The sequence below is a fragment of the Amborella trichopoda genome, chromosome 5 (assembly GCF_054954075.1).
Source record: "Amborella trichopoda isolate Santa Cruz 75 chromosome 5, AtrichopodaSantaCruz75HAP2 v2.0, whole genome shotgun sequence".
NCBI lineage: Eukaryota > Viridiplantae > Streptophyta > Magnoliopsida > Amborellales > Amborellaceae > Amborella > Amborella trichopoda.
In genome coordinates, this window is record NC_142340.1 from 4,363,402 (window position 1) to 4,507,580 (window position 144,179).

Consider the following 144,179-nt stretch of genomic DNA (forward strand, 5'->3'; position numbering starts at 1 on the left):
TGTTTTTTGTTAGTAAGGCAATGCCTTAAAACTTGGGGTACTGGCCTACTAACAAAAATAATCAAAAAATCAAAATTCCGGTTGATCGAGGGTTAATTTTGAAAAAAAATTAAAAAGGCAAGTTTCACCGATCGGCTTTGAAAATTTGACATATAAATGAGGTATTTTACATTTTACCTAAAATTTTGAGATCCGTACGTAAATCACTCAAAAAAAAAAAGAAAAGAGAGAGAACATTTTAACTCTTGCAGTTTGTCCCTAAAAGCCCAAACTAAACTTATTCTATTATTTAGGTATTGGTATATTAAATCATATTACATAGGTCTTAAGCACATTCTTATTACCAGTCTACATTATTTCTGACGTGTGAAAGCTTAAGAGTTGAGAGAAATGGCCCTTCTTGGCCTTAAGATATGCAGGGGTCCCTTGCTCTACCACCTTTCCGTCTGCTACAAAGGCAATGGTGTCCACCTTGTCAATGGTGTTGAGGCGATGGGTCACGACCAGGCATGTCTTTCCCTTCATCACGGTTTCGAGTGCGATGTTCACAGTGTGCTCCGATTGTGCGTCGAGGGCGCTGGTGGCCTCGTCTAGCAACAGAATTCTTGGATTTCTGAGGATGGCTCTGGCGATGCCTATCCTTTGTTTCTGGCCTCCTGATAGTTGAATTCCTCTCTCCCCACACTCAGTTAGGTACCCATCCTTGAGTGACCTGTTGAGAAGAGATGAATAATTTGAGAGAAAGAGAGAGAGAAGCCTTTTATAATTTCTTTTTCATTTTCTGTAGTGGTGCCTAGCCTTTGATTTAAGAGATGGTGCTCAATTTGAGGGAGTGTTACTCTTACCATCAAATTGGCAAGACACTTGCATAGGTCTTGCTTGAGAGGGAGAGGCTTTTAATCTAGAGAAAGCTATACATGGGACTTCGCCCATATTTTAAGTATATGTAACCTTTGCTCTCAGCCGTTAGATCTGAGTAGATGGCATAGATGGCTTGAGTCACGGTGTCACAAGTTCACTCTTGTCAAATCTTAATCGGAGGGCTCATAATGGTTTATTTTTACTTTTTTATTTTATAAATTATTTTTGCAGTGAAATTTAGGGTATGCATACATTTGAAGTGTAAATGTTAAAATAGTAAAAAAATATTTCCTATGATAAAAAATTATCAAAATATCTCTTAAACTTTCAAATATAATTTTGTCATGAAGATTTTTTATTATTATTATGGGTCATTCTCTTCGAGAGAATGAAAACGACCTAGGGACAGAGTGTTGAATATTTGCTTACTAGCTATCCTTGTGTGCAGAAAGGGAGATACACACGGTTAGAAGACTTTGAGGGAGATCACAATTAGTATAAGTGAGGGTAACTCCATTGAGGTTCTGAAGCTAGGGCCGGCAATGGGTCAGGTGGAGTGAAACGGGCGAGTCGGTCTGGTTCTAAAAAACTATGGCCTAGGTACAAGATATGGTTTGAGAGGTAGGGCTAGGCCACCATAGCCCAAGGGCTTAGTCAGGGCCACAGCTGGTCCGGCCTTACTTTCCCTTCTTTTTTTAAATCTAAGAGATTTAGCATTCCCCATCACGCTCCAAGGCCCCTGTGTCCTGGTCTGGGCCGAACATGGCCCAGACCCGTCTTATTGGGAGCTATTTTAGTAAATAGAGATTTTTCTTTTTATTTTTATTTTTGCTGAGATTATTCATGGGTTGTGGAGACTACATCTCCCAAATTTTTTAGATCTAAAAAGTATCCCTAACATGTATTTTACTCAGAGGGAAATAGATAATATACTTCTATGGGGGTAAATAAGCATTCTCTCTCTTCTCTGGTTCTCCAGGCTCTTCTTTTTTATGTGTTGTCATTGATAGATAGATGAGCAATTGCATAAAACAAAAGGGGGCCACCTATGCTCATTGTAATTTTGGGATAAAATGTTCCCATACGGCAATAAAAAGGTTGAAATACTGTCCGTTAGTAAATTTCTCAAAAAATAAAGTATGGGCAAGTATCGCCTAAAAGATAAATTAAAAAAGACCCCAAAACGAGCTTTCCAGACATGTCACCCCCCAACACTATCGATATTACACCACTAACCTCAAGATGTGTTTTGTCTTCCACGCAAAAGTTACCATTTTTTTTTAACAAAAATCAACTCTTTAGAGTAGGTTTTCCTCTTTTGTTTTATTTGAAGTTGGTCCTACACACATTATGCCTGACTGGCATATATATTAATGGAGTCAATCTAGCATAACCCTTTCTAAAATACGTTTTTTTTTTCCTATCAAAGTCAGACCAGTATAAATGTGTGTTGGACCGGCTCCCAAACCCTATTAAATCCAGTCCGAAACATATTGTACTAGACTAACTTCGTTGCGGGTCGGTCCAATCTACATATATGCTGAACTTGCTTGAATAGGGAGGGGAAAAAAAAAAACATACCTTAAAGAGGGTTTTGTTTTGGGGGACATGCCTAGAAAGGGTCTAAGGGATATCTAAAATTTTCCCTAATTAAAACTGAAGAGAGGGAGGGAGGGAGAGAGAGAGACTGACGATATGAATTCGTGCGCCCTAGCAGCCTTTGCAGCCTCCACCACCTCGCTCTCACTTGCACTTGCACCTGCACCTGCACCTGCACCTGCCTTCCCAAACTGAATATTGTCCTTTATACTCCCTGAGAATATGACTGCCTCTTGCCCCACCATCCCCACTCTCTCTCTAAACCACCTCAAATCCATCTCTCTAACATCCACCCCATCAACCCTTATAACCCCTCTTTGAACATCATAAAACCTCTGAACCAACCCTACAACTGTAGACTTCCCACACCCACTCCTCCCAACTAACCCTAACCATGTCCCTCCCTTTACTCTCACACTAAAACCATTCAAAACCAAGACCCTAGGCCTGCTTGGATAAGCAAACTCCACATCTCTCATCTCAATTTCACCATTGAATCTATTCAATTTCAACCCACCATCCCCTTTTATGAGAGTTTCTCTCTCAAGGATTTGGAACACAGAGGTGAGTGAAGTTGCACCCCTTGCTAGGTCACTTGTCATGCTTCCGGCCTCTGCAATGACCTTACCTGTGCTAACCAATATGAAGAAGGTCTTGAACACATCACCAGCTGATATACTTCCTCTCTCTACGAGTTTTCCCCCATACCAGAAGTCCAAAGCCCATGACATGAAGGTTAGGCACTGTGCAGTCCCCATGCCTATTCCTGCCATCCATGACTTTCTCACACTAGCTTTCATTGGTTTTTCTAGGGTTTCCTTGAATACCCTCATCACCATTTTATTGCATGAGAAGGACGTGATGATCCTGTGGTTGGATACAGCCTCCGACGCTATGTTCGAGCTCTCGCTCTGAGCTTTAATGGAGTTTGATGAGAGCCTGGATAACAAGACCTTCCTGGTATAGAAACACGAAATTGTTAATGGTTGAACTGCTATGATAACCAGTGCTAGTCTCCAGGCAATGACTAGGCCCATCACCATGGATATGGTGACTGCTGAAACAGTTTGAACTAAGAGAGAGACTCTATCAGCAATTAGGGTTTTCATAACGGAGGCCTCGGAGCCAAGACGAGCACAAATCGCAGGGCCTGAGTTCCGATCTTCATCGAACCATGCGACCTCAAACGAGAGGATCTTATCGAGCATTCGAAGGCGAATCCTTCTAGTGAGAGACTCTCCCATGCACCCAAAATTGTAATGTTGGGATAGATTCACCACAAAAGAGGCTATAGAAAGAGAAAGGAATATGAAACAATAAGTCTTTATCCTTCCCTCCATCTCTTCATGGCTTTGGGTGAAGAAAGCTGAGATCATTGCTCCTATTGTGAGTGCATACACAGGCTGAATTGCACCAAATATAGTTGCAGAGACAATACCCATTAGAGATTTTATCAATTCATATTTATTGAGCATGGAAGCAAGCCTATAAAAAGAAGGGGTCTTCATGGGAGGTAGATCTGCTGATGTTTTAAAGGATGGGGTCTTATGAAAGGTGTAAGGGCTTGATTTTTGAAAGCTTTGCCTTCTTCCACTGCTTTTTCTTGCAGGAAAACTTGAACTTTCATTTGGGTCTTGAGCATCAGGGTTGAATTGGGCTTGTTGCAGAGAGAGAAAGTGAGAATAGAGGCTGTTTTCTTTGTTTATGAGCTCTTTGTGAGAACCTTTCTCAATGATGTGGCCATTTTCCATGACTGCAATTTGGTGGGCATTTCTAATGGTGGAGAGCCTGTGGGCTATGGTTAGGGTTGTTCTCCCCATTGAGGCCTGATCAAGGGCATTTTGGACAATTTGCTCCGATTCCGAGTCGAGGGCACTTGTGGCTTCATCCAGGAGGAGGATGGGTGGGTTTTTGATGATTGCTCTTGCTATGGCTATGCGTTGCTTTTGGCCTCCTGATAGCTGAGATCCTCTATGCCCAACCTGCATATGGAATCTCCTATTCATAATTTTGTTTTAATTGATCAAAACCTGAGAATTTTTTTTTAAGTGAGAAAAAATCTGCATAATCAATAGTGAGATTGAGGCCATAGAGTGCATTTTAGAAAGATCTTATTCAATAGTTCCAAGGCATTCGAACACCGGACGACCTCGAACTAAAGAGTTTCCCGGTATCAACACTACCGGACAACAACTTAATAAAAGAGCTAACTGTGTGGTAATTCGCACCCCAAACAACACTTGGTGATTGTGGAAAGAATAAGCCTCCTGTCCTATGTTGTCATTGCCGAACAAGAGGCAACTAGATAAAAAAAAAAAACCCTGTAAGGGGGAGGCACTCGTAATATTGGGCAACAATATCACAAAATGGTAATAAGGGCCCTCCAATAGTGTCTGTACGTAATTTGCTCTTAAAACAATAGTGTTTGGAAAATCAATGAGTTTGACTCGAGCTCCTCTAAGAGAACCTGACAACTAGCGGACCCTGACTTATGGCTAGCAATGGGCTGGTTGGCCTAGCTCGACCTGGTTTGGGCAACTCTAGAAAAAATTAGGACTTGGTCCATAAAATGTAGCCCGAGGGTGCCAGGGGCCTCCACCATAGCCCAAGGGCAGGGCCATCTGTGGCTAGCCTAGTTCGCCCGTCCTGGCCCTTTTTCTCTTATTGTTCTTATTTTGTTTACTTTAAATGAATTTGGCTTAGCCCAACCCTAAGAAGGCTAGGGCCAGGCCTAGGCCAAGGCCATTTTGTCCTGCCAAGGCGGGCCCTATGTGGACTAGGGCAAGGCTAGGGCCAGGCCCGACCTATTGCCACCCATACTCAGACAAACAATACTAGCTTGATCTTGACCGATTTGGTCCAATTATAGGTCTCTAAAAGAAGCATTGAGTCTAAAAATTGCCCCCTGCTCCATTTTGTGCTCAGTTTTTCGAAACAATGTAAAACATATATGAACTAGAAAGAGAGAAAATAACCTCACATTTTTTTTTTCTTTTTTTTTTTTTGAGCCAGGGAAATAACCTCACGATTGAAACACACACTTGAATTTAGATAGATAAACTATGATTTGGACACCATATTTATGGTTTTTGGACATGTTCTCCCATCAAAGACATAACATGATGCTCGTGTGGATACTTGAAAAGCTTAAATACTTCCACATTTTAAAATTCTCAAATATAATTATTTTTACGTAACCTTTCGAATAAAAATTACTCAAAAATCCCCTTTCTTTATGTGAATAATGTACGGATGTGTCATGTCTGAAAACTAAGCTATTCTAACTGGCCTCTATAAGTCATGGATTTCAAGACTGCCCAATATCATATTTCTGCCAATAAAACGGCCATCTCCTGATGCATGTGGTAAATGCTCCTACAAAACTCACACATAATACAGATTAATTATGCAAATATTATGAAAACCATTATGTACCTTTGTCTCGTACCCCTCGGGAAGCTGAATAATGAATCCATGAGCATTTGCAGTCATGGCTGCAGCAATTACTTCCTCCATGGTTGCATCAGCCTTTCCAAACATTATATTTTCTCTGATACTAGTCCCAAACAATGCATGGTCTTGGCTCACCAAACCCATATTTCCCCTTAACCATTTCAACTGTAAGTCTCTGATGCACACTCCATCAATCCTCACTTCTCCCTCTAAAACATCGTAAAACCTTTGCAAGATTGAAATTAAGGTTGATTTTCCACACCCACTTCGACCAACTAGAGCCAGGTTTTGGCCAGCTTGGACTGAGAGATCGAAATTCTTTAGACATATAGAATCAGGCCTTGAAGGATAGGCAAATGTAATTTTTCGAAATTCAATATTTCCTTGGATCTTTTCAGGCATTATTCCTTTTTCTTCTTCGGTGTCGATCTCGGGAACTCGGTCTATCCTTTTGAAGATTCTTGCTGCTGCAATTGAGGCTTCTGTGAAGTGTTTTACTTCTGGGAGAGCAATTCCTAGAGATCTGTAGCAACAAAACGGACACCATAAGGTTGATCAAACATAATGTATCTTTGAGATGTGTTTTACATCTTGAGAGAAAAATGTATATTTGCTTCCTCAGGCATCAGACTAGCTAGGAGAATTTTCAAGAACCCAAATTCTAGGGTATGTCACATCATTTGCCCAAGAGAGTAAATGGAATTTTTGCTCCGAATGGTGCATAGCATACGGGCCTAAAAGACTATCTAAGCAACCATAAGCACCACAGCAACTTACAATCCACCAAGAATAAATGTGATCCCTGCTGCCCATATTCGACCACCACTCTCGCCTCGATGCATGGCCAGTCTGCTTCCATACCACGCTAAGAATGCCCATATTGCGAAAGAAATGCCAGTGCTCCCGACCGCCAGGCCTTTTGCTAGTCCCTGCTTCATGCCAAGCTTCACTGTTCTCTCTAAAATGGTGGAATACTTGTCTATTATTGTTCTCTCAGCTGTGAATGCATAAATTGTTCTTATGGAACCAAGGGCCTGCTCAACTATGCTACTGGCTTTGTTGTATTCTTCATAGGATTTATTGGACATATATAGAAGATATTTCCCATATATTAGACCAGGAATGATTAGGAGAGGGAGAAAAGGGAAAGCCAAAATTGCCAATCTCCATGAGAAGTAAGTGCAAAAGCCTATGCCTGATATGAACACAGATGTGTGCATCAAAAAGGTGGGTACCTGAAAGAAACATTAGCTTTAGGAAAATGAAATAGAGCCAAAACAAATAGTTCTAAAAATTAGCACTCATATATTCTCTAACACAACAAAGTGACAAACACATTTAACCTTTGTTTTCTTTTCTTTTTTTTCAACTCACTACAAACACTAGATTATTTTCTTATTATTGCTAAAGCATTTGTAGGGATTGTTTTAGGCTCTCAACATTAGATCACTATCTCAAAGTTGTATTTGATTATGATGCATTTAATTTAGAACAGTCCATATTACTACATCTTGTGGCTTTTAAGCAACTAAGTGAAATATTTCCAAGGCACTTAATATCAAATGGTAACAGGCTTTTAAAAATTCTCAATCTGAGTCCTTTGGGAGTTTACTACATGGGTTTGTTGTATACTCTTTCATATGATAGGGTAGGGTTTGTTGGAAAATGGGTAAAAATGAATAGTTATCTGAATATTGAGAAATAAATAATCCAAAAAATTACTTTCTCACTGAGAACTTCTTGTATGAGAGAAGTATCTTTCGAGAGGCTATCGATGATCTCCGATGCGGTGGTCTCCTGTGAATCGAAGTATCCAACTTCTTGCCGGAGAATGGCTTCCAAGTACTTGTACCGAATCCGCATCACCTGCCTCTCACTAGTCCTACTCCAACAATAACCTTCTGCAAAATTTTCATTAATTTCAATCACTATTGTATTGTAATGAGAGCCTCATGTCACCGACATGCTCTCCAATTCTACATTGAATTGGCCAATCAGCTCAACCGACTCGCCAAATTTAAAAATAGAAAAAAAAAAATGTAATCAATGTTTAAAAACTTTAAACAAAGTTAGGATCCTCAATCATTCTCAAAACAGCAATTTTGTTACATTAACACATTATTTACTATGTTTTTGGGGTGATTTTGTCTAAGTCCCGATTTAGCAAGGGACTCTTACTTGTGAACCAAGAAAATCGGGCTGTTTGTCCCTTTTTTCAAAAAACTAGGTTTGACAGTTGAATGCCTAGAATGTACATGTATATGGTATATGGAATCAGCATAGGGATTGTCTACAAAGAGACTATTTACATTTTATAGAAGGAGGTCTCAATCATTCTTGTCTCTTAGATTTCAAAATGGATGGTTATAAGAGTGTAGTGATTAGAAACAAAATTTCCAAAAAATATTCTCGGTTTGTTTGACTCACTCCAAACCATCCAATTTGACATCTAATAAGTGAAAATAACTATGAGCTCCTTGTACAATAAATAAAAAGTCCCTTAATTGACAATCCCAAATATCATAATAAGGAAATGAAAAAGTTTAAGACTTGAATCTGATATTAAGAAGAGGCCAATGATATCAAATAAGGGGAAAGGTAGACATGTTATTCCAAAATCATAAGGCTATATACTGTGATGCATTCCGGCTTATAGACAGTAAACTGCATGTCACATCAACCGGTGAATCGGTGCCTTCGATGGTGATGCCGTCACAGAAGAATGGTCATTGCAGCTGTCGGGTTTTTAAAGTAAACGGATGATGTGACATGAAGTTTTATTGTTTGGAAACTACACATTACTGTAAAGCCCTTTATCAAAGCCTTATAGTATAATATGCCAGATATCAAAGGCCAGTAAAAGAAATGATAAAGCAATAATTAAGAATGAATGGATAAGAAGAATGACTGATAGACAATTACATGAATTTCAGGCTTTTAGAAAGATCGTGCCTTTTCCTTTGATTTGTCAAATATTATTTCTTAAAGGGATAAAAGACAAATGAACTTGGATACTTTTTCTTTGACAAGAAATGGATTTGGATACTTCTACATCTTATTTGTCATTAATATTTATTTTTTAAAAAAATATACGATGAGACCATTTACTTATAAGATGGTCACAATTAAACTTAATTTTTGGATATAAATTTGGTTGGTTACATCTATTTCATTGACCAAACACAAAGTTTAAAAGAAATTTTCGTGAAATTTGTGACACACTCAAACTATCAAACTTCACATCGGATGGTTATAAACAATTATGACCTCCTTGTACAATAGGTAAATATTCCCATCTTATATAATCTCTTTATTAAATAGTTGGGAATATTTCCAACAAGTTACCCATTTGCCTAGCTTCTTTCTTTTTTTTAATGAATGCTTGGCCTTCTTCCCTAAAATCAGGGTTTAGAAAATTGGATAAGTGCGTTGAACCAGCCAGTCACCTGTTCTGAGTTTGCTCATTAGTTCTCTAGGGTCTTTTCTGTTGAAAGTAAAAAATAAAAAAATAAAAACTTGGGACCTTAGACCCAAACCGATGCTCCATTGGTTCAGAGCCGGCTCAACAATGACTAAAATACTGTAAAAAACGACTAATTATGTTACATTTAATGAATAAAGCTCAGATGATAATGATGAAACGATCACACAAAAAATTAGTGTTAATATCTCCTGACATGAAACACAAAAAGACAGCATCTACCATCCAAGGCCTAATAGATGGTGCATATGATCCGACAAAGGCGAAATTTCGACAGAGTTCAAAGATCATCTCCACCATCTGTAGTTTTGTACTAAGCCACCAACGGTGGAGATTGCATTTTATATGTTTGTTGTAGGATTGGCCCGACATTAAAAGGAAAATCAATGATGCGCCAAGATTAAACATAAAAACTCACCCATAAATGCCACCACCCAGACCGCCAAGCCCAAGTACACAAAATACACGCTGCACTGTTAAACGTCACATCCACAAAAGAAAACAACATTAATATGCAGAGAGAGACAGAGAGAGAGAGAGAGAGAGAGAGAGGTGGATTCATTGTTGGAAACTGACTATGCGCCTTTCACATTGAACGTCTTGTGTTTGCTAGCTGAGTAAGCTTTTATATCTCTTGGGGTTAGAGAGAGAGAGAGAGAGCGGAAATAATATCCTCAATCTTCCTCCAATGGTTTTGATTTGGACCTGATTATGGTAAATTATCCATGTATGCTATGTAATCTGGTAAAACCCTTGCCTAGAAAACAAATAAAATGGGTTTCAAGTTTTCAACCGTCTGATTTGAACTGTCGACGGCTGGGGTACAATGTCCTTGTCATCCCATAAAGCCAAAATTTTCTCTATTCTAAGTCCATCGAAAGGTGTAAGACAGGAAGATCATGCCCCAGCTATTGACAACGGATGGCTGGTGGGTGTCAAAGCACTGTAGGAAACTTCAGTGATCTCATAAAATGTGTTCGGGTCGAAAATACGACATTCTACATTTGTAATTTTTCATTTGTTTGATCTTGGAAACATCAGAGTAGAAAAAAACTGAAAAAAAAAAAAAAAAGCAAAACAAGAGAAAAAAAAAAAAAAAAAAAAAAAGCGTGTGGTTGTGGGACCTAGTGGTAATATTTGGCAATTTTCGGAGCATCACGGTCAAATAGTGGTTCTAACATAATTTTGGCCTTTTGTTTACTATTATTCCCCATGTGGACTCTGAGGACTCCTTGTACACTATAGAAAAAAGAAATGCATACAATAAGACCTTTTATTGTGGGGTACAAAGGAGTTACAGTGAAATTTAGATGAATAAATGTCATCTATTGAGCACAAAGTCTAATGGCAATTATTGGACATAAAGTCCGAAATAAAGTTACGACATAGTTCACTTTATCGAATTTCACATTCAATAATTAAACGTGATTTGTCACATCTTTATATAAAAAATATATGATCGTATAATATACGATCCCGATAAAAAGCCCCATACATATATACGTAGAGAGGGGAGACATCCCAAAAACCAATCATCCCCAACCATCAGTCGTCAACAAGGGATGACTACAGTGTGCCATTCCTCCGCTTAAAATCACATACTTTTTGCAGAGGAACGACACACCCATCCATCCGCTGTTCTCATCCAACGGCCGAGTTTATATGTCTATTTTCCTACAGTACATTCACTGCACTGACAGTATATGAACCCAAATCCCAAACGTCGAAAATTAAAAATAAGAGTGTGGATTTTACCTCTTCAACTCTATCCATAAAACCTCCATGACTTTGCTCAGAATCCCCACGTCCCAAACTGTTCATTATTTGGCTTGCAAAGATCAAGAGGCAGTTAGTTGACATGCCATCACCAATTGCACCAGCTGTGCCCAAAACCATGAGCACTATATCAACCCACTCTGCATATCTAAAGAGACCAGCTATGGAGCTCTTAACCCTAATCCTCTCTCTTCTTTTCTCTTTACCCTCTCCATCACCACTCACTTCTTCTTCTTCCTCATCTCTTTGCTCAACACTCGTTTCTCCATGCTTTTGATCAACACTCATCTCTCTCCCTCTCTCTCTCTCTCTCTCTCTAGCTTCTAGCCACTTGGATGCGAAAAATAGCCGTCGTTTGAGATAGAATGCTGCTACAAATCAATGTAAATGTCACTATATATAGGCACATTCATAGAGGTGCAATTACAGTATCAATAAATGCATAAATCATCAGCTTTTTCTTGTCGAGCTAATGGGTTCCAAAAGCTTAAAAAACTATGGTTATTTTTTTTTCCCTCTTCTTTTGCCCTTGTGGGGGCCGCTTTATATCATCTAAAAGGATGGATTCCCCTAGACCTATGCACTTGCATAAAGGGCCTTGTTCCTTATGCATATATAAAGAATAGTTTGTTTGCCTCATGCCCAACAAGCATTGTAGCCTCATGTCAGCTAGAAAATGACCCACAGAAGTTGCAAATTTGTTAGATGAATCTCATTATAATTTGGAAAGCTATGCAATGAAACTATTGTGAATAGAATATGCGTCAATGGGAGCATACTGTCGATTTGCTCCCTCAGGCAAAACCTAGGTATTTTAAGGCTCTCAAATTTTGGGGATGTAACCTCTTGAACTTCACGACGAACCTCGAAAAGGAAAATTCCAAATCACACACTATGAGTACTTGAACAAAAACAACATCCCAAGATTGAACGGTGACCTTTCAATTTTTGGTGGGCGAGATCTAAGTTTTGAAAAACTTAAAGATCTTTTTTGTCTTTCTTTTTTTATTTTTTTAAATAATCATCTAGTGGTTTTTAGACCCCAAAATCTCAGGTTAAAAATCCACCAAAGTAGCTCTTTAGCCCAAGGGAGTTAATATACAATATGCACCTAGTGGAGCACAAGCTACAAACCTTGAAACTATTAACTTTGGTGTAAAGGGTCACTATTATCTCTAGCCTTGGAATGTAAAATCGGGCAATTGGGGTTGTACCAGGCTAAGGGAAAATCCAAACTAAATAATTTTAAAAAATGTTTTTTTTTTTGTCTTGTTCTTCGTGTTAATACTATATGCTCGTGGATATAAACAACCCAAAAACCTCCGATGTAAATAGTAACGGTTTATCCTATGCTAAAAGCTGGTCAAAATTTCAGACTTTGAGTGGAGAAAAAAAATCCCAAGCCGCCTGTTAATGACATTAATCCTACTTTTCTTCCTGACTATTATTAGAAAAATGTAAACAATTCTTTAATTATGGTCAACATAATTAGCATGCCAAAAGCTTTTTGAAATGTGGAGAGCTAAAAACTGACCTCAGTCAAATATTCTCCTACTTAAAAATGGTTGCCTTTAATAAGTATGGTAAACTAGTAAATTGAAGGGGTCTTTTTTGAAAAAACAAAAAAAAAAAAAAAAAGGAAAAAAATCATAAAAGTCCTTAGTGCATAAACTGCCTTTGTATCGCATACTTTATCCATTAAAGGACAGATAAAAAGACGCCTTTTAAAAATAGTCTTGAGGCCTACCAACATTACTTTTGGTTATACTTCTCCCATCATATTTTAATTTTAATTTTTTTTTGCCCAACTTTTGTCCATTTTTCAAAATGTAGTAGGGAGGGTAAAATAGTTGTTTCGTAGTATTTAAAGGATCCTATTTTATAATTTTGACACGATTCCAATTTATGATCACGCGTTTTTTTATAGGTATTTTCAAATTAAATCAAACAATATAAGTATATTGTTAAATAGTTGATCTCACAAGTGTACTTTGATAATTTTCCTACAAATTTATATCAATGATATGGTTAGTTTAAAAGGATCATGTTACTCGGTTAATTCACCAATGTTATCAAATTCACTTCGGGTCAGTTTGGTTGTGAAAAGGAAGTACATCAGTGCATCTATTGATTTGGGGGAGTGCTTCAAATTCTTTTCAAGAACTTAATATTTATTGTGGGAAAAGAATAAAATAACAAAACCTAGCACAATGATAAAAGAATAATTGGAATCTGTTTCTTTTGCCTTTTAAGAAATAGGCCCTTTTCATGCTCTTTGGGGCAATATTTTCTCCTTTACCTTTCACTTAAAATTGCTCCCAACAAATCACATATGTTATTACGTGGACCATGACATTAGTGCAAATTGCACCTGAAAATCCCTTGTCATGATTTTTGGGTCCAATTTATACCATCCAATTACATTGGACGATGTAGATTTTAGGATCTACGTTAGACGATGTAAATTCTAGGATCTACACCACTTTTAGATTATTAGGTCCGCATGAAAACTAGGTCATTAAAAAATAAAAAAAGTTTATATAAGATTGCAATCTTAAAATGTATAATTACAGATGCACCTCAAAAATCCATCGAAAAAGGTTGTTTTAATGTTGAAAAACCCTCTAATTGACCCGTCACGATGTATGAATATGAAAGAAAAAAGATTTTGAATCTCAGAAACAGTACATCTTGCAATATATTATCTGGACCGTCCAATTTTCATATGTTTATAGATCTACTTGAGTTTGACCTTTTTTTGGGGTTTAAAAATTTATAATATCAATCATACTGTTTATGAGATTTTGCTAAAGAGGAATGAGGACTTCGAAGAAACCAAAATCACAAAGGAAGAAAAGGTTTTATGATTAGGTGCGGTTTGTATAGAGCCTAGGCTCTAAACAATCAAATTAGAGCCAACATTCGAATAGTTTAAAAAAATGCAGTTTCAATACTACAAATATTTGTGATAGCTTTGAAATATATTTTCATCTTTATTTGTAAAGTTTAAAGCTTCAAAAATAGTGTCGATAGACAAATATATGAAAACTTGAAAATCTTGAAAACTAACGGTCCAAACATGTGCTACAAAATACACCATTTTCAAAGCTTGAAATCTATTTTTCTCTCATGTCTATGCATATTGATGTCCAGATGATCAATTTGATGATATTTGGGCATAAAAAAAAAACCTTTTCCAGTGAAATTTATGAAGTAGGCTCTAATTTTGATTGTTTAGAGTCTCCGCTCTATATAAACTTTTCCCTTTATGTTTTGTTTCACTTTCATTTTTGTGAAAAATATGAAGACTTCAGCTGAATTGATAACCTTGTTCTGGGTTTGGAAATCAGATTTAAAAGGGGTATTTTGGTCATTTAGATAAACTTAAGTGGCCTAAGCCAAATGATAAAACTATCCCCACTTATTCAAGTTTCCAAACCTATATCATATGTTTTTAATGAAATCTATTGCTCAAGACATAAAACAAGCGGTACTTATATCATTTTGCTCCAACCAATTAAATTGATTCAAAACATTAAAATGTCATCACTTGTTCTAGATTCCAAACCCAAAACAATGAATTATATGTTTCGCAATTAAAAAGTTGATAGGTACCCATGCGCAACGATCTTTTCAAAAAAAACTGATAATTTGGTTTTTTGAGGTGTATCTCACTTTCATAATATAATATTGATGCATTGTATAACTTCCGGTAATTTGTTGTAAAAACAGGAGTTTGAAATGCATTAAATGATTTAATTGTGTATGATTTTTCTTAAAACTGAAACATCACATGTGGTGAAACCCTGTTATAGAGAACCCCCTATATGTAGTTTGTTTTTCCTTTTCTTTTTCTATTTTCCTTTTTGGGTGACTTGAATATGAATAACTTAAAAAAGTTTTGAATGGACGGGTGGAATGAAAGGAAGACGCATGGTTATAAAGGTGCACAAGCACCTATTAATTATAGCCTCATCCAAGGGCCATAAATTAATTTTGTTTTTTATTTTTATTTTACTTTAAAAGTAATATTTATCTGACATGAATTGATTTTTTATTTAAATTTAAAAATTTTATTTATCTAAAATTTGAGTTTACAACTATTTTTATAAGAAAAATTAAATAAAAATAATAAAATATATTTGAAACAAAAAATGTGGACCAAAATATATTTAAAGGTATTTTGGTTATTTTTATTTATCTCCCTTTATAAAAATGAACCTCTATCCTAAATTTTAGATAAATATAATATTTAAATAAAATAGAAAACGCAAGTTAACTTTTTGGCATTAGATGGTGCTTGTATGGGATACTTTTTCATGAATCAATACATGAAAAACTATTTTATGAACCATGACCCGGTGGTACATTATAAAAATGTAACAAAAGATGCATATGACACATATGGGCTATTAGCATATTAAAAAATTGTGACAAAAGTTGCATGTATCTCATATGAGGGTGTTCACACACTAAAGTTGATTACCCATAAATAAATGGGTTGCTGTAGGTGCACTAATCATGCTTAACTAATAAATAAATGGGTTACTATGGGGGGGGGGGGGAAAGAGATTTGAGAAAATTAATTAATCATTTTTTGGCAATGTTCTTATGGATTTCTCATTTTTGTATGGCACTAATGATATTCTTGAACATAAACTTTGATATATTCATGAAAAATTTTAGAACCATTAGTGCTCCTCTAACAACCCATTTACTTCTTCACAAATCATAGATCTCTATATTTTTAGCGGAATCATCAGATCTCTATAAATTAATCATGATTTAAATGTGTTTTACATCCTAAATCCATAAAAAACTTTCCTTGAAATGTAGTATCTCCTAAAAACATGTAACTGGAATAGTAATAATAAAAAAGACATGGTTTCTATAAGGCCTAGGCTTTATAGAAAAGAAGTGTAGCCTCACCTCAAGACGCCATCTAGAAAACGATAGCTCTAAAGTCTATTTCCATTACTAATAGTGAAATTGTAACTCAAAAAATGATATAGATTTCGCGGATCTATAAACACTTGAAAATAGATAGTCTATAAAAAGCATTACAGTACACATTATTTTTATGGCTTAAAATCTTTTCTTTTCTCACCTTCATTACCGTCAAGGTCGAGATGGTCATTTTCAATGCCAAAACTATAATTTTTTATGAGATTTAAAAAGGGGTTCACTTTTTTTTTATAAGGCCTAGCCTTTTCCTTGATAAAATATGGACAAAAAATAATAGCACGTGCAATGCAGCAAAACAACCCCAAAACCAAAATTTGATTAATATGCAATTTATGAAAATTCAAAAGATGCCCATCAATGGTTTAAAAACAACCCACACATTCATTTTCCTTTCCTTATTGTATGGCACTAACAATATCCTTTTTACATCAATTATTTATATATTAAATTCAAAACATGATTGATATGCAATTTATGAAAATTCTTTGATTGATATGAAAATTCAACAGATGGCCATCTATGGTTTAAAAAAAAGCCACATATTCATTTTCATTTCCTTTTTTTCATAGCACTAACAAATACCTTTCACATCAATTCTGATAGTTTAAATTAATTAATCATACATCAACATTTAAAACAAATGATTAAAGGTTTGGGTTTGATGGTGTAAATTGAGGTCTTATACAGTCCCCACGACCTCTATAAAGCTAGGACCAATTTAGATAACCCAGAAAACTTTAAACAGGATGAATAGGAAAACATTTATTTTAATGCGTAATTATAGAGTGAATCATGACCCACCAACCACTTGACTTCAGGTAATCACTATAGCATTATTATATAATCATCTATTTTCACAACATTGATATATATGAATGATGAATGTTTCTAGAAAAAATTTATATAAGACGTCAACCTCATAAAAGTAAGAGGCACCTCAAAAATCTACCCAAAAAAAAAAAAACTTGTGTTGGTGTTGAAAATCTCAAATTAATGATCTTGACCTCAAGATGTGTGGATGTAAAAAATAAAATGATTTAAAATCCTATATATTATCTGAACTGTCCATTTCCAAGCTTTTAGCTGTTTATAAACTAGTTCAATATATACCAAGTTTACAGCTTTAAATTTTATAATTAAGAGTAAAAATTGTAGAGGTCCCGAGCAGCAAGGCTACATTTCCTGTTGGAGTTTTGAAGGTTTGCTTTACTTTGATTGTTTAATATTAACGCCTCATTTAAACTGGACCCAATGCTATGTATCATTAGGCATAAGCACTAGTTAGATTTCATGTTAATCGTATTGTTACCTAGTTCTTCCCAACCGTTGATTTACATATTCTACATATCATTTTCCAATGATATTGAAAAATCAAGACCAATCCATAAAACTTTTACTATGTTTGGACAAAAGCCTCCAAGGCTCACACCTAGCTATACACCTAACCTAGCCATGGAAAGAAGAGGTTAGAAGGCAAAAGTATATTTGATTTTGATTAGTGATTTGTGAGCCAACACTAGCAGTTGTCTTCTTTTTGCTAACTCTGCCATGCATGCAAAAAATTAACTTGTTCAAAGTGTTGTTCTCTTTGACTTAGTCAATGTGCATGTTTCTATATGATATAATTTAAAATTTGTAGCCTTTGGGTAGGGGTTGGACCATTTGAATTTTTTATTTAGGGGGTTGCTGGTCTAGACATCAATAGGAACTTTTGCTTCCAAAAGATCTTCACTAGGAGTGGATGGGCATAAATTAAAGGGGCACTTTCTTTAGAGCAAGTGCCTTTTGTCCCTTAAAAGTTTTCTTTCATTAGTGGATCAAGCATTATGGCATTCCAAGGTCGCTTGTCCTTTGGTACCAAATTTCTAATGTATCATGGAAAATTAGGGGATGTAAGTGGTGTTAGATAGCTTATTTTCTTGCACATTTTTCCTCATTGGATTGAAATTTGGTATGGAATCCCCTTGTGCATCTTTAGGGCCTTTGTTGAATTGCAACTACTTTTAATAAAAGAATTCATGATCTAGGAGTGAAACTTTTGTGAAGACACAGACAATGAAGTCCACTCATGATGAACTTGTTAGAATCTACTCTAATAAGGTTTTCTTTTTTAATAAAAGAACCCCCACAAGAGATGGTAGTTTTGAAACCTACACATATCCAATTTTTCATTTCCATGTCAAAAACCTAGTTAGCACTTAGCACCAGTGTTCGATTGCACGAACAGGCGCTGGTCCGGGTAATCGGTCTGAATCAAGTAGGTATCGGCTAGGCAGAAAAAGTGTTTAAAATTTTAAAAATTTCAAAAAAAAAAAAATGACATATATATTTAAAATAAGATTAAATAAAAAACATCTAAATGAGGTTAAAAAGAGTACTAAAAAATTTTGATTTTGAAAAATCAATTTGTGACTAGAGATATTTTTTAAATAATCTAAAGAAGATGAAAAATGCAAAAAGAAGCATTCATGACCTAAATACTTTCCGATCTCTGCCCAAATGATAGAACACATAAAACAAATATTACAATAGCTTTCTTATTTTTGAATTTTTATAATTTTTTTTATTTTTTTTTAAGATCCCACTCAGCTCGCTATGGTGGCGAGTACGAGCAAAACTATGGCTTAGCACTATTCCACTCAAAATAATGCATATAACATACTCCCATGAAAGCATATTATATAGAGAAATTATCTTTGTAGACCTGTTTTTAGGTTTCATTCCTTAAACACAAAGTTTCAAAACATATCTGATGGCCTAGAGATTCCCTCTATTATATCTTCCAACATTGACTAAATTTACCCACTTTAAACTCATTTTTTAGCCCAAACAAATGTCAAAAAAGCATCATTTTCTCAACCCCATAAATACTTTTCTAAACCCCTTTCTCTCTTTTCTCTTGTTTCTCCCCAAACTTCTGTCTTTCTCTCTCTCTCCCGGTGATTTAGAGATTGGTTGAAGAAATATAGGAGAGAGAAAGAGAGAAGTTTGGTTCTCTCTAAATTTTTGTCTTTCTCTCTCTATGTGATTGTGAGAGAGAAAGAGAGGTTGGAGAAACATGGGGAGAGAGAGAAAGAGAGAAGTTTGGGGGAAAAACATTGAAAAAGAGAGGGATAAGAGTTTAAAAATGCATGCATTTATAACATTTATTTGGACTAAAAAGATGAGGTTAAAATGGGTAAAGTTAATCTAGAGATTAGAAGATATAATCGATAGAATATTTGCCACCATATATATTTTGAAACATTGAGTCTGTTGATAAATGAAATCTAAAAATAGGAACTACGCAGATATTTTCCTATTATATAGGTATTCCCTTTAAATAAAAGCTACGTAGGAGGATTTATTCGACATGGAGCTCTCAAATCCACTTTAAAACAATTAGATTTGAGTAATTTTTTTCATGAGGATTATATTAGAGTGCTTACGCTATGAAGTAATTTATCATTGTACTCAGTAAATTTTGGACACTTCTATACCCTTGTTGTGTATATGGAGCATATTTTTAATAAAGGTATTTTTTTTCAATAGGAGGGGTGTAACGTCATCCACATTAGGTGTGACATCACCCACATGAGTACACTAGTGGCATTTAATGCTTCATGTGGGTGATGTCACACCTTATGTAGATTATGTCACACCCATCCTAATGACAAAAAATACCCTTATTAAAAAAAAAACATCATCTACAAAACAATAGTATTTAATGTCCAAATTTGTTAATTACAATGATAAATTATTCCATAATGTGAACGCCCTAACATAGCCCTAGGCAAACACATTTTAGTTGATAAATACTTAGATTTAGTCATCCAAAAATTAGAAGTCTCCATTTAATATTAGGACGAACATTTTTTATGGTACATACATGCTGGATATTTCTATCTGTGATTTTGTTTCAGAGGTTGTTCACAAGGTTAACAAGATCACATCCTCAAATCCTCAAATTTTGGGGTCCCAAAAATATTTTCGTGAGCATATAACGTGCTGCCATAAAAACTCTACATCTACTCCCCACAGGAAAAGTCAATTTGAAATTTTGGAATTCACTTTAGAATCACTAGATTGGTATTTTCATGAAAATAAAATTGAGTCTTTCCAACCAAAAAAACTTCGGATTTTGAGTTCCTACATACTTAGATCTGACGATAAAAAAAAATGAGCAGCTTGATATTTGAAACTTATTATTTTAGGCATATGTATAGGGTAGATGATTTATTTTATTTTTTATTAATTTTTGAAGTTTGGTACCTAGGTTGATGAGATCCATCCCCAAAACTTTGGTCCTGAAAATAGTCCTATCCAATGGTGTGAATCTAGGATACGCTCCCAGGGCATATAATTCGCAATAGCCTATAATAGGGTTTTACCGAAGAAAGCAACTCCTTAATCTATTGAAAAAACGGGTAAGGGCTTGTCTTCCCCACTAAATTACCCAAAAAGAAAATGATTTTCAATAAGAGACTCCATTTTTTAAATTTATTAGAAGGTTTGACTTCAATTTCTTTTATAAAAAAAAAGAAGACAATTTGTGTTTTTGAAGAAAATGCTTGGGTAGCCAATGACATTTGCAATATTACATTTTAAGTTTGATTCCTACTGTTGAATTACTCAAAAAAATTCATCAAACGAAATATAATCCTAGTATTATTACATGGATTTGTGTATAATGAAATTATTTACTTTTGGAGCAAAGACGTCACAATTGTTTATAACAATTCAATGTGAAATCTGATAGCTTACTTGCATCACAAATTTCAAAAAAATTACTTTTGAACTTTGAGCTTAGTCAATAGAATCAATGTAGATCAAACCTCATTTAATACTCTCTCCCGATCAAATCATTCAAGGAGTCAATTCAAAAGACGAAAACCAGTTTTTATGTGGTAGTGCTCTTGAAGCTATGGGGATTAGAAGAGTAGGAGCCTTGGGCCACTCTAGGTGATGGCGTTTTATGTTCTTGAAAACAAACACGGACGCTTGGCCAGCAGTTTCTCTCTCTTACTTTGCATAATAACTTTGAATTCTCTCTCCCTCTCTCTCAAATATCCCTACTGCTTGTGTGGTTGTTGGTTTTCAAATCCTTCTATTTTCTCTCTTTTGTTTTTGTGATCCTCTCTATTTGTCATTCTTTGTTTTCTGTTTTTCCTTGCGGTAAATCAAAAGCTTACTGTAAATCTAGAAGTATTTTAGGGTGGGAAAAGTATGAGAAGCTCAGAGTGCTCACCCCTGATCCAGTTGTGTGGTGGTGCTATCTTCACCACCACACGATTAAAGGGAAATATTGATTGGGGGTGACAGTATCCCAAAGAGAGTGATCATAATGTGAAACCATCTCCAACTGTTTGTACAATCACTTCTTTGTTGTGTTTTGTTTCTTCAGCTTTAGCTTTTAGCGGACCTAACATCAATAATTTTCTGATATTTGATGCATGCCGGGCCCTGCAACGTGTTCCACAAAATCGCTCGACCAGTAATGGGGGCAAAATGACTCATGTCCGACAGGAGGAATATCTCGACTCGAAAGGGAACTCACTCAACTCAAAATGAATCCAGAAAAATTCCGGAACAATATTTTCTGCCAAAAAAAAACATTACTTTTATTTCCTTTTCTTGTAGAATTTATAGATTGACTAATTAGATACCATAACTCTCTCAGACATCAAAATCTTAGGTTATAGGCTTCCTCATTCCGAGACTCACACTTAATAACATATGATTATGCATGCTGCCCCATTTCTATGATTATGAACCATGCTATAGATCTCATTCCTACTAATCATTCTATACAGGAGCAAGAAGGTATATTCTGTCTAGGTTGCCTAAAGGAGCACTAGGGAGAAGGTCCTCAGTGCCAGTGAGAGACATGGAATGGCGCATCGGGGAGGACAGGCCCCTTAGAGAAGAGGAAGAGGGCCACAAAGGGTTTTGATGATGCTGGAGTCACCCTCTGGACAGGAGCAGACAGACTAGACGAGGCCGACCAATGGGGTTGGTATTGGCAAAGCCACATTATCAGCAAGAGATACCCTGATCAGTGACTACATTGAAGTCAAGGCATCGACGAGCAAGGAGGTCATCAATGGTATTGCAGCTTTGCTCGAGTTGAGCTGCATGTACAGAGGCCAGTTGGTCAGCAAAGGAGGGCTAAAGTGGCAGAAGTGGCACAAAAGATGGGGGAGGGAGGTGGATCAGCGCCGCCAATTGAGGAAACGATAGGCTTGCAGGTGGCATGGGCCAACATGTAGGTGAAAGGAGCACATCATGCCAGTCAATTTAGGGATAAAGATGTCAATAGCGACAATGATGATGATGCCCCATTGATGAGGAGGACAAGGAGGTCTTTAGTCCTGAGAATGGATACACTGATGGGCTGGATCCTAGGTTCCTCTCACCAAAGATGAGGAGCATTGAGAGCATTACATATGTACCTATTCGGGAACCTCCCGTTCACGAATAGGGAGGAGAACGTGATGCCGGTGAGGTACAAGAAACCATTTGGTGGCCTTGCAATGAATGAAAGGGTGAGCTTTGGTTCAGCAATTTTGGAGCCCTTTACCGCGGCATTCGCCGTTTTGTGATGTGGGAGGTCCTCTATAATGACCGCTGCTTGGTCATTCTTCAGGTAGGAGTTCGATCCCTTGCTATTGGTACAAACATATCTAAAATGCCATTTTTGTGGTCGGAATTTTTTTTACTAAGTATTCCACAAGATGTTAACATATCTGTCCATGGTATGGGTGCGAAACACTCGCGTGCAAACCTAGGCTTTTCAATTTATTTTTCTCAAAATTGGGTTTGATTTTGTGTAGTTTCCAAATTTTGGTTTGTTCTTTGCAATGTGTGTTTTATAAATATATGTACAGCATACCATCAAATATCCATTGATCAAATTTAATTTGGAAGGAAGAAGATCACTCTGCCCTTGTGTTGGCACTCATTTGATGTGTAAAACAAGTCACTCCAATTTATCGAGGATGACTTGCAATGTCATGAAATTTACAAACTTTAATTGACTTCAACTTTGAGAAAGACGAGGGCCACTTTCTCCTTTGCTGTGTAGTACGGTTGGTGTAGGTTTTCAAGGAAGATGGATCTTCTTATATTCTACCGATATCGATTTACATAAAAAGAAAGTATACAGCAAGACCATTTATCTTTAGTATAAAAAGATCACAATCACGTTTAACCATTAGATGCGTAATCAAGCAGTTGCTACTATATCAATAAAGATGTAGATATTATGCGAAATATGCACAATGCCCGCAAAAGCCAATGACAATCATTCTTGTACTTTAGATTTCAAAATGGTTGGTTGTAAGAGTGTCATTGATTAGACACATAGTTCCAAAAAAAAAATCCGAACTATAAGACTCACCCCAAGCCACCCAATTTGATCTAATAAGTAGGAATAGTTGTGACGTCTTGATGCAAAACGTAAAAAGAAAAGTTTATATAAGGTTGCAACCTTAAAATGTAGAATCATGCACCTCGAAAATCTATCGAAAATATTGTTTTAATGTTGAAAAACCCTCTAATCGATCATCTCGATATCCAGATGTATGAATATGAAAAAAAAAAAAAAAATGTCTCAAAAATAATGCATATTGCAACACATTATCTAGACCGTCCATTTTCCAGATTTTCATATATTTATAGATCTACTTGATTTTAACCCTTTCGTAAATTTAAAATTTTCTAATTAGATATGAAAATAGATTTTAAGATATTTCTAAGAATTTTATACAACAAAATTACATGTTAAAATTATGAGATGCGCCTTAATTGGATTGTTTAAGGTTTCAACCTTATAGAAACCGCACCCAACGGTAAATAGTCTTTGCAGACGATCCCTAATATAAAAAGATCATAAAATAGAGGAGTTTGAAGTTTGGAGTTTGGACACCAAACTTGCATAATAACCCACTTCACAGAGCACTCATATATTTTTATTTTTAATTAGCATTACTTTCAAAAACTCATTTCTTTTTTTAATTAGCATTACTTTCAAAAATAAGTCAGGGTACTAATTTGATAGCAGCTACAAAACTTGATATAACAGGCATAGAAATCATTATTGACAAAGTTTCAAACACTTGGTATACTAATTATAAGTTCAAAAAACTTAATCCAGAAAATGGATCATCTCTCCAATCTCCACCATCTTATTTTTCCACAATTTCCCATATCCTAATTATCTGGTGAGAAGAAAACAAAGAGAATTCCCATACCCATCTGATTCCCAGAGAGAGGTGCCATGTCATTACTTGAGAGAGATAGACCAGTAAGCTTTAATGATGACATGTGAGAGAGAGTTACAGTCCGTCATGGCCCCGACAATCGCGTGTTGTTGACCCTCTCGAGTGCGAGGACGAGCGCCTGCGTCCCCAACCTTCCCTCGCCGTTGGCCTTCAGCGACACATACAGCTGCTGTGCCAACGCTAGCCCCGGCAGCGACACCGCCATCCTCTCGCACTCCCGCAGAGCGATCCCCAAATCCTTGACAAAATGCTCGACTATAAACCCCGGCTCCATATCTCTCCTCAAAACCCTCGAACCATGCAATTCGAGTGATCGAGAACCAGCAGCTCCCCCGGCGATTGCACGCACGAATGTGCCCAAATGGAGCCCCGCTTTGTGAGCATAAATCAAGCTCTCGACCATCCCAACCATCGTTGAAGCAATTGCGACCTGATTGCCTAGCTTTGCTTGCTGCCCTAATCCCGGGCCACCCATGTAGTGTACGGTCCCCAGACACTTGAAGAGAGGGCCGAGCCGGTGGATTTGGGTCTCATCTCCACCAGCAAAGATCGCAAGCGTGCCATTGCGTGCGCCGGTGTCGCCGCCAGACACGGGGCAGTCGAGGGCGACGCAGCCACGGGCGGCCGCGAATGAGGCAATTTCCAAGGCGAGGGCTGGTTCGCTGGTGGTCATGTCTACCGAGACCGAATTTTGAGGGAGGTTCGGGAGGGCAGTGTCAAGGAGTGCGGAGCGCACGTCAGAGGGGAGGGCGAGCATGGTGAAGAGGACATCGGATGCGGCGGCAACGTCAGCAGGGGACTGACCGTAATTCGCACCGAGGGCGACGAGGGGTTGGGCCTTTGCGGCTGTGCGGTTGAAGACCGTGACAGAGAAGCCCGCCGCGAGGATGCGGGTGCACATGGAGGCACCCATGATGCCCGTTCCGATCCACCCGATGCGGGTGCGGCCGGGTTCGATGGGAGAGAGGGGTGCTGCGGTAGAGGGAGGTTGGGACCGTGGAGTTGCCATGGAAGAGAGAGAAGAGTTGAGAGAGAAAGGGTGGAGGGGCAGAGAAAGGATTGTTTTGAACCAGGATGGTCTCAGAGAAGAGAGGGGTCGGTGGAGCATTTGGATCGGGAATGATTCGGCTTTGTTTGGGATCGGCCGGCAGGCCGTGGATTTTTATTCCTACTTATTTGGATCGTCATTTTCTTCTTTTCTACTCCCGCGGGAGTTCACTATCTATCTAATCCTTCCGGCAATACTTCTAGTCCCATATTTTGGAGATAGCGGTCCCTAGAGCCCCCGAAACTAACCTCACTATCATCAATTATCAAGTTTTTTTTTTACAATTATTTAAGGTTAACTACATGAATTTTGGTTCGTCATTCTGCTCTATCAAGAGATATACTATTGGTGAAGTTATAAGTCACCATATGTCTTCTCATTAATGCCGCATGTTCTATTGCCTTGTACACCCAAAAAGAAATCCTATCCGATGATTATATTGGAACCATCCAATTTTTGGAAGGAATAATCGACATCTTCAAGAGCTCAAAACTATTTTTTTTAAAAAAACAATCATCCAGTTATAAGTCGGAGCTTTGCATTTTATAATTAAATATATTTTAAAGCTTTCACAATGGTTTCTAGTATTGAAACCTGTTGATACTATTTGAAAGTCCGCCCTACTTTAATTGTTTAGAGCCTTGACCCCCACAAAATAAATATACCACGTAATTTTCTCTGGTTATTTTAGTGGAGAAGTGATACCTTTCAATATAGGGCCTCAAGCCGTATAATTTGATTGTTTTAGGGAAAGAGAAGGCAATATGATTACATTGGTTTGAGGCCTGGTCATGGGTCAGGTCGAACAAGGCCGGGTTTGGGTCAGGTCAAGACAGTTAGGGCCCGCTTTGAGGCATTGAGGCGACATCAGGTCCTTCTGCCCTGTAACTCCTGGTCCGCCAGTACACCGACCTGCAACTCCCAACCCCGTCTCTCTGGCTCTAAGTTCGTTTTCTCAAATGGCTAGATGGTATAGAATATAAAGAATGCCTTACATTAGAAAAAAATGATGTGGTTTGCATAACATTGAACCTTAAACGATCAAATTAAAGTGCAGCTCCAGACTTTGCCATGAGGTGCAATTTTAATGTCGAAAATTCTCCGAATGGTATGAAAATTTATTTTTATTTATAATTATAAAAAAATTTAACTCCAATAATAGTTTAGATCAAACAAATATATAAATACATAAAAATCTTGAAAATAAAAGGTCCAAATGATACTTTTTAAGCTATATTTTTTACGACTTGAAATCTCATTTCGTCTCCATATCTATACATTATTTACAACGTCATAACAACATTTTTTGCTTGATTGTAAAAGTGCACCTTATTTCTATATTTTAAAGCGTCAACCTTGTATAACTTTTTTCCTTAGAAAAAAAGGAAAGAGAAAATGGGAAATATGGAGGGTGCAGTTTATATAAGTCGACTTTAGATTTAAATACGATAATGATATGGGGCCTTGGTGATAGTATCGCCAAGCCCTATGGTGAAGTCTTTGACTTCATTCTCACTAAAGGGTACGGGTGCAAATCCCCATTGACTTGCCACTTTTTTAGAATGTGGTTGGGTATTGGTGGTAGCACTATTTGTACCCCAGCTAGGGTCTATGCTTCCATTCTCACCTAACGCATTAGAAAACTACTGACCACCCTTTTTTAAGAATGGGGCAAGGGTTGTGGTGGTAGCACTACTTGTACCCCAGCTATGGTTTAAGCGTCCATTCTCACCTAACACTTTCAAAAGCCACTAATGACTTTACCACTTTTTTAGAATGGGGTTGGAGTCGTAGTGGTAACACTACTTGTGCCCTAGCTAAGGTCCAGGCTTCCATTCTTATCTATCGCCTTCAAAAACCACTAACCACTTAAAATAGGGTTGGGGTTGTGGTGGTAGCATTACTTTTGCCTCAGCTAAGGTTTAAGCTTCTATTATGGCTTATATTCTTACCTAACGCTTTCAAAAGCCACTAATGACCCTACCACTTTTTGAGAATGGGATTGGGGTTTTTTAAAAATGGGATTGGGGTCGTGGTGGTAGCATTAGTTGTGCCCCAGCTAAAGTCTAAGCTTCTATTCTGGCTTTTATTCTCACCTAACGCTTTCAAAAGCCATTAATGACCCTACTACTTTTTGAGAATGGGGTTGGGGTCGTAGTGACAGCACTAATTGTGCCCTAGCTAAAATCTAGGCTCCTATTATCACCTAACACCACTTAACACCTTAAAAAACCACTAACGACTATATTTTTTTATAATAATTGTGCCACAGCTAAGGTCTTAGCTTCCATTCTCATCTAACACCTTCAAAAACTACTAACGTTTTAAAAAACGCGTAGGGGCTCGTCATCCCCACTGAATTACCCAAAAAAAAAGACTTTCATTTTAAATAGTTAATTTTAGGAAAATTTATATAAGGCTGCAACCATAAAATGTAAAATCACATATGCACTTCAAAAATTGTTTTAATGTTGAAAAACCCACTCATTTATCATCTCGACATCAAGATGTATGAATATGAAGAAAAAAAAGGGATTTTGAGTCTCATAAATAATGCATATTGCAACACATTATCTAGACAGTTCATTTTCAAGATTTTCATATGCTTATAGATCAACTTTATTTTAATTATTTTTAGAGTTTACAATTTTATAATGAGATATGAAAATATATTTTCAAATAATCATAAGAATTTTTAACACCAAAATGACATGTTATGATAAATTTTAGAGGTGCACCTTAATTGGATTGTTTAAGATTGCAACCTTATAGAAACCACACCGTTTATATATGTAAAAAGTTTATATACGGTTGGAAACTTAAAATGTAGAATTACATATGCATCTCAAAAACCCTCTAATTGATTATCTTGATATTGAGATGTATGACTATGAAAAAAATGAAAAACGAAAAAGATTTTGAGTCCCAAAAATAGTGCATCTTGCACAACATTGTCTAGACTGTCCATTTTCAAGATTTTCATATGCTTATAGATCTACCTGATTTTAACCATCTTTAGAGTTTAGAATTTTATAATTATATATGAAAATAGATTTTAAGATAATCCTAATACTTTTTTACACTAACATTACATATTATGATAAAATTTGGAGGTGCGCCTTAATTAGATTGTTTAAGGTTGCAACCTTATATAAATCACACCTTTTATATATATGCCAATATTTTTTATACCACATTATTAACTCCAATTATTTAAAGATCTATAGCCTCAAGCAAAAAAGTTGAATTTTTTTTACCAAAACACCGCCATTTTAACCCACATTTCCCACCCTCTCTAAGCCGTTCCGATACAACGTGAGTATAGAAGTCGGTTCAGCACCTTTTGTCAGAAGCCTGTCTGACACTTTTTGTCAAAAGCTAGTCTTGTGCAAGACCTGCACATGTTGGGTGTCATATTTTTTGAAACATAGGGTTAAAATGGGGGGTCATTTTGGTCTAAAAAGTTAGTTTTTTTGCTTGGGGGGGTAGACGTAAAAAAAATATTGATTGTTAATAGTGTGATATCAAAAATATTTATTGTGGGAGGGAGGGATGCCCAAAAAGTACAAATTGGAATATCTATAATTTTTCTTAATTTTTAAGCTTCATTTCACTCATGTCCGTCCACCTAGAAAAAATAAAAGTCAAGAATTATCCAATTGACCTTGTTTGTGTTTGAATTAGCTAAAGACATTTTGAAAATTTAGCCTACCTAAGTAGCTCGAGCTAAATGAACTGAATACTGAACTAAGTGATGGGAAAATAGAACGCCAGTACTGATAAGAAAACCGAAGAGTGTTTACAATAAAAACAAGTACCTTCCATTTTACTAACCCAAAATAATCAAGAAGACAACCATCATTTTGCTCTAGCCACTTAATCAAGAGCAGATGCTGGTTACTTTTGACCTGGTTTACTAGTTTCCTGTGTTTTGATCTGGTTTACTGGTCTCACGTGTTTCTGTAACTCCAGCCCTCATGAGATTTCCAACGGTGTTACAAGTTTGATTTCCGACAATTTAGTGAATGATGATGGCCACTTGCTGACAAACAATCTTGGCCATTGATCTAGTATTTGATCTTAAACTCGACCGTCCATCTACCCAATCCAACATCTCTCTAGAATGATTGGTAGTCATGCTTTTTTTTCATGACTATACACAATTTTGACGTGATTTTGATTAAATGCTTCTTTGTTAAAAACATTCATGCCGTGCACACCCATTTAAACCCTATGATTGCACCTTGTATGAATACATTTTAAACAAATGGATTATAAAATCCATAACTGCATGTATTAGGAATTCATTGTACGAAAAATGGATATACAAATTAAAGAATTCATGGTAGAAGAAATGTATAGAAAAATGGATGGGAGAGTAAAGCAATTTGAGATATTGGAGGAGATCCAAAAGAAAAGGTAAAGTTTTCGAAAGTATTAAAAATGATTTTTTAGTTATCTTTTATTTGAAATTATCTTCAACAAACAAAAGCAACTAATTTTTTAAGAGTGCTAAAATGATCTAAAACATCGGGTATATGTTTTTTTTTTCCATAAATTATCTCCGAGTTATTTTCATCAAAATTATCTCCGAGTTATTTTCATCCCCATGCTTTTATTAAGGTTTGGAATTGCCTTCTTGCAAGACAATAAACAAATATAATAGGGAAAATATATAATGAGACCATTTACTTTTGATACAAGGTGGTCACAGTTAATCTTGATCATTGGATGTGAAATTGGGTAGCTGCATTTATTTCATTGACCGAGCTCAAAGTTCAAAAAAAATTTTCTCAAACTATATGACACGCCCAAGCTATCAAATTTCATATCGGATGGTTATAAATAATCATGACCTCTCTGTACCAATGGTAAATGGCCTCATCGTATACAATTCCAATATAAAATCCCTTTCGCAAGACCAGACAAATATATCGCTTTTATATAGTAGTGATTTTCAATTCATTTTATATGACTTTGAATTAGCTTTGCTCCTCTACTATATCTATCATTTTTTAAAGGAAAAGTATACCAAGAGATAATTTAATCTTGCTACAAGAGGTCATGTCCTCTCCTATATCTATCATTTTTTAAAGGAAAAGTATACCAAGAGATAATTTAATCTTGCTACAGGAGGTCATAAACACTATTGGTAGTAGATTTCAAATCATAAACACTATTGGTAGTAGATTTCAAATCAGACTATAAGACTAGATTCGAAGTTCAAAAAAAAAACAAAATCTTGAACTTTGTATTACAACTCAAGCCCTATAATTTAACATCTAATGACTACAAATAATTTTGACATCTTTATAATAAAAATGAACGGTTTCATGGTATAAAATCCCTTTTTTATATCTTCTCTCTCCTCTATCCACGATTTCTTAAACTTCTTCTTTTCTTTTTATTTTTTCTCCTCTATGCACGATTTCTTATACCCATCCTTTCCTTTAAATCTTGGCCATTCAAGTATTATAGTCCATATTTGCAGTTGTCTTTTGACATATTCTCATCTTGGCCTTGGCCATTTAAGTCTTTATAGTTCATATTTGCAGTTCTCTTTTGACATATTCTCATCAACGCTGCGAGGACTGGAAGAGGACCCTTGTCTTTTTTGACATTTCTGCATCAACAACAGAGGACACATGGATACTGGTTTTACTGGTTTTAGTTGAGTTTTTTTGGAGTGATTGATGGTAGGGATGGCGATGAAAGTGAAAGTGAATGAATATTTTTTATTTATTTTTTTTATCATAAAACTTTCTCTTTTTTTTTTCTTTTTTTTCTTTTTTACGATTTTTTATTGTCGCGCTGAGTTTCAGGTTGGGTCAACACGTAGGTCTAGGTCCGGGTCTTGAGTCCAATAGTGACGTTCAGGTACGGGTACGAGCCCTAATTGGTTGTAACGGGACCCTACCCATTGCCAAGCACTAAGTCGTTGTAAACTACAACCTTGTAATGATGGAATATTGTAGTTTCTTTTTGATCCCTTGCGCCCTTTATCTCTCTTGAAGATTGATGGTAATTTGAGCCATACTCACTATCCATTGTCTATGCATCCATTGTTTATGCACCCATCAAGAGTATGGGAGGTATATTACATGCCATACTCAATATCCATTGTCTATGGGAGGTATATTACACGCTATCTAGTTCAGCTTTTCCATTACTAATTTTTAAGCTTTTTTTTTTTTTTTTTAATAATTATTTGGTATTTCAATATATTACTAACTACTATTCTTAGACTCGGCCGATTCAATTCGGTCTCACCCTATTGTCGAGGCATGTTAGCTCGAGTCAATTGTTGAACTAATGTTACTCAAGAAGAGTACTTGGAGGAATTTTTGTAATAACGAGTCCATATCGGTAAAACTCGATCTAGTACAGCTTTTTCGAAGATAGACTTGGATATAAAAATAAATAAACTTCAAGCAACCCATATATGGAAAGTTTATTGATGAAGAACATTTATGTGTTTTAACCGCAATCTAATTTTTATCATATGATTTGAGTTCCTAAAAACCCAAATCGAACAAGATTTGATTACTTAATTTGTATTTTTTTAGATTTCTTTGAGCATTAAAAAGAAAATCCACCAAGCATCTTTGTTCTCTCTTATTTCACCACCAAATAGATTGATTGTTGGCTTATTTTGAATCTATTGGAATCATCTACAACATCCATGTCCTGACTCACAAATTGATCAAGTTTCATCACCTTATCTATGTGTTATTAGGGTTCTTTGAGCGAACAAATATATTTCTACCGAACATCTTTGTTCTCTCTAATTTATACACCAAATCAAATGATTATTAGTTTGTTTTTAAGCTATTGAAATTAGCTTCAAAAGCCCCTCTACAAATTCATGGTTTGTTTACTCCAATATCAACTGATTTCATGCATCAAAGAGGTGATATAGATGAATTGTAAAAAAATAGCAAAATATATTATTTATCTCTAATTTCTCAGTAATTTTTATCTGATTATTAGTTGGCGTTTAAGCTATTAAAATAAACTTGAAAACCCCTCTACTGGTTTGCATTTTTTTTTCTTCCATATCGATTGATTTAGTGCATTATAAAGGTAATATCGATGAACTGTAAAACTTCCGCTAAACCTGTTGTTTCCATCTAATTACTCAATAATTATTTTTTATTCTTGGTTTGTTTTGAAGCTATTCAAATTAACTTTGAAAGTACTCTAGTGATTCACATTACTCTAATTTTAGTGCAGCCCAAAGGTAATCTCAATGAACTATCCATATGCCACTAAATTTGTTATCAAAATTTTCTTATTTGGATGAACTTTTCTTTTTTGATTTGGCCAACCATTTTCTAATTGTCCAAATGTGAAATTTTTTAGTTTTTTTTAGTTTTTTGAAAAACACAGAAAATAGAAATTGAAAAAAAATTACCTTAAGAGTTTTTTATAGTTTTTTATATTATTAATCAAATTACATTTTGTAGAGTAATTTTTAGTCAATTTTGTATTAATAACCCAAATTAATACAAACCTAAATTTCTAACTCTAAGTAACATAGAGTTTGTTTTGAAAGCAACTAAAAGGTATATATTTCAATATATATTTTTCTTGAAATAATTTTATGCCTTTACATTAATAGGTCTAAGAGAAAACGAAGGAGAATTGATTTTGATAGTATAGAGAGAACCTAGATAATGATTGGTCAATGTAATTTTTGTGGAAGGAAGATGACAATTGGCATTAATCGACTCAAACATCACCTCCCTAAAAGAAATTATTAAATTAATTATATTTAATTCATTAATTAATTACAAAATTAATTGTTACTTTTTTAGAGTGTGAACCATCACTTGGGGGTTTTTAGACCTCACTAGATGTAAGATTTTTTTTTATTTAAGAGAGTTATAAAAAAAAGGAGCTCCAAAAAGCATTAGAAATTAAGAAAAATAGAGGGGTTGTTTTTTTTACAATTCACGAGACGTAAGAATTTTTTTTTTTTTTTTTTAAAGAGTTAAGATAAAAGGAGATCAAAAAAAAAAAAAAAAAAACTCTAAAAAAACAAGTAGAAATTAAGAAAGAAAAAAAAGGAGGGGTTGTTTTTATTAGAATTCATAAGATGTAATTTTTTTTTTTTTAAAAAAAAAGAGTTACGATAAAAGAAGATTCCAAAAAAAATGTAGTCCTCAATAATCGAGCTCAAGACCTCTTATAGACTCACGGCATATAAGATTTTTTTTTCAAGAGAGTTTAAAAAAAAACGCTCCAAAAAAAAGTAGCCATTAAGAAAAAAAGAGCACTCATTTTTTTTAGAATTCATGAGATGGAAGAATTTTTTTTTAAATAGTTAAGATAAAAGTATCTCAAAAAAAAAATGTAGCCCCATAAGCGATTCAAGACCACTCATGAGAGACATCAGATTTTTTTTTAAGAGAGTTATAAAAAAAAGAGCTCCAAAAATAGTATCCATTAAGAAAAATAGTGTTAAATATTGCAGTTTTTTTCTAGAACTCTGGCGATTATATTATATATTCAATTTTTTTCTCTTGATTTTTTTTAAAAAAGAAAAATGATATGGACTCTAGTGAGTTATTTGAGCTCACCCAAATAAATCGCCTTGGCCAAAGCCCAAGTACCTTGGCCGAATGGATTCTTTTGAACACTGATAATGACCATTCCATAAAACGCAAATATTGTAGATTGAGGATATGATGAGTGACCATTCCACTTGTAAATAGCAATGTTATGGATTATGTGGCTTTCCTAGGGTTCATATCAATTGTTATGTGGAGTTGAGAGAGTAATGCCTCAAGGTCCTTGGAGCTCCATTACTTTTCGCCCAGTGGTTTTTTGGATGGATCGGTGCCCTGCATCATCCACCCAAAAATCCATCCGGATTGGTGTATAGGTGATTTGGATTGAGAATTGACCGAATTAGTCGGATTCAACTTTAAAAAAATCCAACAAACTTATTAAAGTTTATTATAAATGTTGTTTTTTAGGAATCCAATAAAAAATAGGGGTACTCCATTAAGATTTTTTTTTTTTGCATCAATATGCGAATATTGAGATATTCTTTTCCAGTACGAACTATTGTTAACCATTATTTACAATAATATAGTCATTTATAATGACACTACATGTAGACTCGCCACATATCTTATTTTTTACAATAAAATTAAAAAATACAAGTCTTTACTACATGATAATTATACATTCGTGACATACTTAATTATATATCAATAAAAAATGAATTATATATCTAGATTCAAGAACATACATTCTAGTGCATTAATAAAATTGATAATAAAATTAAAAAATATATATGCCTACCTAAAATTTTGAAGCTATTAGATTTATGCAACATTAGAGATAAAAATACTATGTATCAGCCAAACCTATAATCAAGAAAAAAAAAATATTTACAGTGGTATAGTATCAATAAAAAAAGTTATTTACAATGATATAGTCATTCGTAATGCCACTACATCTTGACGATAAAATTAAAAAATACAAGTTTTTAATTTTGTATCAATCAAATTTTAAAAAATACAAGTTTTTAATTTTCGCCTCATTCAAAATGCATGATAATTACACATTCATGACATACTTCATTATGTATCAATCAAAATGATTTTAGTGCATTAATAAAATTGAAAATAAAATTGAAAGTAAAATTAAAAAATACATATGCATGCCTAAAAATTCGAGCAACCTTTGATTTCTTGCGAATTCGAGCAACTAATGTTGCTTAATCTCACAAAAATCTTGCAATAGCTTATGAAGATTAGGATTACGAGCAAAACCCTTTTGTTTTCAACAAAACTTCGGTCCATATCGATTAAGATCTGAAGATTGGGGGATTTTATTTTTCCGTCAACTGTTCTTCACAAAACCCCTCTGATTTCTTACAAAATTGACCAAATCAAACAAAAAGGCTACAATAGCATATCAAGATCACGATTTTCAACAAAAACCATCTATTTTCAAAAAAATTCGGCCCATATCGATTGAGATCTCGAGATTGGCAGATTTTCTTTTTCCGTCAACTGTTCTTCATGAAACCTCTAATTTCTTCAAAAATCAACCTCTAATATTTGCTAAATCACAAAAGCAATAACTACAATCATCTATAGAAAACAATTTCCTTCAAAACCCCTCTTATTCGAACAAAAATAGCCAACCTCTAATATTACTGAATCACAAAAGCAATAACTACAATCATCTATAGAAAACAATTTCCTTCAAAACCCCTCTTATTCGAACAAAAAATAGCTAATATTTGTGAAGAAATTGAAAGAATGGCGGATTTAGGTCATGAGAGAGAATGGGAGGCCAAAGGTTTGAGGCGTGCCCCTTAGGGTTTTAGGAGAGGGAGAGAAAAAAAGTTGTGGGAGAGAGAGAAAGGTGTAGAGAATAAGAGCGGGGTACACCCCTATTTATAGTGTAAAATTAGGTTTAGGGTTTATTAGGATTTCTCACAGTTTGCATCTTTTGTTGAGATTGAATATGGATCATTGATTAGGGTGACTAGTGGGGTGAGAGATCTGAGCTATCCATTTAATAGATGGGTCATCAACATTATGGAACGTGCTTGAACCATTATCCCCATTTCCTTAAAGTATTTCCCATCAATATATTTAAATAAATTAAATCTATTAAAATATCATGCATTCCATAAAATTGCATAATCTATTTCATATATTCCAAAAGAATATTTCAAAAGATACCAAGTAAATATTTGCTATCTCAATTAGATAAGATATGGTCAAAATATACCATATAATATTTGACCACATGCAATAAGATCAACTTTCCAAATATAAATAACTTGATCACAATGTAACAAAAAGGGCATGAAAGGGGTGGGGCGTGCCACCCATATGTGGCACGTGTGGGCCCCATCCACTTGCCACATGGTGGGTCCATGTGCACTACGGGCCCCCATGAGATTTTATAAATATTTTAAAATTAACAAAATAATTTTAAAACATTGTTTGAATTTTATAACATTGTAAAATCAATAACTTTATTTTTATAAGTTCAATTATTATAAATAAAATATCAAAATGCTCATAAAAATTTAAATAATATTTCTAAAATAATTTCTATCATAAAACAAACACTATTAAATTAATTTTATAGGAAATGGATCCATATGGTTTAAAAATTCAATCTGCAATCATGGGGCACTTCACCTTCAATTGTAGACTACATACCACACTTGCTTTATCCAACCGACCCAGTGTTTTTCATGACCCACAGTCCAAGCTGGGGCTCATTAGCGGGTCACCAAAGTCTGATCGATGAGCCAAGGGGTCGCAATCGCAGTTTGTAGATTACAGGTCCTCCCCTAGAGACGAGTCAATGTCACCATGACCTGATGCGACCACAGCTCTATGGTGCATTAGGGTATCTCTCGCACATGCATACGCTTCAGTCTAAAAGGTAACTTTCTAGCTTTTCCGCACGATCTATCGATATGCATACTATGTGATGGAATATGGATGAGGTTTTGACCCCCGTCTCTGTAGGCCCACCATCACACACAAGGTTCACACAATCCCTCGGCTCACTCATCTAGGCATAAGCTCCAACCTCATCAAGAGATATCTTAAAACCCTTCTCGGTTTATTCTATATGCCCAGGTACGTTCGATTTTTTCCAAACTGACTGGCTTAGATCGTCAAGCACAGTCCAGTATCAGCAAATATTGTTTGCTTAGTATGGTCCACGAGGGACCACACTCCCACTAAGTTTATGTTCTACCATAACAAATGTTTTTATTACATACTCATAAGGTCTTTAAAGGCCACATAAACCTAACATCTCCAACTTGGCCTTTGAAGGCCTTACATTCTATCTTCCTCACTTTCTCTCATCCTCATCTCCCTCACATGTTTTACAAAGACATCAGGGGCAACTCCCTTAGTCAGTGGGTTTGCAATCATCAAATCTGTGGGTATGTAGCTGATCTCGATCTCTTTCAATCTCACATCATTTTCCAGGTAATAGAAATATGGCTTGATATGCTTGAAATTCTTGTGAAACCGAAGCTCCTTAGAAACACAAATTGCTGCCGTGTTGTCGTAGAAAATCTGCACTGCCTCACAACATACAGGAGGAAAGTTAAACCGATTAAAAAAGTTCTCAATCCATACGGCCTCCTTGGCTGCTGACAGCATGCCATATACTCGGCTTCTATGGTAGATAATGCCACTATATCTTGTTTCTTTGACTTCCAAGAAACTGCACCCCTTCCAAGTATAAACACATACCCAGATGTAGACTCCGCATCATCTGGATTTGCGGGATAGTTTGCATTCAAATGCCCTCTATTGCTATTTTAGTTCTCCTTTTATATGTGAGCGCATAATTCATGATCCCTTTTAAATATATGATAATTCTCTTCACTGTTTTTCAATGCTCATCTCCAAGATTGCTTTGAAAACAACTAACCAGGCTCATGACGAAGGACAAGTCAGACCTTGTTCCCGTCATGGCGTACATAAGGGACCCAACAACACTTATGTAAGACAATCTCTCCATGGCCCTTTTGTCAACATCATTGTTAGAACACATTTTATTGCTTAACTTTGTCTATTTGTCAATTGGAGTAGACATGGGCGTACACATTCTCATATCAAACTTTTACAGTAGGTTACCTAGAAAAGTTGGATAGTATTCTCTCTTATGTTTTTTATTATCTTGATACCCAACACATATAAAGCTTCTCCAATATCCTTCATATCAAAGTGTTGTGCAAGGAAATCTTTCGTCTCTACTACTTAAGGTAATTGAGCTACTAATAATTAACATATCATCCATATATAACGATATAAAGACCACATCACTCTCACTGACATTTTGATATATGCAATAATCCTCATTATATTTTTGGAGAACCCTACAAGAGCATGGGTCTATGTACCACTATTGAGATGCTTGTTTCAGACCATGAAGGGATTTATTAAGTTTGCATACTAGGTTCTCTTTTCCTTTTTCTTCAAATCCTTAGGGTAGAGTCATGTAAATTTCTTCTTCTAAGTCCTCATTTAGGAATGTCGTTTTGACATCCATCTGATAAATCTCAAAGTCAAAATAGGCTGCTATAGCTATAAGGATTCTTATAGATATGAATTTGGCAACAGGGGAAAAAGGTTCATCATATTCTATACGTTCCTTTTGAGTGAAATCCTTTGCAACCAACCGAGCTTTATATTTTTCTATTTTCCCTTCTACGTACAACTTTTTCTTTAAAATCCATCTACAACCAATGGCCTTACGCTTTTGAGGTAGATGTACTAATTCCCACACATGGTTTTGATTAATGGAAACATACTCATCTTTCATGGTTTCTATCCAGTATTTCCTTTCAAGACATGACAAGGCTTCAGGGTAGGTTTTAAGCTCGGAATCTAGATCTTCCCGAACTCTATCAAAATGTTCCCCAAGGTAAACAAAATGTTCTAAGAATAGAGGTGATCTACTGATTCGGTTATTTCGTCTTGGATCGGGTAAATGTTCACTTTCTTTAGGGGGCTAAGGTTCAGGTTGGGATTGTTTCGAAGATTCAGGTTCAGGTTCTCAAACTACATCCTTATTTTTCGCCTCCTCAGAGAAGCTTGTTTTCTACTCAACCTTGCTTCAAGGAATTATTCCTCAAAGAAGTGAGCATCGCGGTTATGTTTCAAGGTTATAGAATCGATACCCCTTACCATGATCTGGATAACCAATGAAAATGGATTTGACAGCCTTAGGTTGCAATTTGGTTTTATTTTGATGTGGGATAAGGTTATAGGCTGAGCAACCCCAAACTCTTAAGTGATCAAGGGAGGGAGTACGACCTGTGAAAATTTCGTGAGGAGTAAGTGTGACACCTTTTGTGGGAGTCCGATTAAGGATATAGTATGTCGTCAACACGGCTTCTCCCTAAAAGTCTAAGGAGAAATTTGCATGCCCCATCATACTCCTTACCATTTCAACTAAGGTCATATTTCGTCTCTCTGCTACACTATTTTGTTGGGGAATATAAGGCATAGTGTATGGATGGATAATTCCATTTTCAACGTAGAGTGAAAATGTCAATTGAATATTTCCCCCCCTCTATCGGTACTAAGGAATTTGATTTTCAGGTTGATTTGATTCTCTACCTCGGCCTTATATTCTTTGAATTTTTTTAAGGCTTATGATTTTGTATGAATAAGGTACACATGGCCATATCGCGAGTGGTCATCTATAAAAGTCATGAAATATCTTTTTCCACTTTTTGTGGTTACATTCATAGGTCCATATAGCAGCTCTTTTTGCCCTAGTGGTATTTTTTCTTATTAATTTTCCTTGCACACAAGACTCCCACGCTTTCGATAAATCTCCCTTATAACTTTAAAGGATCCCGTCATTTTTTAATCTTTCACTTCGTTTGATATTAATGTGTCCTAACCTCATGTGCCTTAGGGTAGCATCTAATTCATTAAGGGACGAGATATAAGCAACATTCTATTTTATTTCAATGGTAAATGGCCTGTCTACAAGTCGTCCAGTCATGATAACATTTTTCCCCTTCTAGACTACCACTTTCTCCCCAATGAAAGTGGTTATTAATCCAACCATGTACATCTTAGGAACCGAAACCAAACATTTTCTCATATCAAGAGCATAAAGTGCTTGCTTTAGATTGACTCGAACTCAAAAGCATACAAGTCAGTCATGACACATAAAAGAATGTGTTTGCATTTCAGGCTCCTCCTCTTCCAACTGGTAAACTCATCTTTAATTTCTTGAGATGAGTCGACGAGGTCAGTCGTCATAGAGTACCTCATGCAAGTTTTCTTCATATAGCATATATCTGATCTTTCTTTTCCAGGAAGCATAGTTGCTCCCATCAAACCTTTCGGTTTCTAGGATCTTTGATATGACGGTACGTGCAACCATATCTTTCTATTATTAAGCAAATATAAGAAAGGACTCCTAATAGCAATCAGTAAAACTAGCTCTGATACCAATGAAAGAAAGACCTATATGACATTTTTCCGGGAATATAATTTTTATTTTTTTTTAATCACTCCTTTGTTTTTGGCAAAAAGAACACTTACAAATGGTCTTATTACAATCAATAAATAACTCAAAATAAAACCAACATAACAATAAAATAAAAACTCAACGACTTTATGCCATTTACACAATTAAACACTATGCTTGAGAATATAAAGATAAATTTGCATGAAATAAAAAAAGATGTCGGAGATTACCTCAATCGGGCTTATTACACCCCACATCGAGTCACCAACATCCGATACTGCGTAATCAACAGTCTAACTGTCACACCCCAAGAATTTACAGTACTGTTATTCCTGAGATGTGACGGACAAAACATATATACATCTATTGATGGGACAAATTTACAGTGGCGAGGTCTTACAAAGTAAATAAAGAAAGCTAGCACAACAACAGTATCTTCCAAGGTTGATCTTGACTAGCACTCAAAATGAATCCGCAGTTATCCTGAAAAATGTTTACCATAGTTTGATGAGTTTGGCTACTCAGTAAGTGATCATCATAATCCTAAAAATAATCATGATTGAAAGATATCAATATTTTCTAAAATGAGATCTATTAACAGAAATGCATCAACAGTTTCACTTTCAATAAATTCATAATTAAGTATAATCCGAATAATTGAAATGCATATAACACTTTAACGGTAGTGCATAATTCAAATGATTTCACAAAATACCCTACTGGCGTCCCAAGTAGGTCACCTATATACCCCATCAGCGTCCTGATGGGTCCACTTAATCCCTATCGGTCTCCCAGATAGGTCCACTTAATCCCTGCAGGTCCACTTATACCTCACCGGCGTACCGGATGAGTCCACTTAATCCCTACCGGCGTCCCAGATAGGTCCACTTATACCTCACCGACGAACCGGATGAGTCCACTTGCATACTTATATTATCTCAAAATCTCTTTAAACATTCGAAAGCAGCAAATATCATGTACTCAACATATCACTGAAATCACTAATATGAATTTCACTAAAACCATTAATAACAGTCACTTTCAATAACATTTCAACCAATCAAATATTTTGAGCTCAAATTTAGAAAGGTAGCAATTCGTAAAGACATTCTAGCATAATTGCCAATTTAATATGTATAAAAAAAAACTCTTATAAAAATTCAAGAATACGGAATTATCACAATTTATGGGATATCAATCCACAAATAAACATTTCACAACAATCTTATAATCAATTACAAAAATGTCAAATTTTTTAAATAATAAGGCAATCATTTGCACATGAATTTTACAATGTCTAAATATTCAAAACAGTAGAAAGAAATATCACAATTTTACTAAAAGCAGAAATATCACATTTATTTCTAACAATAAACAAGAAAAATAAATAAATTTATGTTTCTAATTTACAGCATTCAAAATTTCTAACATAGATAAAATATCACAATTTTTATTAAAAAGATTATTTTTCAAGATAATGAGGTCACGTGCGCATAAAATTTATCGCGCCTAAAATTCATGATAATAAGCAGAAATAATTATTTCATTTCATTTTTAAAAAGAATGGATTATTTTTTGAGACAATGGGGTCACTTATACACAAAACTTATAAAATAAAGATCCTGGACGGAAATATCACTATTTATTAAAAACAGACTATTTTTTAGGAAGACGATGTCACTTACACACAAAACTTATAAAATAAAGATCCTAGACGGAAATATCACTATTTATTAAAAACATACTATTTTTCAGGAAGACGATGTCACTTACTCACAATTGTTTGAGAGGGAGCTTCCGATAAAAATTCGGTTCGAGAGAGTTCACTGTGTTTCGACCAGAGAGAGAGAGAGATCTCAAAATTTTCTAGGGTAGGAGGCTCACCTCCCCTATTTAAATTCTTAGAACGTATTATTATAATATTTTATTACGCTCTACCTCATACCTGAGGTGTCGCGTTAAGCGTCTGCTTTTAACATACGAAAACCACGTCCGCTAAAGGACGTTGCCAGCTGCAAGCAGCAAGCAAGCAAAAGCAGGCAAGCAAAAGTTAAACCAAGTAAAACTTTTTGAAAATAGTGATGGTCCCCAAGGACCATCATACTCAAACAGACCATCACCTATTTAAAAGCATCTTTTCTCTTCTTTCTGTTTTTTTTTTTTTGAAATTTTTGGATTGTTACACTAACTTCAATATCGAACCGAGAAAGCTAATTTCGGCCAAACTAGGTAATCATCCTTAAATCTTTACGAAAACCCTAAATCCAAAATAATTAGGCTCAAACCCTAATTAGGCTCAAAATGGGAGGCCAAAGATTTGGGGCATGCCCCTTAGGGTTTTAGGAGAGAGAGAGAGAGAGAGAGAGAGAGAGAGAGAGAGAGAGAGAGTTGTGGAGAGAGAGAAAGGTGTAGAGAATAGTAGCGGGGTACACTCCTATTTATAATGCAAAATTAGGTTTAGGATTTATTAGGATTTCTCACAGTTTGCCTCTTTTGTTGAGATTGAATATGGATCATTGATCAGGGTGACTTGTGGGGTGAGAGATCTGAGCCATCCATTCCATAAATGAGTCATCAACATTATGGAACGTGCATGAACCATTATCTCACTTTCTTTAAAGTATTTCCCATCAATATATTTAAATAAATTAAATCTATTAAAATATCATGCATTCCATGAAATTGCATAATTCATTTCATATATTCCATAAGAATATTTCAAAAGATACCAAGTAAATATTTGCTATCTCAATTAGATAAGATATGGTCAAAATATACCATATAATATTTGACCACATGCAACAAGATCAACTTTCCAAATATAAATAACTTGATCACAATGTAACAAAAGGGGCATGCAAGGGGTGGGGCGTGCCACCCATATGTGGCATGTGTAGGCCCCATCCACTTGCCACATGGTGGGTCCATGTGCACTATGGGCCCCCATGAGATTTTATAAATATTTTAAAATTAACAAAATAATTTTAAAACATTGTTTGAATTTTATAATATTGTAAAATCAATAACGTTATTTTTATTTGTCCAATAATTATAAATAAAATATCAAAATGCTCATAAAAATTTAAATAATATTTCTAAAATAATTTCTATCATAAAATAAACACTCTTAAATTAATTTGATGGGAAATGGATCCATATGGTTTCGAAATTCAAACAGCAATCATAGGGCACTACACCTTCAATAGTGGACTACATACCACACTTGCTTTATCTAATCGATCGAGTATTTTTCATGACCTACAGTCCAAACAGGAGCTCATTAGCGAGTCACCAAAGTCTGGCCGATGAGCCAAGGGGTCGCAATCCCAGTTTGTGGATTACATGTCCTCCCTTAAAGACGAGTCAGTGTCACCACGACATGATGCGACCACAGCTCTATGGTGTATAGGGGTATCTCTTGGACATGCATATGCTTCACTCTAAAAAGTGGCTTTCTGACTTTCCCCAACGATCTATCGATATGCATATTGTGTGATGGATCATGGCTGAGGCTTTGGCCCCCGTCTCTATAGGCCCACCATCACACACAATTTTTACATAGTCGCTCGGCTCACTCATCCAAGCATAAGCTCTGACCTCATCAAGGGATAATCCAAAATCCTTCTCGGTTTATTCTATATGCCCAGGTACCTTGGGTTTTTCCCAACTTGACTGGCATAGATCGTCAAGCACAGTCCGGTATCAGCAAACATTGTTTGCTTAGGATGGTCCACGATGGACAAAACTCTCACTGAGTTTATGTTCCACTATAACAAATGTTTTTATTATACACTCTTAAGGCCTTTAAAGGCCCCACAAACCCAATATCGTCTCCTATCTAATGGGACTTATATTTCCATGACAGGGAAGATGCCTTTGATTATTAATTGAGTAGTTTGTAACAAATATATAAGGGTGCGGTTTGTATAGAGCCGAGATTCTAAACAATCAAAGTAAAGCGCACCTTCAATTATTGTGGAGAAATGTGGTTTTAATACTGGAAACCTTTGTGATAGCCTTAAAATATATTTGTATCTTTAATTATAAAATGTAAAGCTTCAAAAATAGTATAGATTGAGTAGATTTATAAAAACGTGAAAGTCTTGAAAATTGATAGTCCAAATATGCGTTATAAGATGTACAATTTCCAAAACTTGAAATTCATTTTTTCAAATGTCCAGCCATCTTGAGGACAAGATGATCAATTTGAAGATATTTGCACATCAAAACAACCTCTTCTAATGAAATTTTTGAGGTGCGCCCTAATTTGATTTTTCACAGCCTCACACTTATATAAACTTTTCCCAAAATATAATTGCCCTTATTCAAAAGTCTTAATTATCAACCATTTTGGTTCATGAATTTGTGCCAAAATTTCTAACCCGTTTATTTTATTGGGATTTTGAATTGCGAGGTGGTTGTTGTTGATTTTATAAGAGATTTTCTAATCTATGGTTGGTCACAGTCTGAAAGGTTGTCATCGTGGTTGGTCACAATGAAAGGTTTTTACGAGTGTTGTGGAGTGTTTGGATTTGAAAATGTTTTTAAGAGTATTTATTTCATGAAAAAATATACAAATAGAACGCATTGTATCAAAAAATGATGCAATACCTTATTTTTATTACAAAGAGATTACAATCACTCTTACTCATTAGATGTCAAATTGGATAGCTTGAGTTAGTCACGAAGTCCGAGAATTTTTTATTGAATTTTGAGTATTTTCAATAGCACTCTTACAACCACCCAATTTTAAGAATGATTGTGACCCTTTTGTACAAAAAGTAAATTGTCTCTTTGTATATTTTAATGAAGGGATTGTTTACATTACGACCATATCTCTTTGATATAATAAGATCACGACTACTTACAACCATTTGATGTGAAATATGATAGCTTGGCTGTATCACAAAATTCGAAAAAACTTATTTTGAAGTTTGAGCTTGGTCAATGGAATAAATACAACTGTCTAATTTCACATCTGATGGTCAAGATCAATTGTGACCACTTTGTAGCAAATATAATAGTCCCATTGTATACTTTGTTAAAGATAAATGGTCGCATTGTATAGCATCCCTTATTTTATTGGAGTTTTGAATTTTGATGTCGTTGTTGCTAATTTTAGAGGAGGTTGTAAGTTCTAGAGAAATTTACGTATGAACCATATTGGGGGGATCAATTACAAAATGGGATCATGTTTGTCCCAAATTATTGGCGGTACACCCGTCCCCTTCCCCGATATTTTTTTCCTTCAAGTTACATCTCTGTCCGGTAATGCGAACATCAGATAGGTGGAGTTCCGTTCTTTAAGTTTTGGGACACAATTCTTCTGGTCATGCCTTATCCTCTTTACTTTTTAAATTTCCCTAATGTGAAAAAAAATAGGATTTCAAGTTTTAAAATAGTGATATTCTAACAAATTATCTAGACCGTCTATTTTACCTTAAAAATAAGTGTTCACAAATTTGCAAGATCTATACATTTTTTAAGTTTTAAATTTTGTTGTCGGCGTTATAAATTGATTTTAGAGCCATTATAAAGATTTCCATCGCCAAAAGTACTTTCCAGATGATGATTCGAGGAGGGGCTTTATTTATTTATTTTCATAAAGCCTAAGCCTTATAGAAACCTCATCTAATAGAAAAATGAAGTGGATATAGAGCATATGTTGCATGCTCTCAGTAGCATACTAGATGAATACAAATTATACAATCACATCTAGAATCTCTCTCTAACTTTAAGTGCATTTGATAACCGCAGTGCACATGGCCATGGCAAATCGTCCTGATGGCTTATTGTATCTCCTTTTTCTTGAGTGCATAGAGCCTACAATGTTACAGAGAGCATAGGGAATTGTTTTGCTTTGTACTACAGAAGCAGCAAAGAGCTTGCTTTGTACTAGAGATGTTGCAGAGAGCTTAGCCGCTTGCTCACATACACATCATTAAGACATGCATCACCATTACTGCTCGCCACTTATTGTGACCTTCACAAGGTCAATCCACTCCTCTAATGGTTATTGCATCCTTTATGCCCAATCAAACATACATTGGCATTTTAAAGACCTCAATGGCTGCAAAAGCGTGTGTGCACTTTTCGTTATTACTTAAAAGAAAAATGGTTTGATAGGGTTGCAGTCTTATCAAAATAAGTAAAGCCTTACCTTATAACTTATTAAAAATTGTAATTCAAGTATAGGAAAACCTCTACATTGATCATCTCGACTTGAACATTTTGGTTGTGAAAAAATTTAGGATTTCAAACTCTAAAAATAGTGTACATTCTAACAAATTGTGTAGATCGTTCATTTCGCCCAAAAAATGAGTGTTCAAAGATTTGCAAGATCTGTACATTCTTTTAATTGAAAAGTTCATTGTCGGTATTGGAAATTGATTTTAGAGCCCTCATGGAGATTTCTGTTGTTGAAAGTGCTTTCTAGATAAGGATTTGAGGTGAGGCTTTATTTGGTTTTCATAAAGCCTAGGCCTTATAAAAACTTCATCCTTACTTAAATCCATGCGAGTTTTGAACTTACACATAACTGGTAGTGCCTGATAATCTTGCCCAACTCAGGTGTATGGTCAGTCATGCCTCTTGCATATACTCGCGGCTATCTCCCCTCAAATTGGACCGGTTGCTTGGCTATGTGAGCCTCAGGCCTATGGTCTAGACTCTAGAGGTCTATCCACATCTGACCATCGCTCATGTCTGCTCAATATCATGCACCAGGATCTTTGCCACCGCCTATAAGCTTCCAAGTCTTCCACACATAAATGTACGACATTTTGAGACTCGCCAATACCTTTTACATATAAATGGGATTTTTATAAAAAAATTATTTATTTTTTGTACAAAAATGTCACAATTATTATTGTCTATTGGATTTCAAAATAGGTTGTTGTAAGTATCATTGATTAGACACAAAATTCTAAAAAACAATTATTTTTAAACTTCGTGACTTACCCCAAGCCATCCAATTTGACATCTAATGTATGAGAATAGTTGTGACCCCTTTGTACAAGAGGTAAATGGTCTCTTTATAAACAATCATAACAAAAAAAGTCACATAAATGGTCTTTTGTAGACAATCCGCACAATAAAAGTTACTATTCTCAAAGTGTCTCTAATGTTGGTACTTGATTTTTTATTTTTTTCTTTTTTTTGTTTAACCTTTGATACTGAATTTATTCTTTTATGGTCCTCAAAATAGCCCAGTAGATATTGTACAATGGAGGTCTCATAACATGGGCCCGCATAAAGGTCCTAGTGAGTCACTGTAGACCTTCATCAAGGTCAAGTCCCTCCCGTTCAAAAAATTGTCCCAGAGCTCCTCTAAATTTGTACCAGACAAAACTCGAAAGTTTGTTTGCATAAAATCGTGATCTCTTTTTATTTTTTTCACAGTAGTGTATAAATTGCTGGTTCGACTCGGAGTCAACTAGAATCAGACCGCCGGTGGGGGATCAGCTCGAGTTCCTGTCAAAATTAGGAGAATCGGGCTATGTTTTTGTTTTCTATGTCTTACAAACCGAATGTCAAAAAGTATTGATTTCTCTCTTTTTTCTAAATAAAAATATCTCAAATTGTCCGAATGTGTTCATGTATCATTCCCCTCTATGGTAACCCTAAAATATACTTTTCCCATCAAAATCCAAAATCAATCAAATCTCAAGATAAATTTTTGGTTTTTTTTTTTTCTATCATTTTTGGGATCCAAACTGCCTTTCTTTTAATTTGCCCCTTAATTCACCAAATTATTTGAAATTTGTTTCAGAATTATCCTTTTTTATCCTTCTAACAATTCTGTATTATAATATGTTGGATCAAAATGCCTGATCGAAAAGATCCAGTGTCAAGATTTTTTAATTGAAAATCTTTGATTTCTCAATAATTGTTTCACTGAATTCGTTCAAACTTCTCCAAAATGTTCATATCATATTTTAAATTCTACTTATAAATTCAATTCACATGATCATATCTATAGAGCTCACTTAATAAAACTAAAAGAAAGGTAACTCAAATTAAAAAATTTGACCAAAATACCACTGACACATCCAAGGTTAGTAGGTTAATTTTTTTATTTGAAAAATTTGTATTTATGTTTGGGGCCTAAGTTTATGAAAAAAAGATTTATGAAAAAAAAAAAAATGTATCTCTTAATTAAGCTTGTATTTAATCTGATTGTTGCATCCCTTTTTCGTTTCAGTCTTTAACCGTAAAATATTAACTTAAATGGACTTGGGGTCAGTTTGGATGTGCTCTTTATCATGGATAATTCACAATTTAAATAAAGTTAATGAAAATGAACGATTTATCCTTTCTCTTATGGAAAGACTGAATTGTCTGTTGTTTATCCATCATAAATTTATTTAAGATAAATTTATAGGCAGTTTTACATATGGATGCGGCCTAGCTTGCACATGTAGAAATATGGGCTTGGTAATAAATATATTTTTTAAATATGACGATCTTAATTTTTAGAGAATATATAATCTTTAACATTGAGATCATGAATATAAATAAATAAATAATTTTTAAAAAATAAAATAATAATTATATTAAAAAAACATCTGGATTGTTAGTTACAAGTGTGTTTAGATGGACCACCTATTTGCATGTATCTTTAAGATGGATGCTTTATACCTCTGGACCGCATATTGTACAAACACGGTCCCACCCGCAAGAAACAATTATTCTTTATATATAAGTTTAGTTTTTAAAAAAAGTTGTTTTTATTTTATTCAATGTAATTTTATGGACATCCTAAATTATTGGTTGGAAATAGCTAAAAAACTGAAATCACTACAAAAAATAAATATTTAAATAATATTGTACATCATACAATATACTAATCAAATAATTATGACTATTATAATTATTTGGAATGCATATTAGTTACATATAAAATAGAATATTGCCAATAAAATTACTTTTTATTTAAACAAATCCTCAAATAAATATTAACTAGCAAAAAATTAAAGACGACTCCTAAATAAAATAAGTTTTATTCGGAAACATTTAAGAATTAATAAGCCTAAAGGCAAATCATCAGAAATATCGTAATATTTCAGAAATATCCTTTTATTCTAATAAGTCTGAGAATAGCTAAATTTGTTGAAATCTACATTTATACCCATTCTTTAGCTTTCTACATTTGAAAAAAATAAAATAAAAAATGCCATTCACAATTCTATTAGAACCGTGATTTCCCAACTCCCAACTCTCATAGCTCAAGTTATCTAATAGATGATCAATAACACTAATACTATTATGATGGTTGACCTTCACGATACTATTAGTACCATGATGATTAATAGTATTGTGGCCCATCATCGTACTACATAGCCATCAGGGCAATGGAACATTATGGTTCTAAGGAATTTTCAAAAAACAAAAAAATTATAGAAAGGTAAAGAATGGGTTTAGATGTAGTTTTAAGAATTTAGGTATTGTTTTACTATTAGAAAATAAGAAAAAGATATATTTTTAATAAGGGTGTGGTTTGTATAAGGCCAAGGCCCTAAACAATCAAAGTAATGTATACCTTTAAATAATATCAAAAGATGTTGTTTCAGTATTGAAAATCTTTGTGACGGCCTGAAAATTTATCTTTATATCCAACTATAAATTTTAAAGTTTCAAAATTAGTATAGATCGAGCATAACTATGAACACTTGAAAATCTTGAAAATTGATTGTCCAAAAAATGCATAACAAAATGCACTATATTTTCAATACTTGAAATCCATTTTTCCTCATAATCATACATCTGGAGGTCAAGATGATCGATTTGAGGATTTTTGGGCATTAAAACAAACTCTTCTAGTGCATACTTTACATTTTTTATGTGCACCTTATTTTTATTGTTTAGGGCCTCACCCTTATATAAATTTTTCAAAATTTATTCCATATGCATGGGATGCACTTCTACATTTGCACCCCAGAGGTATAAAGCATCAATGTTAAAGATAGTGCCAATAGGTGGTCCATCTAAATGCAGTTAAAAGTTGAAATTAACGGGTAAAATGTTTTTTTTTCCATAAAATTACCATTTTAATTTTTAATTTTTCATATTTATGATCTCCATGTTATAGATTATCATTAAAAATTGGGTGCGGTTTATATAAAGCCTAGGCTCTAAACAATCAAATTAGAGCCTAAATTCAAATAGTGTCGAGAAATGTGGTTTCAATATTGTAAATCTTTGTGATAGACTTACAATATATTTTCATATTTATTTATAAAGTTTAAAGCTTAAACAATAGTAGAGATCGATTGATATATGAAAACTTGAAAATCTTGAAAATTGACGGTAAAAAAATGCATTACTTGAAATCTATTTTTTTTTACATGTGCATTGATGTCGAGATAATCAATTTGAAGATATTTGGGGATCAAAACAACCCCTTCTAGTAAAATTTTGTGGTAAGCTTAAATTTGATTGTTTAGAACCTCGGCTCTATATAAACTTTTCCATTAGACATTGGGTCCAAACACCCATCTCGAAAATAAATTTTTAAAAGGGGACTTATTTCTACGTGGACTCATACAACTCGTGTTTCCAAACTTTTCCCCTTTTATTGAGGAAAAAGTTTGTATGGAGCCGAAGCTCTAAACAATCACCCTATAAAAACCTAAGGCGCTTAAGGGTATAAAAACCAAGGTGCTTAGGGTTTTTGCACTCCCTTCTCTTTATGCGGTAGTGCCTCTCTTATCAATTACGGAGACCGCGAAACCACTGGTAAATCTCTCTCTCTGCATTTTTCAAGACCTGATAGAAATCCAGAAGGTTATGCCCTATTGCTTGATTTTCTGGTTTTGCTTCTCGGCTTTAATTGCTTCGGTTGATTTTTACATAACACTAATATGTTGAAAAAGGAAAAAAAAAAAAAAAAAAAACCCTTGCATTCATATGCTTCGAACTCAAATTTGATTGAGTTAAACCACATCTTGGTTCATTTTAATTTTGTGTCAAATTTGGGATTGTTAATGGATTCATGGATAAAGATTAAGAGAGCAAGGTAGAATAATGATAATAAGAATTGAATGTGGACCTTTTTGTTATTTTTTATTGAATTCTAGATGTCTTACTCATAAAATTTGATGCACTTATCTAAGAAAATCAATGTATGGGTGAATTTCTGATACACGCCAGAGAAGATTTGTGCATTTCTACTCATTGCTGCATTATTTTCTGCAACATTAATTATCTATCGTTTTTTTTTTTGGAAGAATGTTCACAATTTTGTATTTTCTCTTATAAGATAAGTCATTAATTATCTTTACAATGGATGACCAAAGTTTGGCCCTGAAGTTAGTCCATCCAATTAGTAGGTCTTTTATATCATTCTATCCAGATGTTAAGTGTTAGCATTTTTTTTAATAATACTGGTGAAATAGGCAGATATTATGTGTTGTTGTTGGTTTATAGATCTGTTGGTTTATGGGTATGTCTTTGAGAATTTGGTCAGTCTCCCAGTGCATTTCCTTTATACTAATTTAGCTTCCATTTATTATAATGGGCGGTTATCTTTCCATTGTTTGAGATGATTTATGGATCTGATTAAAATCTTGATCTTTCAAAACATGATGCGGTATATTTTCATTTGGAGTTTGCTTTCATTCAATCACTAGTGAGTTCAGGTTTTTAAGATACTCAAGATGAGTAACCTTTGATAAAGAAAAATAGTCAAGTTTTGCTTGTGATCTTGTTTAAGAGAACTGCTCTTGGGCTCAGAAATTCAAGCGTTTAACAAAGTCAAATAAATCAATATGAACTTCTCATTCATGTTTACTCATTAAAAAGTTAGAAACTTCTATTTCATGCTGATTAATTCTTAGAATCTGAGAACTTGCTTTAGGCAGAGATGGCCAGGGTAGCAGTTGCTATAGCATGACATCTAGATTTCCTTTGGCGCAGGTCCCAAGATTCAGAACAACTATAATAATAATTCTTAAAATGTAGTTGTTTTTTTTTTATTCAAGTTTTCCGAAAGATCATGTGGATTCGAATTTGTGCATTGGCGAATGTTAGACATGAAAAGAGGAAATTCATACGAAAGGCACTCATCATGTATTACAATTTTTGTTTCACAAATATTGAATATAAATTTCTATTTAATTGTTTGTTTCCTAGATGGAATCCAATTCTTTTCAATATTGAAATCTCTGACCCAAAATCCCTTTCTGGTCAAGGTTAATTGACATGTGTTATGATTGGGGATAAGGCTCTGATGATGATGATGATAATGAGATTGACCTTATGGAACTATCAATGATCAGGTTTCATACCTGCCGTGGTATTTGCAACATAGTATGCAAATTTGGGAGCAGGATTACACTCACCAATTAGTTCACTAAAATGAGTTGAATAGAGAGACAAGCATGGCCTCGAAGGATATGCATATTGCTAAAAGCGGCACCATATTCACTTTTCTAAGGGCTAATTTTTTGTGATGGTCTGATTTATTGATTTTGTCCATTCAAGCCACTTTAGTTTGAACCTGTAGCAATAGGTGCAAGATATTGTTCCTGGCTTAGTTCCATTCTGTAATCTTGGTTTTTGGTATTGGGATCTTATGTGGTGGTCTTACTATTTCGTTCTTTATATTATTAGAAAAGGGAAAAGGATTCGTGTGGTCGACCCCAAATAGTTGGGAAAAGGCTCTGATGATGATATTAAGAAAGATGTACTATTTTCCCAATTGCTATAGCGTTTCTTTGCCAATCTCAGATGGACTCCAAAATTTGATATTGATAAACACAAAGGGTAAGCTTAAAAAACATTTTAGTGTGAGTCATCCAAGTCACTGACAGAGGCAGCATAATCAAGTATGCCTAGCTGGTTATATACATGATATAGCGAAGGACTGAGATGAGTTGGCTTGAGCATGTCGTTAGTAAACTCACAAAGTCATTAAAAAAATAACTATTTCTCTGGTTTCTGCTCTCTCTCTCACATACACACAACACTGTCATTGGTGTGATTCTTATGACACTTATGTCTTTGGGTTTTTCATTTTCTGGGCCTCCAGGGCCATCAAAATGTTCACCGCAAGACGGAAGATTCAGAAAGACAAGGATGTCGAACCCACAGAATTTGAGGAGTCTGTTGCTCAGGTTAAACTTTTAAAACTTTAAACTTAAAATCTTGTTCAATTTGAGATGGTGCTTGCATCTCATGGCTCATGGTGAATCTTTTTGCAGGCATTTTTTGATCTTGAGAACAGTAACCAGGAGCTGAAAAGTGATCTAAAAGATCTCTTTATCAATACTGCAGTGTAAGAGCAGTGTGTTTTGCGCTCTTTTTTATTCCAGTATTATGGTCTTTGGATGAATTGTTTCTTCACATTTCAAGAAGAAAGTGGTTATTATTTTTTAATGATATCTTTGATGTTGCAGTCAAGTGGATATCTCAGGGAACAAAAAGGCTGTTGTGATCCATGTTCCGTACAGATTGAGGAAGGCTTTTCGCAAAATTCATGTGAGACTTGTCAGGGAGCTTGAGAAGAAGTTCAGCGGCAAGGTAGGGATATATAAAGGAAAAAATGCGTGTTTTCATCTTTTTGGCTTGGGTTTTAAACAAAAGCACCAGCTTTTTCTTTAAGCCAAATTCCCTAATACTACTTCTATTTCATTGCATATTAATTCCTCAATTTTATTACTGCTCACGGATGTGTCTACCTGATCATTTCTCTATTTGACCATTTACATTTATAATAATTATTTATCTTGTGATTGGTAAGTTGATAGCTTATGATTCTGGTTATCCCTATGGGATGTGTGATTGCACACAATATCCTCAAATTTTTAGTATATTGGGCAATCCAAAATAATCGTAATCCTAAAACATGGAAAGCTTGTTTGGGAGTGTAAAATAGTGACTTTTAATTTTGTGATAAGGACCGAATATCTGGATCACCAAATTATCAAATCTGACTTGAATATTTGGCGATCACAACAAAGCACTAACAAGCAGGCATGGGTTTTGCTGTCGAGAACAAGCAGAATTTTCATGGACTCATATTGGTATCTCAGGTACAACACCTAAATTTTTTTCAAAAGATAACAAGTATATGCCTTGTTTTACACACTTTCCATTAAAAGTAAAGCTACCTATCGCTCGTACATCTCTCATTCATACAATTTTCAGTAACATTAAGAGGATCATAAACACCTCTTTACATTCCCATAACCTTTTCCATCTTAGACAACCAAGATTGCATTTTCCACAAGACAATGTACGTACAATTGAACTTTTGTTGCATACAACTTCCCTTTCAATTATATATAACTCTCTTACATACACCCAAGACTGAATCATAATCTCAATTCTTACAAGCTCTTAACAAATGTGTGCTTAGGAGACACTCACCAGAATTCAAAACTTACTGTGCAATAATTTAGGGTGTATCAGCATAACAATGCTCCAAGTGCATCAAATAACATCATATACGGGTCTGATTTGCAGAAGTGAAATGGAGTAAGAAAAACTAGGTTTGTGGTGCCAAAATCATGCCAATTTAGTTGTAAAACAATGCAGCATGGATTTGGGTCACGAGGTCATAGTGATGGCTCGAAAAGATGAGATAAAAGGCATTAAGAGAGAGAATGTACTTTTTTGTAAATGCACTTCTACAGCAGCATGTGATAGCTCGAATGAAGTGTTGAAATTTGTAGAAGAAGGCCATTGATGTTGATGAAGTGACAAATGTCACAAAACCAAGTAAGCTTGAAGTTATGGGCCTTGATGAAGGGAATTTACCTTCTTTTTCTCTTGGTTTGCTGCATGACACTCCTTTCTCTCTCTAATTCTCTCTCCTAGGCATGCCACCCCCTTTCTCTCTCTCTCTCTCACTAGGTCGTGCTACTCTCTCTAGTTTAGCATTCTCTCTGTAAAATGGAATGGGGTATCAGATGAGAAGTGGATGGCTCCTAGTTATAGGCTTTGACTGTTGGGTCTAGAAGCTTCATTTAGGAAGATCATTTAGAGCCATTGATCTAGGAATCCTATAGGGTAAGGCTTGACCCTAGCCATCTAAGTTGGCTATCATAATCAAGGTTTGGGATTGAACACCATTATACTTGGGCCAATTCAAATCCAAATTTCCCTACACTTATTTTTTTACCAAGTGAAATTAAATCCAATCAAAGCACGTTAATTTGTAATAAAATCTTTTAGAGGGAAATAAATTAGGTCCCTTTGGATTTGATAGTGCATAATACCAAGGCATTCCCCTTTGTCTCATCCTGTAATCCCCAACCATTTTCTCAAACCAACCCATCGGACACACGACCGATTGTCTCATAAACCAAGAGTTAATGATGCTGACACCGGTATGAAGAAGGAGAGAGTATGTGTTGTGGATGAGACTTTTATGATGGATGAGCATGGGACCCATACTTGGTGTTTGGATTTGGGTGCCATGGTTCATGTGACTAACACCAAGATGGGCTTAGGGAACTTTAAAGAGATGAAACCAGGTAAATAAATCATATTCATGGGAGGGAATGAGAAGGGAATGTTGTGGGTGTAGAGACTATGAGCTTAACTTGGCAAATGGGGAGGTTATGATATACTGAAGCAAGCTCTTTATGCTCATGGTGGGCGTAAGAACTTCTCTTGGTTTCCAAACTTTGTGTCACTGGATATCCCCTTCCTTCAAATCAGACATATGATCCAAGTCATGCTTAATCCATTGCTTTTGTTGGGGAGTGGCTGGCCATGCAGGATGAGGGTTTCAGTTATGTTAAGATTACAAATGGGATTCTGATGCTCGAGACTCGCATGGCCCATTACTTGTATTTAGGAAGCAATATTTTTAGAGAAGATTGAGAGGGCCTACCCTTGATTGATTTTCATGACAATCTTAAACTTTTAGCCAAGGTTCCACCATTCCTTTCTTTAAGCCTCTTCTTTAATGTGTCATTAATAGGAGCCAAGTTTGATCCTAGAGAAGATTTTTTTTTTTGAGTAAGTAGTTCCTGGAGAAAATTAAAAGCGGATTGTTATGGTGTATGTGTATGATGGAAAGGTGGGATGTGATGTCGTAATGGTGGGTCACATGTCCAATGGACTCTTCCAAGTCAAAATAAAGAACCCCATTGTGTATGTCTCGGATGCACACATGCATGATTTATATTGTGGATATGAGGTGAGGGCATATAAGCAAAGAAAGACTAGAAAAACTACTGACATATGGTGTTTTGAAAAACGTGAATGGTGATCTTTCCCAAACATGTGAATCATGTGTACAAGAAAAAGTGGTTAAGAAGCCCCACATGAAAGCTTAGAGCAACTAGGCTTATAGAATTAGTCCATACAGATATTTGTGGACCTATGAGTGTAGCAACTAAGGGCCACATGAGATGACCATGCTTTCCTCCTTTGAAACAAATGTAATGCCTTAGAAAAGTTTAAAGAATACGAAGCCAAGGTAGGAAACCAGACCCGATTCAAAATAAAGGTTCATAGGTTTGATAGAGGTGGCAAATACAATTCCCACGCTTTTTGGGATTATTGTAAAGGGCATAGGATTGTACACCAAACAACCATGCCTTGTACACCCAAGCAAAACAGGGTAGCTAGAAAAGGAATAGGACCTTAGTGACTTGTGGCTAACTTTATATCCATAAGAATCATCATATCTATAGCCGCCTATTTTGTTTTTGATGTTAAGATGACATTCCTAAATGGCATCTAGGTGGAGGAAATTTATATGAAACAACCGATGGATTTGAGGTTAAGGGAAAAGAAAACGCGATGTATAAACTTAATGCATCCCTTTATGCCTAAAGCAAGCATCATGAAGGTGGTCCATCAAGTTCCACGAGAACTTAAAAAACATGGATTCAAGTCAAATGAGGAGGATCATTGTGTGTTTGTTAAGGTGTGTGGGAGTGGTTAGTCTTCATGACTTTCTAAGTAGACGACATTCTAATTGCTAGCAACTAAATGAGTCTGGTAAGGGATGCTAAAGCCTTTCTACCTATGAGCTTTGATAGTAGGACCTAGGGCAGGCAACTTATGTGTTGGGGATAAGGATCATAAGGGATGGATCCGCCAGAACCATCCAATTATCTCAAGCCATATATGGTAAGAAGATTCAGAGAATTTGAAATGAGTGTAGGCAAGCCTATTGGTACACCTGTTGAGAAGAGATTGAAGTCAAGTGCTAGCATATGCCTAAGAGTGAAAATGAAAGAAGGATGATGGATAGAAGTCCATTCCCAATTGTTGTTGGTTCTCTTATATATGCCACCATGGGAACCATGCGTGACTTAGATTTTGCCCAAAGCTTAGTTGGGAGGTTCCAAAGTGATGTGGGACTAGAATATTGGAGGGCTTTTAAACGAATATTAAGATACTAAAGGGGGGTGGCTAATTATGCCCTCACCTATGTGGATTTATTGGAATTGAATGTGGTCTTTATTCGGATGACGAATTTAATGGTGACCCAAATGATTAGGCCCACTTTGGGTTCTCTGTTTATGTATAAAGGAAGGGTTTTTTCTTGGTGTACAAACAAACCAACCATAAGGGATGTGTCTATCATGGAATTTGAGTATGTGGCATGTGGCATGGCTTCTAAGGAAGCAATATGGATCAAGATGTTTCCTAAATCAATTATGCTTTGACCTTGTGAGATGTGGAAGAGCGAGGAATATGTGCGATAATGGATGTTGAAAAATATGGATTCGATCGCCTAGTTCACTAGGCAGCTTGTCTAGGAAACTTAGGTTTAGGCCTCAGGGAAGTCCTTAGAGGGATTTGGTTACTTCAAAATGTTCTTAGAAACGATAGATTTTCATAAATATTAGTAAAACATATTATTTAAGTCCGTGATACACCATATTTCATGTATATTTTGAATATGAACTTGCCTTTGAATTACTTAAGAGTATAAAAGTCAAACAAATAAATAAAAAAGAAAAAGATGCTGAATAGGCCAATACCCACTAAGCACAATCTTAGTAAAAGGCCACTAAGCACAAACGAAAACCCACGATGGAATGTGGGGCACAAATTCGAATAAAAAAAAGAAAAAACAAGAAAGAATATTAAATATAAATAGACCATTTCTATTTATTATAAAAAAAATTAGTTTTAAAGATTTTACTAAGATTGTATTACCCAATCGTAGTAAAATGCCAATAAGCAAAAACAAAAATCCACTATGGATTATGGGGCATAATTCCAAAGTTCAAACAATGACTTTAATCAAAAAAGGAAAAGAAATACAAGAACAAAAAACCAACAAGAAAATCAAATACAAATAAACCATTTTGAAGGTTGGGTTACCCAATCCTAGTAAATCCGCATTAACCACAAGCAGAAACTCAAATAAAAATACAAGAACAAAATCCAAACAAAAAAACGAAAGATACATTATTGGTCCTTTTTCGATCAAGAATATGGGCCACAAATACAATCCTAAACAAGAATAAAAAAAAACCAAAGAAGGAAAAATAAAAACTATACCAAACATTCATGAATATCATATAAACCATACACAAAAATAATAATATCGGAACCTTTTAATAGCATTAGATCTTGGTTCGAATCGATGACCAATGAGAGCCAAAAGTGTTCTATTCATAACCAAATAACACAGATATTGGGTTGATTGCTTTTAGATTTCTTGTGAAATAAAAAACTTAGATCTTGGTTCGAATCGATGACCAGTGAGAGCCAAAAGTGTTCTATTCATAACCAAATAACACAGATATTGGGTTGATTGCTTTTAGATTTCTTGTGAAATCAAAAACTTTGAGAAAAATTTGAATCTTAAAAAAATCTCAAAAATCTTGTTTTTGGGGATTTTTACTCTCTCAAATGCATGCAAAGTAGGCTTTGGGGGGTTACAATCCCCCCCTAAACCCTTTCCCCTCTCTTTGAGGGGAAGACTTACATTTTTTGCCCTTGGTAGAGGGCATATTTCCATGCTCTTACTGAAGAGCATTGGCTGCCACATAGGCGCCCACCTAGAGGCAGCGGCATAGGTGGTGCCTTGTGCGCTTAGGCACATAACGCCTGGGCACCCTGCCTAGGCCCATATGTTGGCGGGCAAGGCCGTTGGCCACCTAGGTGGCTCTCCTAGGCAGCTAGGATGTTGAATTTGTTAATATTGGTGATAATCAAGTGGCAATTAGTGTGACCAATGGGAGGTTACCTTTCTAAAAAAATTAGTGTGACCAAAGAGCTAAGGTTTCAGAGTAAATCCAAGCACATAACATTGCCTAGGTGCCCAGCCGGCATAATTTTTTAATACTGGTGATGATCAAGTGGCAATTAGTGTGACCAAAGCCAAGGTTTCATAGTGAATCCAAGCACATAATGGCCGAGTCTTGTCATATACGTAATGACATTGACGATGGCGAGATAGAGTTGGCTTACATTCCATTGCCCTACGACTAAGGGTGTTGTGCTAGATTGTTTTTCAAACATGTTTTGTACGGGCTTAAGGCCATGTGATTCATGAGAGAGTGTGCACGTGATCATATAAGAGATCTAGTAGGACATCTATGTACATGAGTAAATGTATATGCAATTGTGTGCAAGGCCTCAAAAGGCCAAGTGGGAGATATTGGATTTGTTTAGTTTGTGAAGGCCTTGATACCAAGGATTTTATAGCTCTCAAGATCTGAAAGGGACTGAGTGACTCACTGAATCTTATGGTCTGGGACTTGGAGTTTGTTGACATAGAGAATAACTAAAAATTCGGATCCACTGAGCATGGGCATATAGCTGTAAGGGTTGGAGGTTATCCTTGGTTTGAGGTTGGTAGTCGCCCAATGGAAGTTTCTTAGCCAGGGCAACATTATGATATGATTTTGGACAATGGTGTGTGTGTGCTTGGCCTTGTGTTGGGTAGTCATGGCCAAGACAAGGGCCTAATCCTCGACACTTGCCTACCCACAACATGTGCATATAATAGGCAGTTTTGGGAAGCTGCCCTTCTAGTTGATCCACTGGATAAGGAGCATTGGACATGTGCTTGATAGAGGTATAATGGTGCATGTGTTACCATGAGGAGAAGCACCTGTAATCCACTTTAATCCCAAGATTTAGTCATCTATCGATGAGCTTCTGCTTGAGACAATAGGCCATGGTTACGTCGGGTTGGATTGAGGATTTTGTTGGGGATTCTGAGATGAACAAAAGTGGAGTACCTTAGTATTATGCACTATCAAATCCAAAGGCACCTATTTCCATAAGATTTTGTTAAGTCCCCAAATTAAATTTATTTTTATAAAGAGTGTTCAAAAATAAAATTTAGTGAATTTTTTTTTATTGAAGATAGAGTTGTTTTTGGAAAATTCTAAATGAGGACAACATGTGATCCACGCACACATGTGGGGCCTAATTGGCCAATAGGCTCACACATGTTCATAAAGCACAGGGGATCACGTGTGCTACCATCACACATCCACACTCACATATGAGAAGGAAGGCACCCCCCCACATGGGTGATGTCATGACGAGGTTTTCCTTGTGATGTCACCATGTGACATCACATGGAGCAGTGTTCTACTCGTGCTTTGCTTGGGTGTTGGCATCTTTGATTCCTTAAATTAAGGGCTGTGCACATGTTGTGCATATGTGATGGTTCTTAGAAGGGAAACTAGGGTGTGATATTTAGATCCAGACTCTAGCTTTTGATCATATGAAAAATACACTGGGCATGCTCCTCACATGGTGTGCATATGTGATGGTTTGTAGAAGGGAAACTAGGGTGTGATATATAGATCCAGACTCTATAGCTTTTGATCATATAAAAATACACTGGCCATACTCCTCTTAATTTCAGGGATTCCCCATATGCTAGTGAGAGAAACTCCTAAGTTCTTAATTTAAGACTTCGAGAGAGAAGAAATGAATCAAGAATAAGGAGCAATGTCCCTCTCTACATTCTTTCTCACAAAATATGTTTTAGACCAGGGCAGTTAAGCCTATGATGATTAATTTGAATTTGACTAAAATTTAGTGGGATTTAATTGAACTTGGTGGAAATTTTTGAATAATAAAAGTTGAGGGAAATTTGGATTGAATTGACCAAGGGGCAATGGTTTTAAATCCCAGCTCTTGATTGTGATAACCAACAAAGGATTGAATGAGAAGGATGAAACCTCTCACACCTTATAGGATTCCTAGATCAATAGATCTAAATGATCCTCCCAAATGATGACGCTTCTAGACCCTTTATCCAAAGCCTATAAATAGTAGCTATCCCCTATACACCTCATTCCATTACTAGTGACAGAATCCTCATGCCTAACTGCCTAAGTGAGAGAGAGAAAGGAGTGGCATGTTATTGCCACTTAACCTAGAGAGAGAGGAGTGTGAAGGTATGGCTAGAGAGAGAGAGAAGGCCAATTCCCTCATCAAAGCCTAGAGATCAAATCTCCTTGGTTTTCTCACTTCACCAACCTCAATAGCTTTCTTTTACAAGCTTCAACACTTCATTTGAGCTCTCATATGTTGCTGTAAAAATGCAATTATAGCAGGTATACTCTCTCTTGGTGCTTTTTTCCTAATGTTTCGAGGCCATTACCATGCCTTCGTGATCCCCTTCCATGCTATGATCATACTCTTGAAATATTATGACATCTTCTATTGGGATTTGTCAAACAGATTCTCTATGAAATATAAAGAACTGTTTCTATGATACACTCAATTCTAAAGGTGTTTTAAGTAGCCCTGACAAAGTGTGTCTGCTTTGGGCCAGCCCTTTGTCAGTCCTTGAAAATGGAACTCCCTTTGTCCTTTGAAAGTCTACTACTAGTAATCTGTTTCTTTTGGTTTTTCGGTTATGTCCTATGTTTGTGCTTGTTGCCTCTTGATTTATGCATCTTTTCTATTGGACTTTACTGCTTAAAAAAGAAATTATCCAATCAAAAAAATAAAATAATAAAAATTGAAAGTTAGAGTTCTTGGTCTTCTTACGGATTCTCATCTGAACTCGAAATATAGGATGTCATTATGATCGCAACTAGGAGGATAATGAGGCCACCCAAGAAGGGTGTGGCAGTCCAGAGGCCTCGCAGCCGCACATTGACTGCAGTGCATGAGGCCATGTTGGAAGACGTTGTCCATCCTGCTGAAATTGTTGGTAAGCGCATTAGATACCGCCTTGATGGCTCCAAGATTATGAAGGTAATATTTACAGCATCTCTCTCTCTCTCTCTCTCTCTCTCTCTCTTATTCCTGACTTGCAAAGATAGTTGTTAATTTCGTAGGAGTTGAAGTCAAAAGCAGGAAAGTGAGTGAGTTTTGCTTTGCTATCACAGGTTTATCTGGACCCGAAAGAGAGGAACAATACCGAATATAAGTTAGAGACGTTCAGTGGCGTCTACAGGAAGCTGTCTGGAAAAGATGTTGTGTTTGATTATCCCGGGACTGAGGCCTAAAAGGTGTCATATGTCCTCTATTTGTGTAAGATCAAGATTCCTCCTTTTTCTCCTGAATCGATTTTGGCGTGCAGTGATTGCCAGAGCTTGAACTTTCAGACTTCGATTTTCTTTTCAATTTTAATTTTGACATATGAGTAGGGGTACCCAGAATTTTGATATTCTATTTTGTTTGCTGAGGACTTTTTAGAGATCCTGTTATTTTTACAGAGGACGTGAAAGCATTGTTATTCGCTTTGTGGATCAAGTTGACATGCAATGTAGGATCTTGTGAGCAAACAGCTACTTGGTAACACTTGGTTTTGCACGAGAGGTTTTGTTAAAGATATGTTCTTTGGCACAATAGAGAGAGAGATGCTGGATGCCCCCTCTAGACCTCCCTTTTGAATGAGGAGAGATGCTGGGTCTCAGAGATATTTTAGGTTTACATCTGCATCATGAAAGAGAGAGAGAGCATGTGTTATATAAACATCACACTACACTAGTGCCATTTTCCTAAATTTTTTATTTTAACCTTCATTTGTAAAATCTTAAGCTAAAATTCGAACGCATGACCTCAAGGTTTCAACATATACCTTCCAATTCAGACTTGGCCTCGAGTCCTAATTTGTTGAACTTAAAAAATAGTAATATTCGGTGAAATTTTTCAAAGATATTGGGGTAAGTTTCTCCCTATCATGAGCGAATTCCGTTAACAATAGTTAGTTGCATTTGGTGCAAGCTGGTAAATTTATCGTACATATTACCCTTACATCGCCCCCGCCAAACAAAAAAAATCTATTTTTGAACCCTATAACCTTACCACCAACCTCTCTTATTTTTCAACAAATATTTTGAAATTTGATTCTGAACATCAGTATTCGAGCTCCCTAACATAACCCTATAACTTGTTCGATCAAAAGCCAAAACACTTGGAACTCGAAGTATCTAAATTTCAGGAATTTTTTGAACCTTTGATTTCTCATGAGTTTTACTAAAGGAAAATTGTTGCATGTGGGTTGGACTGTATTACTAGATATGCAGTCCAAAAAGTGTAAAGCATCCATGTAAACTAATGGTCTAAATGCTTTCTTATCAGAATTATGATTTGTAGTTTTTAAAATTTATTTATTTATTTATGCTCATTATCTTGCATATCTTTAAAAATTAAGTCTAAAAATTCATCTTAAAAATATATTTATTAATAGGCCAGCATTTCTATATATGCAGGCTTGGTTGCATAAAAACTGGGTCCTTTACTAAATTGAGTCAACTGTCCCAAAATGCCTTCACATTTTTTGATTTTTAATCAAAATAAAAAATCTCTAAAATCACTTTTTTTTTCCAGCCAAATGTTTTTGTCGTTTTCTCCCCGTTTGCTTTTAATTTTGATTTCTACCTTTATTAGATGAAGCCAAATATCTTATTCTCAATCATTGATTTTATGTTTTTCTCTAGTATTTTTTTTGCCATGTTTCTCAACTTGCACCCGTAGACAGTCGGTTACCAAAGTTCGGTTTTTGAACACTGGAACAAAAAACATGAAAACATTTTTAAACCAAAAGCCACAATTTAAAGAAGAAAAGTATACCGGACTATTTATTTTCAATATAAGGAGATCATAGTCACTCTTATTCATCATATTTCAAATCGGGTGGTTGTACATGTGTCAATGATTATATTCAAAATTCAAATTTTTTTTTTTTGAACTTTTTGACACAGCCCAAACTATCCAAATTATCATCTAATGCTAGGAGCAATTGTAATAAAAGCAAGGGAAAATTATAGATGATCTCCAAATTTAACTTTCTATACATCCTACCTCTCAAAACTTTTTATATCCTACCTTAAACCTTAATGCTATTTTTTTTTTATATTCACCTCCAAAATTAAAAAGTCAATAATTTAAGACAAAAATAGCCTTCTTTTTTTTTTCTCTCCCTTTTAGAGTCACATGACTCTCTCTACCTTGCGCTCTCTCTCTCTACCCCAAAGTAAAAATTCATTCTCTCTTTCACTCTCTTATTCGTGGTAATGCAATCCGACACATAGGGTGCCAAACCGCATCGAGTTTCAATAATGTGGCTTGTAATGTGGTCCAAAACCCAATGTGCTGGATTGTGTAGATTGAGTTAAGTGCCCGATCAATTTTTTTTTGCGATCTGGCACGCTTTTGTGCCAGACTACAAAAATTTTGGTGTGGCACCCCATGTGCCAAACCACATTACTAGAGAATGAGAGACAAAAAAAGCTACGATATGGGTTTTTAGAGAGGGAAAAAGAAGATGAGTTTTTACTTTGAGAGAGAGAGAGCGCCATGTGGCTCCAAAAAGTGCAAGAAGGGAAAAAGTAATGACATTTTTTTAAAAAATTGACTTTTTTATTTGGAGAGGTAAATATTAAAAAAAATAGTATCCGAGTATAAGATGGGATACAAAAAGTTTTGGAAGTTGAATTTGAGAGGTATTTATAATTTTCCCTAAAGATAAATAATCTTACAGTACACAATCCCTTTTTAAAAAAAAACAAATACCACACACATACAATGTGTTGGCCATGAAAAGCGATCAGTACAGTCTAATAAAAGATGAAACCCGAGATTGTATCATGGCCACCATTTCCATACCAGTTTTCCTATGGTATTGTATCATATACTAAAATGTAGAGATACTTGTTTACCATGTTGAGATCTTTACTGTAATTATGAAGGATGGTGGAGATGAACTGTTCTTGGTCAATAGTGGAAGAGGGATGGTTCAACTTAATCTGTCATTGAGAATGGACTGTTAAGATCTACATGTACTATAGAAATAGCATACTACAAGTAACAAGACTACTCTTGTTACCCCAACTGAATTGCCCAAACTAAGGGAAATTTATCTGAAGGGTGTGGTTTCTATCAAGATGCAACCTTAAACAATCCAATTAAGGCGCACCTTAAAAATTTATCATAACATGTAATGTTGATATAAAAATTCTTAGTATTATCTTATAATATATTTTCATGCCTAATTAGAAAATTTTAAATTCTAAAAATAGTTAAAATCAATAGATCTATAAATATATGAAAATCTTGAAAATGGACGGCCTAAATAATGTGTTGCAAGATGTACTACTTCCAGGACTCAAAATCTTTTTTTTTTTCATATTCATACATCTCAATGTCGAGATGATCGATTAGAGGGTTTTTCAACATTAAAACAACATTTCTGATAGATTTTTGAGGTGCATCTCTGATTCTACATTTTAAGGTTTCAAGCTTATCTAAACTTTTCCCTTTTCTAAATACTCACGAAAGAAGAACTATTTAACATTCTATCAATGTCTTTTAATTAATTTCAACATATCCCTTAATACACATGATCATGAGCTCAAATAGTTACAAAAGGGTAAAAACCTTATATAATTCATCTTGAATGGGTATTTTGATAATTTTCTCAAATAAAAATAAAAATGACAAGTTCGTCATCAGGTAATAGGGGAATGCTTCACAAAAACATAAATTATATATATATAAAACTCATAAAAGACTACTTATGTAGAAGTACATACAGATACTTTTAAATCATTTTCTTCTTTCAGGAGATTAAATTTGAACTTCCACCGCCAAAATTTGTAGAGCGATCAACTCTAACCTCAACAAAATAAAAATCATGCCTATGCTGCAAAAGCGACGATATTGATGGCACTGGTCTATCTATATGGTATGCAATACACCCATGTGGTAGTACCACACGCAAGATTTGGGCTTTACATGGACAAATAATTTACTGAGAACCGAAAAACCCATAGATCTTTAGATTACCTGTGGTATAGATTAGATGTAACCCCCCTTTCCATGTATCAGGCTATTGACAACTAGAGAAGGCCATATATGATGTATAGTCAGATATCTGTCTTGCAACCACTTGGTTGTTTTATTTATTTTTGACCATGAATATTCAAGGAAATCCGGCTGATATGAACCCAAACAGGTCGATATCAAGCTTCAAATCCAATTTCTCACCACTCCATATTGGACTGATTTCATGGTGGCAGGCAAGTTTTATCTTGGCTAAGGAAACTGTAAACCTGTTTCAAATTTCCTCGCGATGGGCGCGCATTTATTGCAAACTTGCAGATGTATACTAGCCGGCGGCGCATCTCCCACTTTGTAATACACATTTGTTTAAATGCCTCACCATCATTGTAAACTCCTGATAAATGCCAAGAAGAATAGTTAGAAAGAGATCAAATTTCGCTGTAACTTTAGTAAGACGATAATGACTCATGCCCTTTTAAAGAACCCTATTGCAAAGAAAGACCCACAAAATCATTAGGAAGTGGAGGCATGTACAGTCATCCAATGATAAATATGTACTTTAAAGAAACATGCAACTAAGTTCTGAAGTAGGTAACGGTTAATTAAGTTCCAAAACTGCAACAAAATCAAGGTTACAAGGTATGCAAGAACTTGGCGGATATCCAAGGATCATATGACAAATGGGATAAAAAAAATGTTGGCCAAGGGACGGCCCTTTATGGCTAAAGAGGGGATTTCTCATTAAGACCTCCGTTTCAAATCTATCCTTTGAGTGACCAGAGGAGAGGATGAGAAAAGTTCCTAAATGAAATGAATTGTAGTGAAAGCATCAAGAATTATTGACACTGAATGAGCCTGAATATACCATCAGCAGAGAATTCAACTTAATTGGTTTTCTTCGATCACTTTTTTATACAGCCTAATTAATTAGACCTGAGAAATACTTCTTTCAATGAACAGTCCAGCGGCATAGATTCTAAGAAACACAAAAATAGATGTTTACAAACTTGTCTAGACATTCTGCCATTGAATAGCTTCAATGGGGACACGAATACTATCCAACATATAAGGAACTAACAAATATATGATCTCTGCACAAACTCAACCTTTTGAGAATAGAAGTAACCCCTCTAATCCATCTAAGTATATTTTAACAACCACCAATTAGAGAAAGCACTAACATCAGTATGCAATGACCACTAGATCAGGTTTCATCCCTATCCTGCATCACTAGGAGACCCCTTCCTTTCAATAAACACTCTTCAGGTTCTCATTGAAATAGTTAATGTATGAGAAAAGCCCTTGGAGACCATGGTGCATTGATACTTGACAATTGATGATAAAAACCAAATAACACGGTAAACATTGATTTTGTAGCCATGCCCATGGCAGCACGCAAAGCATTATAGATGTGAGGGCAGTACCCTCAGCAGTAAGTCTTTATCTTTGGCAAAAAAATTATGCATTTTCTTCGGGGACCATATACTACACTATACCCAACATCCACAGTGCCTTAAAAAGCAAAAAACAAGTCATTTGCCACCATCAGTGGTAAAGTCGGGATGGTGGATGTCGGGTCTGAGCACCCAACTCAGAACTCATACATATATGACATTTTCCCTATCCTTTGACCACATCTATGAATGGGTTATTGCCATGATCTTGACTGGCATATGGGAATTCCTTCCTATGCCTCTCAACAGCCTATAAGATATCCTCTTGTTCAAGCTCCGTACCTGTAATTTATGACACTGCCATTAATTTTAGGGTGCAGTTTGTATAGAGCCGAGGCTCTAAACAATCAAAGTAAAGCGCACCTTCAAATAGTGTCGAGAAATGTGGTTGTTTCAATATTGGAAATCTTTGTAATAGCCTTAAAATATATTTTCATCTTTAATTATAAAATGTAAAACTTCAAAAATAGTGTAGATCGAGCAGATCTATGACAACTTGAAATATTGAAAATTGACAGTCCAAAAATATGTTACAAGATGCACTATTGCCAAAACTTGAAATTCATTTTCTTCTCATACCCATGCATCTTGATGTCGAGATGATCAATTTGAGGATATTTGGGCATCAAAACAATCTCTTCTGGTGAAAATTTTGAGGTGGCTCTAATTTGATTGATTAGAGCCTCGGATCTATATAAACTTTTTCCTTAATTTTATTATTCTTTTTTAGAAGACATCTCAAGTGATTCCCAGGGTAGTAGAAAACAACTATGCATAACTTATCATAATAATATAACATGAGTAAAGCTAAGAATTGGTATCAGCTTTGTACCTCTTTCATCAAATAATGATGTCAAAATAGCGAGACATACACACACACTTATATCTTCACCTGTAAAAGGATATATAACCAAATAATCAATGACAATTTTCAATTTATGGTGGACCAAAAACAATGTGAAATCGAGGAGCCAAATGGGACAACAAAATCAGCAAACACAAGCCTCAAAACTCACCATTATCGCAACATACTAGGATGCGTTTCCCTCTATTCAAATTCAATTGAGCAAATTTGACTGCGCTTGGGAGATTGCTTAGTAAGGAAAACCGATCCATTTTTGAGTTCTGATAGAAAATGCCTGAGTCAAATATCCACATAAATCCATACGTGTGGCATCTAACTTAAAATAAAAGTTCAAATTTCCTTCTTGTAACCTTACACACCACTATAGGAAGGCAAAGATAGGCATCAGTGCTTGGAAGTGAGAGAGATTCTGATATGCTACCGCAGATCAACAAACAATCTACGTCCTTTACCGCATTTACTGCTGCAGTGGCAGATAACATGTGTAAGGTGCCAATAATATATAATAAACTGTTGCAGCAAGAATAACATATTTGCCAAGATGTTCAGTTTTACAAAAGAACAATGTAGAAGTTTAGAAAAAATTGTTCACATGTGCTCATCAAAAAAATTTCTCTCCTAAAGAGAATTAGAGAATTATAAAAATACGTTTGAGAAAATGATACAAATTGTGCTGAAATAAGTTTCTCCCTTACTTCTTGACAGAGAAATAAGCGGGAAACAAGTAAAGGACTAGATAATAAAACTCTCATCGATATTTTGTTATGATGCAGACATTGCTTTACTCAACCTTGTGACTTGCAACATAAAGAACTAAAAGTGACTCATTCTCGTTGATTGTTTGCAGTTCTTGTTCATTTATGTAATCAAAATCAAGTTCAGAATAAATGTTCTAAACATCATCAAATTCATTAATTTAATCAGTCAAAATTTTACAACACCCATAAAATAATATTTGTATCACAAGATGAAAAAATATAACAACCTTGTGAATCATATAGCAAGAGACACATGCACGTGCATGCACACAGATAGAGAGCATCACAATGAAATAGACAAAGCTAGCAAGTACTTACTTATTCGATCAAAAATCACCAGCAAGAGTTCCTGGCATGCAATAATTCAAGAACTGAATACATGACCAGTAAGATCTCAGGTAAAGCTTTAGAACTAACAAATTCGATGGCAAAATCCCAAATAAAAAAGAAAACTGCTTTAACATGATGTTTTTCCAAGAAAAAAAACATGAGGCAATGTTGGAATTCAAATACGTGATAGGTTCCACCAGGAATTTGTGATTTTCCAGTGAGATCGTAGAAAATCGTGGGCAGGATACATACTGTGTGCAGGCCACCATAGGTAGTACGATTATAAGGACTATTGTCCATCGAATGGAAATACTCCTCAAATAACAAAGTCTATAGCAGTGCTTATTGAATTATATATGGTCATTCAAAAAATAAAAATCCTGCTACAAAACATTAGACACCAAATGCAGCCATTGATGAATCGAAAGCTCAAGATATTAAAAAATCTCAGTCCAAATTGAGTTAGCCAAGCAAATTTTATGCTCCAGTATCAATTTTATGATTGAAACATTTTGCACATAACATAATACATTTACACTTCAGAACAATGAATAGATTTGGTTTGTAGCCTTCTTGAATACCTTGGTCTGCGGCCCCAACGGCAAGATTAGTTGATCCCAGCCAATAAAAAGGACAATCTCTTCTAGAGGATTTTAGACTTGCATGTATCTTCAAATTTTCACAATTATCATGTTTCTTCAAATTTTCACAATTATCTTGTGAATAAGAATTGCTACCTCCAGCGTTCGTGCTTTCAATATCACTTGTTAACAATTTCTGAGGTTTAAGCTTAACTTGGACAGTAGTCGCCCCCCTTTGAGTGCGATAAACTCTGTCCTTTTCCACAATATCAGCTACCTTTTGATTGCACATATCAGGTCCAGAATGAATCAGGTCAAATGAATACCTCCAAAAAAGACTTGGAGTTAAACCTCGTGCCCAACTTTCCTCATCATCTCCAGCTCCTGCTATATAATGCCAACTATACTCTGATGAACACTTCTGTTGAATTCTATCCATTGAGCAGGAAGCAGAAACAAGAATGATAGGAGTGAAATTCCATGAGTCATAATCAGGGACTTCATTTAACCAAATGACCGTCCTCTGAGAAATCCATAGTGGCCTTAAGGGCTTTTCCAAGGAGTTAACAAGAGGAGTAAGATCTGCACCACTAGCTTCCAATAGTTTCATCCATTCATCGAGGTAATTCTCAATAGCTGCTTTCTCAGTTTTTGAAACCCATAAAGGGAGATGTAATGAACAATCCCAATCTTGGGAGACATCCTTCATATCAGTAGCTCCACCAAGACAATTGTTCGAAACCTGCAAATGAGCTCAAGTAATTGATTATATCAAAATTAGACTATACAAACAATATGGGTCACAAACAATGGAGAGATAGAGGAATGCTAGATACATGGGTCAGTTTCCTTGTAAACTTCTTGAGTAAGAGTCACCTGTTCTTCTATCATATTGTGCTTGGACCTGTCCTTGAAATAATATTTTATAGCCCTATTCAATACGCATGTCCATATGGGTATTGTCTTCGACATGCTGTCAGGAAATCTCTTTCCTCTTCGAGTAGAATCAACAATGATACACCCACCCCTCTGTGCTGATACAAATCAGCAGTCTTTCCATGTAAGCAGTATTCTAAGACAAACCACGGAAACAATACAGATACAGAAGATATATCAAGACAAGAAAAGCAGGAATATGAAGATTAAGTGAGGAACCAATTAAGATACAAAAGACATATTAAGGCAAATTGGCAAAGATCCTAGCAAATTAGAAATGTTCAACTTGCCACAAGACTAGCAATGCACTAATGAACAAACAATCCACATATAATATGGCAAGGGGGATGAAAATCGCTAATAAGATATTACAAAATCCTGAGTGCCAACATTCTACATATTTTAGCCATAAGAAATGGATTGAAATTGCCTCATATCTATGAGTAGATTTACAATGTCTTTAGAGTTTCAATAAAACTAGAGTGATCCAAAACCTACAGATTCCAATGTCTAGGTATACATGTGTACTCCAAATTCTATTACTTCCCTCTCCAAGTCCTGTACTTGTTCGGTAATTTTTTCTAGTGGCTAAATTCCCAACTATAGTACTTTTTAGCGTTTCTTGCACCAATCCTATGTATACTCTATGTTCGACCCGAGTTTGTTAATGAGACGATTTATCTGCTTCTCAAGTTGAATCCATCACACAAGTCAGAAACTAGAGCGACAAATGTTTGCTTTAAGGAGCCTTGTGAGTAAGTTCAAGGTGAGGCTGAGTGATCCTATGTGAGGCTCTCTTTTTTATTTCTTGATAAATGAGGCTTACATTTTTTAGCTTTGAGGCAACATATCATGCATTTCTTGCTTCTGAGAAGTGAAACCTTTGGGCATAGGTTGCTATTTTGGTGATCAAAATTACAACTTGAGAAATTTGTCCAATTCAATGTTCTGGACCATAATTAATTTCCACTAGTTTAATGTTTCGAAATCACTATCCTTGATGACATTGTCTAAGTTCTAAGGACCAATTTGGATGGACTACTAACGCGTTTGATGTAGTTTTTTAACACTCGTGTGGGATCTATTCCGTGACACATTTGCCTATGCCTATTTTTTAATCCCATTTGTTTCAAAGACACTATCCCTGAATCGTTAAACTCACAAAAAAGGATACTTGTTTTGCCTTCAGTCACATTAATGCTAATCACAATAACACCTACTCGAAGAAACCAGAAAACAAAAGACACTCTAACTATGCTTAGCATCAAACCATCACTCATATGTGACCCTATTTCCTCCCACCCAAAAGCAAATCCCTCAACAAAAGAAAAAAAAGAAAAAGAAAAAATGTGACAAGCATATATGGGGACTATGAAGCTATGGAAAAGTTATGCACTAGTTTCTTTCCCGTCTTTTGGATAAATTTAGCCTTAAACTTCTCAAAACAAGCTCTTATTTTAGGGAGATTTATCAAAATGCACCTAAAGGGATGAACTGTTTGACATTTTATATATTTATCTTGATTTGATTTAAAAAATCCCATCAAATTACACATTATCATGAGATAGTAAAAAACTGGTGAAACGTTAAAATAAATTAAATGGTAGATAAGTTAGGTGTATTTCCATAAATTTCCACTTTCTTTAACAATTGGTAATAGAGAACATTAAGTTGGGCATATCAACCTACTTCCCCAGTTTCAGGGAAGTTGAAAACATTTGAAAAGACAGTTATTACATGAATTTTAAGGTCTCAAGAAGACCACCATTAAGTTCTGCCTAAGCAGGAGAATAAATATCAAAGAGTTACAGGTTCACAGATGTCAGTAAATCTTCTATTCATTGCTTATCATTTTTTTTTACATTTTCTCAAATTCATTGTATGTTTTGTTTTGGCCTCGCCAAAGTGCCACACATTTCTCACTGTATCCCCCTCTTATAACACAAGTCACCTCCATTTTCTAAACATAATCTTATCTCTACTTCATCAAAAAGAGACAAGCATCCATCTCTTAACAATTTCTGCCTAATTCTCAAAGTAAAATTCAGAAAGAGCAAATCTTTACAACTTTGCCCTGAATTTTGTGCAGAGATTACCTGCAAGTTCAGCAAGATGTAGATTGAGACGAGAAGTGCTGAAAGACCAGTTCCCAGTGTGGCCATCGGTGGACTTGAAGTAGCAGGTGGCATCAAATCTCTGAGAATACCAGAGACCACAGCGAAGGTTCGCAACCAATGGCACTTCAGGCCAAATTGAAGCAATTTCATTGACAAAGAGAGAGTCCTCGTATATGGATCTGAGAGAATTATAGAGAGTGTTGTTCCTTTTCTTTATGGTCCTACAGGCCTTGTAAATAGTTAGGGTTTCTGGTTCTTGTTCCGCCATGGCAAAAGGAAGATAGCGAGGACCTTGAGCAATGGAGGGAGCGGGAAACTTGTATTGAATGCTGTGTATATGTGCGCCCATGGTTCATATCGGCCGTCCAGATTTAACAACCACGGTTGAGGATAAGAATACCTACTATTTGTAAACAACGTGATCTACTAATACCTTTGCCGAAAACGTATATAATGAGATTTTTTTTTTTTTTCTATCGACTAACTTCAAAGTTCAATTTTTTTTTTCCAAAATTTTATAATGCATCTATCAGATTTTACGCAAAGTGGTCACAAGTAATTATGACTTCTTTATACCAAAGATAAATGATGCTATTATATATAATCCCATCTTTGCCACATATTCTAGACAATTTGTTCAGCCTTTTCGTAAAAGAAATATGTACAACAAAACTATTTACTTTTGATACAAGGAGAGGACTATTTTTTTATTGTTAGATGGAAAATAAGGTGGCAAAAGATGTGTATTGACTGAGTACATAGTCTAAAATAAAATTTTCAAAAATATTGTGGCAAACTTCAATATCCCAGATTTTATATTTAATAACTTAAAAGTGATTGTGCTTCTTTGCATCAAAAGTAAACGGTTTTATATTATAAAATCTGACCACTAATATCTATTTTGAATCCAAGAATTTTCAATTCTAGAAGTTAATGATCTCGACATTATGGATACGACAGAAAAAACTAATTTGAATTTTGAAATGAAATTTATATATTTGTACTAGTAAGGAACTATAGCATATATGTTTGTAATTGATTTTGAGAGATTTAAAAAGCACTATCTTGTTGAAATTCTATATATTTTGTTATTTCTCAAGGCTTATTTAGACAAAGATTCATTTTTTTCATCTTTCTGGAGGATAAATATCTCTTTCAACATGGAGTTTGAATCAAATATCAAAACTAAGATACTATATAAGTTCTTCCCTTTTGAATAAGATAGATTCATAACTAATTTATCTTAACCCATTTTCTTAATCATTCACTCTAATTCTTAACAAATGGTCGGATTAGCACTGTTTTTTCGAACTGCAAAACCAAAAATGTAAAGTAGGATAGACTCCTGCCTCAGGAGATGCACAATAATTTTTTCCTTCAATGAAGTCCTAAGAAAAAAGAAAAGAAAAGGATGGTATCAGCCTGAGACATTCTTGTGAACTCACTCCAACTAGACCACAACAGACAATTATCTGTCCAAAGATAATTTGTATACATATAGAGGTGCTTTCATAGTTGGGCATTTTAAATAGGAAATAAATAGATGGAACAAAAGAATGCCTTAAAAATATTATCAAGAAAGGAACAGAGAGAGCAAAATATTTGAAATAGAATGACTCCTTTTTATTATGGTAAGTCATAGATACCGCCTCTGACTTTCTAAGCAATGCCTGGTTATTTTTTAAATCAAATTACTAACCCTGATATTGTTTTTTTTTTTTTTTTTCAACTACTTCCGCAAGTAAAAAATAATCTTTTTTTTAGATGAAAGTGCCCCCATTGAAGCCTACATTTTTAGACCTACTCTCTCTAGAAAAAAAATAAAGCACATTCGAAACAATATGTGCCAAACTGAGTTCAATTGGCATTGACAGTAGGTCTTGTAAAATGTATGCCAGTCTAGCTTTAATAGGGACCAAAAGCCAGTCTCTCAAGCACACAGTCATACCATCTTCATTGTTTACAATAAAGCCGATCCAAACACAATGTGTACCAAACTGGCTTTAACAAGGATAAAAAATACGTCTCTCACATTATGTATCGGACCACCTTGAATAGAGACTAAAATTTGGCACATAATATGCGAAACTGGCACCAAACTAACAAAAATGTGGTTTAGAAGGGCCATTTGTCATAAAAATTTATTGTTTTACTTTGGGATTGGATATAGAAAAAAATACTGTTGGTTACTAATGTGGTTTAAAAAGGTCTTTCTCTTTCTTTTTGGACGAGGTGGGGCGCAGGGGCAGGGTAGGGGGGGGCGTGTGTGTAAAAGGGTATCTATAATTTTCACTTTTTATTTTCACCTTATGCACATTAGAAACAACCATTATTGATGTCCGGAGTTGCTGCGACCCCATATATAACAGTAAAGTTGATATATTACCAATTGGAGTTCAAACCAGAAAAAAAGACATTTATTGTAAAATGATGGTTTAATCGGAAAAATATTTAGGTAAGAAGTAGCCATGAGGAGACTACAATCCTTAGTGTGGTTCCTTGTTTGGACAATAATGGGCTGACGAAGACCTTTCTTAAGAAAGGTCTTCTATATTTATAAGAGTTGTACATTAACGACCTACTTAACACAACTTACCTCCTTAAATATAGTTTGAGATATGCTTGGATAGATTAGAAAATTGAGAAAATTATAAAAAAAAAAAAAAAAAAAATCTGCAAGGCCACACTTCTTATACAACTTAGCCCCTAATTTTTTTTCTCACTTTTTTTTCCAAAACAAAATTTCTATGCAAATACCCCCCAAAGAAAAAAATTTATTTATTTTAGACAAAAATACCTTTCTCGTAAACAAAAATCATTTTGGATAGATTTGACATTACTTTTGGACCCAGTAACACATTACCGAAGCACACCATCATATTATCAGAACTCACAAGTACAAGACCGCCCTTTGCAACTGCCGAACCGCCCTTTTCAATTGTCAAACTGCATACACAATGCAGGAGCCCTACTACTCGACTGCATGCCGCAGCCTTAGTGCCGAATTAAACTTTACAATGCCAGAGCGCTATTGGTAAACCGCACTTACATGGTGCCAAAGCCTCCTATTTTGGTGAGATAGAGGAAAAAGAGGTGCAGGTAAAATAAAGTAAGGGAGAATAGTTTAGGTATTTTTTTATTTTTATTTTGGTTGGGGGTTTTTGCATAAAAATCATATTTTGGAAAAAAAAAAAAAAGAAAGAGAAAAAGTTAGGTTAAAGATAAGTTGCATAGAAAATGTAGTTTTGAAAAAAAAAAATTTGTAATTTTCCCAAAAACATTTAAGTCCTCACCTTTCTTAGACCTGAGTTTTATATGATTAAGTAAATAATCTAAAAAAATGGAGAGATTAATAAAAATATTACACATAGAATTAACAATAGATGAAGTACAGATATGCAACCGAAATTTTATGTGATCACCACACACCAATGAAGTAGAAAGACATGTTCTATAGCATCTATGAAACTAGCTTTGCTTTATGGGGCGAAATGTTAGGCGGTAAAAAAACATATCCATAAAATGAGTGTAACTGAGATGAAAATATGAAATAAATGAGTGACAAAACAAAGAGATAAAATTTAAAATGAATACATTTAATAAAATTTAAATGTGACACCTATTGGCAATAAGATGAAGTAGATTTAAGTGGATTGATCATGTATAGCACAAACCCATAGATTTAAATGGGTTGATCATGTGCGGCACAAACCCAGTGTAGAAGTTGTTAAGAGGATATGTTAGTTTAAGTAAAAAACTCAGGAAGGACAAAGAGTACGCCAAAAAAACATGGTTATAAATAATGCAAAAAGATATAAAGATTTATGGTCTCACTAAAAGTATGTCTCTTAATAGAGCAGAATGACATACCAAAATTCATGTAATCAATCCTAATCAATTGGAAAAAGATTCTAATAATGACATTAATCTTCAATGTACCAAAATATTTTATGCTCTCATTGGAGAATAGCCTTGATTCATTGAAGTTGTTAACAACCAATTTAAAAGCAATTTAGGGATATCACCAGTTTAGACCAAGAGATTTAATTCAAAAAAAAAAAAAGTTTCTACATACTCAAAATAATAATAATGTCCCAAGATGATTAGGGACCATCCAATTTATGGAGGGCGAATATTGAAAAACTCAAAATCCAAGTCTTGAAATAATCTAGTGATTTTTAGGTGGATCCCAAAATTTCAGACAAAAAAATCCCAAGTAGGTCTTTTGCCTGAGGGAGCAAGTGTATAACATATGCTCCGGCTAGAGAATAGCACAAACGGTTTTTACATGAATACAGGAAGAAGAATGCTTAGCGCTTCAATAAAACAAATAACCATACCCAGACCTACAGACAGGAAGTTGGAAGAGGAGGGGCAGAGAAGGATACTGATGATGGTAGACTAATGTTGAATCTTCATAACACAACTAATAGCTACATGTATACAGGTATTGGCAAAATTATGAACTAGATGATGTCGACAATGAATGGATGATCTCTCTCTCTCTCTCTCTCTCTCTCTCTCTCTCTGAATCCATCTGCAATGAGTTAAATCTCTTTCTCCGCATCCATCTGCAATGATCAAAAAAAGAATCGCCATCGCTCCCTCTCTCTATAAAGAATACAGAGAAATAAAACAGGCCAATTCAATCTGGAATGGTCAACCCGCTGGTTAGAAACCTTCAGATGAACCAGTCTTGTAGTATACTCTAGTTTAAAAACACATTTCTCAAAAGCGCAAAGATCTTGATGCCATGGAAGCCCTGTCAGTTATATAAAACATAGAGAGTCAACAATATTCTGATACTCAAGACAAAAGGAGAGAATTGATGGCACAGAAATTGAGATTAAAAAATTCCTTACCATACGTGATGACATCTTACAGCTTCTTGACGCACAGACCTCTTTTGGTCATCCAGAGCCTTTGAAACAGTTTCTAGGACCTGAAGACCAAATAATATAGGACAACTGATGATTACAGCAATATATATGCAGGTCCACTATTTGATATAAGAACCCAGCATATCTATCTCTCTAAAAAACCAGCATGTAAATTTCACAATGAGGTAGTCACCAATCTCATCGATGAAATCACTATCATTCGAGAAATGGATAAAATTTTGGGGAGAGAGATTGGGAAGAATTACCAAATTTTGATACTTATATTAAGTTATGGATTGCACAATAATATGAAATAACAGGATCTGGGAATATTATGGAAAAATAAGTCATACCTGTAACCTCATGGGATAAATCCTTGCATGGGGCAATGCAGCCATTGCCACAAGACATTGAATTGCTGTCTCCCTAACAATCTGAAAATACAAGAGATACTCGCTTTTAAAAGACATTCCAGGATTTCAGATAATTCTCTCTCATGCTAAGAAACAAGCTTGAAAACTGATAAAGACTGTGTTAATGTTTCTCTGATGAACCTAAATAGCTTTACTGACATGATATGGATGCTAAAAAAGATGATGAAAAGAATGCCCCATTTAACTGCAGAATAAATGAAACTCAGACAATAGTCATCACAGGTCTCACTCTTAACTCACCAAAAACTATACATGAAAAGAAGTCAGAATACCTGCAAATAAGAAACTTGGAAATTTGGAAACAAAAGAAAAAAACTAGAAGAACCAGAGATTAAAATGGAAAAGAAAATAATATAGGTTCTGTATTACAAATTTGTGAACATATCGATATATAATTCTTAAGCTTCTTAAATAATTACAAAAAAAGTAGAAGGAAGTAGCATATACATAAAACATTTTCAATTGCTTTGCAATTTTTTTCTTTCCAGTTTACGCATTCACACAAAATCAGAGTCCCTGTTTTTCTGGCAAAAATAAAATGATAAATCTGACAAATATGGGTATTAATACTCAGACATTTTAAAAACCCCAAGACACTTGCAATTAATTTTTAGTTATTTTATTTGTATGTTTTCATAATTTGTTTGTTGTAATATAAGTAAACATATGCGCGGCAACAAAAAAATATAAGTCAACATATGCATGGATGGTAAATCCTGCTATATTTTGTTAATTTAAAAGTAATTCATAGATTTTAAATTGTACATTTAAACCCCACTTTTTATAGTAATATAGCATCTTAATAGATTATTATTTTTCTGTACATCCCATTAGCTCCAAGTTTGAGCACCTATGCTTCCCACCATAATGCAATTGTAAAAAGTATTTGAAAATATATAACTACTTCTAACAACTCCCTCCACCGGTCCCTCCCTCCCTCCCTCCCTGTATCTTTTAACATGAAATAGAAATCTAATACACTGTTTAGACCATAACTTTTAACATGAAATAGAAAACCTAATACAGTGTTTAGACGTTGGGACAAAAATGATGCATGCACAGCACTAATAAGATTATTTCGGATGGAATATTCTTATTCCATCCACCGCAGATTATTTTGTTTGGTCAGTTTCTAACTAGTTTTCCATGGGCATTCCCGTTCACATTTGATGATACACTTCCACATCTAGTTATTTTTCTATTAGTTCCCTCAACATTTAATAGGTAGTAAGAAATCACAAAAGTAATAAAGATTCTACATATCAAAAGTAGAAATAGAATGTCAAATAAAAGCAACTGAAGCAGTTAACCCTCTCAAAAGTTACGGAATCAAGCATTTAGAAATACCATGACCAGTGATTACCATCAAATGGGGATAGGTAACAAGTTTGGAAAGACAGCCAATGATAGTATGTGCATTTTCCACTACTGCTTCCTTTCCTGCAGAATATAGTTCAAACAAAAAATGGAGATTTTCATAGTTCATGCACTCACACCATCATTAACATATGTATAAAATATTTTATTAAAAAAAATACCCAATTTCAAATAAATATTTCATAAAAAAATTGAAAGCATTCTAGTTACAAACTAAGAGAGAGATCTTGATAAGGAGGTTTATAGACTTCGATCCATTTCAAATATACTTAATTTTGTCATTCCTTACAAAAATTTCAAACACCTTTAGGTTTTAATCTTATTATAATTTAGTCTAGAAGACATGTGTGATTGCCTTGGATCTAAATCTGGAGTCCACAATGTCAGACACCAACATGCATGTTAGTGTACACAAAACATGGGTCAGTTAGTAGAATATGTTTCTTAGGGAAACTCTAGAACGATGATATATTTTATCCTTGTAGTTTGTAATCTTGCTCCAAATTTCCAATTCATTTTCTTCTTTGAAAATTACAGAACCTTTACAAGCTTGTTATCATTAAAAAGGACCCCTTATTTTATATATTGTGTTAAGATCCCACTTTTGTGCATTTTTATATTCCCAAGCTACCCCTCTGAACTTTAAATTCTGAGCCGAAATAACTTTTTATATTTTTTACATGAAGAAGCAGTTTAGAAGTTCAAGTTCCGAACCCATTTATCAAGAGAAATTGGGTTCAGAACTTGAACTTCTGGACCCAAATTCACAAAAAAACAAAAATGTTACCGTGAGTTACATCCAGATATTGGAGTTCTGAACCAGTGTTCAAAAAGGCGCATTCTCAGCACCTAGGCTGGCTAAGGCCCTAGGCTCATCGTTTTGAATTTGGCTCCCACCTAGGCAGACACCTAAGCCCCCTTCCTTCTTTCCTACGTTCATATATTATACATATTACATTATATAACATTACATATGGCTATAGTACTATATAGTATTAAATTATATAGTACTATATTAGATTGGCATTACATATTATAGTAACTTACATATTATATAGTACTATAATAATAGACAGTATTATATAGTAGTAGCCAGCGTTTTAAAAAACGCCGAGTCGAACCGGACTCGCCCGGTTCGACTCGGAAATAGTGAAAAAGGAACCGGATCGCCCCGAAAATCGGAAATCGTCCGGTTCTAGAGAGAACCGGACGATTCTGTACAGTGAATCGCCGATTCACTGTACGGAATCGGCGAGTCCGAACAGTGAATCGGCGATTCCGTACGGAATTTTTTTTTTTTTTTTTTTTTTTTTTTTTTTTTTTTTTTTTTTTTTTTTTTTGGTAATCCATGATAGATTTTTTTTGTAATCCATGATCGAATTTTTTGGTTTTTTGTAACCCATAATAGAATTTTTTGTAATCCATGATCGAAATGTTTGTTTTCTTTTCTTGTAATCCATGATCGATTTTTTTTTTTTTTTTTTTTTTTTTTTGTAACCCATGATAGAATTTTTTGTAATCCATGATCGAATGTTTTGTAATATATGATCGAAATGTTTGTTTTTTTTTTGTAATCCATGATTGAAATGTTTGTTTGTTTTTTTTTAATCCATGATTGAATTTTTTGTTTTTTGCTTTTTTTGTAACCCATGATAGAGTTTTTTGTAATCCATGATTGAATTTTTTGTAATCCATGATCGAACTATTTTTTTCTTTTTTTGTAATCCACGATTGAATTTTTTGTTTTTTTTGTTTGTTTTTTTTTGTAATCCATGATCGAATTTTATGTAATCCATGATCGAATTTTATGTAATCCATGATTGAATTTTTTGAAAATTTGTGATTTTTTTTGTTTAATCCATGATCGAATTTTTTTTTGTAATCCATGATAGAATTTTTTCAAAATTTGTGATTTTTTTTTTAATCCATGATAGATTTTTTTGAAAATTTGTTTTTTTTTTTTTTTAATCCATATTATTCAAAGAGAAAACGAGAGAGATGATGATTCCGAGGCCACCCTATCCCAACCATATTATTCACATATCGAGTCCCAACAGCAACAGTGTAGGGATGAGCACGAAATACTGTAAATTAAATGCTGAACGGCGGTTCATGCAGGGAAAGAACATATCAATATTTGCATATTCATTCAAAAACATGAAAATTCTTAATGGAGTACCCTCATTTTTTATTGAATTCCTAAAAACTAATATTTATAATGAATTTTAATAATTTTTTCGGATTTTTTTGAAGCTTTATTATGACCGATTCATCCGATTCCGATCCGGATCGCCGATTCGCCGATCCGGATCGCCGATTCGCCGATCCGGATCGCCGATTCGCCGATCCGGATCGGTTTTTGAAAAGCCCGATCCGGGTCACCGATCCGGTTTTTAAACCATTGGTAGTAGCCATTATATTACTATATGTCTACTATTATAGTACCATAATACTATTTATATATTAGAGTACTATTTTTTGTTTTTCTTTAAACATGTTAACTCTTTATTAGAGTACTATTAAAATTTAGTACTATTACCATCTATGGGCACGGTCTCTATTAGTCCCTTGGCTCATACATAGAAATGTGGCCCCCTTAATAATATATTTTTGAAATAGATTTTGACCATAATTTTTAAGGAATATATAATTCCTAATATGGAGATCGTTAACATGTAAAATAAATACATTTTAAAAAAGTAAAAATGATATGTTTTGAATGAAATATTTAAACCATTGATTTTCTTTTTTTCTTGGGGAAGGATCATCATTTATATCCATATTCGGATGGATGGTTTATGCCTTGGGGGACAAAAATGTAGGTATGCATCCCCCAACAACATGTAACACTTCTCCATCACTTCTCCATTATCTATTGTACAGTACTATATAGTACTACAGTACTAATTTACTATATAGTGCTACAGTACTATTGTAAATTAGTAATATATTATAGTGCTAAAACACTATTATATGGTTCTGGTACTATATAATATGCACTATATAATACTGTATTCAATCAGTATTACATACTATGCAGTATTATATAGTACTAACCATTATATCACTATACATTTACTATGGTAGCACTATAATACCATTTATATATTGTAGAACTTTAAAGATTCGTACTATAGTATATGTTGTATAGTATTATATAGTACTATAGTAATATTGCAAATTAGTAATATATTGTATTGTTAAAATACTATCATATCGCTACAATATAGAGCTATTACATAGTATTAAATATTTTTTATATAGACAGAGAACAAGGGCAGATGATGGGTCTCTACTCTCTTCATTTCTCTACTATATATAGAGTACTAGATATATTCTATAGAATCTATACTACTATTATATTGTATTGAATAGTATATAGACAGCTAGAGGGGTAGATGATGGGTTCTAATTTTCTCTCACTAACTTTCCACTTCCTTTATATTATATAGTGCATATATGTACTAACACCCCATATAGGGTATACATCAAACCCGCCCCACCCCCACCCCCACCCCCACCGCATCCCCATCCCCACCCCACCCCACCCCACCCCACCCCACCCCACCCTTTTTCTTGGGTGCCTTAGCCATGAGGAGCCTGCCTAGGCGGTCAAAGGTTCCGTCTAGGTGGCCGCATCTACATTTTTTAACATTGTTTCAAACTAAGCATGAACATTCCGGATTCATGTAAAATTTTGACAAAATTTTACATTGGCTATCTACCTAACACAACCCACCCCTTTTACATGGACAGGTTAAGGAAAAGTTTAAGGTCATCACCCTTCTTAGACCAAAAAGGGATAAAATTCAAAATGAATACATTTGAAATAAACACATTCGGAGGAATTTAGATGTGACACCAATATGCGATAAAATGAGAGAAAGTAGACTTTAGATGAGCAAGCCATATGTGACGCAGACCAATACAACACCTGTTAGGAGGTGCAAGTTAGTTCCAATGGAAGACCCAAAACGACATGGTTAGAAGTAGTGAGAAAAGACATGGAGACTTATGGCTTTTAATAGAGTAGAACGGCGAACCAGGATTCGCGTAACCAACCCCAATGATGAAAAGATTTGAGAAAAGGTTTTGACAATGATGATGTTTCGAACCAAGTACACTTACAAACTTTTTCCAAGGTTAAACGATGGGTTCGGAACTTTAAGTCCCGAACCCACCATTTCACCAAAAAAATTTGTTGAGTGTGTTGGGTTCCAAACTCCAGTCTTTAGATGCAGCACATATTTTTCTTTTAGTGAAATTCGGTTCTAGAAGTTCAAGTTTTGAACCTAGGTTTCACTCAAAAAATGGGTTCGGAACTTGAACTTCTGAACTAGTTTTCCACCTAAGAAGTTACATAAAAAAAATTTAGTTTGGTTCACAACTTTAAGTTCCGAACTTAGTTTGGGAAAAATAAAAAACTGCAATAAATTGGGACTTCAAGGTAGAACATAAAAAAAGGGGTTCTATTTTTAAACAAGCACTATAAAACAAGGGATTCCATTTTTAAACAACAACCACGTATGGGGACTTTTCCATAACTTTCCCTCTTTTTAAATTTTTGTCTTCCTTGATTGATTTTCCCTAGCAAATAAGAAGGTATTCTTACTTCTTATCAGAAGGCATTCACATGCATAAACATTATCATCATCATCAAAGCCTTTTCTCAACTATTTGGGGTCGACTACATGAATCCTGGTCTGCCATTCTGCTCTATCAAGGGTCATACCCTCAGGAGACCATAAGTCGTCATATCTTTTCGCACTTCTTCTAACCATGTCCTTTTGGGCATAAGTATCTCCTAGACCAACATGCATAAATATTATCTCTAGATAAATATCCAACAACTTACCAGTCTCATCCATCAATATACCAGATAACACCACCAAAAGATCATAAATCTGGTCTTTGTTTTGAACATCTAGAGTAAGCATGGACAAACCATCCAACAAGGGAGGTACGATCTGAAATAAGCATGGAGAAATGCAAGATCAGCACATTGAATATATGATTTGAAAAGGCTGAAAATGTTAAGAGAACCAAAAATGAAATTAAAGATATTAGAAACAAGGTGAAGGTAACAGTGTAAGTCCCACCTTAGGTGCTTCAATAAGAATCGCAGCAAGTGGAGTGCCAATAATAATATGCCCAAAAGTGCGAAACAGCATTGATCTGAAATTAAATTAAATATTAATGCGTAAATTCAAAACCGATAAAAAAAAATCAATGAAATAATGCAACAAACAAAATGTTATAAAATATACACAGCATGTGTGTTTTGTCTACATTTAGACAAAGAGGAAGAGAAAAAAGGAGAAAGAGGGGGAGGGGGGGGGGGGGGGGGGGGTTTACTTAAATAAACATCTGGAGCAACACAAAAATTAACATAGGCAATAAAATATCAGGAAATGAAAGTAACAGTTGGTAAAAAGGAATCTTCCACTTCAAAGAAGCAATTTTTCAGTGAATTTTAACGGTTCAACACATAGAACGAATATTTCTAAATTGAATCCAAATCAGGTATTGTGTCAATACTATACACAAGAACTCAAACACACACAAATGCACATACACAAGAAACACTTTTATTGTTAATATGCTTTGGTTTTTGGTGAATAAGATACAAATCATCATTTCAAAGCATCATCAGAAAATCACTTATCTTGTAAAAAGAAATGCAAGATAGTGGAATTTATAAATATGAAAATTGCCGAATAACTTAATTTGTATAACAAATAGATTACTGACCAAAAGGAGCAAAAAAACACCATCATGAATAGATGCCAAGGTTTTAAAAAGCGCTAGGTGGCATCTTGCAGCCAGGCAGGCAATCCACCTAGGCACGAAGCGGGCCACCTAAGCAAGTGCCTCGGTTTTGAGATGCCCCAGCCTTATATAGAGGTATAGATATGTGTATATGAAATACATATACCTTACATATAAGTATAAACAATCAATTGAACATTAACAGTTTGAATGATAGGAAAAATCCAAAGTTTAGAAGAGGTAAATGTTGAATCACCCAAAATCTCCCCTTGTAAACTTACTGATATTTCAAAAAGCATAAAATTAAAAAAAAGTTGGTTGTGATATGATTTCTCAAAGCTTTCAGCTTTCTCAACTTTTTAAAAAGTTTAAAAAATATTTTTAATGTATTTCAACAAAAAGTATTTATAGAGCAGGAGGGGAGGTTGCACTGCATGACCCCAACCCCCACCCACCCTCCTCCTCCTTAATTTGGGGGGAAAAAACGAAAATTCCATGGCCTAAGGGCATTTTCTGCCCTCAAGAGATGGGCAGCCCAAGGTGCGCACCTCGGCTGAGGTTCTAGGTATCACCTAGGGCACCTAGGATTGCCCAGCCAAGGGAGGCCTGCCTCGTCCAGGAAAGGCACCTAGGCACCCAAGCAGGGGCTTTTAAAAAAATTGCCAGATGCATCTCAAGTGTCATATTTATAGATAATCCAAATAAAACAGGAGGGGAAAAAAAAATGTAATGACTATTACGAACGAGGGCTCATGGACATACTTGGTGATGGATGAGTGAGATTCTTTGATAGATGAAAGCAAAATGGGCATTACAGTTGAGCAGAAACGTTGTTTATAAAGTGGCCGTATGGTTGCATGAAATTTTTGGTTTACAGAAGTTTCTGAATCACTCATAATAATATGAAACGCATCTGCTGCAGATCTTGCAACAGCAATGTTGATACTCTCTCCACCATCATTACCCAATACATCATGTTGGGATGGCATGGACCTCATTCCACCAGTTGGGAGTACGCAACTCAAGAGAAGCAATGTTATGTCCTTAACTTTCTCATGCCCTCGCATAACCAATCCTTTCCCTATCCATGCCAAACCAAATAAAGCGTGAACCCGACTGTCATTGCTGATGGGCAAATGGCTAACAATTTCTTTATTGTTATCCACATCTTCATGTTTCTTCTGATTAACATTAAAAATAATGGGACGAAACCCCCTTTCAACCATAATGTCCATAGCTTCACCCAGAGTACAAGCACCAGACACCTCATTGCTTTTTACAGGCCATTTGTTAACAATAGATCCCAAGGCTTGAGCTGAGGCTTCATCTCCTTTCAGAAGGACTACAATCATAAACAGCTCTAATATTATCCTCAGATCAGGAATAACTGTCTGTGGTTGAAGTGCTATAACTACTGAAGCAAAAAGCGATATTAACCATCCATCTTTACAAGCACTAGAAACTGATTCTGGAGTAATTTTTAGCTTCTCCAACTGGACAGAGGTAGAGAGTGACATAGAATCTTTAACGAGGTACAACGTGCTTGATGCAAGTATGTTATGAGCCTTCGATACAATTGAACTTTGTTGGTTCATTGTACAACACCCAACAGCTAACTTCATTGCCATCATGGTTGCTTCTAAAAGGCTCTACAATCAGTAACATAAATGCATTGTTACTACAACCATAATAGATATGCAGCTTAAAGGTGCTTGAGATCAGAACTACAGACAATAACTAGATTTAAGGTAAACAAAATTTTGCGGAAAGGGAAGATATTTAGTAGGAATTTCCACTGTCATGAACATAGTATACCTTCCCATGACTTCCAATACAGAAACTGATGCTTTCCATATAGGACCAAATGTCAGTAGCAAGATGCATTGCATCTTCCTCAAATCCTTCCTTGTTCTGCAACCTGCAGATGTTGAGCGTAGTAGTTTGCTATCAGAATAAAAAGATGGTTACAATCAAAGATGAAGCATCAAGTAACCCAGATATCTTCTTCATTTCTGGACATGTACCATAGAAACACTTCATATGGTCTTGGTCATAACCAAAATGGAAGTCATTTAATCATTAGGGACACAAAGCTAATTAAAACTAATCTTCCGCAACTTTACAAATAAGCAACAGTGCCCATCATGCATTAAGAGATGACTCGTCGAAAAAAAAAATTACTAAGGGGCATTACAAGCATCAATGATCGTGACGATGACGACAGCTTATTATATCAGCAACACAAGTCCTAAGATTTAAAGCTAAAGTATTTCTAAATTTCTTTTGTAATTAACTTATCATTTAAAAACAACCAGGATAAGTCCAGTAGAATACAAGATCTACAATGTGTACACTGGTAGGGAAACAGAATGAAGTTCCCATATGTGTACACTGGTAGGGAAACAGAATAGAGTACCCAATCCTTACGCTAATCCGCATCAAGTAACCCTGTAACAAAAGAGTCAGTCCACATTCAGCATCCTAGTAAATGGTTGAAAGAAGAAATCCAACTAGTGGATTGCTTCTCCATTTTCTCTCTTCTTTCGGATATAATAACATTCATCTGATCACATTCAACTATGAGCAATCCTCATAAGAGCTCAGAGAACTCACATTATCCATTCAAAAGGGCCTTCAGTTCCACCAAAGGGGAATCACAATTGCCGAGAAGACAAGCAAAATCTTTTTAAAATATACCTTCATACCAAATGAAACACCCCATTCCAGAAAAACCTAGGGAGACATCCAAATGGGCTTTCAATACCCCATGGATCGATTGCATCAATGCGCCTAGGGTTCTACGGAGCTCCCTAAGCGCAACCATGTTCAAACCCTAATCCATTGCTCTTCCCTGACCACTGCCAACGAGATGTTACACAATTCTTCCCTAATATGAGTGGGTTATTGACGGATCCCTTAAAACTAAAGATCTTTGGTCCATTTCCTTCACAGTACCAAGAAAAAAATGCTAATACCTTACAAAGGATGCTAGCTCTTTCTAGGTATGAGCCAAATGAACATCCAGCCAACGAAGCAGTATTGTATCTGACATTATTCATGAGAACCGAATACCTCAGGGCGAAGTCCAGATCCTCCTTGGATACCCATAGTGGAACACTGGATGGTTCACAATTTCCTCCATGTTACTGCATAGTATAGAATAGCTCATGAAAAAGATTTCCTTGAGAATTTTGTCTTTGGTGTCCGATCACCCCAACGAAAGCACCTTTGGAGGGGATGAAACCCCTCCAACCTAGACACCCCAGGAACCTTTAAAGATGCTTCCCTAAAGAGTGTTCATGAACAACCTAGCATTAGTCATTTCATCAATCTCTGTTGCATAATTTCTCATATTAAATACTATAGAAGTGTTGAAAACCTCTCGAAATAAATTTCCAAAATATTTCCATCCTACCAGTTTAAGGCAAAACATGAATTACAGATCTACTAACTTAACAACCCTCAACCACAACATCCATTATATTCTAAATGAACAACGACCGATCTATATAATTCATGTGGAACCCGCTCCTTTCTTCCTTTAAGTCACTAGAAAGATCCCCCATTGCCCTCCACTTATTGTTCCAATTTATGTCATGGAACTAGCTTAATTTTTTTTTATACTGTTTGTCTTTATAATCCATTGATTGTGCCAAGTTGATTGATTCAAATCTTGGGCCTCTAGACCAAAAAGTGCCCAATGGATCCCTAAATTTAAAGAAACTATGCCAAATTTTGACAGTTGTTTCGATATTAATGCTATCTAGGAATTTAACCAGAGCAAAGAGAGAAGATTGGGCTCCTATAGAAGCAAAAAACAATAAATTCCAAAATCCAAATATAATGTTTTCCTAAATTCCTTTATTCTAGGAAGATTTCATAGATAGACCAGCTATTTAGCAATAAGCTTAACCACAGTTACCAGGGTTGCCCAACTTGGTGGCAATCGCACATTCCTGGAGCAGGATCTTAAGTCAAACCTGCTCCCATTTTGGGGGAACATGATCCGAATTCCCGAGGGATTAATCAATATAATTCACACCCATATTACATATATCTTTTATAGGGAAACAAGTCTGACATGCATATCAATAAAAACATAAAGTAATTACATCGCAAAATCATGATTGTAGATTTCCCAAAGGGAAAATAAATGCTTTAATCCATATCTACAGAAAGAGAAAGATTTAAATGCGTGTTAATCAAAAAAGAAATAAATATTGACCAAAATCCGTGTGCTGTATATTCTTTTAAGCGGAAATATGCTTTAGCATGGATCAATTGAAAAAACAAAATAAAGTCCTACACACAATGACTTCATAATTGCATAAAAGAAGGAATGATGGATCCAATTTAGCAACTTTGCACAAAAATTAACAATATATATTGATCAAACAAATTTGGTAAATTATCAAGAAAGATTTTTATATGGTAAAATTTGAGTACATAAACATGAGTTCTAAAATTTACATGAGAACATATATTTGTAAGTGAAATACCTATATTCCTGGTATGTCTATGGTATCTAAACCTAATTATAAAAAAAGTGTAACTTTCTAATTTCCATATTTTAAGATCACTCCAATGATGATACTAAACTAGTTCTTGTTACTGGCAATGTCTTGCTCCCGCTTCTGATCCTGCTTCCCACAACTATGCACTTAACATATCCAATATGCAGTTTCTGGTTACCTACCTGAGAGATGTTTACTGATCATAATTCTTCACCTTAATATCAATAATTACAGTCATGATCCATCCAGATCTGTTGCATATCAAATGAAAAATTGCAGCTCGGAACAGTTTCAAACAAAAAGCAAAACTCTATTATAGAGATAGGACATATCAACAATGCTAAGGAGAAAAAAGATCTACCAATGGAGGATACAGTGAAAAAAAATCACATGTATCAAAAAATGAGCTAGGTAGTAAATCCTTAATGTCATGTTTTACCCTATCCTTCAGAAGGATAACATTCACACCAAGAAGAAAATGTTTTCTGCTTTAACAATAGTAAGAACTGGGAGATTTCTGCAGCAAAGCACGCACTACGTATCTAATTTAGAACATATCAATACCAGGGGAGTAAATATAAAGAATAGCACTTCAGAATCTCAATTGCCATCTCAGCAGATTTCGTATTTCCTTCAGCCTGTTCAACAAAACACATAGGTGACTTGGTGTAACTAAGTGGTGAAGAAACAATTGGATGCATAAGTGAAAAGATTTTCATTAAAAAAAATAGGTAAACTTTAAATGAACATGCAACCACGCTCTCCATTCTCCCCTTCCCTTCTCTATATTTGTCTGTGTGCATGTACATCATGAAAGTGTGCCACATGATGGAACCTCAACCATCCTTTGTCAACAAAGGAGGATTGAGATGACCATTCAGTCATCAAGTAGACATTGGTAGACATGAGTGGAGGAGCAACTCATCTGAAATGTCAATTGTTGATGGGAGTTGGTTGAGTCCACATGTAGCACAATCTTTGTACGTTATAAGGCAGAACTTACATTAGCCTAATCCCTCAGTTTGCCACCCCTTGTTTCGAATTTTTTGAGGATATTTCTAAAAACTCTAGATAACCAAATCCAAAAAAATGAAGACAAAAAAAAGGACTGATTTTGGGCACATCTAACTGCAGATCTAACAGTGATCCAAATAGAAAGCTAAAGTGCTAAACGTGCCCCAATTTCTCTCTCTTCAATAAACCATTTTTTATGTTTTGCCCCACCCCCCCAGTCTTTTTCATGGGGACATTTGCTAGGCTCAAGGAGAGCCCAAAAAAATTAAACCTAACATCAACTAATTTGGGGTTATGAACTTGTACAATATATATAGGAAAACCCTACAGTGTTTTCACCCCGCAACAACTCTTGTGGAGCCTTTGTGGTTTTGCCTAAAAAGTCGCAACGGCTCTTGTAAAGCCATTACAGTTTCCCGTGTTTTTCACGTGAAAAATGGACCGCACCTGCTCTACTATGTCCATTGCGGTACCGCAACGGACATAGTAGAGCCGGTGCGGTCGTTTATCCACACCGTCCGATTTAATCGGACGGCGCCGAGCCTATAGACGAAAGCATTGTTCATTTTCGGCCATAGGCATTGTGTAGTGGCTTTCGTATATATATATATATCTTAAGACGGGAATTAGTATGCGATACGTACAACAGCCTCCAAGAAATTGGTAGACAAAGCCTCTCCAAACCCTTTTGTCACTCGCTTCATAAAACACAGCCCCATCATAGCAATCTCAGATATTGCCTTCAAATTCAGAGAGAGTGGAGGAAAGGTTGAACGATTGAAGAGATATGAAAGAAGCTTTTCAATGACAATTGTCATAAAACACACCCCCCTTTGAGAATCATGATACCTCTCAATGGACATGCCAACTTGCACCAAGGCCTTTAATGTTGATGTCCACAAAGATGTCTCTTCATACCTCTCAGTAATGACAGACATAAACACTGCCAAGATATTTTCAAATGCATCTCTTGATAGAGGCGAGTAAGAGTCCGGAAACGTTGCCAAAATTTGCAAGCCTGTCACTGCACACCATTTTCCAAGGAGAAGTGTCAAAATGCAGATATCATTTCGATATGAGATTGAGTCACTGAAAGAGTTTAGTGAATCTCTTTTTTGATAATATAAATGGATTTAAATTGCCAAAAAAACAAACGAAAAAGTTAGAATAAACATAGAACAAGCACAAGTTAGATGCCACAAAGAACACCATTGCTTTTAATATATGGGATCATATACCATGAGACCATTTACCTTTGTTACAAGGAGATCACAATTACTCCTAGCCATTAGATGTCAAATTGGATGGCTTGGGGTGCGCCACGAAGTTCGAGAAAATCTTTTTTGAATTTTGAGTCTAGTCAAGGACACTCTTACAACTACCCGATTTGAAATATGACAGACAAGAGTCATTGTGACCTCCTTGTAAAAAAAAGTATATGGTTGGTATACTTTTTCCTAATATATCTCTTCAATGGTTGAGAATGCAACAAATATGAGGACCTCAAATTTTTCAATTCAAGATGTAATGAGACATAGAAGAATTGAAATCATCATGTCATGACAGTAAAGATTAAAAATGCCAAAAAAATATAGGTCTACGAAATTTCTTTTAATTTGGTGTATGAAACATAAAAACAGAAGAATTGAAATCACCATGTCATGACAGAAAAAGTTAAGAATGCCAAAAACTATAGGTCTACGAAATTTCATTTCATTTGGTGTATGAAACATAAAAACCACATGAGACGAAAACGTTCAGGTATATTCTTGTCATGCTTGAAAAGCATGTAATAGGCAAATGCGACAACCCCCCCCCCCCCCCCCCCCGGCCCCCCAAAAATGCCACCCCAATCAATAAAAAAAGGCACAAAGCATCCACCATAAAACACAAAAGAATTAAAAATACATAATTCTTTTGAACATATGGATCAAAACTCAACGGGTTGGCATGAGAACAGAAGCACAAGATTTGAAATAGCATAGCACATGCATTAGAAATTGAAAACACAAAAGAGCTACTGAAATAGAACCACTCATAATGCACATTAAAGGAGGAACAATCAAGTCTTAGAAAAAACACTAATGCATCAAAAAATGCAAAACAATTATATGAATCATGATATAATATATTTCCACCATATCATACTGGACTTAGGGAAAAAAATGAAAAAAATCTATACCGCTAATACCATTTATTATCAAGTGCCCACTATCAATATGAAACAAACCTTTTAGTGGAAGGTCTTCCTCTCCAATGGATGGGCTCATCTCTCTAATGGAACTGCTTTTATTTGCTACAACAGAAGATCCGAGAGCGAAAACTAAGCATCCAGAAAAGGATTGGAGCAATAGGAGCCAGGGATCTTGGGTTGGAGTTGGACAAACCTCTTGAGAAGATAAAGCATTAGCCAAATGATTGCTCGCTGCGATCAATTCAAGACAGATATGAAGGGCTTCAAAATCCAATTCAACACAAACATAACTGTTTCTATTTGAAGCCCAATCAAAAGGGGAGTCTAAGGAAGAAATTCTAAGGAAATTCATCAACCGTTGAAAGAAACTTCCGAAAACTCTGTTACAACAAGCACTTGAAACTTTTGCTGAAGTAAATAGTATATTTCGAAGTGCACAAAATCTCTGCTTTCTCTCATGGGGAAGATCTTTGTTGCATTTTTCACTTGTAATAGACCTGAAAGTCATCTCAAGGTCTTCATCTTCAACAATCAGTCTCAAAAATGTTTCATCCTTTGGAATGTCGAATACCAGGACACAATTTTCCAAACAAACTAGAGCTTCCTTTACAACTTCATTCTCCTGAGATCCCAAATTGTCTGGCAATTCACAAATTATGGAAATCGATGGTCCATGTGATGATAGATTAAAAATCACATCTTTCAAAGCAGACCAGATAGCATAAGCATGACTTGCCATCCTGCTTGGCCCATATCGAGGAGCACAATGGCTGAGGTACTTCAGAGCATCAAGCTGTAAGCATTGAGCATAGTAAAAATATGCACCAAATTAAATTAATAGGAACTAAGATATTTTAGGACAGATATTGCAGCTAAAGAAACAGAGAAAGGAAACAATGACATATCTGCAAGAAGCATCTAACAAACCTAACCTTGGCCATCTCCAGGGAGGAGGAAAGCTTCTCAAGCAGCAAAGGGATGCAAAATGGCTCAAATAAAGGAGATGACGAAAAAGCATTCTGCAAAAACAGAAATCTGAATCGAGATCAAATGCAGTAGCGGATTAATATGAATAGCCAGCAGCAATATGAGTCTGATCCTGTGATGACCCTAAATTTTTGGAACTAAAAGAAAAATAATAATAATAAAGTAAAACAATAATAATAATAATAATAATAATAATAATAATAATAATAATAATAATAATAATAATAATAATAATGATAATAGTAATGATAATTAAAATATAAAATACTTATATAATTGTGAGTGATAGTTCATTAAGCTAAGAATGCACCATGGGACCATTTTTTTTAAACTTTTCATTCCACAATTGTTTACATTAAAAAGATTAGTTAATTGAGATAATTAAGTATAACATGATTTGAACACTCATGTAGCACTCATAAGCATGAGCTGGCATTATAAGGTAATAATGTGTCATGAGGTGGCATTATAAGGAAATAATGTGTCATGAGGTGGCATTATAAGGTAATAATGTGTCAAGAGATGGCATTAGAAGGTAATAATGTGTTACGAGGTGGCATTATAAAATGATTGTGTCATGAGGTGGCACATATAAGTGAGTTAAAAAAAAAAAACAATGGGAGACATAATTTAACATGTGTCAAATGGAGGATTGTCCTCCATCACTTTTAAAAACCCTTCTCCCCTCATGGGCTCATTATTAGCCCATCATGTTGGCTTTTCTCTCTCTTCCCATATGTAAGTTCTCCTTCTCTCTCTCTCATAACGGTTTTTTTCTCTCTCTTCATGCTCTCTTTCTCATAATAATCTCATTATAATAAAAATTATTCTCTTTCTCTCATAATATTCCTTTCTTATAAGAAGCTCCTAAAAGGTTCTTCTCTCTCTCATAATGTTCTCATTATGATAAAAATAATTCTCTTTTCTTATATATAATTATTTTTTCTCTCTCTTGTAATACATCCATTTTTTTATGCTCCCTCTCCCCATATAAACTCATTTGGTCTCGTCCCATACCTTTAGCTAAACGCCATTGATCTCGGTTTTACTCTGACAACGATAGCAACACATCCATCTCAAAGTGGCGTAAAAGTTTTAAGAGTAAGTGACCTTATTTTCCTGTAAAATAGTTATTTGAAAACTGGTAGTTCTGCATTTAATTGTAATATTTACGTCTATCATTATAAATTTTAGATACCGTAAGTTTTATGTGTAAGTGACATTATTTTCCTGTAAAATAGTTATTTGAAAACTGGTATTTCGGCATTTAATTGTTATATTTCCATCTATCATTAAGAATTTTAGATACTGTAAGTTTTATGTGTAAGTGACCTTATTTTCCTGTAAAATAGTTATTTGAAAACTGTTATTTCTACATTTAATTGTAATATTTCCGTCTATTATTATGAATTTTAGATACTGTAAGTTTTATGTGTAAGTGACATTGTTTTCCTGTAAAATTGTTATTTGAAAACTAGTATTTGTACATTTAATTATAATATTTCCGCCTACCATTATGAATTTAGATACTGTAAGTTTTATGTGTAAGTGACCTTATTTTCCTGTAAAATAGTTAATTGAAAACTGGTATTTCCATAGTTAATAAAATTGTAATATTTTCGTCTATTATTAAAGATTTTAAATAGTTGAAAATTTAGTATTCAACTCTGAATTTTCATAAGAATTCTTCTACCGCCAATAGACTGTTTATTGTGTTAGATTCAATTTTTAAGAATGTCTCTCATAACTGCTACCTTTCTGAAACTATATCTAAGAAATTGAGCACAAAATGTTTGACTAGTTATTTATAGAAATATTAGTGAAAATGTTTGTTATATTGCTTCATGTGAAGATTTCAAAGATATTTTGAATATACGATATTGTTGTTTCCTGATGTTTAGTGATAAAAATTTTAGAGATACTTTAAGTATACAAGTGAACCAACCCGATATGCCAGTAGGGAATAAGTTGACTCATCTGGTACTCCGGTGAGGTATAGTGGACATATCCGGTACAGCTGTAGGGATTAAGTAGACCTATTCAATACGCTGATAGGGACTAAGGGTTAAGTGGACTCATCTGGTACGCCGGTGAGATATAAATGGACCTACCCGATATGTCGATAGGGATTATGTGGGTTCATCTGGTATGCCGATGAGATATGAGTAAACCTACCTGGTATGCCGGTAGCGATTATGTGAAATCTTTTGATTTATGAGAAATTTTCAATATGCATTCTTTTAGAAAATATATACATTTTCTAACCATGATTTTTAATGATTATGATGGTCACTTCCTGAGTAGCCAAACTCATCAAACTATTGTGAATTCTTTTCAGAGTAATTGTAGCCTTATTGTTCGTATGTACAGCAGGAGTAGCTTGGAAGAAGTTTGTAGTCATGGTTAAATTCGCCTTTGTAACTTTTGTTCTATCAAAATTGTATACATATAGACCTTTATGTTAATATAAGTTATGATTAGACTTTGTACAAGTTAGAAAATTTCTTAATGGAAAAAAATCAGTTTTGATGCAATATATAGTAGAAATTCTAAATTTGTTCCATTTATACTTTAAGAATAGACTATCACACCTCAAGAATGTTAGTATCATAAAAGTTGGGGTGTGACAAGTTTTGGTATCAGAGCAATAGGTTTAGGATTCCTAGGAAATCTGAATAGGAATATACTCTAAGGGGCCATTTGGGTACTTGAATATCTATTACAGGAAAACATATTACAAGGAAATATGAGATTTACCATGTTTGGGTACATTTCAACCGTAAGAAAATGGAAGTAAATAACACAAGATTTCTCCAAAATACGTGAAATCTATTATGACCGTAAGAAAATGGAAATAAATTACACAAGATTTCCAAAAAATACGTGAAATCTATTGCGGGCAGAATCGCTACGACAACATATTTCACAGACAATATATTTCACAGACCAAATGACCCCTAAGTCATACTTATTGTATGAACAGACAATTACGATGTCAGGATCCCATAAGACTGGAGCTAACATGGAGGGAATTCATAAAGCTTTGGAAAATATGGTTGCTCTTATGCAGCATCAGATGGAAACAATAACCCACCTAGGCAGTCAGTTATGGAAAATAATGGATGTAATATCGAACAATTTAAAAAATTAAATCCACCTTCCTTTAAGGGTATTTCAGATCCACTAGAAGCCGAGGGATGGATTATGCAATTGGAGAAAATATTTGAAGTAATAGAATGTCCTGATGATAAGAAGATCACCTTAGGAATTTTCATGTTGGAAGGTGAAGCAGAACATTGGTGGTGGATGGCAAAAAGAGTACTGGTCCTAGAAAACAAACCTTTGAATTGGGAAGCATTTCGAGAAACATTCAATGAAAAGTACTTCCCAGATTTTATTCGAGATTAAAAAAAAAAAAAAATAGAATTTCTAGAATTAGTCCAAGGGAACAAGAGAGTAACACAGTATGAGGCCAAATTTACTGAATTAGCCAGGTTTACCCCACATATGGTCGGTCGCAAATGAGGTAAGAAAGGTGAATAAATTCGAAAAAGGCCTCAGACCAACCATCAAAGGCAGAATACCAGCCCTAAAATTAAGAACTCTCCCAAATTGTTGAGAAAGACTGCGAAGATTTCCAAAAGAGAAAAAACCAGAAAAGTCAAGTTAGACCCACACCATCTAATTGGCGACAAGGAAAAGAATCAAAAAGAGCAAACAAATAGCCAAGGCTAGCATCATTTCAAAGTCTGCCAGACTTTGTAAGAAATGTGGGAAGAGGCATGGATTAACACCCTGTTATTGGGAGATTGGAGCCTGCTTCAAATGTGGGAAACTAAGGCACAAGATCAAAGATTGTCCTGTTATGCAAGTGCAGCAACATTCGAAGCATGGTGAGGCAGGCTCAAAAACCTCAAATGAAAAGAAGAGTATTTGCAATCACCCAGTAAGATGCCCAAGCTTCGAAATCGGTAATTCAAGGTACTCTTACTATCTTTCAAGATATAGTTTATGTTTTGATTGATCCTGGATCTACTTATTCATTTGTGTCACCACACTTTATATGCCACTTAAAAGTAGAACCAAAACAATTGAAATACATTTTAGCAGTAGCCACAGCTATGGGAAATTTACTTGATATCAATCTAGCATAGGAATCTTGCGTAATAATGATAGAAGAAAAGGAACTGCTGGTGGATTTAATACTTTTAGAAATTCAAGATTTTGATGTAATCTTAGGCATGGATTGGCTCTCTGCCTACCATGCAAGTGTTGATTGTTACAAGAAAATAGTTACCTTTTGCATTCCGAATCAACCGGTATTTTACCTGGAAGGTGTCAAGGAAGCCTTCCCACCATATTTAATCACCTCCATTCGGGCTAACCACCTCCTTCGAAAGGTATGTCAAAGCTTCTTGCCTATGTTAAAGAGGATAGAAAAGAAAAGATGAACTTGGACGACATTCCGGTTGTTCGGGAATTTCCTGATGTGATTCCTTAAGGGCCCGTTTGGATACAAAGAAATTAAGAATCTTAGATATTTGAAATCCAAGGAAATCTATGGATTTTCAATATCAAGGATTTTTGTCATGGATTTATCAAATCTCTTGTTTGGATAAACTATACAAAATTCATGAATTCCTTGCAATCACTTCCATGTCCATTGTTTGGTAATAAAACTTGATATAATTTCTCTCTCTAAAAATTTTATATACTCTCTCTCTAAAACTCAAAATTTGGGATAGTGTATCTATAGAAAATTTGAGATAGTTTCTCTCTCTAAAATTTTGAAATAGTTTCTCTCTTTAAAATTTGATTAGTGTCTCTCTAAAAATTGATATACTTTCACTCTCTAAAGTTTAAAATTTTAGATATTCTCTCTCTCTAAAACTTATATTTTGAGATAGTTTCTCTCTAAAAATTTTGAGATAGTTTCTCTTTAAAAATTTCTCTATCTAAAATTTGATATAGTATAGCTCTCCAAAATTTTAAAATACTTTCTCTCTAAAACATAAATTTTGCGATAGTTTCTCTCTCCAAAAATTTTAGAGAGAGAAATCAAAATTTTTGAGATAGTTTCTATCTCTAAAAATTTTTAGGTAGTTTCTCTCTCTAAAAATTGATATAATTTTTATTTTCAAAATTTTAATATATTCTCACTCTAAAATTCCAAATTCGAGATTGTTTCTCTAAAACTCAAAATTTGAAATAGTTTCTCCCTCTAAAAAACAAGATATTTCTCTCCAATTTTTTTTGGCAGTTTCTCTTTCTAGAATTTATAATAATTTCTCTCTAAAAGTTTAAGAATACCTTCTCTCTCTACAATTTTAAGAATACTTTCTACTTCTAAAACTTAAGATTTGATATACTCTCTCTTTAAAAATTAAAATATGAGATTGTTTCTCTCTCTAAAAGTTTTGAAATAGTTTCTCTAAAAAATTGAGATAGTTTCTCTCTCTAAAAATTTGCATGTACTTTCTCTCTCTAAAATATGATAATTTATATCTAAAATTTAAAATTTGAGATAATTTCTCTCTCTAAAATTTTGAGATAGTTTAACTCTCTAAAAAAAATTGGTACTTTCGCTTTCTAAAAGTTAAATTTTGAGATAGTTAATCTCTTTTAAAAAATTGGTACTTTTTCTCTCTAAAATTTTAACATATTTTCTCTCTCTAAAAGTTAAAATTTGAGATAGTTTCTCTTTCGAAAATTTTGAGATAGTTCATCTGGTTAAAAAAATTTGGTATTTTCTCTCTCTAAAATTTTAACATACTTTCTCTCTCTAAAAGTTAAAATTTGAAATAATTTCTCTTTAAAAAATTTAGGTACTTTCTCTCTCTAAAATTTTCATACCTACCAAATGCTCCCTATGTTTCACGTTGAGGGAGCCAATGAGTGAAATCCATGGGCCTTGGAAATTAAAAAAACCAGGTTTTGGTGTGGAAATGAAATCATGGAAAAGTAGGTCTTATTTCCATAATTTTAATTTTCCTGATTTTAAGTATCCTAGTCATTAAGCAATCCAAACGGTGGATTTTGGCAAAATCCAACATATTAGAAATCCATGTCTTAAAATCCATGTACCCAAACAGGCCCTAAGAGTTGCCAGGTTTACCACCTGACAGGGAAATTGAATTCTCCATTGAGTTGCTTCCTAGGACAGCCCCAATCTCTAAGCCCTTTACCAAATGGCACCTGTGGAACTTAAGGAACTTAAACAGCAATTGCAAGAATTATTAGATAAAGGTTTCATCCGACCAAGTGTATCACGTTGGGATGCTCCAGTACTGTTCATTAAAAAGAAAGATGGGTCCATGAGGTTGTGTATTGACTATAGACAACTAAACCAGATGACTGTGAAAAACAAGTATCCACTGCCTAGAATTGATGATTTATTTGATCAATTATAAGGATCACAAGTATTTTAAAAAATTGATCTCAGATCTAGGTACCATTAGCTTAAAATTAGAAGTGATGAATTCTTAGTTATGCCTTTTGGATTAGCCAATGCACCAGCTGCATTTAAATATTTGATGAATCGAATCTTTCCCTTTTTGGATAAGTTTATTGTAGTATTCATTGATGATATTCTAATTTATTCCACTAATCGGGAAGAGCATGAACAACATGTGAAGACGGTATCACAAATACCAAGGGGTCGTTTGGATACCTGGAAATCCATTACAAGGAAATCTAGCATTTTCAGTGTTTGGGTACACCTAAAGAGTAAGGAAATGGAAATAGATTATGCGTCATTTCCCCATATATCGTGAAAACTATTACACATGGGAAAGCTAAGAAATCAATTACGGGGCGCGACGGGTAATTGTTTACGTGCCATTTCTCCAAATCCCTTTGCTGCTAACTCTCTTCTTTGTCCCTCTTCGAGCCTCCCTTCTCTATGCTCTCTCTCTACAAGAAAGCTGTGCAGGTAACCTCTGCAAGCAAATTTACTACCTCTCTCTCTCGAAGCAACAAACTTGGAGCAACCTCGAGCAAAACTGTTGCCTTTCTCTCTCTTTTGGAGCAATCACTCTCACCCTATTCAAAGTCAGCATCTGTCTCTCTTATCGTGTCCAAGTAAGAGCAATTTCTCTCTATCTCTCTGTTAAAAAATTAGGGTTTTACCTATTTTTCTATGACGTAAATCTGCCCTAAAAACTTTAGGGCTTTCATTTTTTCTAATGCCTTGCAACAGTAAACATTTTACAGGCCAAAGGGGTTGATTTGAGCAGATAAGATTGGCAATGCATTTCCCATATTTCTTCCAGATATAGCCAAACAATAGCAATGTATTTCCCAGGTTGCATCTAAATATTACCCAAGCAGCAACAATCCATTTGCAGGTAATGTATTATGCCAGTAATATATTTCACAGACAATATATTTCCAGGTATCCAATCGACCCCTAAGAGAGAATGAGCTGTATGCCAAACTAAGTAAATATGAATTTTGGCTAGAACAAGTGACATTTTTAGGTCATGTGATATCAAAGGAACGTTTATCTGTTGATCCTTCAAAGGTTGAAACTGTGATTAATTGGAAGCAACCAAGTAACATGACTGAAGTCAGAAGCTTTTTGGGACTGGCAGGATATTACAAAGGATTTGTAGAAGGATTATCTCGAATTGCGACTCCATTAACTCGATTGACACAGAAAAATGGCAAATTTGAATGGACAAAGGAATGTGAGGAAATTTTTCAAGAATTAAATGCTCGATTGACTTCAGCACCTATTTTAACTATTCCTACAGGAAATAAGGGATTCGTGATTTACAGTGGTGCTTCACACAAAGGCTTAGGTTGTGTATTAATGCAACATGAAAAGGTAGTGGCATATGCATCTAGACAGTTGAAAGAATATGAGAAGAGGTACCCAACTCGTGACTTAGAACTGACTGCAATAGTATTTCCTTTGAAAATTTGGAGGCATTATCTGTATGGTGAGCAATTTGAAATATATAGAGATCATAAGAGTTTGAAATACCTCTTTTCCCATAAAGATTTAAATATGCGGCAGGTAAGATAGTGTGGATTGTACAATAATAGTTTTTTAGGAAATCCATCCACCATTTGGGTTAGGCTAATGTTGTGGCAGACTCTCTAAGTAGGAAGTCTGCAAGAGTTCTAGCTCATCTAATAATTAAAGAGTGGGGACTATTGAAAGAAATTAAAGACTCAAACTCAGAATTTCATTTAAAGGATTCCGGCATTATTGTTGCTAATTTATGTGTAAAGCCAACCCTTATTCAGAGAATTAAACTGGGACAATTAAATGACACTCGAATGGTAGCAATTATGGAAAAAAGTAACTAAAATGCCAGATTTTGAAATTCAGCAAGATAGCATAATGAGATTCAGAAGGAGATTGTGTTCCAAATATGATGAAAATTTAAAAAGGGAGATCTTGGAAGAAATTCATCGATCTCGATATATTGTGCATCCTGGTAATAGTAAAATGTATAAGAATCTACGAAGCCATTATTAGTGGAACACTATGAAAAAAAAGAGATTGCTAAATTTGTGTCTAAGTGTGCTTGGTGTGCCAACAAAATAAGGCGGACCACCAAAAACACGTGGGTATGTTACAACCCTTCCCCATTCCTGAATGGAAATTGGAACACATAACTATGGATTTTGTTACAGGCTCACCCGAAATAAAGAACAGTCACAATGCAATTTGGGTGATGGTGGATAGACTCACCAAATCCGCTCATTCTCTGGCCATAAGTATATATTCGAGAAATTGTAAGATTGCACGAGACCCCAGTAACAATTGTGTATGATAGAGAACCTCGATTTACCTCTCAATTTTGGAAGAGTCTACAAGAAGCCATGGGTACCAAAGTATCTTTTAGTACGCCATTTCATCCTCAAACTGATGGACAATCAGAAAGAACAATCCAGACTTTAGAAGATATGCTTAGAGCATGTGTGATGGATTTTAAAGGAAATTGGGATGATCATTTGCCTTTGATCGAATTTGCCTACAATAATAGCTATCAGGTCAGTATTAAAAGGCACCATATGAGGCATTATGTGGAAGAAAGTGTAAATCACCTATTTGTTGGGATGATGTAGGGGAAAGAAAATTACTGAGACCAGAGCTAGTTCAAGAAACTACTAGATGAAGCTCATTCGTAACAGACTTCAAAGTGCTCAAAGTAAACAGAAAAGTTATGCAGATAAGCATAGAAGAAACTTGGAATATCGAGTAGGAGACCATGTATTTCTAAAAGTATCACCTTCCAAGGGTATAATGAGATTCGGAAAAAAGGGAAAGTTAAGCCCAAGGTTTATCGGACCTTTTGAAATCTTGGAAAGGATTGGAGAGATGGCATATAGAATAGCCTTGCCCCTAAAATTATCAGACATTCATAATGTGTTTCATGTGTCAATGTTACGAAGAAATGAGCCCGACCCGTCACACATCATTAACCATGAACGTCTTCAAATTAGAGATGACTTAACATACACCGAGCAGCCTATTCAAACTCTTGCTCGAAATGAGCAAGTGTTGAGATCCAAGATGATACCATTGATAAAAATTTTGTGGCAAAATCATTCCTTGGAAGAAGCCACTTGGGAACGAGATGACGAAATCAAGAAGAAATAAACCAATCTTTTTCAGCAATCAGGTACGAAAATTTAGATGACTAAATTTCTTTAAGGGAGGGAGAATGTGATGACCCTAAATTTTTTGAACTAAAAATAATAATATTAATAATAAGAATAATAATAATAATATAATAATAATGATAATAGTAATGATAATAAAAATATAAAATACTTATATAATTTTGAGTGATAGTTCATTATGCTAAGAATGCACCAAGGGACCATTTTTTAAAACTTTTCATTTCCATGTTTTTTTACATTAGGTATAACATGATTTGAACACTCATGTAACACTCATACGCGTGAGGTGGCATTATAAGGTAATAATGTGCCATGAGGTGGCATTATAAGGAAATAATGTGTCATGAGGTGGAATTATAAGGTAGTAATGTGTCATGAGGTGGCATTATAAGGTAACAATGTGTCATGAGGTGGCATTATAAAATGATTGTGTCATGAGGTGGCACATAGAAGTGAGGAGTTAAAAAAAAAAAAAACGGGGACACATAATTTGACATGTGTCAAATGAAGGATTGTCCTCCCTCACTTTTAAAAACCCTTCTCCCCTCATGGGCACATCATTAGCCTATCATGTTGGCTTTTCTCGCTCTTTCCATATGTAAGTTCTCCTTCTCCCTCTCTCATAACAATTTTTTTTCTCTCTTCATGCTTTCTTTCTCATAATGATCTCAGTATAATAAAAATTATTCTCTTTTCTCTCAGATAATATTTCTCTCTCATAAGAATCTCATAAAATGTTCTTCTCTCTCTCATAATGTTCTCATTATGATAAAATAATTCTCTTTTCTTTCATATAATATGTTTTCTCTCTTATAATACATCCATTTTTTATGCTCCCTCTCCCTATATAAACTCATTTGGTCTCTTCTCATACCTTTAGCTAAACGCCATTGATCCCGGTTTTACTTTGACAACAATAGCAACACATCTATCTCAAAGTGGCGTATAAGTTTTAAGAGTAAGTGACCTTATTTTCCTGTAAGATAGTCGTTTGAAAACTGGCATTTCTGCATTAAATTGTAATATTTTCGTCTATCATTATGAATTTTAGATACTGTAAGTTTTATGTGTAAGTGACCTTATTTTCTTGTAACATAGTTATTTGAAAACTGGTATTTCTGCATTTAATTGTAATATTTATGTCTATCATTATGAATTTTAGATTCTGTAAGTTTTATGTATAAGTGACCTTATTTTCCTATAAAATAGTTATTTGAAAACTAGTATTTCTGCATTTAATTGTAATATTTCCATCTATCATTATGAATTTTAGATACTGTTAGTTTTATGTGTAAGTGACATTATTTTTCTGTAAAATAGTTATTTGAAAACTAGTATTTCTGCATTTAATTGTAATATTGCCTTCTATCATTATGAATTTAAGATACTGTAAGTTTTATGTGTAAGTGACCTTCTTTTCCTGTAAAAAAGTTAATTGAAAACTGGTATTTCTTTATTTAATAAAATTGTTATATTTTCATCTATTATTAAAGATTTTTTAGATAGTTGAAAATTTAGTATTCAACTCTAGATTTCCATAAGAATTCTTCTATTGTCAATAGATTGTTTATCGTGTTCGATTTCAATTTTTAAGAATGTCTCTCATAACTACTACATTTTTGAAACTATATATAAGAAATTGAGCCCAAAATGTTTGACTGATTATTTATAGAAATACCAGTGAAAGTATTTGCTATAAATTGCTTCATGTGAATTCATGCGATTGATTTTAAGGATATTTTGAATATACGATATTATTGTTTCCCGATGTTTAGTAATAAAAAGTTTTAGAGATACTTTAAGTATACAAGTGGACCTACTCGGTACGCTGATAGGGAATAACTGGACTCATCCGGTACGCCGATGAGATATAAGTGGACCTATCTGGTACACCTGTAGGGATTAAGTGCACCTATCTGGTACGCCGTAGGGGTTAAGTGGACTCATCTGGTACGACGGTGAGATATATGTAGACCTACCCGATACGTCGGTAGGGATTATGTGGGCTCATCCGGTACACCGATGAGATATGAGTGGACCTATCTGGTATGCCAGTAGAGATTATGTGGACCCATCCAGGCCGCTAGTAGGGTACATAGGTGACCTACTTGGGACGCCAATAGGGTATTTGTGAAATCTTTTGATTTATGTTAAAACTGTGTATTTTTTTAAAAAAATTTGAACAGTTCTCCATCTATGCTCTTCCTCATTGTTTCAATATGCATTCCTTTAGAAAATATTTACATTTTCTAACCATGATTTAATGATTATGATGGTCACTTACTAAGTAACCAAACTCATCAAACTATTGTGAATTCTTTTCAGAGTAATTGCAGCCTTATTGTTCATATGTACAGCAGGAGTAGCTTGGAAGAAGTTTTTAGTCATGGTTAAATTCGCCTTTGTAACTTTTGTTTTGTCAAAATTGTATACATATAGAACTTCATGTTAATATATAGAACTTCATGTTAATATAAGTTGTGAGTAGACTTTATACAATTTTGAAAAAAAATTAATGGAAAAAAAATCAGTTTTGATGCAATATATAGTAGAAATTCCAAATTTGTTCCATTTATACTTTAAGAATAGACTGTCACGCCTCAGGAATGATAGTGTCATAAAACTTGGGGTGTGACAGATCCTATATAACAAAGAGTTTTGGAGCAGTAACTTTCAAATGATGGAAGGCAGAAAATATCTTAAGAAAAACAAATTGTAGAATGAAGGGGGAACGATTTTTTATATAGATTAGTAAGAGAATGATAATTTTATCTTATCAATTATAGAGAAATACCAGAAAAACATTTTATTCATGAATATGGCAATATCTCACAAGTAACTGAAAAGCTTCAAATGCATAATTTAAAGTGAAGATATACATACCATCATCCTTCTTGAAAGGTCCTCTCTTTTGATATCAATAGCATCAACATTAGGCTGCATACGAACATAAAAAAACCAACCAGCCCAGTTAAAAACGTCTATAAAATATAAAGAAGAGAAAGAAGCAAGAACTAGATGGGGTAAGTGTGGATGCCATTATCCCATAACAAATACGTAAAAGACAATCCTTACCAATGTGATATTCAATCCTATGACTAAAGTGACAGCCCAAAAAAAAAAAAAAACGAAAGAGATGTGTATATCTTGAAGGTAATCAACCAATTTTCCATGAATTTGAAAAGATTTCTTGAAATATAAGACACAGATACGTTGGGTACAACCATAGAACAAACAATTATATGCCAATATCCAAGACAAGAGGAATGGTTTTTGCAAATTCACAAGGACAGAAGATGTTGCAAAAGCAGATGCATTTTTAGAGGTACAAAGAAGTGAAATTGTGGATATGGGATGGCATTGTCTTCCCTTTAAGAACGTTCATAGGCAAGATCATTCTTAATCTCACTGAAGGGCATGAGGTCTACCATTTACAACCTTCCAAAGACAACAGCAAGAAAACATTTACAGTTTTTCCAAAAACTACAGCTTGAAGTTGTTTGATAACACTTTCTTGACTAAATGGAGATGAAAGATTGACTGGTGTGACCAGTTTTGACCCGTTGGTTGGGTCATATGCCTAGCTTATGAGATGAATAATGACTCTGATGTTTCATTTTTCTAACAAGTATTGGTGTCGGATACATGCCAACACTTAGACAACTGAAGACATTTGTACTTGATTTATTGAACAATAGCATTTGTACTTTATTAATAACATAACAAACTCCATTTATCATACACGTAATTTTATATACTTCATACATGATTATATATTTTAAGGAATATGATGGGTGCTCCCCTTAGAACACAACCATTGGTGCTTCCCCCACCTCAAAAGTCATTGTTCATGTGTGAGAGCAACTCCAAAAAGCACCAAGTAGTCTCCAACGTTCTCCTTGAAACAAAATTGAGTTCGAGCTCCAGAAAAAATCCAAGTCCCTAGAGCCACCGTATACTCAGGATGTATTAAGGGGTGCTGTGTAGTTAATTTGGAACATTTTTTTAGCTCAAAATCCTTTTTATTTTTCTGGAAACTGTTTTTGGAGTGAACAAGATTTGATTTAAAGGCCTTTTGCGTCACTCATACTCATCAACATACTTTCTAAGACCAGTTAGACCATTGACCGGTGCTTAGCCTGTCTGGTCTAGAGAAAAATCAGGTTTAGTTTAGTCATAAACTGATCAAAATCAATGTTTGATCAATTTTGGTGGGTTTGAAAGGCTACTTTTGGCCGGTTCAGCCGACTCAATAAAGTTAGGCAACTTTCTTTAATATATTTCATAATTTGAAGCTATTATTTATATTTTTCTAAAATTTTATCCAACCATTTCAACAAGCGTTCTTTCACCGGTTCGATGGCTAATGCGAACCTAATAATACCGCTCATCAACATTGGCTTTCAAGGCAAGAGCACTATAATTTCTTGTATTATAATATGATATATTATATATTCATTTGAAATAGAATAAAAATTCAAAGTAGATAAAAATTACAATTATATTTTATTACTTGTATACTGCATTTCATTTATATTATACATCTGTTATACGTTTATGAACATCAACCTAGCCATGGGCTTTGTGGTGAGACACCTGTTTTTTAGTGAACGAGGTCTTCGGTTCAAACCTTCCACTTGCAAATCAAGATGAACTATCAAAAAAAACAAATTCCATGAATATTTTGTCATGCCAATAATTTTTGGAATGTCATGTTGTAAACTATTGAATCTTGACACATTTCAAATACTTGGAGAGAATGATCAAATAGATTTAGAAAAAAATGTTAGGAGAGCAAGGACAGGAAGAGAACAAACAATTTTGACTTCAAAGTTAGAAAAATTTGTGAAGATTATTATGAGGGAACTCAAAGTGGAAGTGATTCGAGATTGGGGCTTATGCTGTGAGCCACGAAGACGTTCAAGGAAGTCTTCCTAAATGGGATGCATAAGCCTTTGCTCCAAAGGTACTAGGACTTTTAAAGTTTCTATTTTGACATTCATTGAGGATGCTCACGACATGACTTGTTGCATCAAGGAATTCAAAATCCCACAAAATTAATTGATGTATAATTTCTTGAGATCAAAGACTAACAGAAACAAGGTGTAGTGCTATCTATAAGGTTCCTACTGCAAAGGGAGGCCGACTACTTGGTTGATGGCATGTATGTTTTAGCCAGTGGTTTAAAAAACGGATTGGTGCCCCGGATCAGGCACCCCAAAATCGGTGAATCGGCATTTCGGATCGGAATCGGCCGAATTGGTTGGATTTAATCTTAAAAAAAATCCAACAAAATATTAAAAATCATTATAAATGTTGTTTTTTAGGAATCCAATAAGAAATGAGGGTACTACATTACTAACTTTCATTTTTTTGCATCAATATGTGAATATTAAGATGTTCTTTCCCTGTAAGAACTACTGTTAACCATTAAATTTAAATCACACACAAGAAAAAACATAGAAATATCATGGATGAAGTATATAATCATACATGAAATATAATAAATTAATAATACAAATAAATTAATTTATTACTATAACAAAAATAACGCATTATATACTTTATAATACAAATAAATTAATAAATAAATTACAATATTTGATTATCAATGTAAAATTATTATTTATAATATTATAACAACTATGATTTAAAAAATATTTAAAAACACTTCCATATCATAAGAAAAAAATAAAAATAAATTCCTTTATAAATTTCAATATTACGACATTACAAAAATATTCAAGAAAATATTTTTCACCTAAAAATAGAAACTAAAAATGTCCAAATTCATAAAAATAAAAATAAAATAAAATAAAAATTAAATTACATATCATATTGTTGGAAGGTATTTTTCATCAACATGGGGCACCCGCTCAATAAAACCTAGCAAAGAGTGAAAATTCCGGCAGTCTCATAATAGCCCTGAAATCGGCCAAGATCTTCATAAGGTCTCTCAAAAGTCTCCTGCCAAATTTCGTCGTAGTCCGAGATGTTTAAGGCAGTGCAGACTCAGAAACAATTCCAGTAGAATCGACCTCTAACACTGTGAAACGCCCTATAACTAGAGCTAAAATTTCGGTGTCTCAAATCGTCGTGGGACCACCACCATTAGATCCGGCAAGGTCGAAAACCCTTGTGAGTCAAATTCAGCCCGAACGGACACTTCAGGAAGAAGTTATGATCAAAAGAGTGAAACAGGAGGGGCCGCACGCTATTCCCGAGCGGCCACCCTGCAACTCCATGCCATGGAAGGGACAGTCATCACCAGTGACTTTCAACGCTCATATCTCACCCGTCCCAAGTCGGATCGCTCTCAAATATGATGAGCATGTTCGTCTAGCCAAGACGAGCGATTCGATATGTTGTACGCCCCTTGATGACACCCGAACGCAAACAAAAGCTAGAGAGAAGTTGGTGATCCGTGAAGAAAGTACAGGAAATTCAGCAGCGTCGTGCCTCGCTTGGGCGGCCAGATCACGCCGCCCGTAAGCCCGATCGTCGCGAGACCAATTCCATCGTGTGCGTAAGGTCTCGGGCTATTACTGACCCGAACCCCGTAAGTGATGAACGGTTGGATTCTGCACACAAAGCCGACGAAGCGACTGCAAATTCCATCGCCGGAATTCCATATTCCGACCAAAATTCCAAAGTTGCAAAATTTTCGTTCGGGTACAGAATCGAGCTGCGTTTGTTGCCCCGAGATCGTAACGGCATGCTCAATGTAATTCAACAAAGAATTCACCAAAAAACATCAAGGAACGAGTACACTATCGATCCGAAGTTTCAAGATCCATTCAAATTTCAAGTCACATGATCGTGCACTAAAAACACGATCCATGGCTCGAAGTTGGTATAAAATCGATCGTCATGCCGAGCCCTACAAGAAAACAATCATCTTACGATCAACCGGGCATCAAACCGACCTCAGATCAGCCATGCAAGATCATGCAAGTTCTAGGGCAATACAAGGACTGTTCTGAAATTCTACGAATTGTTAAGAAGGGGCAAATTTGTCATTTTACACCCTATTTTTTAATTTCTTTTAATTTAATTTAATCTTAATTTTCAGCAATTAGGGTTACTTTTGATCATCCACCCATGTTTGGGGTAAATTCTATATATACGTACCAGCATTGTACGCACCAGAGGACTCAACCTTTCACAAAAGAGAGAGTGTTTACCTAATACAAGTTTCTTTTTCTTCTCATTGTTGTATCACGTTTTAGAGAGAGAGTGAGGTGAAAGAAACTTTTGACCAACACCCCTAGGTTCGAGGTAAATCTTCTCTCTTCTTTTCCTTTTCTTCCCTCTCTATTCTTTCCTCTCTTCTCTCTCTTCTCCGTCTGAGTTCCTCGTAGGGGTCATGCACGGCAATGGCAGTGCCATGCATCCCTCCCCTGAGGTCACATAGGCCATCGCCATGCGCGAGTCTCCTTCTCCTTTTTTTTCTTCTATCTCTTTCGTCCAGTGAGGCCTGTAGACGGTGCTGCCCATCGCCATCTACAGACGTAGCTTTGACGTCTCAGTGAAGAATCCAGACGGCGCAACCCGTTGCCATCCGCAAGGGTCTTTCCCTGTTGCGCGTCTATAGTAGACGGCGATACCCTTCGCCGCCTGCTAGAGGCCTCGGCAACACCTATCGCCATCCGCGAAGCGTCCTTCGCGTATTCGGCGTTCATCACCGTCCTTCCTGCGTCCCACGCCTATTGTCGTGCGTCTCGTGAGGATTATCGTTGCGCGCTTCATCAGAGACTATCGCCGCCCGGGCAGGGGCGTGTTGTCTTCTTATGTTTCCAGCGGCGATACCTAGCGTCGTCTGTAGTTCATTTCTCACTCTCTAGCCATGAGCAATAGCGTCGAGCGCCACCCAAGGGCCACGACGCTACTACTCCACGATCATGAGTGGCGACACATAGCGCTGTCGAGACCTCATCTCTCTGCCGTCTCAAGTCTTCTTTTTACTCTCATTTCTCTTTTCACTTGACTGAAGGTAGACTTAGCCTTGCACCGCCATATCGATCTCGGTTTCGAGTAGTATTGCCGCCGTGCTGGTCTTGAGAACCATGCCCATCTTGCTACCACTCTGAGTCGATAACTTCCCGATTGTCTTGCTAATCACGCCTCTTCGTCAAGTTTTCATGTCTTTTCTATCTTTATTTAAACCTTACGCTTCATCACCCTCTCGCATGAACGTACGTTGCCCTAAGACATGGGTGGGTCTCTTTGACCCACTTGTCTTACAAATTAACCATAGAAGTGTTGCGCAGAAAACAAGATGATTGCAGGTCAAGGAAGGCGATTTTGAACCAGCTAAAGCAGTTGAGGAGCTTTCTTCGTGATCTAAGAGGGCGTCCATGCGAGCCAGTCGAGTAAGTCCCGAACCCACCTTCAATTCCTCTCTCATCGGTTGGTATACATGCCCTTGCTCTCGAGCAAAGTTCCGAGAGAGCGATCTCAAATCCCGGGTTTGTCAGAAACCCGAGATACGTGCCGCCTGATCATCTAGATCCGGAGGGCGAGATCGAGGCACCTAACCGCATATGTCATAGTATTTTACAAAGTATAAGATACTTCCATGTTAATTTCATACCCTGGCGTTTATACTATACCCTAGTGTTTGTAAAATGCTTTGTATAAACATTAGTCAAAGAGTTCAATGGCGCTACAATGTCATAGCGTTTGTAAAATGTCATAGCGTTTGTAAAATGCTTTGTATAAAACTTATATAATGGCGCTACAATTTTTACCTTAATAAGAGCTCAAAATTAGTCCCACAGCGTTATCATTGAAGCCTCATTGCAGCTATAAAACGTAGAGAGCCGATGATTACTGTCAGATGATGCCACGCGGGAAAGGCATGGAGTTGTGGATGTTACGTACGCGGCAAGACATGTGGAAGGTGGCTTCTTGTTGACATGTGACTACGTTTTAATGTTAAGGAAACCGTGATAACCAGTCGAAATGGTCACATCACTGTAGCATCACGGTGAGAACCGGTCGAAATGGTCGAGTTATTGTTACAAATCAGCGGTTCTCCTCTAGACACGCTTAATTTCCGGTACAAAACGAGAATCGGCACGGGATAACTGATTCCCGAGTCGAATCGACCGATTTCGTGCCGACTCGGCAATTTTTAAACCACTGGTTTTAGCAGAGATGTTCATCCAACTTTAAGAGCACATTTACTGACATTATTAACTTGGTTTTACACTGTGTTAATACTTCACACAAGCAAACAGAATAATCAGTAACCAAGACAATTAATGGCAATAAAATTTTCAAAGATAGTCATGTAAGGAATGACTCTTAATTACTGCGGATTATTTGCACATATCAGTTAAGCAAAAATAATATTGCACATTTCACTCCTGTAAGCTAATCAAACTCCTCTTTGTTTATAGTAAAGTTGGGCTCAAAGTCATCCATAGATGATCTTCACAGATAAATTGAATCACAAAGCAGTTTTCAGGTCATTCAGTTGCAATAGTTTCTTTTGTAATGTGAATTTCAGGTTCCTTTGGGCTACTTACACGAGTGAAATATATAGGAAAATAGCGACCCAATATATCAAAAGCATCTTTTGCCACACTGGGATCTGGAAATACTTGCACCAAAAGCTCAACAACATGAAACACAAGCATCAAGCACCGAGGATCCTTTTCTTCATCAATTGCAGCAAGAACTCCATATACCAACTCATCATCCTACAAATAAAAATAAAGACTTCCTTCTAAATTAGCAAGATATAATAAAACTAATAAATAATAAAGAAAAAAGAGTGCTTAAGAGTGCCAAATGCCTAGTCTTGAGAAAACACAGTGGATGCCCCAGCTAGGTATTGAATACGGTCCACAAGGTGTGGTAGGTATCTAAAACACAGGATCTGTATTGTATAATATTCACAGGATGTGTAAGGTGTGAATAAAACTACAGTACTTGATCTCCATTGTCTATCTTGAGAACGAATAGTTGATGCCCTGACTATTTATTGTATAGCATACACTAGATACGAGGTGTACTCTTCCCCCTAACACGTAATACGGGAAAAAAGAAAAAAGAAAAAAAAAGATACATAATGTTGATGATGTCCGATGGATTTACCAGCACAGAAATTACAGATGGAAACTGATCCAAAAGACATTCCAGAAGTTCAAGGCACAACTGCAAGAATATTTCAAATATGTGAGTAATACTGAACTCATGAACATCAGACAGATAAATTATTCTAAATATTGTCATAGGAGAAGAGTTTTCATGACAGGGATAACTTATATTCTAGAAAGGTCTTGGGATAAATGGCTCACAAGGCGATCATGCAGTGCTAAAGCCTGCACTTGTATATTCAACAAGAAAGACTTGGTAAGATTTATTAGATCGTTGTCTGAGATTGTGCCAGTATGACTCTTTCTTCTCAAAAGTGCCAAACAACCAATAAACGCTCCTCGTAAAGCTTGCCAATCTGCCTGATGGAAAGAATTGAAAATTATGATTCTTGAAGAGGCAAAGAGAAGTACAGCATTCGGCAAAAGCACTAAAAATAGATACATAAGCCAATATACAGGGTCCAAGTATCCAATGGACCCAAACAAAGTCATGCTTCCCACATAAGGACATAACTACAATCAAGCGGCATGGTTTCTTAATAAAATTGACAAAATCAGAATGGTACACCTGAAGCATGGTGGGCTCATACCCACAGGTCCAAGGATCAAAACCTGGAGTGTGGCCAAAAAAAAAAATGTTTCTTTGAAATATTATCTATGTTTACAGCTACCTGTGGTCTTCCTGTCAGCACGGCAATTGCCTAATCATAAGAGGAGGAAGCCATAAAATTAACTCCAAAGTTACAAAACTTTTACGTACAGTTTACAGAAACATAACATACTACATCCTAAAATTTTTGGTGATGGTGAAAGTTCTTTCAATTCTGAAATGTCACTCTCTGCAATTCATAATATGCCTGCTATGCCCATTATTACCAGCATTCCATAAATCCACAATTTTTTTTTGCTCAGATTCCTTTTTTGTGCTCCTATTCAAATGGAACAAACCAACACATATGTACATGCACCGGATTTTTGAAGCACAAAAATATGAAATATGAAAGCTTATAATTATAATATACACATTGCAAAGTTCTAAATGAAGTCATAAGTGAATAGAAAACTTATAATTCTAATATTGACATAGTGAAGTTCTACATGAAGTCATAAGAGAACAGACCCAATAGATACCAACACCAACACAAGCATTCAATGAGCGAATACAAAGTACTATTTCAAACTCACCAGTCGAGATGTGAAGAATTCAGTCAAGCTATGGATTATAGCTCCATCTATCGGCTTTGAAGCAAGATAACTAAGAAGTTCGGCTACAAGAAGTATGCCTGTAGTGTAATTGTAAAGCTAATTGAATATATGATTAAAACAGAAACTGTGATTTTACAAACATATAGAGCACAAATGACAATATACACAGCCCAAAATAATATTGATAAGCTTTCAGAAAATAAAAACCATGGCGACTTAACTCGAATCCCAATATATTGATAAACTCATGGAAAGTAGAAACTGGCAAGTAAAACACAAAATAGGAATTTGAAATATTGTTATAATTAAGGAAACAGGATCGAAAAGGCATCTATTTGAGAACAAATCATGTTCTCCATTGTGCTCATAGGACATCACAGCATAACATAAACAATATAGGTGAAACCATTAAAACAGACGCATGGAAAGAAGAGAGTAACACCCATATGAAAATGAACTCTCCAGATGTTTGACACCTTATTTATTTTATCCTTTATTAATTAGAAAAAAAAAACCCTCAGATTCCAAGTCTCTTAAGCTGGATTTTAGGTTCACTCTAATATATTCAAAGAAAAGGTTCACTTGGATACAAGTTTCCCCCAACCACATCCACAAATAAGAACATGATCCTACTTTAAGCCTTTCAATGTTACAAGGCATTGAAAACATAAATAAGTAATAACTTATGTGTGCGTTTGTTTATGTATGAAATAGAAGAGCTTTAAATCACTTGATAAGAGGCTACAAAAATTACTGCTAACCTCGCCTGCATACAAGTTTCGCCCGCCAAGGTTAACCAAATTCACAATTAAGAATGTGACCCAATTAAGCCTTTCAATATTAAGAGGCACTGGAATCTAAATGAATGATATAGCATAAAAAAGCTCTAGGTCACTTAACAAAAAGATACCAAATATTAACAAACTATACAGATGTGTATACAATAGATAATGACCTTCTGAAAACAATTAAGTCCAAAGCACTGCTGCAAAAGATTCAGTGTATACTCAACCACGAGTCTAGAAGACAAGATGTCCACCCAAAAAAGGGGAAACCGAGAGTGAGAACCAAAAATTTAAAAAAGATGAAAGGTGAACGCCAACATATTACATAAGACAAATGAATAAATTTTACACACTAAAATTAATTGTGAAGATGGCACGACAATTTTAACAATCCAAACATAATAAAGCAAAATTTGGATAAAAAAACTAAAACCATTAGCAACATCAATAAGAATCTGAGAAACTGATCAATGTGGGAGTAGGGTTCCAATAATTCTCTAAAAGTAATCAAATACTAAATGTCAGAACTCCCACAACACACTTGATCTACATACACACACACAAACCAGGTTTTTTAATGTGTATTATGCATTCCTTTTTCTGTTTTCGTGGAAGTTGTGAAACGCAGAAGGAATAATAGAGATGTACATACCAACTATATAAAACTAAGGCCATTTAAAAAGTAAGGTAATTCCATAGAAAATTTTGAATTTTTTTTCTTTTTTACCTCTTGAACGAACTGAAGCATCTGTAGTGGTTAAATACACCTCCATCTCCTGAACCTGCATTTTGTTTTATCTCAGTCCCCTTATAAATGAAACTAGAAGTTCGGGACCGTCCTTGCCAAACATATAACAATGCCAATACTCACCAATGCTTCTAGCGTTAAGGTATCTTTCTTCATAAGTGTAGCAATTACATTAAGACTAGCATCCTACAAAAATCACAAACCAAATAATCTAATCGTAAGTATTAACGGAGTAAGAAGCTCTTCAAATACTAAAAGCTAAAAAAAGGCACAAGCCACAGGTAACTGAATGTCTATACACAATTATCCTCATATTTTATTCAATTTTTGTGCGGAAATTGAAAGTGATTATACAAAATTAAATGCAGAGCATGTGTTTTTGGTGCTGTTTTGACATTTTTGAAAAACAAAAGTCGTGGCAACAACAGTAAGGTGAAGCCAATGATAAAGATTAAAGTGTAATAGAGCGAGACAACACACTCCATGAAAACCTATAAGAGAGAGAAACCAAGGAAAATTCGTGAAAAATGAAACACCCCATGAACAACAAGACAGAGAAAACAATGACTGAAAAAACTCCCAAAGAGAGAGAGAAGACCAAGGAAATTTTTTAAGAGAGAGAGAGGGGGATCATTAACAATGAGAGAAAGAAACAGTACATGAAACAACTACAAGATACAGACAGGCCAAGGAACAATGCAATCGAGAAAAAACATATCAACAATAAAAAGTGCACGAACAACTATAAGTGAAAACGACTACGCATAATTCGCAAAAGAGAGAAATACTGCATGAACAAAGAGAGACAAAGACCAAGACAAATTGTAAGAGAGAGAAAACACCCCATTAACAACTGTTAGAGAGAGAAAATGCAGCAAATAAAGTAGGAGAGAGAAAAACCTTCACCTGTTGATCCTTAGAGCGCGAGGGGTCGACGAAGACTTCAACATGCGGAATCCAGGAGGCGGTTGACGCCATTTCTGAGCAGGTTTCGAGGGACACTATGCTTACTAGGGTTCTCGAGGTTTCAGGAACCAAAAATTTACAGAGATTCCCGCGAAACGCAGGTATGTTTAAAGGACGCGTTTTTTATGAATCCTAGGAGTTATCTGTAGATATGCATCCCATCCCCTCTTTATGATCTTTTTTAAACGAATTTTGCATTTAATTTTTTAAGCATATATAATCCAAAGATTATTAATATGTAAAAAATTAATTTTCAAAATTAAAAATAATAATTTTTAATGTTTGTTTTTTTATTGTTTTTAGATGCACCACTCAAAAGATGCAAATGTACACATTTATCCCGTTGACTCATAAAACAATTTTCTATTTTTCAAAAGTAATATTTCTTTTCTTTTCTTTTTTTGGGTTAGATATGGAGGGAATTTCAGGATTTTACATCGAATTTTATAGGGAAATTATCAGAAATATATCTTTATTTTCGCCTAATTGAAAATAAACCAAACGTTTATAAACCTCATCTACATCCTTTTTATGACATCTTTTTTAAAAGAATACCCTTCAAAGAAGTCGTATTATTGTGAAGCCCTAACATTATAGTACTTTAAGTACTATAATGACTACCCCATTTTATATGCCATTTTAAATGATGTGATAACTCAAAGTATTTTTGTTTACGATGAAAATCAGACAGATCTTCCGACGAAGATCTCACGGATTTTGACACCTTAAACTGATAAAAATAATGTGGTAGAAAAAGTGGGACAAATCGAATTCAAATCTAAGGCCAGATCTGCCCAGAAACGAGCAGATCCACTCTCAAATCTGTGGCAGAGCCAGCATGATCTAAAACATTAAAACACGAGTTCAAAGCAGCAAACTGAAAAAAATTAATCAAAATAAAATCAAAACAATAAAAAGAAGAAGACAGAAGGGATAACAGAACAATACTAAATCGGGCCGGATAGCCAGGGACTCTCGAGCCTTCAAGGGCTCACCCATATCAAAATCAACATCCTCTTTGCCTCTCTGATTCAGAAGTTGACTAGAAGATCTCTGATTTAAAATGGTTGTTGTGCCCTAGAGATGATTGAAGAACTAGGGTTCTTTAGGTCTAGGTTAAGGTTTCTCAAGCTTAAGGTTAGGGTTTTAAGATTAGGGTTTCATAAGCTCATGAAGTGAAGAGGTCCAGGGCCCAAGTTTCTTTGAGCAAAGGGGCTAGGGTTTCAATCTTCCTCTTCTCCTCCTAAATGGCCACAAAAATGAGGTTTTATAAATTGAGATTGTTTGGAGAAGGGAAACCTTCCATCACCAGCCAATCGCCAACCCTATGCCTTCTGGGGTCCCAGGTCTGGGTGATACTAGTAGTGTCGCCCAGCCAAAGTGAGGGAAAGTTGGCCCAAAATGGCAGGGGATCATTCTTATGCGAAGCAGTCTAGGCTGGGGCCAGGTCAGGACTGCCCAATATGGCAACTTTCTGCCCAGGACTGACCAGTAAGTTGTCCTGCCAAAAACGGAAGATTTCGGGTCAAACTGGGTTGGGCGACACAAAGTGTGTCGCTCAGGCGATACACGATGTGTCACCCAGTCTGGTGGAAGGCACAAAGCGTGTCGCCCAGTCTGAGTTGGGCCACACTAGTTGTGTTGCCGAAGCTAAAATTGACCGAAATTGAAAATTTTCAGCTCAAGTGTATAGTTCAGGCTGTTGTGAAGCTCCCAAAGAAAATTTGGGTCAAAAAGAGTTATTTTACATTTTTTTTTTTTTTAAGTAAAATAGGATGTTTGCAGGATTTTGGGACAAAACAGGGTATCTGCATGGTTTTGGGTAGGCAGAATGGTTCTGGGTCACAGGGTAGGTTGTGTGGACTATAGATTTAGGTTTACTATGACAGTGTGGTCCAAAGGGTTTAGAAAACTACATAAGTTGCTAAATTTAAAATGGGGTGTCTACAGTTGCCCCTCTTTGGCACTCCTTATCCTTCGAGAGACAGGTGAGTGGCAAAGAAGTAGACACGCTTTGGCATTTCCTGTCCTTCGAGGGGTAAGTGAATGTCAAAGATAATACAGACATTTTAAATTTATTCCTGACGTTACGTGGTCAGAGGGCACAACAACTAATCCCTCTAAGTCATTGCGCTCACCGAGCTCACCCACCTAGGGCATTTTCCTCTTAGGGTTTTCGGCGTGAGATGTCAGAGTTACACAAGCTTGAAACTCAAGTTGGATTTTTTTGCCATGCCATTTAACTTCAGGGGTTTTCGCAATTTCAAATTCTTAAATATGGCATTTTCTTTGATTTCCTTAGGGTTTCCTAAGACTTTCTATAGGAAAGGCTTTTTATAGGAAGAAACTTGTCTAGCCGATTTCGAAGAGAGAGACGAGGCAGTAATGCAGTAATCGTGGGAACGCAGTAATCATCATATATGGGTGTCCAAGCTCCTTTGTTTTAAAAGACATTTTAAAATTTTTGAAGATAGAAGGATATTTGAAATAGAATCCGGAGCAAGGACAGGTTACGATTTTAACAAAGAAATTAAAGTTTTTTAAAACACAAGACAAATAGTGAATATTTTGAAAAGAGAAAGATATTTCGAAAAACAAGGTTGGTTAGCAGTTTTAACTCCTGCAACCATAGAGCCCTCTAAGCAGTTTTTATGCAACGATGGACGGTGTAGTCGGCAGTCATACTCATACGACCGTAGAGTTTTTATTATTTATTATTATTATTTTGTTGCCCCTGTTGGGGGGTGGTTTTCTTTTAATGTATATCTTACAGTTTAACCACTTGTGACCCCTTTGGTGGACCTTATGTGAGCGTATCGGGTCCTTACTTGAACCTTCGGGACGACATATCATCAAGTATTTCTCTATCTTCCAACCTCAGCTCTTGTACTGCAATTCAAGGAGAGTTCTCTGGAGTTTCGAGCGAAACATAATCTTGAAAATACAGGATATCGCCCCTGGGTGTTCAGAATCTCGTTGGATTTCCGATTTCGTTCCCCCACGATCACCTTTTGAAGTTTCAGACGATCTAAGTCCTTAACAATGTTCCGTTGGGCTAATGCTTATTGATTTTCTTTTAACACCACTTCGACTCAGGGGGAGGAAGAGAAGATGTTTAGAGAGAAAAGACTTTGGAGAGTAGAAGGAAGGAAATACTTCTTCTTTTTCGTTGCCCCGAGGTCCCTTTCGGGTATTCAGCCCAGTAACCCTTTTTCCAACGTTTGGGGTTCCTTTCGAATTTTCAGCCCAGTGGATTTTATTTTATTTTTTTATTGCTCCAGGGTCCCTCTAGGGTGTTCAGCCCTGTAGCTTTTTTTCCAACGCTTAGGCTTCTTTTTGGATTTTCAGCCCAATGGCTGTTTTTTTTTTTGAAGAAGAAAACATTGATAAAGGAAGAAGGGGAAGAGGAAGAGGAAGAGTCAAGGTGCCTTTTTTTTTTTTTTTTTTTTTTCAGCAATTCACCTTAAGATCATGTAGGAATTCGATCATCTTTCTCTTTTCCAAGTGGCAGGGAGGTTCTAATATAGGTTGCCCTTTGATTTTCCTTGACCCAGGTTGGCATCCAAAATCTCTTTGACAATGGTTGCTGAATCCCTGTTGCACTTTTCCTTTAAACTGCTCCACTTGGACCTTGATTTTGGGACTAAAAATCACTCTTAATATCCTAATCCCTCAGTCTTCTATATGGACGGATAGGCTCTTCTGGGTTTTCCCATTAATGGAGTACTTGAAGTGTGAAGCATGAATGCCTCTTTTGGTTATTTGCAAAAGGACGAGTGATCACCCAACTCCTTTTCGATTATTTTTTCATTGCAAATTTTGTGTTGCTTTTCTGATGTTAACTCCATAGTAGGCTCCTTCTTCGTGCTCGAGCTAAGGTGAGACTCTCGCAAAAGAAGAGTAGTTAAATTGGTATTAGATGGCCTTACGGCATGTTAGAAGTCAACGAATAAGGGTTCAATCTCATTAGTTGCCCCTGTTGTATTAGACGGCCTTATGACATATTTGGAATCACAAACAAGGGTTCAATCTCATTAGTTGCCCCTATTATATCCTCTTCATGAGAGGATTTTGCTCATATTAAATATTTTGATGGGGTTGCCCCTGCAAGGCTTTTTGTTTCGTTGGGAACTTGTTCTTCACAGGATGAATTCTATTGATATGGTGGTGCTTTGGTTATCAGAGTTATGCTCATGTCATTAATGACTTTTAGAGAGCCTGCCTCTTGAGGAGGTAACATGGTCGGATTTTCAATATCCAATTCTTGATCCCAGATTGGTGGATCATTCAAGAAATCTTGTGAAAGTGGCCCACGTTGGCCCCATAGAATTTTCAAAGGTTCGAGCTCTGTCAACTTTAGTGAATATGCCAAATCTTTGGGAATAGTCAAATTTGGGTTCTTTGCTTCTCCATCATCTACAACTGGGTTCACCTCGAGAGGTGACTCGGTTAAATCTTCTAAGCATGATGCATCATCCCATATAAGTGGGTTGGCCAAGAAGTCTGGTGAATGTGGCCTAGGTGGCCCCCTTAGAATTTCCAAAGGTTCGACTTCTTTTGATATTTTGAGGTGTTGGCCCTTTGTTTGGAAGCGTAATGAGAGACTTTTGGGTGTTGACCCCTTGTTTGGAAGATGATCATTTCTCGTTGATCTGGGTCACATCAATTTCTAACATGTCGTCCTTATCATATTGATCCCACTTAGGTGGGTCGTCAAGGTTTTGAGGTGAGGGGCTTCCTTTTAACGCTTGCTCATTTGCCCCCTCACGAGTTATTGTCTCATAATTAAGGTTTTTCTTATCGTCATGGGCTTGGGAATCCACAGCTTCAAAACCTTGGTTGAGTTTATGCTTGAGTTCATATTACTCTTGTGAGTTTGATTCGTTGCCACACACGTATGAATCATTTATTGTATTAACTTGGAAGTACGGGTTGAAGGGTTCATATGCCCTAGTGTGACTCTTGATGATGGAGATTTCTTGTGCCACTTTTGGGAGTGTATCTTGGAGTAGAATTTCGCATGTGATGACCCTTTCTTTCACCGTTTCTTGGGTTATGGGCTTGGTGATAAGGTTATCCTCATTACTTTGATCATGAGTGTCCTTAGTCGTTAACTCCTGGATGAGCTTATGTTTGTTTTGTTCTTCATCGACTGGACTTTTCATTTGATTCCTTCTCATACTCTAAGACGTTTGTGGATGCTCTTCGGGTTTGGGCACAACTTGTGATTCTCCTGAGTTAATCAGGTTGACATCATAATTGTTTGTCGAAGCATCTAGAGTTTTTAGTTTTTCGATGTCATCAGCCTCTTTCTTTATGACACTTATCGTGCCATTATCAATGAGGTCCTGAACTCTATGCCTAACAACTCAGCATTCTTCAGTGTTATTGGCATAATTTTGATCCCAATCACACCATTGAGATGTATCGTCTCCATGAAAAGGAGGAATCTTGGCTTTTGTGTCTTAAGCAACTTCTTAATGACATCGGTCATAGGCTCATCAATGGGAGTGAATTCCCTTGGTGTGGAAGTCTGCATTCTCCATGTGGTAGAATAAATTTTAGTATTTTCTTATGAATTGCTTTTCTTGATCATGTTCACCTCTCTTTCTTGAGAGGACTCTCCACTAGTCGAGTTATCAAAGTCTATGGTCTCATCCTCCTTGGCTCGTTCATATCGTGATACTCTTTAAAGCATAACATCAAATGAGTAAGGGACTGCCCTCATACTGAAGAATGTGACATATTCTAGAGTTTATTCTCTAATGCCATGCTTACTTTCACGTCTTCAAGGAGTGGAGTTTCAATAACCCGCATAGCGGCCTCTCTGAATCTGACTATAAACTTAGAAGGAGAGTCACCCGACTTCTATTTGGTGGAAGTTAGCTCACCAAGGGTGACGGGTCTTGGCCTTCCTCCACGATAGGGAGAGGAAAATTGCCTAAACATTTTGTCAGGAGTTGCTTGAGGGTCATCCTTCATGAATCTTCGGTGCCACATCAAGGGTTCTTCTGATAAGCTATGCGAGAACATGACCTTGAGTTGGTTGGGTCGGTCTTGCAGTGTGTGGACCATCAATAAGCAGGTGTTGATGTGTGCCTCGGTATCTTCTTTCCCTGAAAATCTGTTTCTGAACTGTGGCATCACAAACCCCACTGGTAGATCTTCTAGGTGTCCTAGAATTTATTGTACATAAGCTTTAGAAGTAGAGAAATATCATATTCCCATTTTCTCTAAAGAGTTTCGGAGGTGTTTCATACGAACGGATTGAACTGTCGCTATAGCTGTGAGCTGGCTCGGTTGTATGGTCTGTTGAACCTGACTTTGTGGTATGTGGCTCGTATAAATTGGCTGTTGGGCCCATATAGCAGGTTGCCCCAAGGACTGAGCCTGAGGAATGTGTTGAACTTGATGTGCCGATTGTCGGCTTGTAAACTCACCCTAGCTGAAGTGGGCTAGATAATACCCATCACTCGGAGGTTGCACAACTTGGCCACATAAGGAGTCCTGCAGGATAGGATCACCACTTAACTGGGATGGACGACTCAAGCTGCTATGATGACTAGACCTCTGACCTTGGGTGCCTAGGTTTGCCCCAGACCTTAATTGGGTGATATATCCTTAAGGCTAGGGTATTCTCTTGCCCCGGCACTGGATTGAAAGAGTGAAAGAATGCCCTAGCTACTGCCAGATGGAGTTTTCCCTTGAGGTAGACTTGGGCTTGGGTGATGATTAGAATTAGACCTCTAGCCCATAGTGGGTTGGATTGGCAGGCTAACAGCCCTAGGATTATCTTGGTTTGAGCCAGAATGTTGGAGTTGGCCTATGACTTGAGCTTCTAACCTGACTTTCATGGATTGAGTGCGCTGGATGGTGTATCCTCTATTGAGTAGGTCTTGAAAGTAGGCATGCACCTTAGGATTGTCTTCACATCGAGGTAGGTCAAAATCATGATCTTTACTAGTGATGGGTTGCTTAGGTAGGCTTTCCCTAGTTGTATGTGAACCCACTCACCCACTAACTGGCTGATTGCCAAGACTGAAATGTTGGGCTGCTAATTGACAATTGGGGTTCACATGATTGAGATTGGCTGACTCAAAGATCTGGGTCAGGGCCTTACTCTTGGTTTGTCAACTGGATTTGAGGCTAACCCCCATGTCTTGAAGGATTGACTATTCAAGGTGTTACGAACCTTATCAACCTGTTGGCACATGACTTCTAAATGGTGGCCTTGAAGGTGGCTTGGACGGCTAGGTTTGGTTCCATGAGGGTCGAGAGTCGGCTCACTGACACAAGTGTTATGGATGATTTGTGAGGGAGCACTATGACGGTGCCTCTCGGACTGACTAGGTTCTCTGGATCTAGACTGAGCTGGGGCATAGCGTTGGACCTTGATCTTGGGTCACGATTTTTAGACTCGGTGAGATCTAGACTTGACGCCTCGGGGTAGACATGGTCTGACTCTAGGGGCAAAACCCTAACTAAGACCTAGGTCATAAAGTAGACTGAATGAAACTTGCTAGACTCAATGGGTTTTGGTTTAAACCTCGAATTAGGGTAAAACCTAGTCTAACTCTACAGGCAACTCTAAGCTTAGACCTATACTAGAATCTAGACTGAGATCTAAACTAGATGAGTATGAGTCTCGGCTCGGACCAAGATTGAGTCTAGGTTCGGACCGGGTGCGAACCTAGTTCGGACCTAGACTGAGCTAGATACAAACCAAGGTTTGGACCTAGGTGGTTGTGATAATCAGACCAAGTATGGACCCGGATTGGATAAAAGGTTGAGACATTGGACCAAGAAGGGGGCCTAGGTTCAGACCAAGGGAAAACCTGGTTCGAACATGGGCTAAGCTGGGTATAAGCCTGAACTTAGACCCAGAGAATTTTGATAATCATACCAGGTATGGACCCGGACTAGATCAAAGATGATCTAGGAACGAGCCTTCCGCTCAGACCAAGAGAGGGCCTAACCAAGGCAAAACATGGTTCGGACTTAGGCAAAGCTGGATACAAGCCTGAACTTGGACCTAGAGAATTTTGATGATCAGACCAGGTATGGACCCGGACTGGATCAAAGATGAGCTAGGAACGAGCCTTCGGCTCAGACCGAGAGGGGGCCTAAGTTCGGACCAAGGCGAAACCTGGTTCGGACCTAGGCTAAGCTGGGTACAAGCTTGAACTTGGACTCAGAGGTTTAGCTCGAACCAAAAGCGAGTTCGGATTGAGATCTAAGATTAACCAACAAAAATAAGCAAGCACAACACACGAAAACTTTTGACCTAGATTATAGGTAGGCTTGGCTTGAGAGTGGGCTCCTAACTATTGAAATGCGGCTAAGCTGATATAGGTCCCCACATAGGTCCTAGCCTCATGTTATAGGATTTTCACTAAGTCCTACTATACGCGGCCTTGCTTTGAGGCAAAGGATTACGTAGGGGTGCTCACAGTTAAAATTACACGAATCCCAACCACTTCAACTCTCAAAGCTAGGTTCTCCTCACACCATTAACGTGGATTTTGGAGGTTTTTGAAATATTTGTTTGTTGTTTTCCCGAGCATTCCCCGTCCGATGTGTGCTGGAGTGTGTAAGGAAGCACACAATAAAAAATAATTGTCAAGCACACAATGCAATGCAGAAATAAAGCGAGCGCTTGGCACTAGTCGTGCTTAGCGATGCGTGCTTCGAGGCGAAGCTCGCTTGAAACACAGCATAGATGGAGGGGTAAGCAACCCCTAAGAAGGTACATTCAAAATAGTGAGACCGAGCACAGTCCGTGCTAAGACGAGTGTGGCCCGAGTCAAGGGTGACTCGAATGGGACACGGTTCAGGGAGGGTGCAAGCAACCCTCAATGTATTTTTTTATTTTTTTTTATTTTATTTATCTCTTTAACTTTGATGAAATGAAGTTAAACTAAGCATGGTAAAAGCAGGGAAAGTATGATTTCAATCAAAATTAACAAAATAAAATAAAATAAAAAAGATAGGAACATAATAGACCTATCTGAAGCAAAATACTTTTTTATATATTTTTTAAAAATTTTTATTTTAAGCCAAAATTTGGTGAACAGGAAGCCAACAACCTCTGGAAGAGGCCTGTGTGGTCCCAGGAAATTTTTGGGACCACTGCAACTGAGCGACACATGTGGTGCAGCCTGGGCGGCACTACTAATGTCGCCTTACAGGCTGGGCAACCTGTTAGTGTCACCCAAAAAAAAGTATTTTTTTTTATTTTTAAATTTGATGAAATAAGGTTACAATAAACTTTCAGAAGCAAGGAAAATAATATTTATGATGAAATAAATTAAAATAAAGTAAAAACATAAAAGCGCATATAGAATAGACCAATATTAAGAAAAATATATTTTTTTATATTTTTAAAAATTTATTTTGATTTGAAATTTTTTGAACAATCACAAGAGAGTTCCTGGAACAAGACTGTAAAGTCTCAGAAGGTTATGAGACTTCTGGATTTGGGCGGGACGTGTGGTGTCGCCCGGGCGGCTCTAGTGGTGTCGCCCTCACAGGCTGGGCGCCCAGACCAAACAGGGTCTTGGGGTGTCGAAACCCTGGGTCCTAGTCACAGCTGAGTTTGGGACCCTGTTTGGATTGAAAGAAGTACCCTAAAACTCGTGTTTTGGCGCTTGGATCAAGCTTGAATTGCCCCACGGTGGGCGCCAAACTGTTTACGATGAAAATAGGACAGATCTTTCGATGGCGATCTCTCAGATTTTGACACTTTAAACTGATAAAAATAATGTGGTAGAGAAAGTGGGACAAATCGGATTCAGATATGAGGCCAGATCTGCTCAGAAATGAGCAGATCTACTCTCAGATCTGTGGTAGAGCTAGCATGATCCAAAACATTAAAACACGAGTTCAAAGCAACAAACTGACTAAAATTAATCAAAATAAAGTCAAAACAGTAAAAAGAAGAAGAAAGAAGGGGTAAGAGAACAATACCAAACCGGGCCGGATGGTCCGGGACTCCCGAGCCTTCGAGGACTCGCCCGTATCAGAACCGGCGTCCTCTTTGCCTCTCTGATTCAGAAGTTGATCAGAAGATCTATGATTTAAAAGGGTTATTGTGCCCTAGAGATGATTGAAGAACTAGGGTTCCTTAGGTCTAGGTTAAGGTTTCTCAGGCTTAAGGTTAGGGTTTTTCATATTCGGGTTTCATAAGCTTACGAAGTTAAGAGGTCCAGGGCCTAACTTTCTCTGAGCAAAAGGACTAAAGTTTCAATCTTCCTCTTCTCCTCTTAAATGACCATGAAAATGAGGTTTTATAAACTGAGATTGTTTGAAGAAGGGAAACCGTCCATCACCAGCCTATCGCCAACCCTGGATTGTCTTTCTAGGGTCCCAGGTCTTGGTGACACTGGCAGTGTCACCCAGTCAAATTTAGCCAAAGTGAGGGAAAGTTGGCCCAAAATGGCAGGGGATCATTATTGTGAGGAAACTGCCGTTTTCGGGCAGTCTGGGCTGGGCGACAATGCTAGTGTCGCCTAGGTCAGGACTGTCCAAAACAACAACTTTCTACACAGGACTGACCAGTGATTTGTCGTGCAAAAAACTGAAGATTTTGAGTCAAACTGGATTGAGCGACACAGTGTGTCGCCCAGTCTGGTGGGCGGCACAAAGTGTGTCGCCCAGTCTGAGTTGGGAGACACTAGGTCGTCGGCCAAGCTAAAATTGATTGAAATTGAAAATTTTCTACTCAGGTGTGTAGTTCAGTATGTTATGAAGCTCTAGAGAAAATTGCGTCAAAAATAATTAATTTACTATTTTTGGTGATTTTTTTAGTAGAACATGAGGTCTGCAGAATTTTTGGTCAAACCAGGGTATCTGCAGGGTTCTGGGTAGGCAGAATGGTTCTAGGTCACATGGTAGGCTGTGTGGACTATGGATTTGGGTTTACTAGGACAGTGTGGTCCTAAGGGTTCAGAAAACCACAGAATTTGCTAGATTTAAAATGGGGTGTCCACAATTTTAAATTCCAAAACTGACAAAAAAGTGTGTGGACGAGATTTATGAAAGTTAAGGATTTTTTTCTAATTTGTCAAAAATTATGGTATATTTCTGATAATCTCCCTACCATTAACCCCTATTTTTGTTTGATGGAAAAGCTATAATGACCATCCAATTAGTGGAGGACTGATTGAGAGAACAGACCTACAACTTGGGCCATTTGGTGTTTCTCGTTGCAGTCTATTCATTGATTGGATGGTGATATCCCATGTATGACGACTTTTTTCAATGGCCATAGCATACTCGTTTTGTCTCTTGTCTTTGGGCATCATAGTCATAAAATTCTGGGTAAATATTTGGGAAAATTTCGTATAGAACTCTAATTTATCATATTATTTCGTAGTAGGCCATCTTTCTGTTTTTCTTTCAAGCCGCATAAGAAAATCCATAAGGATTTCACTCTACCCCTTCATCTCTTATCTCTCACTTTTATTGATTTTTTTACCATAAAAATTAGCCCTAACAAATCTTTTTATACCATTTAATCTCAAAAACTTTTTTAACCCTCTTTTTCCTCTTCCACCCATTAAAAAGGTTTTTGGGTAAAAATGATGAAAAAAAATTTATTGGGGCGAATTTTTATGATTAAAAGTCAATAAAAGAAGGAGATAAGAGATGAGGGGGTATAGTGAAATCTTTAGGGGTTTTTTTATGCCGCTTGAAAGAAAAAAGGAAGGAAGGCCTACCATGAAATAATACGAGAAATTAGGGTTCTATACGAAATTTTCCCTAAATATTTTACAAGGCCCAAATACTTTTTTTGTCACCTATTAAAATGAGTCATCTCTCCAAAATATATATTTTAAAGATCGATTTTGGATTCAAATTTTAAGAAAAGAAGATCTCAACTATGATGAGTAGGAACTCGAAAAGAATAAATGTTAACAATAAAAAAATGATTTTTTTTTTTTTTTTAACAAGTCTAAAACAATGGACTTTCAACCCTTAATTGGGTTCCCATTTTCTAACATCCATCTCCAAGATGGATGTTACATGACTATGGAGACCTTATTGTAGATTTGGGTCCTTTGGCACACAACTACTTTTCTCTAGGTTTTTTAATTTAATATCACTCAAGTATGTTAAAAGTTATATTTTAAAAAATAAAAAAAATTATGTGGAGTCGAGGCTCTAAATAATTAAATTAGAGCCCACCTCAAATATTTTATTAGAAATATTGTTTTGATGCCCAAATATCCTCAAATTGATCATGTTGACGTCAATATGCATGGCCATGAGAAAAAAATGGATTTCAAGTTTTGAAAATAGTACATCTTGTAACGCATTTTTTGACCGTTAATTTTCAAGATTTTCATATATATGCTCGATCCATACCATTTTTGAAGCTTTAAATGTTATAATTAGAGGTGAAAATATATTTTAAGACAATAAAAACGTTTTCCAGTATTGAAACCACATTTCTTGACACTATTTAAAGGTGCGCTATTTTACTTTGACTGTTTGGAGCCTCGGCTCTATAAAAACGGCACACTTTAGAAAATTAAAAAGTTAAAACTATTAACAAAAGAGGCATTTTAGTAACTTGATGAACCCAAGAGGTCCTAACCAAATGGCAGGAGTAGGGTGCTTGTTCAGGGGGTGTAATTGCCAACACATTTAGGATTTTCAGCCTTGAACAATGGCAATTTGGGATTTAAATATATTTTTGGAAGGAGATACATGTGCGAAATTAAAATTACAAACTAAAAGCATCTATTTTTAATCGGGATGTTTTGACCCCCTAATGATTTTGTAATGAGTTTTACACTTCCCTAAACTCTTTGATATGTATTTGGGTTTAAGATCTGACGACTATGAATGAAATGAGTTTTACACTTCCCTAAAATCTTTGATATGTATTTGGGTTTAAGATCTGACGACTATGAATGAAATGAGTTTTACACTTCCCTAAAATCTTTGATATGTATTTGGGTTTAAGATCTGACGACTATGAATGAAATGAGTTTTACACTTCCCTAAAATCTTTGATATGTGTTTGGGTTTAAGATCTGACGACTATGAATGATGGATAATGCGGTTTTTTTTTTTTTATTCGACATGTTAACAGTGGGAATGTAGGTGCAAGACATTAGCCCCCTTAACCATTGATGCCCCAATCCCTTTCCAAATGGATAATCAGAGTACCTCATGTTATAGTCACTGGGAGTATCATCATATGATTCATTCATTCTAATCAGAAAGTTCAAGAAAGAGCATTAGTGAGGAACGGCCCGGGCCAATGTAGTCTGGGCAGCTAGTGCCATAATATAATGTTTAGAGTTCCATTCTCACCACATCCTAGATCGGCATTGACAAAAAAAAACAAAACCAATAATAGATTAAAGGCCGTAGCATGGGGCGTATAATATTTGGTCCCTTTAATGTAAGGTTTAAAAGCAGTTATGATCCTTTCATTGTGAAGTTCAAAAAGCATGTACAATGGGGACGGTTGATCAGAGTACCCCCCACATTATGCTCATGGGAAGCGTTATATCTCATCATTTCAGTTCATTTACCTGAAGACCATATGTATCACAGGCTTTGACATGTGTCAACATTAGATATAAATAAAATATTAAAAAAACTCTGTAATTAAGTTTGATCAGATTTAGTTCATAGGTAGTTTCTATCCAAAAATCAGTTTGGTAACTTGCATGGTTTGAAGCTGCTTTCTCATCATTTATTTGTATAGCAATGTGAATACTTTCTTAGGCACCACTTCTCCACGACACAAATGTTGGCAAGCGGATTGGTCAAGGAAAATTATTTGCCTAGAAGGAGATTTTTCATGAACCAAATGTATGCTATATTCTAGTATTCTACCTGGTGTTTTAAAACCCGAAGATTCCCAATCCAAATCGCAGATCCGGAGGGGGATTGGTTGGAAGTGGAACTGAACCAGTTCCACGATGGTGTAGGTCTTGATCTGTTTCCCTAAAACAGCTTGCTCTATACTACTTTTTTGGTTAAAATTATTAAAGTGTATTTTCTAAAAAATATATTAGTTTTTATTTTATTTTATCATAAGTGATATAGTAAGGTTGCACTTGTAAGCTTGTGTAGTAGGAAGTTGTAGAACTAATAGGTGGTTAGTAGTTATTGTTGCAAATGGGTAGTTCTTGTAGGAAATATGGTTGTAAAAACCTCTATTTAAAGGGAAGTGTGTGGTGAGAAAATTGGGTCGCATGTGTTAAGATTAATCTTGTGTGTAGAAATTGTAAGGCCTTTGTGTACCCTTGGGCCAATGTGTTAAGGTTAATCTTGGGTGTCAAGAATGTATTGCTTTTGTGTACCCCAATTTTTATCTTTGAATGAAAGTTTTTCTTCCACATTATTTTGGTTGTTCTTCTTCTTTTAATTTGGTTGTGAGTCTTGGGCTAGTATAACATTGTTACACTAATTGAGAAGCAAATTGTTGTGGTATTGTAGCATCCGTCTTTCTCTACGTGGTATCAAAGCCACAAGGGTGGTGGTTATGTGGTCTTCACTCCCTTGACGAAGAAGATTAATTGTCTATTTGAAGATGGATTCAGTGGAAGGTCTAATGGTTTTAATGTTGAGATGGGAACTCAACTTAAAACGGTATTTCTATTTTCAGTTCTTCTTAAATATCTGGAATCTTTGTTTGGAGATCTCTCGTTGATCCTGAAGAACCTATTCGAAGGCACGAATGAAGTAACTTATCATTCGTCAGTTAAAGAATGAGTATATTCCCTATGTTATTTCTATTCAAGGGTGGGTATGCAGACATCCTTGGTGAAGATCGAGAATCTCTTTGGTGCCCATTACATGGTCAGAATTTCAATTTCAAGAAATGATAGAGATGATCGCATATGCATGGTCTCTTTTCTAGAAAATCACTTTAAGATGGAGCGTTAAAATTGTTAAAGCGTATTTTTGGGAAAGTATTGTAGTTTTTATGTTATTTTATCATGAGTGATGTAGTAAGGTTGCACTTTAAGATCAGGCCGAAGAGCTGCTGTTTGGTCCCCTCCTCCTTTATACTCAATCAAATTGAACTTTGATATCAACAGCTTTGGCAATTTGGCAATCCAGGAATGGTGGGTTTATTAGAAATCATTTGGGACATGCTTTGTGCTCATATTCAGGTCCGTGTGGTATTGCTACTGCAAATGAAGCGGATGCTAGATGTCTCCTGGAGAGTTTAAAACTTCTTTAATGGTGGGAAGGGCAAAAGATTATTGAAGGAGATTCGACAAATGTCATACCTTGGAGCCATAAAGAATTCAATATTCCATAGAGCCTTAGAGTATTATTTCAGGAGATTAGGAACATCATTTCTTCCAAGGTGCAGTTGGACATATGCATATGTAGTTGTAGAGTAAGGTGCACCTGCAAATTTTATCATGGTATATAATTTTGATGTAAAATGTTCTTAGGATTATCTCAAAATCTATTTTTATATCTAATTATAAAATTTTAATTTTAAAAAATGGTTAAAATCAAGTAGATCTATAAACATGTGAAAATCTTGAAAATGGACGGTGTAGATAATATGTTGTAAAATGCACTATTTTTTAGACTTAAAATCTTTTTATTTTTCATGGTCATACATCTCGATATTGATATGATCAATCAAAGGGTTTTTCAACATTAAAACTACCTTTTCCGATGGATTTTTGAGGTGCATCCGTAGTTCTACATTATAAGGTTGCATCCTTATATAAACTTTTTCCTTTCTTCTATCAACGCCAATTTGCATTATTGCTTTCGTGACGTGAATGAGGAGGCAAATACCTTAGCCAAAGGAGGAGCAAACTCCACTTCCCTGCTAGTCAATTTTTTCTAATATTTCAGGAGCAAACTCCACTTCCCTGCTAGTCAATTTTTTCTAATATTTCATCTTCTTTACTTCTTGTAAATCTTGTAGTTTGTAACTCTTTTTTGATTGAATGGAAATGTTGTGTTGATGTTAAAAAATATATATATTTGGTTGTGAGTCTTGGGCTAGTATGACATTGTTACACTAATTGAGAAGTAGATTGTGGCAATATTGTAGCATCCATCTTTCTCTACATTTTTTTCCTTTTTTGTAAAAAAACTCATATTTTCTTAGGTCTCTCTTAAATCCGTACCCCGTAACTTTCTATTTTGATTTTGATTTTGATTTTATTTTATTAATTTTAAATATTTTTCAAGACCACCAATTCGATTCAGACCGATCCGGACCGCCGACCTAGTGATCCAACCCCGAATCTATGAGGTGAACGATCCACCTCGATCCAGATTTTGAAACACTGACTCTACCTCTACCACTCAACACAATATGAGAATACAGGAAAGGAAAAATTACATACAAGACTGTCCATTTCTACGACGACGGCAAAAAGGCCCACAGACTTGCAAATGAATTTTTGCACAAAAAAAATATCTTAGCAGGACTGTATTTGTTGGAAGGTGATTTGTTGAATGCAATTAGATGGTGCTCGGGAGAGCAATCGTTTACTTATTAGCTCCCCGATCCAAATGAAATCAGCGAGCTCTGAGTGAAGAATGGTTACATTCGCTCGTACTGAGAGAATAATAACCCAGAGAATAATGAACATTGGATAACTCAGAAAAGATGATTTGCACAAAGGGTAGAGCTGATTGTAAATAGATTTTGAGAGTTTCCTGCCTTTTCTTCATAGGGGCATTATTTTATGCAGCAATCATATACAATTTAAAAGGTTCGTATGAAAGTGATAAGGCACTGATGAAATCAGGTAGTCTGTATGCATGCGCTCCTGTGTGCGTGCAAAAGAGAGACTACGCCATACAAAGACCATACAAATGTCCATACAACATAACTACAAATAGTACCCATCATCTCTCTTGCCCCAAAACCAGTGGCATGCCTCTCTTGCCCCAAACCCTGTGAGTGTCAATGCCATACAAAAACTATGCATGCAAATATGACTACAAATAGTACCCATCATCTCTCTTGCCCTTCCATACAATATGACTACAAAGGTCACCCATATCTCTCTTGCCCCAAAACCAGTGGCAATTAGTTGCAATCTCATAACGTTTTCGAAATGATCAACTTTTTCAGGACGTCCCTTTCACACGAATATGTATTATGCCTCGTCATATATTAAATTTTCACATTGAGAATGTCTTCAGAAGATATCAATTCAAGACGCTTCAAATTCAAGACAAAAATGGTGCCAACTGATTTTGAGAATCGAAAGTATACATTTTGAGAGGGCTATGGGGGAGAGAAAAGGAGGTTCTTTTAGGAACTTGAAACCATATGCACAAATCAGTGTCTTACGTTAAAGCTTGTTATATCTTCTCTCTAGACTCTGAGTAGATCTCTTCTTCCAGTCTATGAAGGAATCCTCTTCTTGTTGAGTCGCAGCCGGCAGGAGCAAAGGAACGAGGTAAATTTGCAGAGACTTCCTCAAATTTAGTCCACAGTTCTCTCTTAAGCGTTTGCTCACCTGGTGCCTTGCCCATGCATGGTGTGGCTTGAGAACCTTTCCATATGGGAGTGCATTCCATCACCATTGGACTTGCCATATGAAGCTCTGCAGAACAAAGAATTACAAAAGATGATGAAACAGGAACACAGAGAGAGAGAGAGAGAGAGAGAGACGCGTAAAAGATGAATGATCGATAGACAAATAGTAAGAATTTCTCACTCTCTCCAAAGTACGAGAGACAGAGAGCTTCTCTCCCAAGTACAAGAGACAGAGACCTACAAAAGATGAAGAAACACAAAGAGAAACAAAGTTCCGCCTCACTCTCTCTCTATGGGGCTAAACACATCTGGTTGCTAAATACATAAAGTGTCTACCACCCTCTCCTTCTTGCTCAGAGAGAGAGAGAAAGAGAGAGAGAGAGACATGAGAGAGTAGGTGTTCAGCACCCAGGGTATGTGGGTTGTTACAGATATAGCATCACAACATTACAGCTACAAAAAAGTTAAAAGAGGAAAAGAACTTCAGAAACATCGGGCTGGGATGTAAGGGATATCAAGGTTATACAATTCCTTACTTTTTTCGCTTCTGCCACAGGCATCCACTTTTCTCCCCAAAACTTGACACTTTGATAACCTACTTTTCACACAATGTGATCGAACCGAGTTGTTAGCACCCTCATGAACCGATAATTTCTCAAATGCTGGCATCATCAAAACACAGGTTTTTGGGGGAGACATGGCCCAATCAGGAGATTCAAGTTCTTTCCTCTCATTTTCTGTCTTATTGAAAGCCTGAAAGCCAAAGAGCTCTGGATACTTGGCCATCAAGCCCCTTGAAACCTCTTCATCCGAGTCTTCCATGGATGGGAACTCATCAAATTGCAGAAATTTAACAGGCACTGGTGTAGGCCCTGATGAAATGTTGTTTTCTTCATGAGAAGACTCAGGAATATGGTTCAAAATCAAGCATGTCTTTGGGGGTGAGGTTTTCAAACAAGGGGTCACAAGATAATATGGGGTGCTCAGTTTCTGATAACTATCTACCTCTTTGTTCCTTCCATAAACAGCGTTTTTATTTCTAGAAAGATTGTTATTTACTGTTTGCAAACAATCATTCTGGCCCTGGATAGCAGGAGGTGATAATGGAGACGATTCAGGAGCACAATGCGAAGAATCGGTTATTTTAGAGCTCTTGGAGGGAGAGAAAGAAGAATCTGTTACTTTGGAGCTCTTGAGGGAAGTCAAAGAGCAGTCAGTTACTTGAGAGCACTTGATGTGAGATACATATGAAGCAAGGGGCTTCATTGAAGGTGGTTTGGATTTTGGCAAAGGTGTGAGCAAAAACAGTTGCCTTCCATTATCAATCTTACACTCAGCTTGCCAGGAGACCAGTGGAGAGGGAGAAAGAGAAGAGCCCAAACCAACATCCAATGGACATTGGGCCAAAACCCTTCTGTCTTCATTTGTCATAGAGACAGTTTCCTTTGGTGGAGTTTGGTTCTCTTGAGTGCCAATTTTTGATGGTTGCCTTGTCAATGCTTGCTGGAATCTGGGAAGCCATGGCTATTTTCCAAGAACCAAAGAACCCCATCAATGTTGCAGATAAATATACAAAAGAATTAGGAAATTGTCTGCAGAAAATGCAAGTGCTTACCTTACATTAACTAATTCATAAGGAAAAGCGAAAGCAAGAGAGATATAGTGCGCGCATGAGAGAGAGAGAGAGAGAGAGAGAGAGAGAGATCAACTACCTGCAAGGATGAATGCGCATTTGATAAGACATTGATAAAGGACTCCACTTCATGGTTCCCCAATTTGTGCATTTGTTTGAGTTTGTAGGCACGCATTACAAGTGCATCAATCTGTACAATGCACCATAATTCTATGTTACTGGACTTCTGATTGATTGCTTGATGGTATGATTCTTCTAGGTATTACTTGCAATTAGAAGTACATAGAAACCCGATACTTCCCCACATGACTTTTATCAGTAAAGTATAACGATTCAAACTTTTTTTCTGTTTCTGGAAATAACCAAATTGAGGTTCAAGTTTAAATGACTATAGCAATATCCTATCACATAAAATGTCCAGATCACTCTTATATTCTAGAAAAGATTTCATTTTCAATTTGTAATTCTATTTTTCCTAGTTGGATCTCAAGTTTTTATTATTTTGAATGTGTCCCGCTTTTCTGGCAATGCAAGACTAATAGCTAGTAACAAATGAATATGCAGTTAGGAAAGTTGATGTTTTATAATATACTTTGCAGGTCACAAAGTGGACACAATAATATCTATTAGCTCACTATTGCTAAATAAAGGCAATGTAAACAGGTCCTGAACCTAGAATGGTGGCTAAATTACCAATTAAAGGCTTCTCATATTTTCAACACAAGGCCGGTGTTTTTATCTAATTCTACTCAATATTTAAGAGGTGGTTTTCATAGGGCTACAGCTTCACAAAATTTGATTAAACCACAACTTGAAAACACCCCCACCTCCAGGTGGGGAAAAATACGGTTTTGTCACCAAAAACCCTTGTGATACCTAGCAAATCTATTTCTGCTTCTAACTGTGAAATTTGAAGATCCAAAAGGGATGCATATTTTACTAATCTATGAAGACTTGAATTGGATAGTCCAGAAAACATGTTGCAAGATGAACCATTTTAAGGCTTCAAATATATATATATATATATACACATTTCATTTTTCCCAGATATCATTGAGGTGGAGATGACCTATTTGCAGGTTTTCCGGCACCAAAACTACATTTTGAAGCAAGATTTGGGATGCAGATTTATAAAACTGCAGCCCTACGAAATGCTCCCCCTATTTAAATAATTGAACCAATATAACATAATAAAAACATATATATTTTAATATAAAAGGGATGTTGTGCTAAGTGCTGCATCAGATTGTTTATTCACCGCACATGTTTCACTTGATCAATGTTTATTAACACACAAAATAGAAAAACAGGCACCTCCCTATGCATGAAAACAATATATTGCCTATGAGGTTATACAAAATTACAAACCCAATATAACAGTTTAAAGGAAACAAGACGAAAAGAGATTCTCCATAGCAATAGACAACAATTAAAAGGAATGAAGATGATCAGACAAGTTTATCAAATGAATGAGAAGTTACAACTTCGAAGGTAGACAATAATATACAAACTAATAGAAAACTATCACATGGCCTACAAGGACTGAGACCAATGGCTAAGAGGAATGACGATGATTAAACATGTTTGACAAACAAATACGAGATTACAACTTCAAGTGGAGAAAATATCAAACGAACTAATACAAAATGTATCACATGCTAAGGTCTGCTATGAACTGAGACCAATGACTAAGAAAAGTCCTTTGTCTTTCAAACTCTTAGAATTTGCAAAGACATCTTGTTGACCTCTCTATATAATCACTCATATTTATTTTAATATTTCAGCACCAATTTTCAAACATGATGCAGGGAGAAAATAAAAACCAGAAAAATAAAAGAAAGGTTGAGAGAATATACCCTCTCTTAAGGTCTGCAAGGGAATCCACTCCAAAATAATCTCTTGACGAGACCAAATTTTATTAACTCATTCACTTCTTTACAATGAAGGGAAACGTCCCTTTAAATAGACTAAAAAAAAAAGAAAAGAAGATAAACAACTGACTTTCCTATTTTATCTCCCTTAACCTATTTTCTATCATCTCTATCTTTTCTCTCTTAAATTCACGTGCCACCCACGTTTTACCCATTGTTGAAAAGATAAACCCCCACGTTTTTCCCAAAGCTATTATTGAAAAGATAAACCCCTTAGATCTAACCTTATCCTATTTATACTCCTAAACTAACCACAATTAATCTAATCCTACTTAATTCTTAAATTTAACCTTATCCTATTTACATTCCTAAACTAACTAACCCAATCTATAAATATCAACTCACGTACAAACTCAATGCCCACCTATCCCTGCGCACCTCCTAATTTAAAAGATAAACTAAAAAATCCTAATAATAATAAAAATTATTATTATTATTATTTCTTCACTGCATCATTCTCCCGAGGTTGGGAAAAGCTCGACCTCGAGCTCGATTCAAAGCGGATCTCCTTCTTCATCACCATGGGGGTCTATTTGTTGAATGTGATCTTCTGGAACTTCTTCCTATTCTTTAGTCAAGTGTACATCCATCTTCTTTTTTGGGCATTCAAACGAATGATGTCCTGGTTCGTTGTATCGATAACACATAAACTTTGTATTATCTTTTTTTTCTTCATTAAATTTTGGTTGACGTAAAACCTCCTTCTGGGGGTAAAAGCGTTTGTCGATAGTCCCTTGGTATTTCGTTTCTACTCGTAAAGCAAGTTGAAAAGCTTCACTTAAAGTCCATGGGCGATGTAGAAAAACCTCATCCCTAATGGCAGGTTGAAGGCCATTTACATATCGAGCAATCTTTTATCTTTCCGTCTCTTGGAGGTTATTTCGAGCAACTATCGATAAAACTAACTGGTATAATTTTCTACTTTTTTTCATTATGTTGAAGATTTTGGAGTTCTTGAAAGAAAATTTGCTCATGATCCGCATGAAGAAAATTTTCTTTCAATTTCTTTTTCATCTTTTGCCAATCAGTAATTTTTCTTTTTCCACTACGAAGTCGGGATTGTTGAACTTGTTCCCACCAGGCCACAACATACCCACAGAGCTTGGTAGCAACAAGTTTAACCTTACGTTCCTCTGGCAATTCACTCCATTCAAAATAATTTTCAATTGCACTTAACCAATCAATAAAGCCTTCGATGTGGAGCTTACCATGAAATTCTGGGAGGTCGACTTTAATACCAAAATCTCGTGGTCGTTCTATAGGACGTGAATCTGGCCTATAATCTTCTCGTAGTCGCTCTATAGGACGCGGACCTAACCTGTAATCTTCGTTACGCTCGAAATCAACACCCTGGTTTTGTCGTGGAATTCCTTATGCAAGATTAATGTGGTTGCCAGTACCTTCTTCGCGAGGAAGATTATTCTCAAACCGCTGCAACCTTTGATCCAACCGTTGCATCCTTTGATTCATCTCCTGATTCATCTCACATACTTCAGTTCGAAAATCCTCTATGTGTTGCGTCCTCTGATTCATCTCCTGATTCATCTCAGGTACTTCAGTTCGAAAATCCTCTAAGGCTTTAGTTAGAATTGATCCCCAACGATCATCCATAGCTGGAGCTGGATTAGCTTGATTCGCTTTTGGTGGCACTGTAAACTCTGGACCTAACTTGCTCTGGATCTGACTTGCTCTGATACCAATTGATGTAGGGAGAGAATAAAAACCAAAAAAATAAAATAAAGGTTGATCGAATATACCCTCTCTCAAGATCTGCAAGGGAATCCACCCCAAAATAATCTCTTCATGAGACCAAATTTTATTAACTCATTTACTTCTTTACAATGAAGGGAAACGTCCCTTTACATAGACCAAAAAAAAGAAAATAAAATAAATAATTGACTTTCCTATTTTATCTCCTTAACCTATTTTTTCTCATCCCTATCTTCTCTCTCTTAAATTCATGTGTCACCCACGTTTTACCCATTGTTGAAAAGATAAACCCCCACATTTTACCCAAAGCTATTGTTGAAAAGATAAACCCCCTTTGATCTAACCTTATCAGCTTATCCTATTTATACTCCTAAACTAACCATATTTAACCTTATCCTATTAAATTCCTAAATTTAACCTTATCCTATTTACATTCCTAAACTAACCAACCAATCCATAAATATTAACTCACGTACAAACTCAATCCCCACCTATCCCTACGCACCTCCTAATTTAAAAGATAAACTAAAAAATCCTAATAATAATAAAAATTATTATTATTATTATTATTTTTTCTTCACTGCATCAAAACATAAGGTTCCTCCAAACCAATAGACTTCCCAAATGACTTAAAACAGTTGGCTTAGTGATTACGAACTCTAACAGCCTCACCATTTTTTTTGAAACTGGTTAACTAACAGCTTCACTATTAAGTTCCATTGTTCAAATCCTTGCCTAACCACTCAACAGAAAAAACGAGAAACCTGGATTTTTAACTGTTGGAACCTTGCAATCACAAACATCCATTGAAAAAGAAAAAATTGAAGACAATGAACAACAAAATATCATTCCTAACACACGCGAGCATATCAAATGTATACGCAGATTATTACATTTCTAGTTTCATTGATCCCATCAGGTTGTCACAGTTGTAGTTATTAGCATTCACTAACCATTTCTTCAATGCGTTAAACTTTAAAGCTAAATGCACTTTAGAGCACTAATGCAGTTCAATTGTCATGCAAAAATATCAGATTGTCATACAAAAATCACAATATAAATGGCACACAAGCCATTTATATAAATGTGTAACAGTCTATCAGAAGCCTCACAAGATTAATTTCCATCGATGAAAGAGAACCCGCTATCATACAAGGAAGAAACCCCTAAAATTTGTACAATGGAAGCCAGTTTTTATTTCAAATAAAGGAAATTGAAACAGAAAGAACAGAGAATAGCAAAAAGGATAATTCAATCTGCACAGTTCTCAGTAAACCTAATGTTAGAATAACCCAATCTTTCATGAATTCAAAATAAAACCTAGATTCTTAACTTTATTATTGAAATTTCTATGCTGAAAGTATATGACCCCGTACATGGTATCATAAATTCATAATACAAACATCAAGATAAGATTTTCATGTTCTCGAAGAAAAATGTAGTACAAAGTAGAAAAATTTAATCCTCTCAAACTTCCATTTTTTCAATCCAAGAAGAAGGAAAAGAAAAACAAAAAGATGGGGGATCTAGGGTTTACTTCACTGATGAGTTTGGATAGGTCAGAATGGGCAGAGACAAGGCGATCAAAACAGGCATTGTCATCTTTAACAGCCTTATTCACTGTCTTTGACGGCTTTCTCGAGTTGGAGATATCTGATAATGGCTTCCGACCCGACTTCCCCCTGCTTGTCTTCGGCATTTTTAGAGAGAGAAAAAGACTAATGGACCTCCTGCATTAAGAGAGGAAGAGAGGAAAGAGAGAGCCCAACGGATCTCCTTCCCCGTCCTGATAGTTTGAAATGGCTCGGCGTGGTAATCATATTATTATATCCCAACTAAAAACTTGAATTTTCGCGTACACCCTCAACCTTCGTTTTGCTAAGCCAAGGGATAATTCTACTCCCGCTGGAGTACAATGTCCATTTACTCGCTCCAGTAAAATCCCACTTAGAATTAATTTTAGGTACATAACCTCCTCAATCCATAGATCGACCTCAATTAAAAAAAAAATATATATATATATATATATATAATTGTACTCTCTTTGCACTAAAAATATAAGGTCTCCATATTAGATGGTGAGATCTAAGTACTCTAAAGCTCAAATTTTGATATTGTTTTCTAAGAATAATCATCTAATAATTCTTTAAGTAGTTTCTCAAAATTTCACATAATTCTTTAAGTAGTTTCTCAAAATTTCAGATTGAGAAAATCCTCCCAAGTAAGTCTTATGATTGAGGGAGTAAGAGTACACTATGCTCCTGGAGGAACATAGTATATGTCCTCGCTTGCTAAATCCCATTTAGCCTGGGAAAGCTTATAACAAAATTATGATACAGATCCCTTTCTTTAATTTAAAAATAGTTCTAATTTTTTTTATTTTTTATCGAGGATTTTTTTTTTTTCGTATTTTTCTAATGGGCAGTTTCTATGAGTCATCGGACTCATATGTAGAAATGCGGCCCCCTTAATAATCTATTTTTGAAAGAGATTTTGACCCTGATTTTTAAAGAAACATACAATCCATAACATGGAGATCATTAATGTGTAAACAATAAAAATAAATAAAAACTACAAATGATATTTGTTTCGAAAGAAACATTTGAGCCATTGAATTTAGCTTTTCCTTGAGAATCTCAAATCAAATATAGCACGAATAACACTATAGATGTTTGAACTTCAGATGAATAACATCTATTGACCTAAGGGAGGTGGGCTTTCTCTCATTGGCATACATAGAGGTGCACAAGCATTGTTCCCATGCCATCCATAGGTCAACCCAGGGCTGAGCAAGTACCTAATACAAATTAAAATATGACATAGTTGTTTGACATCGAATGCCGAAAACTAGTTTCAAATGACATATTTATCCTTTGCTTAAGGATAACCTTGATAATTTTTTTAATGATAATAATAATTTTAAAATAAATTTGTCACTAACAAATTTAATATGAGATTATAAATGATGAGGCCATTTATCTTAATTATAAGGAGATCATAATCGCTCCTAGCCATTAGATGCTAAAGTAGATGGCTTGGGGTGTGTCACGAAGTTTGAGAATTTTTCTTTTTAATGTTGAGTTTGGTCAATGACATAGTTACAACCTCCCAATTTAA

The 144,179-nt window shown here is 35.7% G+C and overlaps 6 protein-coding genes and 1 long non-coding RNA gene across 27 annotated transcripts; 2 read left to right on the plus strand and 5 right to left on the minus strand.

The window, feature by feature from the left end:
- Positions 1–251: 251 nt before the first annotated feature.
- On the minus strand, positions 252–11,761 carry LOC18443436 (putative ABC transporter B family member 8). Of its 3 annotated transcripts, XM_011628504.3 has the most exons (7): positions 11,150–11,761; positions 9,813–9,867; positions 7,636–7,814; positions 6,691–7,148; positions 5,896–6,436; positions 2,554–4,442; positions 252–712 (listed from the first exon to the last, which is right to left on the minus strand). In XM_011628504.3, exons 1-7 carry the CDS (start codon positions 11,456–11,458, stop codon positions 349–351), a joined length of 3,795 nt encoding a protein of 1,264 aa, XP_011626806.1. In that variant the 5' UTR covers positions 11,459–11,761; the 3' UTR covers positions 252–348. The 3 variants fall into 3 exon arrangements, with proteins under 3 accessions (XP_011626806.1, XP_088723134.1, XP_020528765.1); XM_088867008.1 differs by lacking the exon at positions 7,636–7,814 and having other exon boundaries at positions 11,150–11,633; XM_020673106.2 differs by lacking the exon at positions 9,813–9,867 and having other exon boundaries at positions 11,150–11,547.
- Positions 11,762–24,185: 12,424 nt separating this feature from the next.
- LOC18443438 (6-phosphogluconate dehydrogenase family protein) lies at positions 24,186–25,337 on the minus strand. Its single transcript, XM_006853627.4, has one exon. The coding sequence runs from the start codon at positions 25,307–25,309 to the stop codon at positions 24,461–24,463; it is 849 nt and encodes a 282-aa protein (XP_006853689.3). The 5' UTR covers positions 25,310–25,337; the 3' UTR covers positions 24,186–24,460.
- Positions 25,338–29,752: 4,415 nt separating this feature from the next.
- LOC148781902 (uncharacterized) lies at positions 29,753–32,346 on the plus strand. The gene is made up of 2 exons (XR_016055693.1): positions 29,753–29,863; positions 31,000–32,346. It is a non-coding gene; the product is annotated as an uncharacterized LOC148781902 (long non-coding RNA).
- An 18,777-nt stretch (positions 32,347–51,123) lies between these two features.
- LOC18443439 (small ribosomal subunit protein eS7) lies at positions 51,124–63,129 on the plus strand. Its single transcript, XM_006853628.4, has 6 exons — positions 51,124–51,181; positions 53,475–53,559; positions 53,647–53,720; positions 53,842–53,965; positions 62,414–62,596; positions 62,731–63,129. Exons 2-6 carry the CDS (start codon positions 53,485–53,487, stop codon positions 62,848–62,850), a joined length of 576 nt encoding a protein of 191 aa, XP_006853690.1. The 5' UTR covers positions 51,124–51,181; positions 53,475–53,484; the 3' UTR covers positions 62,851–63,129.
- A 3,379-nt stretch (positions 63,130–66,508) lies between these two features.
- LOC18443440 (initiator tRNA phosphoribosyl transferase family protein) lies at positions 66,509–74,093 on the minus strand. Of its 12 annotated transcripts, none has more exons than XM_020672959.2 (7): positions 73,652–74,093; positions 71,496–71,653; positions 70,620–71,361; positions 69,301–69,410; positions 69,102–69,210; positions 68,918–68,977; positions 66,509–67,025 (listed from the first exon to the last, which is right to left on the minus strand). In XM_020672959.2, the coding sequence occupies exons 1-7, from the start codon at positions 74,019–74,021 to the stop codon at positions 66,856–66,858; spliced, it is 1,719 nt and encodes a 572-aa protein (XP_020528618.1). In that variant the 5' UTR covers positions 74,022–74,093; the 3' UTR covers positions 66,509–66,855. The 12 variants fall into 12 exon arrangements, with proteins under 12 accessions (XP_020528618.1, XP_020528620.1, XP_011626748.2 ...); XM_020672961.2 differs by having other exon boundaries at positions 69,310–69,410; positions 73,652–74,090; XM_011628446.3 differs by having other exon boundaries at positions 69,301–69,413; positions 73,652–74,090.
- Positions 74,094–78,066: 3,973 nt separating this feature from the next.
- On the minus strand, positions 78,067–118,458 carry MET18 (ARM repeat superfamily protein). Of its 8 annotated transcripts, XR_016055697.1 has the most exons (21): positions 118,232–118,445; positions 117,449–117,511; positions 117,305–117,359; positions 115,772–115,869; positions 114,788–114,946; positions 114,585–114,644; positions 114,014–114,187; positions 107,364–107,417; positions 94,787–94,873; positions 93,891–94,647; positions 92,510–92,684; positions 92,305–92,400; positions 91,211–91,284; positions 87,948–88,050; positions 86,895–87,781; positions 85,463–85,538; positions 85,219–85,330; positions 80,350–80,426; positions 78,906–78,986; positions 78,535–78,614; positions 78,067–78,434 (listed from the first exon to the last, which is right to left on the minus strand). XR_016055697.1 is itself a non-coding variant. In XM_006853630.4 (20 exons), exons 1-20 carry the CDS (start codon positions 118,301–118,303, stop codon positions 78,401–78,403), a joined length of 3,483 nt encoding a protein of 1,160 aa, XP_006853692.3. In that variant the 5' UTR covers positions 118,304–118,458; the 3' UTR covers positions 78,067–78,400. The 8 variants fall into 8 exon arrangements, 3 of the variants coding, with proteins under 3 accessions (XP_006853692.3, XP_088723135.1, XP_088723136.1); XR_016055695.1 differs by lacking the exon at positions 92,305–92,400; XM_006853630.4 differs by having other exon boundaries at positions 92,305–92,684; positions 118,232–118,458.
- A 16,927-nt stretch (positions 118,459–135,385) lies between these two features.
- Positions 135,386–142,873, minus strand: LOC18443442 (uncharacterized). Its single transcript, XM_011628447.3, has 4 exons — positions 142,600–142,873; positions 137,501–137,611; positions 136,325–137,312; positions 135,386–135,855 (listed from the first exon to the last, which is right to left on the minus strand). The coding sequence occupies exons 1-4, from the start codon at positions 142,759–142,761 to the stop codon at positions 135,611–135,613; spliced, it is 1,506 nt and encodes a 501-aa protein (XP_011626749.1). The 5' UTR covers positions 142,762–142,873; the 3' UTR covers positions 135,386–135,610.
- Between the last annotated feature and the right edge of the window lie 1,306 nt (positions 142,874–144,179).

Coding starts and splice junctions, on each gene's coding strand:
- LOC18443436 (XM_011628504.3), bottom strand. CDS start 11,458: ATGAGTGTTGATCAAAAGCATGGAGAAACGAGTGTTGAGCAAAGAGAT. Junction 7,815..9,812: donor CTGGGTGGTGGCATTTATGG/GTGAGTTTTTAT, acceptor AAAATTTTGCAG/AAGGTTATTGTTGGAGTAGG. Junction 4,443..5,895: donor CCGAGGGGTACGAGACAAAG/GTACATAATGGT, acceptor TTCCATATGCAG/GTTGGGCATAGAGGATCTCA.
- LOC18443438 (XM_006853627.4), bottom strand. CDS start 25,309: ATGGGTGCCTCCATGTGCACCCGCATCCTCGCGGCGGGCTTCTCTGTC.
- LOC18443439 (XM_006853628.4), top strand. CDS start 53,485: ATGTTCACCGCAAGACGGAAGATTCAGAAAGACAAGGATGTCGAACCC. Junction 53,560..53,646: donor TTGAGGAGTCTGTTGCTCAG/GTTAAACTTTTA, acceptor ATCTTTTTGCAG/GCATTTTTTGATCTTGAGAA. Junction 53,721..53,841: donor CTCTTTATCAATACTGCAGT/GTAAGAGCAGTG, acceptor TTGATGTTGCAG/TCAAGTGGATATCTCAGGGA.
- LOC18443440 (XM_011628446.3), bottom strand. CDS start 74,021: ATGGGCGCACATATACACAGCATTCAATACAAGTTTCCCGCTCCCTCC. Junction 71,362..71,495: donor ACAATATGATAGAAGAACAG/GTGACTCTTACT, acceptor GCTCATTTGCAG/GTTTCGAACAATTGTCTTGG. Junction 69,211..69,300: donor TTCCTATAGTGGTGTGTAAG/GTTACAAGAAGG, acceptor ATTTTCTATCAG/AACTCAAAAATGGATCGGTT.
- MET18 (XM_006853630.4), bottom strand. CDS start 118,303: ATGGCGTCAACCGCCTCCTGGATTCCGCATGTTGAAGTCTTCGTCGAC. Junction 88,051..91,210: donor TCTTTATATTTACTCCCCTG/GTATTGATATGT, acceptor CAACATCTGCAG/GTTGCAGAACAAGGAAGGAT. Junction 87,782..87,947: donor GTATTGGAAGTCATGGGAAG/GTATACTATGTT, acceptor TACTGATTGTAG/AGCCTTTTAGAAGCAACCAT.
- LOC18443442 (XM_011628447.3), bottom strand. CDS start 142,761: ATGCCGAAGACAAGCAGGGGGAAGTCGGGTCGGAAGCCATTATCAGAT. Junction 137,313..137,500: donor ATGCGCATTCATCCTTGCAG/GTAGTTGATCTC, acceptor CTTGGAAAATAG/CCATGGCTTCCCAGATTCCA. Junction 135,856..136,324: donor CTGTGGCAGAAGCGAAAAAA/GTAAGGAATTGT, acceptor TTTGTTCTGCAG/AGCTTCATATGGCAAGTCCA.